A 144,179-nucleotide genomic window follows, 5' to 3' on the forward strand; every position below is an offset into this window, starting at 1 on the left:
TGTTCTGAATTTGTTCCAAACCCAACTTTCTTTTCCTCTTGAATTTAATTTTTGTAAAGCCCAAATGCCATCTAGCATGTCTAGCTAAGAGAATTATTCACATGGTATGCTTTGGGTTTAAATTAACCCAGGTGATAGGCTGAAGCCCATCGGTGGAACACAAACAAGAGAAAGAACTACTGGGATTATAAGAAGGGCAAAAGAGGAAGCCTTTTGTTGACCTCTGGGTTTGTGAGTTTGTTCATCTGTGAATACTTCAAAATCCCTATCTATTCAAAGAGTTTCCATCTATGAATGAAAAATTAGAGTATATTGGCAATTACAGTCCATCAAGTCTACCCTGAGAAACCAATTGAGAAAGTATTAAGAGAAAAAATCCTTTAAGGGGAGATTGTAAGGAGCAAAACTCAACATGAAAAAAAATTGATTGCTTTTTCAGTAGTACTGTAAAGTTAATGGATTCTGCTTATTCAATAGTGTAATATATTTAGTCCAAGTTCTGATGCCTTTACCCTGCTTTTATTCGTTATTCTTTTGGTAAAATACACATTCCCATCAGGATCACAACTGCCTATTTTTAGCGAGGGCTTATAGTCCCTTTTTTCCCCTCATCCTCTCTCAGTCTGATACATAGTGCATGCTTGTGGTTTCTGTTGTTGCTGTGTGCTACAACTCAAGCTGGCCAAAAAAAGCTTATTAAAGTTGGCCCAAATGGTCAGAAGGGAAATTTGCCTAGCACAAGAGTTGTATCTGGGCAGTGACATAGAAGGGGTCATGGGAAGGAGGGTCATAATTCATTACTTGAGAAAATTTGGTTGCTGCATCAGACTAAGGGCAGTCCTTGGCCCAAGGGTTCAGCTGTCTGGGATTCACAACCTAGTTTGGTGTGGCACAGCTCTGTGGCCTTGAATCAGTTTTAATGAGAAAATTGCTAAAATATCAGGAAGTTCACAAGGTAGAGCTATGCAAAATGAGAAAAATGACAGCACAGAGAGAAGCATTTTGTTAAAAAGGTAACAGTAACAGCTCAGGGATACAAAAGAAAAAAATCTATACATTAAGCTATAAATAATCTTTAAAAGCAGAGAATCAGAAAGTGGCAACTCAGCAACACTGAGGATCAGCCTGTTATGAGGATTAAGACGCCCAGTCCTTCCCCAGCTGATCGATGCTTGCCTATCCTGCACAGGCTTACTGGCTGTCTTACTGGGGTTGATGAGCATGTTAATAGTGGCTGTCTAGTATGTATATTAGCCATGGCATAATTGTTTCATACGAATAAGTTGTACATATCATTCTTGCAGTGTCTCATTGTACATTGTAAGAGATGTCTCAACAAAAATGAGCGCATGATTTCTATGTAAGACTGCTCTCACTTATGCAAGGAGTAGCAACTAGCCATACACAGGGCATTCCTAGGCTGTTTCCACGCTAGTCAAGTCATATATGCCAAAGCAAATGGCACCGAGTAGCTTACAAGTTAAGGGACAACCGTCCTGCAAGTGGGCTTCTCTAGAATTGGATTGGTGTCACTCATATTGCAATAATGCCAAACTTATATCCGAAATGCCTCTAAGCCTGCTTCGTGATAAGAATAACGGTAGGCACATGGACAGCCTGTTCAGGTTTCTAATATTGGTTTGGAAGGCTACTTCTGCCTCTGCCCTTGTCAGTCTACCCATGGTCAAGAGAAGACTTTAGACTTGGAATGCCAACATTCACTGGTGGGATCAAACAGGACCGCACATTTGAGATTAACACCAGTAGGTATGCAACACCAACACACCTTCTGAGAGCTCACACTGACACTGAAATACAATATGTTCCCCTTTTCCTTCACCTCTAACTAGATGGTGAGTTTGGGATTGGCAAACTCACTGTAAGCATCACCTCTCTGAAGCTACTTGCAGCCATGCACAGGCTAATCTGTCCACAATAATCTGCACTGCCAGCATAACGAAGGTGGCATGGAGTCCATGATATGTTGGGGCCACATCCAAAATTTCCATGCCTGATTGTGTCTCTGGAGAGGTTCCTATCCCGATATGAGCCACAATGACTGCTGTTACACATTCTTGAAAACTCTAGTGAAATACTGTTTAGAAGAGCACTTGCAGCTGTGTGGCTGTATGCATACTGTGCCGGCTCATGCACAGGTTACCCCATTCTTCACATTTGTACTTAACTGAGCCCAGAGTGGGCTGACCTCAGGTCAGTCACAGAATCATAGAATTATAGAATCATTTAGGTTAGAAAAGACCTTTAAAATCATCAAGTCCAACAGTCAACCCGATACCACCATGCCCACTAAAACATGTCCTGAAGTGCCACGTCGACATGTTTTTTGAACACTTCCAGTGATGGTGACTCCACCACCTCCCTGGTCAGCCTGTTCCAAGTGTGGTTGACAATAAGAAGAATGAGATGACACCTGCTGCCTTGAGATTGACCAAGTGATGCAGCTGGGGTGGGAAGCATGCATGGTGAATTACTGTGGTGGGAAGAGTCAAAAGACTACGAGGCTGTAGCAACTACTTGGTACGATATAATACCTATAAAATTATCTTCTGTTACCTGTGGTTGTTGACTCTGAGTACTTGAGCACTTGTGTGTGTGAGTCTGTGCGTGTGAGGAATGGGATTTCTTTGGTGTGGGAAATTGGGGTCAGTTTCTCTTCCTCTGCCTCTGACTTTGACCCTAAATCTGTTGATTATAATATCCAAGGAACTGGATGTGTTGGTCCCAGAGGCTGCTTATAGCAAGTCACACTGTGGCAGGACTCTACTCAGACGTCTGACGAAATTTGTCACCTAAACCGCCATTATTCTGAGTTATATGTAACCTGTATTATCATCATAAGTATTGAGATAAGCAGCCCTGAAATGTTTGAATTACAAGTGGCACTGCTTGATACCATGCCAACAACCCACATCAGCGAGCTGCCAGGCTGTTGTCAAACAGGGTGAAAGCACTCCCATTCCTGTGCCTGCTCCAGACTTACGGAGACCAAAGTGACTGTGAGGAAATCACAGCTTTTCTCTGAATAAACACATTGAGGAGCTAGTCACTCACAATTTGGGAGGATAAATCCTAGTCTGCCATTAGCACATGGGAGACAGAAGACATAGGATAATACTTCTGGTGAAGTGGTTTTGCTTTGAAAACTTTTACTGCATTGCAGCCATTAATAACAAAGAGTAGCAAGTACAAACTATTGCAACCATTAGAAATCAGTGATGTATTTTGTGCAACGAGTCACCAGTTAAACTTCCGTTTGAGTTCAAAGAAAGGGATGGCCCATATAATTGCAGAGTTTAAACTGGAGATAAGCAATTACATAGATACTCTGATGCGTTGAGTTGTGTCTATTGGCAAATGACTGAATTGGGATCTGGCGTACTGGTTTATTCCTAAACTGGATGAGAGTCAATTCCTATTCCTGGCACGAGGTAGCAGTACTGCAATTCTCCCTCTGGGTCTGGTGCAGGGCTTTGACCCCAGTCTGCTTGTAGCAGCCAGGAGAAGGGAAGGTGCCATGGTCTTCTGATGGGGTGGACTCTGCTGTCCATCCTGGGAGTGACCTTCAGCACCCAGAGCTTCGCCAGCCACTGCTATCACCTGTAACCTGAAGGTGATTAGAAATGAGATTTTTATGATGCCAAATAGACTCATTCAGACAAATCAGTGAGACTTTTGAAAGAGAGGCTGTGGAATAATCCTGCTCCAGCTTGAAGGAGATTCTTGGACATTTTAAACTGTTCTTTATTTGTCATTCCACCAAGTGTTCAGTAATATTAATATTTGAGTTCCTGCCAAATGTGTGGTGTTTTTTGAAGCTCAAGGGTAGATATCAGGTAGTGCTGAAATACCAGTCAGATATTTTTGTACACTTAGCTGTGCAGACTAGACTAGGGCTAGGACCTTAACTCAGAATGTTAGCAGAGCTGTTGTGCTTATAATAGGTTAATCTTCAATAGAGAAAAAGGATTATGTTTAACTCTGTTTCTAAATAGTTACAGGTAAGTTAACACATGTTTTCATACAGTGAATAGAGAGCTAGTTTTGCTTAGAAAGGAACTGCTGAAATAAAAATATTTGCTGAACCACAACAGAATAGATTAATGTGTTTTTTTTTAACGTTTGAACACATGCCAACAATTAGGAAAAATAAATTTTATCAAGTTGCAGCAGAGTTTCTTGTGTCACAGAACAAAGTTGTTTAGAAGTACAAGTTACATTTTCACATTCCTTTTAAAGAAATATCATTCTTGTGTAAACTAGCTCACATCATTTCCAAGCAAATCCCTTGCTTCTGGTTTATCATCAGCAAGTCTTTAAAGTTGAAAATTAAAAAGAACACCAAAAAAACCAAATGAAACCAGAGATCCGTAACTTAAGACACAGATACGTCTGTTCACTTAAACTGACTGGCTGATAACATTTCTCACATACGGTAGATTTTTCTTTCTTATGTTTCCAGAGCAAGGAGATAGCTTGTAAAAATATTTCCAAAGATCTGTAATAACAAAGAAGATTTGTATTTTGCTAATGTCAGTGCAAATCAGGAATCATTCTCTTGGAACTGACGGAGCTGCATAGACATAAGGAAAAGAACTGGATTATCATTTCTAGTGAGCACTTCACTTGAATTTCCATGAACATGCCTTTTCTAATTTTCTTCAGGTTATATTTGATGCGTTATAGTAGTCAGTGACAGACTTAACATTGTCCAGATTTTTGTCTCATAAACAAAACTTAATAAAAAAACCACAGAGCAGATTTGAAGGCTAAGATTTATGTCCTATTATGTGATGTACAGTGATTGCATGTTGCTGACCTTGGCCTTTCTATTAACTTCCACACAGAAGATTACTTACAATAGAGCAAAATAAAAATCCTGTGGTCTGCTGCAATTTTCCCTCATCTGCAGTTCTTTAGCTGTGGTGGGGACAGCGTGGGAGGCAGGTCCAATAAAAGCACTGCTGGCAAGAAGTTATACACAATTGAACATTTTGATTACAAGTCCATATATACAAACATACACACATTCCCTCTTAATGTCTCTGCCATTCATGGCGATGCATCCAAACCAGCTGTGCTTTCAAAAGTAGCTGCCCTTTGATGCTGTGACTCCCTGCAGCACTGAGCAGCCCAAGTGAAGTCACAAAGGGAATGATCTCCTTCATGCCCTACAAAACAGTCTGCCATCAACTCCTCCGGGTTCCTCTCATTTACTACAAAATGGAGACAGAAGGATGACTGGTATTTTACCTCTGCTTGTTCAGCTTTGGAGACTTAAACTGTCTTGTAAAAATTCAGATTTGAAATTATGATTTTTTTGCAGTTTATCCTTACATGCAATCTCTTCTAGGAACTTCAAAGTTCTTTGCTGATTTTTCCTCAGTCTTTAAAGTTTTGGCAACAGTACCATGCACATTTCTTTAGGTCTGCTATTCAAGAACCTAGAGATATAGATCAAGTAGATATAGATCAAGCTGTTAGACTTATCTTTTGATATCTGCTCTGGTTTTCTTTGAGTTTTTATTATTACCACCATTTCTTTTTAAAATAGGAATGAGCACTCATCAGTGGGTATTTATTATGCTATTTACAATGATTGACAAGTTCATTTTGACTATGCAAACCATAAAAGAATATCTTTGGGTAGTAGTTTATACTGAATATCACATGACTTTTTCTGAATTTTCCCACAGTAAAACAGTGCAAAATGAAGCACATAAAGCTAAGCTAGATCATTGGAAACATGACTGAAATGGGGGATGCAGGATAAGTTTACTGCAGTGATATAGCCCTGCATACCAGAAAAGAAAATGTAGATGAAATGCAATCTAAGGGTTATATAGTTGCTAATCATATGGAGAACATATTAGTTACAGGTAAATGACGTCTGAAAGAAAGACAGCTTGCTTTGACACTGTGTACTCATTGCTCATGCTGTTTTGATTCTAGAAGTTAAAAGTACAGAACTAAAATATTGGTCCATGTATATTATGAAACCTTTACTATAAACTTTCTCCCTTGCAAAAGAATGCACCAAATTTTCATAATGATGAATACATAGCTGTGGCTCTGTTTCCAGTATCTCTGTATCTTGGGCAAATAAATCAGTTTACAACATGTCTGACTAATAATTAACACATACAGAATCTTCCTAGAAAACCGCAGTGTGCAGCTTTCGGTTCAGATTTCTTTCTGAATGCTAACTGAAGGTATTACATCTACACTAAATGAACATTTACTGATAAAGTGAAGCACAGAGAGCGTCAAAAAAGGCTGCTAGAGGCAGAAGAATGTGTTTCAAAAGCCAGATATTGCTTTTATATTGCATTGTAAGTGAAGTTTGGATGGCAAAGCAGCTGGACTCTGGAAGAAATTTCCCCCGAGGACTTTACTCTGTTGAAGACGGCGGTTCTGCAAAGTGGAACAGGCTAAAAAGGAGTCTGTATCAGGGAAGGTCCTGCAGGGTGCGAGGCTGTTGCACAGGAAGAGATGATGACTGCAGCTTTAACATCGTCTCCAAAGCAGCTATATGTTACTGCGACCAGTTCTGTGCCTCAGGTTCTCCTGGCCCCGTAGACTGTTGTGCTGACTACTGGGATGTCTGTGACCACCCTGTTGTGCCAACCAGGTCAGATGAGCCTTGGCCACCTCCAACATCAGGTAAGTATAGAGAAAATGCTCAGTTGGCATTCGTGCATCATGATAAAAATATACTTGGAAGTAACGTTACTGATTAATCTTTAGAGTGTGTACATCCTAAAAATGTGACTAAAGACATAGTGCACAAAGACACTGACTATGAAACTGGAGTAAGAATTATGCTTGCTGTTATTCCTTTGTCTCCAGGGACATATTTTTAATGTTGGTTAGATCATATTTCCATTGGATAAACCCTCCTTTTTACCTGACACTTCTCAGAGATAACCTCATTGGGTCAAAATCAGTGTAATCTCAACAATTCCAATAGGGCTTCACAGATTAACATGAGATGAACGGCAAGCTCTATATTTTTGTATCTATCAATAAAAATATATCATCAAAAAACCTGAGGATTATCTTAAATGATACTGCTCTGAGGTATTCTGCAATTGTTTTGATCCAGCATAGCTTTCCTATGGGACACTATTATTCCTGTGACAGCTCAGGTGCAGGAGTAGGTGAAGGGCTGTAGTTAGAACACAGATTTCTGGCACATTTTAGTTTCTTACTAGTTAGTTTGTAGTGGAAGTTCCTCTAGGACTACTCTAAACTCAGTCTATTGTTTTTAAAACTAGAGACTGCAAAAAATTATCTAAAACCAGCTCATCCTCCCTTGGTTCCTGCATAGGCCAAATCTCTGCTGGTGAGAAAAGTTTAGAATTGTGGATTTTAAGACTAGCCTCATAGTGTTGGTAGACCAAATCTGTCTGAAAATGCGGAGACTGTACCAAACTTTCAAAAGCCTAAAATGAACAAAAATACTGCCACGACTTTTTAAAATTGACCGTGTCTTTGCTATTGCAATAACCCTGCTGCTTGCATTCTAGCACTCGGACCACAAGCTCTTCAGGAGGCTGTGCTCTTAAGCCAGGCATGCAGCCAAAACCTGATAAGTGGGAGTGACAGAAATGCTGTAAAACAAATTTGGTTTTCCAAAGTGTTTCTAATCATCTAAAAGAATGTTCTGTGATTTATGTAAATAAAGACATTTGTTTCACATTTATTTGGTGCGGTGGTGTATATTATTTCCAACAGATCGGGGGTTGTTGTCATAACCTCTCCATAAACATTTAGCAGTGTTTCTGCTCCAGAGCTGACAGCCCGCAGGTCTCGTCTGGCAAACTGGTTCGTGGACATGAATCACCATAAACCCTGGAGCAGTTTGCCATGTAGGTCTACCTCTAAAAGGTAAAAGTGTAACAGAAGATTTAGATAAGAGATTAGGTGAGGGGTAATATTTTTACTGCCTTTCTTAATTTAACTTTTTGCATGTGTTTTCACTGTTTTGTAACTCCTGGACTGTACATACCTGCCAGAGGTAGCAATTATGTTTACTCTATTCAAGCACCTTTATTTGTCCTATATGTGAGCTTATATCTTTTTTTTATACCTCATCTCAAATCAAGAACCTGTTTTTCTGATTCTTACAATCCTTCCCTTATGGAAAGTCTGCAGCTTTTTAGAATCTTTTTATTGGGTATTTGTTACGTAAGTATTTTAAATGGTAAAAGGAAACTAATAAAGCAGACAAAATACAATAGGGACAAACCCTGACAAAACTCTAAAAGAACTTTCTAGAAATGGAATGTCTGAGGAACAGGAATTGGAAGGAAAAAATGGAGAAACAAAAAGGACTGAATGCCTGAAGATGAAGCAAACTATGAAGGATTTTTAGAAATTACATCAGTATATTAGCTGACTTTCAGTAACTGAGACTATACTTTTGCCTTTGGATAAGATTTACTTAAGCACCAGAAGACCACATACGCCAAAGTACTTTTCACCTGGAAGATTTTGATCTTTTGGTTGCCTGTGGTTTTGCTCTCAGTGCTTCCTGAGTCATATTTCTTTAAATAAACCAATAAACTGAAGTGGGCTGGAATGAGCAGTAATAAAACTGCTTGGTGCTTTATTTCTGAATGCCCGTCTGTTCACTGCCTTGGTGCACGGCAGCAGTAAGCTCTGCTGTGATTTCTTCCATGGGTGTGCACCATGCTGAGGGCCAGTCTGGACTTAAGAGTATGGAACTGCTTTGACTTTACCTTTATGAACCCAGCATTCAGTATGTTTTGATGGCTTTCCTGTCTAGTTTCAGAAGAGACTGTGCACATTCCTGCCTTAGATCTTAGATAGCAAAGAGAAGTTCTGAATTTTTTTATTATTATTGTTTTAATTTTTGTTATCAGAAGAACTGTTAGAGTTTTATTTATTGACTACATTTATTATTTATTTTATCTTTTTTTTTTCAATTACTCTGATGGTACAAAAAGCTCTGTCAGAGTCAACACACTGGATCTCACCCTTCTAGAGGCATAAAAGTGACATCCAGAGAGTTCGCTAATTGCTTTTACACTACACAGTCAGGATCTGTCCTACAAGTGAATAAACCTGGAGACATTTCACTGACAGAAGTACTTACATCAATACCAGAGGCAAATGAAGTAAGTAAGGGTATAGGAACGCTGGACTGGGATGGAAGTGCTCGTTTATCAAATATTCTTCCTTCCAATCACGATTGTCACATCATATAATCCCATTCATAAAGTCATCAGGCTGCACCTTCAAATTAGTTAATTGCCCACTTACTATATTAATATTCCAACCTAATGTATTCATGTCCAGACAATCGCGCTGTGTTCTCACACAAAGAGTGTCTTTTAACCCAGATGTCTCTGCTCTCTGCCACTAATGCCTCAGGCAGCACTCCTGGCCCTCTAAGTTCTAATTTGACTAAGCTAAAGAAATTGTATGCTTTTAATTTTTGATTCCCTGAGCATACATTATTAGAAAGTTTCTTCTGTACTTATAGAATACAATCATTAAGTTTGGAAAAGACCTTTAAGATCATCAAGTCCAACCATCAACCCGACACCACCATGCCCACTAAACCATGTCCCGAAGTGCCACATCCACACATTTTTTGAACACTTCCAATGATGGTGACTCCACCACCTCCCTGGGCAGCCTGTTCCAATGCTTGACCCACTCTCGCAGTAAAGACATTTTTCCTAATATCCAATCTAAACCTCCCCTGGCGCAACTTGAGGCCATTTCCTCTCATCCTGTCACTAATTACTTGGGAGAAGAGACCAACACCCACCTCACCACAACCTCCTTTCAGGTAGCTGTAGAGAGCATACTGTACTTGTCCAGGTCTGCATTTTTTCTCAGGCATGGGTGGTGAGGCCTGCCAGCAGAGCTCCAGTAAGGCTCCGTCCTGTCGCTCAGATGCGACATCAGTACTTCCTTCCCTCGATATATTTGAAATATCTTGCTTGATATCTCCTTCTAGCTGCCGTTTGATGCTGACTTTGTGGCAGACTGTGACAAACTGTGACACTTAAGTAATTTGCTTTGGGTATTCTCTGAAAAACGTCTCAGATCTTAGCAGAAGCTGAATTAGAGCAGACACTTTGGGCCTCAGACTGCTTAGGTGGGTTACATCTCACCTACGTCTGCGCTAGCTAACATAGCCTGCTGTATGACTAACAGGGAAAGACGGGCACTCATAATTAATTCATCAGCCTTAGTCTACTTCTGCACTTTGGTATGAAATTAGCTATGGCTTAGAAGTGCCTATTTCTCTCCTGCCAATAAAGGAGGTCTAGGCAGCCAAGGCATACACGGGCAGACAAACTCCAGCCCTTGCCATGAGAGGGGGATAGCCTTCCTCACACTCGTGGTGGGAAAAAAGTGTGCTATAATGCAAATGCAAGTCAACACTGTATTAATATGAAATACGGTTTAAGCTTCTTGAAAATGGAGGAGAAAGGAGAACTTGTGGGTTCTGGCTCCAAACCCTTTCCGTAGGGGAAGGAACATGATCTCTACCTGTAGGCTCACCAGTGGAGGAATCGTGAGAAGAGGCTGGAAAACAAAGACCCATGTGATAAATGTACAATGTTTGTTATAGACTTGATCCAAAGCCTGGCACAGGCATACTGGAACTTTCTTTTACTGAAGCTTTGACAATCAAATGCAGTGAAGAAACAGTTTATGTGGAAGATCTTAAAACACACACAGTCTTTTCTCAGTGAAGTGTTATCAAAGAAAAAATTTGGAGGCATGCATTTGTTAGGAAAAATCATCACTCAATTTAGGTTTTACAGCGGGTTTTGGACACTATATGAAACACACATTTGCCTTGATACATAATTGATCTCTCTGTTTTTCAGAGGAATTAAACTGTCAAGGAAAAAGAACGTATTACAATAGGTTTGGAATAGTTATTAGTTTGTTAAATTCTATAACTGGGAAAAAATATTTCTATTTTAATTGCCAATTAGAAAATTATTTTGTTAGAAAGGTATTATTTTAAAGTTTATTACAGGAAAATAACTTCATTTGAAGAATTATTTTTATTTATATGTAAGAATAATTTTTCAGTAGGTGTTTCTGAATCTGTTGCTGATTTTATTAACTATGAATAATAATGTACCTGGTAAAAAACTGAAATACATCACAATGTCTTCATTACTTGGAAGAAACTGGAAATTGATGTTGCTGACTTTCCGCTAAATAATTTATGCATATTGCATACAACCAATTGATTCAACAGTAACAAGAGATTTGAGTTAACTCACTTAAAAATGACTATTTCTTTTCACACATCTATATGTTATGTTGGCAGGTTGTTATAAAGATGGCCGATATTACGGAGAAGGAACAATAATTAAAGACAACTGCAATTCCTGGTAATGTTTCAGAGAACGGCAAATTGAATTTTATCTAGCATATGTCATGAAACAAGAATTAAGGTAGTGAGCATCCTAAAATTCATATTAAACACATAATCAGATCAAAATGTCTGCAAGAGTAGTGCTGTATTAAGGTATTGTAGAACTAGATTACAACCAACTTAGAAGAATGGTGATAGGTCAATGGGCTTTTCTAATCGAGATATGAGACTATTAAAATCTCCTCCTCACTGGCCTAATTCCGTTCCTGCTCAGTCAACCTGCTGGCTCTGATCTGAGTTGAAATGGTTTCAGCCTAGACCTGGACATTGACCTGAACACAGACAAAATGAATATCGTTAAAGTTTAGGGGATTGTTTGGAACGTCTTCCTCTGTTTCTTTGGGATGAGTGATGAGACCTTACATTATTTCATAAGGGAAGAATATATATATGTATATTTATGTAGGAAAGGGATGAACCCTTTGAGCATCCCTTTCTCTGCCTTGGGACAGGAGCAGGCAGTGCAGGCAGGGGAGCTTTGGGTTTCCAGAGTGAAACTTCCTCAAAACATCTAATTTACAGGACATTGCCTTTTTCCCCTGGTTTGGTCTCACAAAGATGGAAGCAAAATTTTTCAAATGCAACCTTTCCCACAAACTGTAAACCTTCCCACCTTGTTCCAGTTAGGATTCATTAGGTAGCAAAGTCACGAGAAGTAGCATTGTGCTTTCATAAATACTATGTGACATTTATATATTTTACACTTCTTTTTCTTCATCTTCCTTCTGCTGTTAAAGTGCATATTTTTCATTTGACAATTCATTTTCTGCTCAGTGATATTCTTGCCCTTTCAGCAAATGCTTCCAAAGTCTCTGGAAGTGTTCAAAAGAAACATGCCTTGTTCGCCAAGACTTAATTCAGCACATCAATTCAGGAGATTATGGGTGAGAATACTTTTATTTTAAGTTTTTTGTAAACCACTGTATTGCTCATTGTATGTATGTGCAAATTACAAGTTATGCAGCCCTGCCCATCCTTTCCTTCCCCAATTACATTACAGTAATTTGACAGTAAATGTACGTCTGTGAAACTCTCCTGAATCTTTGGGAGATTATAGCATTTTAAATGGAAAGATACTGAAAGTTTCATGCTGGTAAGACTTGACATTGTGAAGTTCTAAAACATTCTCCACATTCAGTACAATATTTTTGTGCACAAAATGCTATTTAGATAATCTTCCTTTATTCTTCACTTTATTTATTACTTGGGATAGATATTTAAAGTCATTTTTTCTCCTCCCTCAAGAGCATTGTTCCACATAACAGAACTCTAGGTAACATTGGAAGAGGAGAGCATGGGCCAAATGGAGACCAAGATATCAGGATTTTGTGGAACTCAGTGTTTTTTCTGCTAGCAGTTTTCATTCCCCCCAGGTAGTGCAGAGGGATTAGGGACACCCCAGTACTGGAGCTGAGCCTTGGGAGCCTGCTGGCTGTTTACAGAGATAGAGGTGTTGCTTCCCTGGGAGCTGAGGTGCTAAATTTACCAATGAAGCCTGCACAGATTTCAAGCTGTGACTCAGTGCTGAAACATTTTGTGCTTCATGGGAGACATTCAAACCAACTGAGTTAGGATAGACAATTAAGTTAGGCACCTGGAGCCCTTCACCTCTCTCGTCAGTGGTAAGTGGTAAGGTTTGCCGCAGGGTGGTTAGGCCCACCTGAGATATGACTCAACTCCTGCAGGTGCTTGCACTCTCCACTGACTACAGGCAGACCAAGAGCAACGAGGCTTCCCGTTTGGGCAGCATGAATCCCGCCTCCTTGTTCCTCATACACAAGCAGGAAAGAAATGGGTAAAGAGCATGCTTTCCCTGTGGCTCTGCTCTTTTATACAATAAATTTTAGTGTGTTCCAAATGTGTATGGCTGCAAGGTGGTTTTTTTCTGTTGTGCATACAGTTTGCAGGGTTAATGCTACAATCTGAGTCTAGTCTACCTAAGATCATTGGGGGAATAATTAAAGAGCCTTGCTGAGCCCTTTCTCTCAACCTGGCTATTGGTGTAAAACTCAGACAGAAGGTATCAACTGGGCTTTCTGCTGGGTTCAACAGTGTCTTGCTGCTGGTGCACCAGAGCTTGAAGGCACTGTAACTCACTACATGAAGCTGTTAGTTCTCTGTAGGTATCTGGTCTGAAGCATAATTTGAGCATAACTTCAAGACAACAAGTAACCGTTATGATGCATGCTCAACTCCTGCCGGCTGACGTGATGCTGACCTCAAATCACTGCTTTTCATAAACTGTTGTGTTGCTCCATCCTACACTCATTTGCGGTGGAAGAGCCTGTACTAGATATTTTCTCATACGTATTGAATACAAGGTTTTGAAATGTAATTTGAAAGATTTATTTCTGGATGTTATTGTATGCGGTGCTCTTACAAAGGAGCAGATATTAATGTGAGTGGGATCTCTAACCTGGGTTTTGTTTATTTGTTTTCTGTGAGGAAGATGGAAAGCTGACAACTATAGTCAGTTCTGGGGAATGACAGTGGAAGAAGGTTTCAAAAAGCGCCTGGGCACCTTCTCTCCATCTCATTCCTTGCTGAATATGAGAGAAGCTCCAGTAAGTACATTTTAGAATTGTTCATTTTTTTAATACTTTATCACATGAAAAAATAAATGTGGACAATTATAGATTATGATTCAAGGATTTAGCACTAAATGTTTCCACGTTGAACGAGAAGCTCCCAGAATTGTTCTCCAAGCCATAGAGTGTGTGGTCCTATTGATGGAAATAAAACAAGAAGGAGCAGAAGCAGATGCTAACCATTGGCAAGCTGTGCACCAATATTAACTTATCATTGTATGTTACTGGTGTTTGAAATCTTTGCTTCTTTAGGATAGTTCCATACTATCCTCTCCATTTGCTAATCATTGCACACATAGCTGTAACCATAAAAAAAAAAAAAAAAATCTGGGCATAGTTCATTAAGGTTAACAATTTAGAGTCAACAGCAATCTTTGAAAGAAGTTCTGAAAGCCCATAGGATAAAACAGTGTAAAAATGCAGTAGGAGGCTGGGGTTTTGGCCAAATGGAAAGATAAATGATGGGAAGCATGGGAAAAGGAGATGAGTTTCTACTAGTAGCTTTCTAAACCTCTTGGCCATGATGATTTTCATGGCAGCTAAATTAAATTTCCTATCATATATTTATGCTGAAATTAGTTCTGCACCAAAGCAAATATACTTTGTTACGTAAGTAGGTTGAACAATTAAAGAAGAAATGCAGTTACTGAATCCAGAGTAGTTTTTTCCAGTGCTTTGGATCAGTTACTTAGCCTCTTTTCTAAGAAGACCCAAAATTATGGAAATCATAGACTGAAAAATCTGAAAAAACTACCTCACCATAGTGAAGTTAAAATAAGACAATGGTATAAAAGACTTTAGTGCAGTATTTAGTAGGTATCTGCCACAAATTACCAGTGAACTGCACTGAGGCTCAGGAGAGTTGGGGTTGATTTGCTGTTGTCGGCTTTTTTCTTGAGGAATACAGTGTGATGCTCATATAGCAGAAGCAAAAAAATGGATACCATGTACCTAGCTCAGAGACTGACATCTACATTACTAGATACCTAGCTCGGTGAGACAGATCCCACCTAGGAAAGCATGAAAGGGAAGGATACAAGAAATTTTTTATGATATTTCCTCTCTTCCATTCAGTTTGGTGTAGCTGGTCACTCAGTGGTCCTGCATTATGTCCACTCTATTGAATTATTGTTATTAAGCTTCCTGTAGCTTTGACTGCTGCACTGCTTATGGCCTTTGTTCCACTGACGGATTTTTCAGGCATATTTTCTCTATCTGCTATCTTTTTACGAAATCTGTGAGCCACAACCCAATTACCTTATGCCCTGCCAGACACCCTGGGAACTTCAATGGCTTCTCCAGAAATCCAGCCTTGCACATTCATGCATTCAACCCTCATGAAGTCCGAGAGGTCACTGGAAGCATAAGCATTGCACAGGATTCTAAGAAATCTTTCTCTCTATTTACAAAAGATAAAAATATAAAGTAAGAATCTCTGTATGACTTAGCTTCTGGAGAATTCTTTGAGCTTGAAGAAAATTGCTCCAAATTTTACATAATGCTGTCTCCTACCTATGGCTTCCTTTCAGAATTATTAGAACTTTCTTGCTCTTAACCTAGTGGTTTCCGTCTTGGATAGTCTTGATGCAAAAACGTTTTTATCTGAAGCTTCCTGTGAAGCTCCGAATCTCCCTGATTCCCTTTGATAGTTTTCTAGAAGAACATCATGTCTTTAATGTCTTTGTTCTCTCTTAGGAAAATTCCCATCTGCCACATTTTAACACTTCACACACACACACACACAAAAAAAAAAAAAAAGTTTTCTTCACCCATAGCCAGCTCCATATCTACCGTCACTGCATGATCCAGCAATTTCATGGCATGGATTGGGTTCACCAGGGGTACATAGGCAGATTCTTCCAATTGGCAAACCAAAAGTAGCCATGGAGTTAACTTCCAGGCACTTTTAAGATAAGTATCTTACCGGATTTTAAGATATTTAAGTCCCTGCTTCGCCTCCTATAAATAAATTTCTGTCACTGATATTTTGTGAAGCGTGCTAACACATTTACAAACTCCTAAGTGATGAAAAATGAGTGAATTTTCATGACAATGAAAATTCCATTAAGCTTCACCTGTAACCAGGTGACAGCTCAGAAGTGCGTAAAAAGATATGAGTAATGAAATTCAGAAATAATGACTCTTTAATATTTTTCAGAGACATTCTCCAAATCTTAATAGCTTGACCCTTCAGGAACTTTCTTGAGTACCTGCAGTCCAAGATACTAGTTACTTACTGTGGATAAGTTGGCATTAATTAAACATTCATGCATTCTCTGGGGTTATTCCTGTCTTTCCCATTTTGCAGGTGAGAAACCTGCAAGTCATTTGCCCAAAGTCATATATTTAGTTGATATAAATGCTACAATTAGTGTTCAGGATTTTTTGGCTCTATCTTATGCTGACCTGATTAAAACCTGTTAGCTTTGCTACTGTAGAAAGAAAAACATAACTACCCATTCATTAAATACATCTCTTTTTTCCACTTCAAATAAAAATTATCTGAGAAGTAATTTTGAAAATGTTTACCCACTGCAGGAGGCAGTGTAATCATTCTTGAAGTTCTATGTAGCACAGAAATAACCACCACACCTTTAAAGCACATTGTGATACATGTTTGGTGGTATTGTGTCAATACGTGTTCTGGCAAGAGGTACATTGCAATGGTGGGATCTGCATCTGCTGGCAGCAAGGTGCTCGCCTAAGTGTTATCTTACAAGAAGATGGAGTACATAGTTTAGTAATATGGCATCATTTTGGATTAAGTATCAAGGAACTTGTAAAGGTAATGAGAAAGTATACAAAGTACAGCAGCTCTTGCCTTATAGTTCAATGTCATGGTTCCTCTGATATATGGCTTTTCCTACTAAAAAAGCTCAGCAGTTGTATCTCTCCCCTTGAAAACTGAAGGGCATGCATGCCCATTTTGTCTTGTCAAAGCAAGTGATGTCCAGAACCTTCTTCCTACATTAAAAAAATATTGCTTTCCCTCAGAAAAACTATTTCCACATTTGCAAATTCAGTAATCATCAGCCTTTTTTCTGTGATGGGCCATACTTTACTGAAGAAGTCATAGCTGAAGCTTGAGTGTTCTTTTATAACCCTTTACCCTCCCGCTTTGGCCAGCCTGCTAACTTCACTGCAGAGAATATACATGAAGGTTTAAAAATAGTTTGCCAGTCATTTTTCTGATTGCATTTTGCTGTCTGATGGTGGTCCATGGAGCATACATTGAGAAACAATTGTCTAGACTTATTATTTATCACGGAACAGCAGTGCTTCTCAGTCTCAGGGTAGCAATTTCTCAGACAAAAAGCTAATGTTTCTGTCTACAGGTCAATCCTGCATTTTTAAATGACAAGACTCAGGGTTAATGAGAGATTTGTTCTGGGATTTACAATAGGAAGCTATTAAATACATTGGTAGTGGTTTAGGAATATGTAAAGTAACATATTGGCTCAAACCAAAGATCTATTTAGAATTTTGCTTTTCACAACTGTCTCATTTCATAGACTTGTAGAGAATCATAGAATACCAGGTTGGAAGGGACCTCAAGGATCATCTGGTCCAACTTTTCTTCATTAGTAGCATTGTAAGAGGTGACCGCCCACACAAGCGTGCTAAACAACATTTGCCAAACTTTGTTTATTTATTGGTTAATAGTGAACAGTTCTAGCATGTAAAAGAGATACTCTTTGTCTGGGATTTTGCCAGTATGATTAATCTTCAAAGTAAATCTTGTACTTGTGGTTGGTCATTAATAATAAACATTATGATAAATTAGCAAGATATTCTTTAATTTAACCCTCACTTTGTGTGTGTCATTTGAGGCGGCAAGTCCCAAGTATCTTACAAGCTTTTGAAAAAATAGACTTTTGAAAGTGATTAATCAAAATATTGAGATTAATATTTTAGCAAGATTTAAAAGATTACCAGCTTGTTATAGGTGGAGATAGAATTTTCAAAAGGACTTAAGTGATTTAAAAACTTGCAGTGTACTTTAAAAATGGGTAATGGTGTTTAGGACTCACAGCCTGCAACATAACTATTGAACCTAGAAGCATTTGGTTCTGGGCATATGAACAGGTTATATCCATCTCTCTGTCGGGGCTGAAACACAATTTAATATCAGATATAGACCTGAGGTACAAGCTTCTTTTTTCCTTACCCTCTTCTCAACCATGGGTTTGCTGTGGGAAGGAAATCCAGGTGTACAAGATGGATTGGGGGCCCTGCTGTTTCCCACTGTACACAACAAAGTGATCTGGATACAGCCCAAGTGGTGAAGTTCTGTTCCCCAGAGTCCAGAAATATTTTGAAAGAACTGGGCTCATATCATAAAATCATAGAATAGTTTGGGTTGGAAAGGACCTTTAAAAGTCATCTCATCCACCCTCCCTGCAATGAGCACGGACATCTCCAACTAGATCAGGTTGCTCAGAGCCCTGTCCAACCTGACCTGGAATGTTTACAGGGAAAGGGCATCTACAAAATGTTTAAATAATCTTAGGAAAAGGTATGTAGTCTTATAAGTCAAATAAGCAATTTAGAAAAATGTTGCAGCAGGGACAGCCAGAATTAGAAGACTGAATAAATTGAAATAAAATAAAGGATTTTGAACAGGATGGAAGACATTATGCTTCAGGGTATGACCGTGCCTATAAGAGAGAAGCATCAGGGAATGTTTTGCTTAGGAGGAGATTATCATATTTTGTATATTGTATTTTCCTCTGGAACAGATGTTGTCAATAATTGTTTAAGACACACTGATAGACTGCATGGACTAATATTGCAATTCTGTATGGCCATTCTTATTTCCCTGCATACCATAAGCAATCATTCCATAAAGTTCAACAGTAAAAAAAAAAAAAAAAGGTCAATTGTTTTGATATGTTGAACACAGGGAAGAACCAGCTGTACCAGATGGTTCTTGCATATGTGGATGTTTGAAAGCTTGGAAGACATAAATTAAGGCTGAGAGATGAAGATGCCAAAAATGGCTTTCTAAATGGCTTTACTGAGCAGACCATGAATTTTCATCAGCTCAACATGAGATTGCAAAGCAGAAGGAAAATCACTGGTTTTCATTTTGGAACAAGAATAAGTGCTGGAGATTGAAAAACCTCTGTGTAAAAGACAAATCAATGATAAACTGTACTGATGTCTCCCCCGCAGCAACTAAAATTTCCTACCTGCATACACGTGTCAAGAATAGGGTAACAGGTACCTAGCTTCGCTGCTGTTAGTAACAGAAGGCTTTTCTTTCCAAAAATGCCAGCTGGGTGATAATTAACATGTTTCACAGGGAAATGTTGTTTCAGATCAAAATCAGAGAGAAACTGGACAGGTTATACAAGTTGGCAGCTGTGGAACTCAGCTTTCCAGCTCAACTGGTAGAGTGCCAGAAGCCCCTGGCTCTCAAAGGGTCTGCAGCACCCAGCCATGGGATGACCACCATAGGGATGTTCAGGAAGCCACAACTGCCAATGCTTTAGGTTTTCTCAATTTAAAAATTAAGAATTTTTAAAACAAAAATAGGGTAAAATTTAAGGCAAGATTAGGAAATGAAGCATATATAGATCTCCTATGTTTTGTTTTAGGGAAACTCCCTTCCAGAAGAAAAATTTCCTGCATTTTTTGCAGCCACTTATGCATGGCCTGAGTGGATTCATGATCCTCTGGATCAACGAAACTGTGGAGCATCCTGGGCTTTTTCAACTGCAAGTAATATTAATTTTTTTTTCTCCTTTTAAAAATATCATTGTATGTTAAATGTGCGATGAAAATTTGTAGTGATTAGTAATGAAGTAATTTCAGCTTGCTGTTCACTTTTTATCAGCAAATAGGAACACTTGAAATTGCTACAGCTTTCCCTCTAAGTTGTCCTAAAGACTTAAAAAGTCAGCCCAAGCTGTAGAGCTTTGTTTGCTTTTTCATAAATTTGTGTAACATGGGGAGATTTTTTAGTGACAGAAAGTAGAGAATGAATTGCCTAATGCACTTCATCGTAACTAGTAGAGTAAATTTTAAAAAATCTGCATCCCTTGCTTGCACAACTACATGCTTGACTTGAAAGCTTAAAACAGATAGGCTTTATTTTTTAATATATATTTATATATTTGTACATTTCCCATTGTACAATCCTTGCTATTCAAATAAATCAAGTATAAACTTTTCAATAATTTTATGAGAAGAAAACCCTGAAACTGCTCAGATATTTGTGGAAGAAACTATTTTCAAATTCTCTAAGCAAAAAATTGTCAGTAATGCAATTCAACCACATGTGCTACGACCTCTGATTTTATGAAAAATGAACACAGGTGTTTGTGTCACTTTCTCCAAAGAAGCTACAGCAATCAGTTATGTTCATTCTTCTTACGCTGCAATAATCTCAGTACATATTGGGATATATAAAGATAGAGAAAAAAATTATGCTGACAATCTTTGTGACTTGATCCGGCCAGTGGGTCCTCACAGGTGCAGGTTTCTGCAACTGCTTCTTTAAATCGGAGCAGTAAGAGAAAGAAAGGAGCATTTCGGCCAAAGCCAGGCTGAACACACTCTCTTACCGGTATGTCTAGTCCAGTGTAGTTTTAAAAGACAAAACCAAGAGCGCTTCTAGCAGCTCTCATGACAGATTATGGCAGAGATGAACAGAGCTCACTGAGGGAAAGACTTTCCATATATTCAGTCTAGATATTCCCTTTCGTAAGTGAAGCTTCTGATTTTAATTCACACAATTATTTTCAGTGCTAAATATGAGATCACTTCCCATGTTGTTTAGGTGCATTAACATTTTCAATCTGAATTTTCAATCCTTCTTTCTAAGATTAATTGTTGCTCAATGAATTGGCAAGCACTGCTGTATCATTTCTTCTTATCATGAGTAATTCCTATAAGCATTCCAAAACTCTTCAGTGAAAAGATTTTACACCAATAAAAATGAATTCATTATCATCTGACACATCACAAAAGCACACAGCACAGTCATTGTCAACTGTCATCACCAGATTTACTCCTCTGAAGTCTTGTCCAAAGTTCAGTGAAGTCAGTGTTGATTTTAATGGGGCTTTAGATTTCCATGGATTTTTTTTATTTTCAGGCTGAAAAATTAAGTGTTAACAATAAAAAAAAATAATTTAAGCATGTATAATGACTGGGATTGGGGCTTAATAATTGTTTCATTGTCACCCATTAAAGAAAGGAGAAGTGATTTAATTTCACCTACAGCTTAGTTAACCTAGTCTGCTTTTAAATCTGTGCATAAATACATTAGTACGTAGAATTATGACTATGTGATTGAGTTCAGACAGCTAAGGTATCTACCTCAAAAGAAGAATTTTGTGCGATAAGGGGAGGTTCAATGAATCCCACATTTACTCATTAATCTGAACAATTCCTGTAAAACCAACACATATTTTCAGGTTTGAATTTTCTTCTTCATAGGACTGTTATTTTCTGCTTTTCTTTTTTCTCAAATAAAGGAAGGAAAGGAAGAAAAAAAGAAAAGAGATTTGGAGATTCAGCTGCAGAGCTGGGGGAGTATTTGCATCTTCTGCTGAAGTCAACCAGGGATGAATATGCATTTACAAATACAATAAAGGCTATAAGACTAAATTATGTATATGCCTCATCTGATGTTTAGCTATGTGGGATTTTATGATAACCAGTAAATATATGGATTTAAAATATTACAGCTAAGTTGCTCATGGTACTTTGCAGTTTCAGAGTCCTCTCTCTCTGTACAGATTATACCTGTATTGTTTCGTAAGTTATCTGCACAGACAGAAAATACTGATGTTGTGTTTCAGTTTCTCTTTCACAATAACCAGCATGAAGTTGTGAGTAATTATTTAGTTTTGATAACAGAAAATTTATTTCAAAACAGGTGTTGCGGCAGATAGAATAGCTATTCATTCCAAGGGTCAGATCACAGACAACCTTTCTGTTCAGAATTTGATCTCTTGTGATACCAGGAATCAACATGGATGTAATGGTGGAAGTATTGATGGTGCTTGGAGATATCTGAAAACACATGGGTAAATATTTTATCTATCTGTTTAGATTATTTTAGCTTGAACCTGTTGCTTAAGTTACAATGTTGTTTGTGTTATAATGATGACTTCTGACCTTTCAAAAAACAGGCATTTAGCTCTGTCCTAGGTCAGATTAACAGTGTTATTTCATCAAGACTGTCACTCTCTCTCAGTTACGTGATACTTTCTTATTTAAATCACTGTGATGATGCCCAGGAACTATGACGCATTCCCAAAGAAGTAAGCGAAGACCATTTTGAATGAGCGCACTCAGTGAGAAAACTCTGCAGTTTATCTCCCATTTAAGCCACATTACACCTAGATACTGTCGTTAGCTGTAATACAACTGGGGAAACGGTAGCCTCTCTAACAGCAAGACAAAGAAAATGGGATTTTTTTATGTCAAAGGCAATACCGTAAGTGGACTCAAAACATCTGTGGTTATTGGGATACGGCTCTCCATGTTAAACAACCTTGAGTAAGCAGCCAGTTGCATGAGACAATATTTTGAATATTCAAAAGGGTCATTGTCTTTGTATATAGCAAATTGTAATGATCCCATCCCAAGACTGTGCTAGAATGCAACACACTAGCAAGGACAAGAAGATCCTTCTTCCGTCATGTTGGACTAAGCAAAGTTAACAGCTCTCAAACTCCGCATGAACAGCTAGAAGCTTTTAAAATTACACATAATAACTTATACGATCACAGAATGATTTAGGTTGGAATGAACTTTTGGACGTCACCTAATCCAATGTCCTGCTCCAAGAATGACTGTCGTGGTTTAGCCCCAGCCGGCAACTAAGCACCACGCAGCCGCTCGCTCACTCTCCCTCCCACAGCGGGACGGGGGAGAGAATTAGGAAAAACCTCGTGGGTTGAGATAAACACGGTTTAATAGGACAGAAAGAAAGAAGGGAACAATAATGATAATACCAACAAAGGAATGTATAAGAACAAGTGATGCCCAATACAGCAATTGCTCACCACCCCGTGATCGACAGCCCGTCCCCGAGCAGCGATTTCCGCCCCCCCGGCCAACTCCAGTTTATGTACTGGGCATGACGTCGTATGGTAGGGAATATCTCTTTGGCCAGTCTGGGTCAGCTGTCCCGGCTGTGTCCCCTCCCAGCTCCCCGTGCACCCCCAGCCTGCTCGCTGGCAGGCCAGCACAAGAAGCTGGACTGTCCTTGACGGCTCAGCAACAACCCAAAACATCAGCACATTATCAACAGTTCCTCATCCCAAATCCAAAACACAGTCTCACACTAGCCTCTGTGAGGAAAACCAGCTCTATCCTGGCTGAAACCAGGACAGTATCCACCCCTTATTCCATACCATTTACGTCATGCCCAGGTCCTATACTTTTCAATACATTCCAATTATTCATTATTACTCTTCCTGTCCTTTAATATATACACACAGATATCACTCTCTTAGTCCATGGGCCATCACTTAAAATGTCTATGGAGTTCAGTCAGTCCATGACTCTGGGCTTCATCCATCATAGCAGTCTTTCAGGGCAGGGGAGATGGTATGTGGTGTTGGATTGTCATCTGGCACGGTCCATGTCCATGATCTGCAGGTCGAAGATGTCGATCTCGAGGGATTTGTTGGGCGCAAGCTGCTGAAGCCAGTTCTGGTTTCATCACTGCTGCACGTTGCTTGGTTTCAGTGAAGCTCATTCTTCATCAGTCTGGGTGATTCTTACTATAATACCATTGATATGGTAGATAGCAGCCATAGTAGTAATGTCATTCTGAACAATTAACATAATACAATTCAAATCATTGACTGTTTTCACCCAAAATCAAGTCTCCTTGAGGTACACATCGGACTTCCCCATCCTTCCGCATTACCCACCAAGTGCACCCAGGTCCCTGGGCAAAGGCAATCCCACGAATGGGTTTGCCTTTTCCTAATGCAGGAGTAACCCAGACTGTCTTCCCCAGCATGTTTCTCACATGCACCACAGGGACTTTATCCCCTTCTACAGTACGTAGAAGTTTTGATTGGGCAGGGCCGGCTCTATTAGTAGATCCCCTAGTGTTGACTAACCAGGTGGCTTTGGCTAAATGTTTATCCCAATTTTTGAATGTCCCATCACCCATTGCTCTCAGTGTAGTCTTTAACAGTCCGTTGTATCGTTCAATTTTTCCGGAAGCTGGTGCATGATAGGGGATATGATACACCCACTCAATGCCGTGCTCTTTGGCCCAGGTGTCTATGAGGTTGTTTCGGAAATGAGTCCCATTGTCTGACTCAATTCTTTCAGGGGTGCCATGTCGCCATAAGACTTGCTTTTCAAGGCCCAGGATAGTGTTTCGGGCGGTGGCATGGGGCACAGGGTATGTTTCCAGCCATCCAGTGGTTGTTTCCACCATGGTAAGCACATAGCGCTTACCTTGGCGAGTTTGTGGAAGTGTGATATAGTCAATCTGCCAGGCCTCCCCATATTTATATTTCAACCATCGTCCTTCATACCAGAGAGGCTTTAACCGCTTGGCTTGTTTGATCGCAGCACACGTTTCACATTCATGGATAACCTGTGCAATAGCATCCATGGTCAGGTCCACCCCTCGATCCCGAGCCCATCTATATGTTGCATCTCTTCCCTGATGGCCTGAGGTGTCATGGGCCCACCGAGCTATAAATAATTCACCCTTATGTTGCCAGTCCAGATCCACCTGAGCCACTTCAATCTTAGCAGCCTGATCCACCTGATGGTTGTTTTGATGTTCTTCGGTGGCCCGACTCTTGGGTACGTGAGCATCTACGTGACGTACTTTTATGACGAGATTCTCTAGTCGGGCAGCAATATCTTGCCACAATTCAGCAGCCCAGATGGGCTTGCCTCTGCGTTGCCAGTTGCTCTGCTTCCATTGCTGCAGCCACCCCCATAGAGCATTTGCCACCATCCATGAGTCAGTATAAAGATAGAGTACTGGCCATTTTTCTCGTTCAGCAATATCTAAAGCCAGCTGGATGGCTTTCACCTCCGCAAACTGACTTGATTCACCTTGTCCTTCAGCCACTTCTGCAACTCGTCGTATAGGGCTCCATACAGCAGCTTTCCACCTTCGATGTTTGCCTACAATACGACAGGACCCATCAGTAAACAGGGCATATTGCCTTTCGTTCTCTGGCAGTTCATTATATGGTGGAGCCTCTTCAGCACGCGCCACCTCCTCTTCCGGTGATATTCCAAAATCTTTGCCTTCTGGCCAGTCCATGATCACTTCCAAGATTCCCGGGCGATTAAGATTTCCTATTCGAGCCCGCTGTGTAATAAGCGCGACCCACTTACTCCACGTAGCATCAGTCGCATGATGCGTAGAGGGGACCCTCCCTTTGAACATCCAGCCCAGCACCGGCAGTCGGGGTGCCAGGAGGAGCTGTGCTTCAGTACCAACCACTTCTGAGGCAGCTCGAACTCCTTCATATGCCGCCAATATCTCCTTTTCAGTTGGAGTATAGCGGGACTCAGATCCCCTATATCCTCGACTCCAAAACCCTAGAGGTCGACCTCGAGTCTCTCCTGGTGCCTTCTGCCAGAGACTCCAGGTAGGGCCATTCTCCCCGGCTGCCGTGTAGAGCACATTTTTAACATCTTGTCCTGCCCGGACTGGCCCAAGGGCTACGGCATGAACTATCTCCTGTTTGATTTGTTCGAAGGCTTGTCGTTGCTCAGGGCCCCATTTAAAATCGTTCTTCTTCCGGGTCACTTGATAAAGAGGGCTTACAATCAGACTGTAATTTGGAATATGCATTCTCCAGAAACCCACAACACCCAGAAATGCTTGTGTTTCTTTTTTGCTAGTTGGTGGAGACATAGCTGTTATTTTGTTGATCACATCCGTTGGGATCTGTCGACGTCCATCTTGCCATTTTATTCCTAAAAACTGGCTCTCTTGTGCAGGTCCCTTGACTTTACTTTGCTTTATAGCAAAACCAGCTTTCAGAAGGACTTGAATTATTTTCTTCCCTTTCTCGAAAACTTCTTCTGCTGTGTTGCCCCATACGATGATGTCATCAATGTATTGCAGATGCTCTGGAGCTTCACCCTGTTCCAGTGCAGTTTGTATCAGCCCATGGCAAATGGTAGGGCTGTGTTTCCACCCCTGGGGAAGTCGATTCCAGGTGTATTGGACACCCCTCCAGGTGAAAGCAAACTGTGGCCTGCACTCTGCCGCCAAAGGGATCGAGAAAAACGCGTTAGCAATATCAATGGTGGCGTACCACTTGGCTGCCTTTGACTCCAGTTCATATTGAAGTTCTAGCATGTCCGGCACAGCAGCGCTCAGTGGTGGCGTGACTTCATTCAGGCCACGATAGTCTACTGTCAGTCTCCACTCTCCATTAGACTTTCGCACTGGCCATATGGGGCTGTTAAAGGGTGAGTGAGTCTTGCTGATCACTCCTTGGCTCTCCAGCCGACGAATCAGCTCATGGATGGGGATCAGGGAGTCTCTGTTGGTGCGATATTGCCGCCGGTGCACTGTTGTGGTAGCGATCGGCACCTGTTGTTCTTTGACCCTGAGCAACCCCACCACAGAAGGGTCCTCTGAGAGACCAGGCAAGGTGGACAGCTGTTTAATTTCTTCCGTCTCCAAGGCAGCTATACCAAAAGCCCACCGGTACCCTTTTGGGTCCTTGAAATACCCTCTCCTGAGATAGTCTATGCCCAGGATGCACGGAGCCTCTGGGCCAGTCACAATGGGGTGCTTCTGCCACTCATTCCCAGTTAGGCTCACTTCGGCCTCCAGCACAGTCAGCTGTTGGGATCCCCCTGTCACTCCAGAAATACAGATGGGTTCTGCCCCTATATGGCTTGATGGCATCAGGGTACATTGTGCACCGGTGTCCACTAAAGCCTTATATTCCTGTGGGTCTGATGTGCCAGGCCATCTAATCCACACAGTCCAATAAACTCGATTGTCCCTCTCCTCCGCCTGGCTGGAGGCAGGGCCCCTCTAATCCTGCTCATAGTACTCGTTACCCACTTCTTGTAAATAGGAATCAGAAGTCCCTTCAAGAGGATCAGAGGTGAGATCAGCTCTTCTATTCTTTCTGGGAAGCTGCCCACTGGAAAGTGGAGTGATGATTTTCCTCGAGGAACCTGAACCCCCTTTTGTAATTGTTTTTCCTTGCAGCTCGCGTACTCGTGCCTCTAGGGTCGAGGTAGGTTTTCCATCCCACCTTCTCATGTCCTCTCCGTAGTCACGCAATTGAAACCACAGGGTGGCTCGTGGTGTGTATCCTCTATATCTTCTCTCTTGAACAGAAGAGCGCTTACTCCTAATGGCTGAGACACTGGTCCGTATGGGTGGAGGGTAGGGCATATCCTCTTTGAATTGCCGGAACTCTCGGGACAGTTTCTCTACAGCAGAGACGCAGGCCCGTAGGGAGGAAGAGAGACTTTCTTCGTATTGCCGGAGTTGGCCAGCCAATTCATCCACCGTTGGTCTCTCTCCGTCCTTCCAGGCCATTACTGCTAATGAGTTGGCATATGATGATGGTGCACTCCGTACAAACTTCCGCCACATAGGTTGCGTGCAATTGACTTCATCTGGATCTTTGGATGATTGTCCATTGTCCAAGTCACCATAAATCACTTCCAGCACCGCTAGCTCCCTCAGGTACTGGATACCTTTCTCCATGGTGGTCCACTTGCCTGGGTGACATAGAACATCTTCCTTGAAGGGATACCTTTCCTTCACACCCGACAGGAGTCGTCTCCAGAGGCTGAGGACTTGTGCACCTTTTCCAATTGCTTTGTCAATGCCCCCTTCCCTAGAAAGGGATCCCAGCTGCTTGGCTTCCCTACCCTCTAATTCCAGGCTACTGGCCCCATTATCCCAGCATCGGAGCAGCCAGGTGACAATGTGCTCACCTGGACGACGGCTGAAATCCTTTCGCATATCTCGCAATTCACTCAGGGATAGAGATCGGGTAGTTACCGTCTCTTTTATAAGTTCTTCCTCTTCCTCCTCTTCAAGCGATGACTCGCTCTCTTCCCTCTTCCGTGCTTGTGATGGCCCTGCTTCAGAGCACTCTGCCTCCTCACTCTCTTCCTCTGGCTCCTTCTTAGCAGGATCTTCCTCCTCCCTTACTAAACGAACTGACTTCCGCTTCCAAGATTTCTTCTTTTGTACAGGGGCAACTGATACCGGGATGGGCTGGTTCTCTGGTTCAGCTGCAACAGTCTGAGTAGCTACAGTGCCCGCCGTGGGGGTTGGAGTAGTGGCAGTGCCCGCCGTGGGGGTTGGAGTAGTGACAGTGCCTGCTACAGACGTTGGAGTAGTCACAGTGCCTGCCACATTGCCATCAGACCCAGAGAGCCTCTCTCCCCTTTGCACAGTGTTAAATAGGGTTCGGTAGGCATGGGCCAGGCCCCAGCACATGGCAATGATTTGTGTCTCCTTGGAGCTGCCAGGCTGACAGCATACTTCTTCCAGATATTCTGCTAGTTTATCAGGATTCTGCACTTGTTCGGGAGTGAAGCTCCAAAACACCGGAGGTGCCCACCGCCCCAGGCATTTGCCCATGCTGTTCCACACACCCTGCCATTCATAACTATCCAGCCTTGGGGCAGATCTCCGGGTGATATTCTTAAATTGCTTGCTAACCTTAGACAAAACTGAAACCATGTTCCCCAGAAGTAGCAATAGAGGTATTTTAACCAGCCAAGGGTGTTCAAAATACTGAAAAATTATTGTGATGAAGGAGGAAATGTTATGATAGAGGGTATCAAAGGTACCATTCTGCATTTCCTCCATAAAAAACCTTTCAGAGGCAGAAGTATAATTGCTAATCGTCTCCACAAGACTGTAGCCAAAATACAGTAACGGCTTTAGTACAGAGCTCAGATGATACCACATTAAGCTCAAGGTCACTGCTCTAAAAACAAAATTCACAGGCAAGACATTACTAATCATTGCAGAGTACAGCAGCCCGCAGAAACCAACACCGATCCTTAACATGTACAGCAAAGACGAGAGCATGATGCAAATCAAACTGATATTGTGACCTGCAACCGTTATTATCTCAAGCCTCGGGCCCCACGTTGGGCGCCAAAAAGGACTGTCGTGGTTTAGCCCCAGCCGGCAACTAAGCACCACGCAGCCGCTCGCTCACTCTCCCTCCCACAGCGGGACGGGGGAGAGAATTAGGAAAAACCTCGTGGGTTGAGATAAACACGGTTTAATAGGACAGAAAGAAAGAAGGGAACAATAATGATAATACCAACAAAGGAATGTATAAGAACAAGTGATGCCCAATACAGCAATTGCTCACCACCCCGTGATCGACAGCCCGTCCCCGAGCAGCGATTTTCGCCCCCCCGGCCAACTCCAGTTTATGTACTGGGCATGACGTTGTATGGTAGGGAATATCTCTTTGGCCAGTCTGGGTCAGCTGTCCCGGCTGTGTCCCCTCCCAGCTCCCCGTGCACCCCCAGCCTGCTCGCTGGCAGGCCAGCACAAGAAGCTGGACTGTCCTTGACGGCTCAGCAACAACCCAAAACATCAGCACATTATCAACAGTTCCTCATCCCAAATCCAAAACACAGTCTCACACTAGCCTCTGTGAGGAAAACCAGCTCTATCCTGGCTGAAACCAGGACAATGACTAACTCTGAAATTAGATCAGGCTGCTCAGGCCATGTCCCTGGTCATGTTTTGAGTATCTCCAAGGACGGAGGTTCCACAACCTTTCTTGCATCAGGCCTCTTTGTTTTACAACTCTTGTGGTCAAATACTTTTTTCCTTACATCTAATCAGCATTTTCCTTGGTACAACTTGTGACTGGTACCTTTCAGCTTTTCACTGTCCATCTCCAAGAAGAGTCTTGTTCTATCTCCTCTGTGACCTCTTCTTACGTAGCTGAAGACAGCAATTAGATCTCCTTTAAGCTTAGATTTAACAAATCCAGCTGCCTAAATCCCTCCTTGCATATCATATGCTTCAGTCCCCTAAGTGCCTTCCACTGGACTTGCTCAGTTTGTCAGTGTCTTAACTGGGGATCCCGTAACTGAACACTGTACTCCAGATGTAACTTCATGAGTGACAATTTGAGGGGAATAATCACTTTTCACCACGTCTTGGCTATATTCTTGCTAACACAACCCAGTATTGAATGCCTACTTTTGCTGAGAGGGCCCACTGCTGACCCATGTTCAACTTTCTGCTCATCAGGACCCTAGGTCCTTCTCTGTGAAACTGCTTTCTACACAGGCATTGTCCTACCAGTATTGCTACATGGGCAATTCTAGCTCAGAGGCAGGATTTGGCTTCTGCCTTTGTTGAACTTCCTGAGGTTTCTGCCAGCTCATTCTCCAGCTCATTCTGCTCTGAATGGCAGGCCTGTATACTAACCACTCCCCACCAATTTGGCATCCTCCACAAATTTACTGAAGGTACCTTATGTCCCACTGTCCAGATTGTTAACAGAGATGCAAAACAGTGTTGCCACAGCAGCGTTGATTCCTGGGGAATGTCACTAGTAAACAGACACCAGCCACTCTGATCTGCTGACCTTTCAGTGTGCCAGTCCAGTCCAGTTACTGACCTTGTAAGCAACAAATACAGTCCAATATCTTTCCAGTTGAGCTAGAAGAACACTACACGACACCATGCTGAAAATGTTGCTGAAGTCAAGGTAAATGATATCCATGGCGTGTCTTATTCTCCATGGAGGCAGTCATTTCATCATAGTCAGATCATCTCATCATATCATCTCATCATGGTGAGGCATAGTTTGCCGCAGTAAATCTGTCTTGCCTCTTCCCAGTAAACTCCTTGAACTTCATGTGCCTGGAAATGGCTTCCAGGAGGATTTGCAATAACTAGATTTTATATACTGCATAATTAAATTCCACTGTTTCTCACATTATCAAAAATATTTTTATACCTCCTGTTCCATACCAAAATCTATTTCCTCTCTCACTTTCATACACTCTCATGCCTTACTCTGTCTTTGATATACCTGATATTGATAGACAGAGAGACCTCAGGTGTGCTGTCTGACATCTTTTAATTTTGGTTAAAAACCAACCAACCAACCAAACCATGAAAAGAACAAAAGAATGTCAGATGTGATGCATCAGATGTCGTAGTTGTCATGGCAGCCTGGGGATCCAGGTGAAGACCAAAGCACTGTCATTCACATGGACACAGTATATAAAGTGATCATTCTGCTTTCTTCAAGTGTACCAAACTGTTTCTGATCTGAAAAGGATTTTGTATTGTTATAGTGAGAGTTTACATCGAGTGCTCCTCTGTTTTTCTGTCTCAAGGTTTAAACACTAAACTAGTTTTGATCTAGGTTTTGAGCGGGAGATCCTTTAGGTGAATGATTACAGTGGGCAGTAATGGATTCCACCTCAGCACCTCCTGTGTGTAAAGGCAAAGGCTTCATTCATGAAGAAATGAAAGTTAGACCTTAACATTTTCAGCAACGCTTTTCTGTAACTGGAAGAACAGGTTCCTTTTAATCAGTAGCTCATGCTCTTAAGAGAGTAATTACAATTCTTTCTCACTGGACTGTTTGCTTACCTACCATGTTAAGGATAGGAGCACAAGAATTGACGGTGTAGATAAGATAAGAGACCCATTTTAATGAGTATTATCTCCACAACTGTTGGACCAAGTTATTTTCAGAGGAAAAGCACCAAAGAACACAGCAACAGGACAACCTCCTAGTCTTCTGTTCCCTCTGTTATCTCCATATAGGCATAACTACCATGAGCCCATAACAATAAGATTCTTCCTATACCAGAAAGCTGTATTTTTCTTTTACCTGAAGCAGTGTGGTTAGTGACTGTTCTGCAGAGACATTTTAAGTATAAAAGAGTTAGCTTATTTCTATAAGGAAAGCAAGGCAGGCTGAAGCTGTAAAAGGCACTTTGTTATCAACCCAGCTGTACCCACACAGGAGCTCATGCCGGTGTAAACGCAGTAGTGAGAAGATTGCTACCTGACTGACCACAGAATATGAGTGGGAAAGTGGTGTGCAGAGCAGGCCTTGGGACTGATGTAAACCTGGAAACATACAGACAGGGCACCTCAGCTCACCAGAGAACACCTATAAACTGTCTTTTCGCCTCCAAAGTCCCAAGTACTTGCATTATGGATGGCATGCCAACCCTCAGCATGTCAACTGCACCTCTCAGCTTGGTGTCAACTGCAAACTTGCTGAGGCTGCACTCAATCCCACTGTCTATGTCATTGATGAAGATATTAGAGAGTACTGGTCCCTGTACAGACCCCTGAGGGACACACCTTGTCACCTATCTCCATCTGGACAGTGAGCCATTGACCACTACCCTCTGGATGAGACCATCCACCCGACTCCTCATCCACTGAACACTCCACCTATCAAATCCATGTATCTCCAATTTGAGATTTTTTTATTTTCTCCATGGGCTTGTAAATTTTCACAGGAGTTGTTCAACGCTGTTTTAAAGCTTGTTTTCTGATTTCAGTTTTTTGGCATATTTTTGGGAAAATTGAGTGCTGGCCTAAACTATCCCCAGTGTGAGCTAATAAAATACTTCCATAAAGCTCAATGAGGTTAGGCCAGTACTGAAAGTTGACTTTTCAGAATCACTGAACACCCAACTAACAGTGAAATTGCTATTAGTGGGGCTGAATCACTCTCACGCTCTCTTTTTGTCTTCCTCTATTAATTCAAGAATAAACCTGTATTCTGTTTTAATTATTATTAATTTTAGGCATTTCAGTTACAAGCCATAATTTGGGAGCAGTCTGAAAACCTCTATTTTATCTGCTAAGGAAAATTAAAAGCTTATAGTCTTTAAGAATGAGGAAGAAACATTTCATTTGTTTGTCAAGTCCTGCCTTGCATGACTAATTGCACTCAGCAGCAATCCTTTATTTCTTTCGGAATTCTGTGATCAGTGGTGACTAGAATGATTGTGTGTATAGAGATAAATACATTTTATAAACATTATCTATGCATACATGTATAAAACAAAGTTTTCTTTCTACCCAGCAATAGAAACAAAGCATAATACATTTTAAAATGAGTAAAAACAGCCCATGTATATTTGGTTTAAATACTTACCATTCCCCATTGGAAATCTGGGAATCCAGAATACCTTCAGATATTCAGAAAGGATTGAAAGGGGTTGCCAGCGAGTAGATTGAAGACCTAACCAGTAACAGCCTAACAGCCTAACAACTTTGGATGATCCTTTTTCATGTAGGCAGAGTTATTGCTTTTTGCAGCTCCTGGGTGTTTTGGTCTAGTTGGGATGGAAAGAATTTGTTAAGCAAAAAGACATTCTCCTCAGGGTCAATTTTTCTACCTGCAAATGCTAATGGGAAAATACCATGTCTTATCCAAAGTAGCTGAAACATATATGTGCTCATCTTGTAAAAATCCCGACAACTAAATATACACAGGCAAACATAATTATCCTCCATATTGCATAGAAAAATGGTTTTCAGTTCTTAAGATTCAGAAAGTTCAGAATAATTTGAGACCTACTTACATATCCTTTTTACAAGACTGCCTATTTTAAAATATTCTGCTTTAGTTAACTATTTAATTATGCTCTTTAAAAGAAACCCTCTGATAGGCCTCTATGGTATTATCACAGAAATGTGTATATAGTTTTGGAAACAACTAGCAGTATAAGGTAGAAAACTAGAAGGTCCCAATATCTCATAAAAAGAACAAAATAATAAGTGGAAGATTCAGAGTGCTTTTATTTCAGGTTGTTAGTAAACGCATTTTAAATACATGCTTTGTTTCTTCCACTTTATTGAAGTAAAATAGGATGTTCAGTTAGTTGCAGTCAAAATTCAGCTTATTCTGAATAGCTGAACAATTCAGAATAAGCTGCTTGAACGAGACAAGCTTACTGTATGAAGAAGCAATTCATTTGATGTATTGCCAAGGTAAAGAATTAAAACCCCTCCTTACCTTTCCTTGAAACTACCTCTTATTTTCATTGCCCTTTTCCATTCTTGGATGCACTGAGAGTTCTTAACCTGATCTTCAAAGCTCCTTTGATTTAGCGCTTTGGAGATTTTCAAATCCAAAATTAGCATGGGTTTAAGTCTCAGGTGAGTTATCACAGCTCCTCTACAATCATTCCACTGACAACATCATGATAAATGCCTTCAAGTCTTTGAAACTGTAATTAGAATAGTGATGGACAGATGAAATTTTGTTACTCAGAGATTTGTCTTTGTTTCATTTAAAGCAACAAATACAATTAACACATTTGCTGTTGGACTTTTCCCCCATGACTCTTGTCATAAATGGATTTTTTGGGGGTTTTGAAATCTTTGTTAGAATAGAAACTCCCCAGCGATTACTGGACTTAATATTTTTAAATTATCATCTTTGTAGAATATAGAATTTCATTTGAAAGTCTTAAAAATTAATCATGTTCCCTGTAAATAAAGTCTCAAACCTTGAAATTGAAAGTTTTAATACAAATTTATAATGAGTGGGAAGAAAAATTTAGTTGCTCTGTGTGTGACCAAAAACTCTCGTAGCATTCAGAAAATGTTTTGAGGTAGATGCTTTCCTAAGAAATAGCCAGAATGTTTTCACGAGCTGTAGAGACCAGAGACCAGAGACATGCCTCAGGAAATGCCTCAGCTTCCTGTTATCTGGAAGTACACTGGCTGAGTTCAGCCTAATTCTGGATACTCAGGCTCTGAGTTTAACCCTGTCAAGTGTAATGTGATGGGAAAATGAACACAACAGATAAAGCAATTACTTATCCATACTTATGTCAACTTTGTAAGTTGATAACTATGAATGATATAGATAATAAAGATAGATAATATAGATAATAAATATCTATATCATAATAAAAACCTGAACATTGCTGCAAAACAGAAAAATTATAAAATTGCACTGTCCAACCTCTCTGATCCTTACTCAATCTCACTTTTTCTATGTCATGTATTTTGTCAGTGCCAGTCTCTTCTGCCAGTGCCACTCCAGAGAATTCATTGTGAATCAAGATGGATGAAGCCAGTCACCAGCCCCTGTCCAAATGTTTTCCCTAGTACTGCATTACAGTTGGATTGTTCATTAACAAAATCTCAGTTCTTAACATCTGCCAAAGCTGTGTTCTCACTTGCACTTCTCTCCCATGTATTTCAAGTAGTAGAGGTTCAATTCTGTTTTAAGGACACATACTCTCTCCAGAACTTTGTTGTTAGTATCAATGAAGTTATTGGTATTAATCACTGAGGGTTATACCTCTCTTGGGAAGAATGACCACATTTACTCATATGCCAACTGGAGACCAATTATTTTTACCCAAATCTTAAAAAAATTAGTATAGTTTTTTTTTATCTCAACAAATGTTCACAAAAATGTGAGCAAATATTCTCTTCATTTTGTCAGAAAATAAGTCAGACACTTTTTAGCTAAAAGAAATAAAAAGACCTGTAGCCTTTCACCAGCTTTCCTGTAGAAAATGTAGATAAAACTAGCAAATAGCTGATTTCCCTCAAAAATTTTCTGCTGCGAATATGCCCATTTCACAAGCCATTTTTGCTAAATAGAGCCTGTTGACAGCCTTGGTAATTTCTTGATCTTATTCAGTGTGAACTTTCATGCATCATTAATGAGATGAAGGCACTACATGACAAGTGCTGAAACACATTTTCCAGTAGTCCAGAAGACTACTGAAATGGAAACTTAATCATAAACATCATGCATATGAATTGAAGCAAATGCTTTCCAGTTGAAGATATGAGACATATACACTTTTCAAGAATGAGGGACTCTAAATTTATTTGAAATATGACAGTTGTAAAATAGTTAAAAGCTTGAAATAAAACTGCAAAAATGTTTAAGCAAGTTTCTTATCAACTTTCTTTATTTAAAATCTGAACAGGGTTGTATCCTATGCTTGTTATCCATCATTTTGGAACAGTCACCTGCAGCCTTCGGGTGAAAATCACTGTTATGTGTCAAGTGAATATGGAAAAAACTATACAAACGGGCCATGTCCCAATGCTTTGGAAGAATCCAATAGGTTATACCGGTGTGCCTCTCACTACAGGGTCTCCTCAAAAGTAAGTTCATTCTGTTCACCCATTGCCTCACCCATTTTTCTCCTTTGGTGCTTGAAAATTATCTGACATATGGAAATATATTCATTTTACTTGAAGATTAGAGCTGTGAATTTCCATTATTTCCAATATTTCCAAAATTATATTTTCAGAAGAACTTAAATTCTCTATAGTTTCTCAGTTTTTCACTATCTCTTTAAAGGTGCTGCTTTGTGGTCCTATATAAATTAGAGATAGAAAAGAAAGTATGCAGTCATAACTGTGCAGTAGTACTTCTTAAACATGTTTCTGAAGGTTTTTTTTCATTTCATCGCAGCTGATGGAGTGCAACTGATGCCAAGGGGCAAAAGGATTCTTGCTCATGAGCTGGCAGGCCTCATTGAGAGGGCTTTAAACTAGATTTGGAGAGGGGAGGGGCTAAAACCGGGCTCACTAGAGTTGAACCTAGGGGGAGGTTCAACGTGCCAGAGTTGAAATCGATAGCCCAGCTCAGGTGCATCTACACCAATGCACGCAGCATGGGCACCAAACAGGAGGAGCTGGAAGCCATTGTGCAGCACGACAGCTATGACGTAGTTGCCATCACAGAAACATGGTGGGATGCTTCTCATGACTGGAGTGCTGCAATGGATGGCTATAAGCTCTTCCAAACGGATAGGCAGGGAAGGAGAGGCAGTGGGGTGGCTCTGTATGTTAGGGAGTGTTTTGATTGCATAGAAATCGAAGATTGTGAAGACCAAGTAGAGTGCTTGTGGGTAAGGATGAGGGGGAAGGCCAATGAGGCAGACATCCTGCTGGGAGTCTGTTACAGGCCCCCCAACCAGGATGAAGAGACGGATGAGACATTCTATAAGCGACTGGCGGAGGTCTCGCATTCGCTGGCCCTTGTTCTTGTGGGGGACTTCAACCTACCGGACATCTGCTGGAAGTATAACACGGCAGAGAGGAAACAGTCGAGGAGGTTCCTGGAGTGTGTGGAGGATAACTTCCTGACACAGCTGGTGAGTGAGCCCACCAGGGGAGGTGCCTTGCTGGACCTGCTGTTTACAAACAGAGAAGGACTGGTGAGAGATGTGGTGGTCGGAGGCCGTCTTGGGCTTAGCGACCATGACATGATAGAATTCTCGGTTGTGAGGGAAGTAAGAAGAGGGGTCAGCAAAACTGCTATCATGCACTTCCGGAGGGCAGACTTTGGCCTGTTCAGGTCACTGGTTGAGAGAGTCCCTTGGGAGACAGTCCTGAAGGACAAAGGGGTCCAGGAAGGCTGGACAGTCTTCAAGAAGGAAATCTTAAAGGCACAGGAGCAGACGGTCCCCATGTGCTGTAAGAAGAGCTGGCGGGCAAGGCAACCGGCCTGGCTGAACAGGGAGATTTTGCTGGGACTCAGGGAAAAGAGGAGAGTTTATCACCTCTGGAAGAAGGGGCAGGCAACTCACAAAGAGTACAAGGATCTTGTTAGGTCAAGCAGGGACAAAATTAGAAAGGCAAAAGTCCAGCTAGAGCTCAGTCTGGCCACAGTCATAAAGGATAATAATAAAAAATGTTTTTACAAATATATTAACAACAAAAAGAGAGGCAAGGAGAATCTCCATCCCCTACTGGATATGGCGGGGAACATTGTCTCCAAGGACGAGGACAAGGCTGAGGTACTTAATGCCTTCTTTGCCTCAGTCTTTAATAGCCAGTCCAGGTATCTGCAGGGTATTCAGCCCCCTGAGCTGGAAGATGGGGATTGAGAGCACAATGTACTCCTCATAATCCAGGAGGAATCAGTCAAGGACATGCTAAACCACCTGGACACCCACAAGTCTATGGGGCCTGATGAGATCCACCCGAGAGTACTGAGAGAGCTGGCGGAGGAGCTTGCCAAGCCACTCTCCATCATTTATCAGCAGTCGTGGTTAACAGGGGAGGTCCCAGAAGACTGGAGGCTTGCCAATGTGACGCCCGTCTACAAGAAAGGCCGGAAGGAGGATCCTGGGAACTACAGGCCTGTCAGCCTGACCTCTGTACCAGGGAAGATTATGGAGCGGTTGGTCTTGAGAGTGCTCACAGGGCATCTGCAGGACAACCAAGGGGTCAGGACCAGCCAGCATGGGTTCATGAAAGGCAGGTCCTGCTTGACCAACCTGATCTCCTTCTATGACCAGGTGACCCGCCTAGTGGATGAGGGAAAGACTGTGGATGTTGTCTACCTGGACTTCAGTAAAGCCTTTGACAGCGTCTCCCACAGCATTCTCCTGGAGAAACTGGCGGCTCGTGGCTTAGACAGGTTTACTCTTCGCTGGGTGAGGAACTGGCTGGATGGCCGAGCCCAGAGAGTTGTGGTGAACGGCGTTAAATCCAGCTGGCGGCCGGTCACAAGCGGTGTTCCCCAGGGCTCAGTTCTGGGGCCGGTCTTGTTCAATATCTTTATAGATGATCTGGATGAGGGAATTGAGTGCTCCCTCAGTAAGTTTGCAGATGACACCAAGTTGGGTGGGAGTGTTGATCTGCTGGAGGGTAGGAGGGCTCTGCAGAGGGATCTGGACAGGCTGGATCAATGGGCCGAGGTCAACTGTATGAGGTTTAATAAGGCCAAGTGCCGGGTCCTGCACTTTGGCCACAACAACCCCATGCAACACTACAGGCTTGGGGAGGAGTGGCTAGAGAGCAGCCCGGCGGAAAGGGACCTGGGGGTGCTGGTTGACAGCAGGCTGAACATGAGCCGGCAGTGTGCCCAGGTGGCCAAGAAGGCCAACAGCGTCCTGGCCTGTATCAGGAATAGTGTGGCCAGCAGGAGTAGGGAAGTGATTGTGCCCCTGTACTCGGCACTGGTGAGGCCACACCTTGAATACTGTGTTCAGTTTTGGGCCCCTCACTACAAGAAGGATGCTGAGGTGCTGGAGCGTGTCCAGAGAAGGGCAACGAAGCTGGTGAGGGGTCTGGAGCACAAGTCTTCTGAGGAGCGGCTGAGGGAACTGGGGTTGTTTAGTCTGGAGAAGAGGAGTCTGAGGGAAGACCTTATCGCTCTCTACAAGTACCTGAAAGGGGGTTGTGGCGACGAGGGTGTTGGTCTCTTCTCCCAAGTAACTAGTGATAGGACAAGAGGAAATGTCCTCAAGTTGCGCCAGGAGAGGTTTAGATTGGATATTAGGAAAAATGTCTTCACTGAGAGTGTGGTCAGGCATTGGAACAGGCTGCCCAGGGAGGTGGTGGAGTCGCCATCTCTGGAAGTGTTCAAAAAACGTGTGGATGTGGCGCTTCGGGACATGGTTTAGGGGACATGGTGGCGCTGGATTAATGGTTGGACTTGATGATCTTAAAGGTCCTTTCCAACCTAGTGATTCTGTGATTCTGTGATTTGGTAAACCAAATATTCTCTAGCAGATATACAAGTACAATGGTACATATATACCATACATATATATATGTACAGAATGATAAATTAGTATGACTTTTAATTTTATTTAATAGAATGTATTATCTGTCTTCCTTTGCCCTTGCTGCTGCTGCTCTCACCTGCCCTCAGGAAACAAATATAATGAAAGAAATCATGGACAAAGGACCAGTGCAAGGTATGGTAAGTTTGGAAGATGATATTAATTATTATTGAAATAATTAACGTGTGCAATGTCCTTGTATCAAAATATTAAAAACCACAAATTGCATTCCACAGTGAATAAAACAGACATATGCACTGTAGTTTATCTAGGGATGTTTGGTGGGCAGGTAATGCCCCTAAAGGCAGCTATACTGCATCAGAGTCCATAATGAGTAAAATGACCTTGAGCTGGACGTGCTGAAAATTTGCACAAAATCTGTGTGCTGGAAATGTGTCTTTTTCCCATGACAGTTCTTTGCTTATTGATAAAATAGCTACTTGGGTCTGTGCAGGAGGAGTTAAGTGTTAGGAAAGCTCTGCTCTCTAGGGCTGGGATTGATTTCCCCTCTGGCCAAGGCCAACCCACGAACCCTGCGCTCCTCTGAAGGCAGAATGCTGCAGCACATGGGCCCTCCAGCAAACCATTCAGTGCTGGAATACTCCAATAATTTCCCCTTTCACAGCCCAAAGGTGTTTGTTGGTTGTGGAGGGCTATCAGTTTTGAATTTTTCTGCTGAACCTTGCAACAAAGATCCCAGATCTCTTAGAGAAATAAAGAGACTTCAGCAATGAGTGAGGGACTGCGAAGGAGTTGTTTAGCCTGAACACTCTATGGTTGCATCCACGGATGGTGCTGGCAGCCCCTGAAAGTGCAGGTTCCTTCTGACACCCCAGGCCAGTGCAACTGAAGACGTTGAGGAATGTGGTGTTTGGGGCAATGGGGAAAGGTCATTGTGTGGGATGCACGCACCTCTTGGATGGATGGCTGATGCAAAACCAAAGCATTTTACTTCAGGGGACTTCTGCATTTCTACTGCCCTCAGTTATGTAATGAATTATCATAACCTCCAATTTATTATTGAAATGGTCTTGATTATTAGATTTAATTAATTTCAGTGTGTCATGGAGGTGAAAATACTTCTTAAAGCTCTTTACATGGGCAGTTGCAATTAATAGGAAGCTCAGACTTACCGAGATCAATACCACCAGTCTTTTTTGTTCTGCCAAAGTTTGTTTGCTCAAGGAAAATATTCTTTCCCATGCTGCATTTGATCTAGAAGTGAATGAAGTATTTTCCACTGGCTTTAGGAAAATTAAAAAATTAGGATCCTCAAGATAAAATTTCACACTGCTCTCTAATATTGCATTTGTAGTCTATGTATACACAGTTTGCTGCATTAATCTGTCAGTACTAAATCTTTCCCAGAAAATAATCCATATTCAGCCATTTTCTAAATTTTAACCACTGAATCATTCATATGACTTTCTGAAATGTCAATGCTTTTTCAGAGGAAGTGTCTGTATCAGGTTAAGGTAATGTTGTATGTGGAGAATCAAGACCTGAAGAAGAGTGTGTAACTGAGAGTGTGTATCACTGAGTGAAGTCACTTTCCATTTTTTCTTTTTGCTATAATGGGATTTTTAAATGAGGCACAGTTATGACCCAATAATTTGTCACTGATTCACTCTTCTATATTCCCGTACTACAAATGCAATCAGGGCATAACTCTAATTTTAAAACCATGTCAGACTTTTTTTTTTCCAAAACATCCTGCAAATGATCTTCAGTTAATGAAAGAGATTTTTTCCATTATTCATTTACTTGTCATTCCTCAAGAACTTACAGAGTACTTATGGCAAGTCTTATCTAATATACTAAGTAATGTTTAATAGCTGGAAAGCATTCAAGATCCTTTCAAGATCATGATGCAGAAAGTTATCCGGCTTGATGATGAATGTACTTGGATTTTTGTGTATATTCAAAGTTAAGAAAAATATGGTTTTTAACAATTGTGAAACAGTAGCTGTGGGAACGTAATTGAAAACTTTGTTATACAGCTTTCGAGTTTGGATGACAATTTCTCTCTGACATACATCGTTGTTTTACATGGTACAGGCCCTTAGCAATTAGCACTATCACATGCAAATGATGAAACATTATTTTTTTAAAAAAATAATTTTCAAATAAACATAGTGAAGATTCATTAATGCTTTGAAAATATTCAAATGGGCAATCTAGTATTGCCCATTCATCTTCTTTTTTAAATGGATTTTAGGAAATACTCTGATATTTTTAGTGCTGATGCAGGAAAATGCTTTTTGTCACATTAGTTGGTCTCAACCAAAAGAAAAGCTAACAGATTGTTGGCAATACATCAAAGTTTTGACCCTACAAAACTTATAATTTCAGCTATCATGATCTTGGAAAAAGAGAATGTATAATTTGCTGACACAAGAAAAAGATCTGGAGAAAGCAGTAGGCTACATCAATGTACAGTGCTACACTTAGTTCCTTTTGTAGCAAATACTAGTTTTTTGTATCTTGTTATGTCTTAGAGACACAAATTCTTACTGAAGAATTTTATGCAGAGGAATCCATAGTGGAATGAATCTTATAATCTACTGCATTTATATGCATAGAACTGACAGCTCAGCATTACTGAGGTAATTCATGTGTGAGCTACAGTCAACCTTATGGTAACTGCTACCTCTTGTGATTCATTAATAATTAATCCATTCATTTTGGAAAATGCAAAGTCTCTTCTATGTGGGAAGGAACACAGTTGGCTGGTGGTGTGTCATCATCTCATCCTGTCCAAATCATGGTCCATACCAGGACAAAATCAGTGAATAAATAAAAATATCTGAGTGCTTGATTTTGAATTATCATCTCTCTGCCCACTCAATGCTTCATGAACTCAGCCCACTTAACTCCAATACTGTACCATAATTTAGCTCCTGATTGCAGGGTATATATACAGACATATACATATGCATAAGTATATATATTTACCTATATATACAAATACATATACATATGTACAAACACAGACTAAATGTAGATATAATATGCAATCATGGATGAACTTCCTCTCATGTGGACTAAAGTTAGTTTGGAAAAACAGTTCAAAATATTCTATTTCATTTCAACACAAATAATATAGGTATGATGTTTCTTCACAGAGCCAAGAACGTGTGTTTGATTTCGAGTTGCTGATAAAGAATAAATTGTTTTCTGAAACTGGACCTTGATTTCAAAGAACAATGTGATTTAGAAATGAAACTACCTTTTCCTGTCTCGGCCTGATGATAGATGAGATGTTGTAACCTCAAACCTCCCATGGGTGAAGTGAATTTTGCAGTCTTGCACTCGCCCATCTTTCTTTGCCTCCTTTTGGCCAAGGCATCAAAACAAGATCCAGGGAAGCCTCTACAGTAATGTTTTGAATGACTCGTCTGCTTCACTTCTCCTCTGACACCCTCACCTGGACTAAGGACAGTGGGAGTCTTCTTCCCCCTTTCTGTTCCCTTGTAGCACTTTAAAGCTGTCCCTCCTCAGGCTCCTCTGTGGCTCAGAAAACTCAACAGCTGATATTTTACATAGCGGTATAGGAACATCCATGGAGTTCAGCTCCTAGCTCCATCCACTGCTGAGCCTGGGGACAGAGGGATGAGGGAAACCTTTGCAGAGAGCTCTAACAGAGTCCTGAGCCTGCAGCTGGAAACCAAGAATAAATTTTGTGCTATTTTCCACTTGGTCTGTTGCTGTCAATATGTGTGAGCTGTGGTTCTGCAGGCAGCTCAGCAGAGCCTGTAACATTATTCATTAAAAGCATGTAACTTTTTTTCTGATTTAGCTTTTTTTCTGATTTGACTGATATAGCTCTCAGCCAGACCTGCCGCCTAGGTAGCATCATGGCTTATATTTTTCGCCAGGTTTACTGGGCAAATGGGCTCATTTGACCATATTTTGAGCTATTCTCTTTCATCCCCTGAAATTTGGGAATATTTTCTCTTTTCAGCCAAGTATGATAGAGGCCAAGAGGTTGTAAGATAGTTAATTTCCTTCAAGTTTAGGAAAAACCTTAGGTACAAAAAAGAAATTTGAAAGTGTGCCAGACAGAAAAAACTGCAGCATGAGCTCACCTTAGTGGATACCGCAGATTTATACCAGGCACATATGTTATAAATGCTCCAACCACATAAAAATGGTCAGTGAAACTTGTACTTTATGGGACTCCCAAGGTGTAAGACTTTAGGAAACTGGATTTCACTAATTCTCATGTTCCAAGATGTGTGGCGGTCTAAGACTGTTAAAATCATGAATTAAAAGTAAGTTGGAGTTAAGCTTGTATTTAATGTTTCTGATTCACTGGAATCTAAAGGTAATGTAGACCTGGAAAATACTTTCATTTCTCTGGATCTGGTAGCCCACCAGATAGCAAAGTAAAAGGTACAAATGTGGAAAAAAAACGTAAACCCAAACATTTTTCTTAAAAAACAAGTGAATGATATTTCTTGGGAAATAATGAATAGACATAAAATGCAAATTGTGACCTTCATTCTCTTGCACAAAATTTCCAGTTCATCAGCTCTTTGGCCTTCCATTTTTATGGGCACAAAATTTTTTTTCCCCCACACTTTTGGCTGAAAGTCAGGATGAACATATATATAGACAATTTAGTTTTCCATAAGGAGGTTGCTGTGTACTTAATGAACTCTATTTGAGTTTCAGAAAAAAGCATACCTATCACTCCATTATATTTCAGAGGATATACATTATCTGTTAAATACTTTTCTTGAATATGTAGATGCTTGTCAGAACTGAGGATTTTATCATGAACCTTGAGACTTTTTTTATTCAATTGGATTTCACTGGAATTGAGAAAACTTATGTAAACCTACACGAGGCAATATTTCTTCTTACTGTGTTGGAAGAAGTCCATGATAGGGAGTTTCCATGACAGGGAAACACAAATAAATTTGCAAGAGACCTTTGAGAGAACTCTGTTGGAATATTTCCCTCAGTTCACTTACAGTAGGGAACTTCTGAGCAATTAATGAATTTAGTATAATTACAAAGTACACTTATGCAGACCAACAGGAAACAAAAATATCACTGGTAAAATGCAAGGAGCAAACAAGAATAAAAGCAATATTTGCTGACTGTGCTGATTTTTTCTTATTGTTTTTTTAGCTATAATGAAAGTGTATGAAGACTTTTTCCTTTACAAAGAAGGAATCTATAAACACTCCCAGAAAACAGGATCTAAATGGAAAACTCATTCAGTCAAACTCCTTGGGTGAGTAAAGCGTATTCTTTTACCCTTTTCCCCTTCTAGTCCTGAATGTAGTAAAATGTCAGTTACCAGTTTGGAACCTGGTAGTTTCACTATCAGCAGTGGAGCACTGTTAGTTCCCAATATAAGACTGTTGTTTCTTTTTTTTTGTATTTGAGAATTTTAGAGAACATTTGAAAGAGGTGTAAACCCATCGTCTTTTAATCTACTCTAACATTTGCTCTAATACTTCAAATGTACTGGCTTATAAAATAAAATGTTTTGCTGAGTATTCACAAATATTCCCTGTTGTGAACAAAACTGACACAATTTCCTCCAAGCATGCCACCAAGCAGAATGCAAATGGGAACATAAAAATTGCCTATGGCTTCCTAATTACCAAGCACATCTTACTGGCACGGCAGCCTGGCTCTCAGGACCCCAACAGAAGTCAACTGTTGCTGGGATGCTGCTGATTTTATTTGGGATGCACAAGAAATATACACTTAGGACTGAAATTGCTGCAGAAGAGTGTGTATAATACTCATAATATAATGAGTAATATGTTAATATAATACACACTAGTGGATTTCCCTTCAAATGTAGACCAGTGCCACTATATTAAGATGACAAGTATCTAATAATACATACACTTGAATTACAGAACACACCACGGGGCTTTAATCTTTGACATGGAGGGAATATTCAAGGATGAGTTTATTACATCACCGAGTGAGTAGGAGTAGTTACACAGAGAAATGACTGGAGAGTCTCAAACCAATATTTTATAGGTGATCTAGAATATCAAATAAATAATGATTCAGGCCTGTGCTAGGATGACTACTGACAGTATCTTCAACATAAGGTTCAAGAAAATGAAGTCACAAAATAAGGTGCATTTTGTGTTTGTGCTTTTAGTGAAGATATCTTTGTAAAGGACATAGAAATGCCTATGGTTGTGGAAACTGCTGGCTATGAATTACAGGAGTGTGCCTGATAATGGCACAGCAGCAAAGAGAAGCAGCAGGCTTATTCAAGATCAGCCCCGACCACATAATGTTGCAAGAAGTGTTGGCTCAGACTCGTAGAGGAAAAGCTCCTAAAGTGTGTTTATAGTGAATGTCGTGAAGCAATGAAAGAGAGAAACTGGAATTTAGTGTGGAAGAATGAAGGACTGAATTAGGAAAAAGATGTTTATGAAGGACAGCTGGTATGTACCGGTTTATGTGTATGCATTTAAAGTATATCTGAAGGGCCATGAGAAACCAATTAAGTTGGACACAAAAATTTGCAATACAATTTGAATATCTCCATTCAGTGATGAGTTGCTGTGAGGCTGAGTGCAGCTGTTGGGAGGGCTATGAAGCATGTTTGGTGCAAGCGTAGGATGATGACAGCTTTTCCCTCAGACATGCTGCCCCAAATACATGCTGAATAACCTACTGAGACGAGTGATGAAGCCAGCATGGCACAGGGGTACAAAATGGTGGCTGAGGAGGGAGAGAGGAGGAGGGCTATTGATGTGCTGAAGTGGATGTTGATTTAAATGGGAACTTACAGGCTGTGCAAGGAAAAGGTAGCAGCCCTTAAACAAGGAGCTCCTCATGGGCAAAAACCTGAACACTTTGACTGAGAGCGGCAGCTCCCTGCAGAGGATCGTGTTGAATAGTCAGTACAAAACACTGAGTAGGAGTAAAGCCAAGTGGTCTGATATACTGAAGAAGGGCATGAAAAGTGAAGGAAAAAGAAGAAAACTGAGCGTGATGATATTTAAGAAACCTCAGCCTGACTTGGAGTTTAATATATGGAAAATGCATTTTCTTACTAATTTTCATTGAACATTGCTGAAGTATCCAGTAGATCCAACAATATAAAGAATTACCCATCCTTTCATTGTCTAATGCATGTGTTCTGACTTCTGAGATTATGCCATATAAAAATATTTGCAGAGGTGATTCAAGTTTGACAAGTTGGAGGCTGTTTGAGACCAAGGCTAGGTGTACTTGGGTTTCTAGCAGTGATAAATCCAGTCATAAAATGTGATTCTGCACCATGAAGTCTAAAACACTCTTTTGTATAAATGTTAAGTCTTCAGGATTAAGTTATCACTTTTTCATTAGTTTGAATTAATTTGAATGTAAAATATGTGTCCCTGGTCTTTGCCACTCACATATAGCTTGGGTGGGTTTTTTTGAGCAAAGGATAATGCAGACTCCTGGACCTAAATAAAAAACTCATGAGAATCTCATTAAATTTGGACTTCAAATAAAAATATTAATGACTATTTGCATCCTGCTTAGCTAAGCTGGTTCCTAGAGAGAGAAAAAGGACTGGAGACATGCTGATACACACGGTAAAAAATGCAGTTTTGTGTGGGTTGATGTTTATTGTAGTCTGGTTTTTTTTTTTATAACCCCTTCTGTAAAAGAGATTCATTATTTATAAAAGGCAGCCATAATAATGAATGACCACATTAAACTGATATTTGTAATCTCTGAAACATTTTTGAGAATGCCTTAAACTGCTCATGAATTGTACAATATATCAGGTGATGGAGTCATAAAATGGAAATAAATTTTGGTGAAACTTGCAATAGATACTTGTACAAAACCAGAAATGCACATAGAAAATCCCTAACTGATCATTGGATCATAAGGATTGTAAGTGCATTGTCTGGCTTCTCTTGTTCTGCAACTTGAAATTGCTAGTTATTTTCTATCACTTGAACAAAGGCTTCTTATTTATAAAATGAGCTCTGATAGGATTATGAGTCTATCTCCAGCGAGGTACTGTGTGACCTCAGGCTCCAGGAGAGAAATGGGAGAAGACAGAACAGCATGGAAGCAGGAGAGGAAAATGTGGAACAGCCAGGTGGAGGGTGTTGCAGGTAGTAGACCATTAGGGTTTGATCATGGTGTTTAGGGACAGTGAAATAGGGCTTTCAGCAACCTGAAGGCAGGATGGACTGACCCCACTGACATTTAGAGAGAGCAGGATCTCTCAAGCAGTTTCTGTATCGGTATTCCAGAGACAAGGATGTAAGCAGAAAAAGTGAGTAATGGAGACTGGAATTCGTAACAGCTAAGTTTTTATGTCTAAAAGTTAGATTCCTATGTCTCTGCAAGCCAGTCAAGGTTCCCTTTATCTTCTATGGATATTCATCTGCTCTATCCTAGCTATCTATCTTAAGGTGAGTTGAATTGCTTTGTTGGATCTTATATCTCTTTGCTGACTATAAAAGAACCTGTGGGGTAACATCAGACTTGCACAGTTAACATTAAAATGTCTAGGTTAGACAAGAGGAATCCCACTTATAATGGCATCATAAAGTAGTTTAAAAACAAAATGACGGTCTGACTGGTACATAATATTTATAGTGAGATAGTGTCTTCAGGACGTCTTGTGTAAGTATGTTTGTGTGTATGTACACACACACATAGATCTATGTGTGTACCCACATAGAATTACAACTCTTAATGACACTAGAATGAAAACAAGATAGAGAGGCACAATGAAACTGCAACTGGCAAGTGGGATTAAGGAAAGAACATTAGACAAAGTTTGGTAATTTTAACTTTTTCAGCTTCACTCTGTTATTTATAGAAGACTAATGACTGAAAAATGACATGTGAAACTGTCATCTTTATGTCACGATCTCTTTGTAATAAAAGCAGACTGAATTCACATCAAAGATGAACTCGGTAGCAGATTTATCTCTCAGGTTTATACATTTAAGCTAGGGTTGCTGAACAAACCTGACAGGTCTGTTCTATAACAGATTCTCTGTAAAATTGGCGCATCTTTTTTTTTTTTTTAATCATCTTTTCCTTCTACTCCTCTGGCTATCTTAGTTCCACCTAGGAAAAGATGACAGAAGAGGAATGTAGTGTCCATAGGGAAAGAAAATATGAGGCAGATTTGTTGATGGTGTAAAGATGCCAAAGTCTATTCAGCAAGAGGAAGTACATGGGCTTAAACGGTTCTAGTTCAAATATATCTCTTTTCAAAGTTAGGCATTGTAATGTAAAGTATCCATCATTAATGTTCACAGCCTGTTCAGACAAATCTTCTCTCAGATTCTTCAGTATTGGTACCAGCCTATGATATCTGATCCATACCTTCATTCAAAAAGCTGTATCTGCTGATCCCCTGACGGTGAACAATTCAGAAAGGCCCCAAAAGCCCAAGTCTTTGGTAACAATGAAATCTATGGACTGTCACCTTAAGGCTTGGAGGGGACTTGAATAATTTTATTAAAAGCCTTAGATACTGTTTCATGCGTGTCATGGTTTAACTACAGCCGGCAATTTAGCACCACCCAGCTTCTTGCTCACTCCCCCCACGGTAGGATGGAGGAGAGATCAGACGAGTAAAATGAGAAAACTTGTGGGCTGAAATAAAGACAGATTAATAAGTAAAGCAAAAGCTGCACACGCAAGCAAAGCAAAACAAGGAATTCATTCACCACTCCCCATGGGCAGGCAGGTGTTCAGCCATCTTCAGGGAAGCAGGGCTCCATCACGTGTAATGGTTTCTTGGGAAGACAAACGCCATCACTCCAAACGTCCTCCCTTCCTTCTTCTTCCCCCAGCTTTATATATGCTGAGAATGATGTAATATGGTATGGAAAATCCCTTTGGTCAGTTGGGATCAGCTGCTCCAGCTGTGTCCCCTCCCAACTTTTTGTGCACCTCCAACCTACTTGCTGGTGGGGGAGTGTAAGAAGCAGAAAAGGTCTTTACTGTGTATAAGCACTGCTCAGCAGTAACAAAAAAATCTCTGTATTATCCACACTGTTTTCAGCACAAAACCAAAACATAGCCACTATGGAAAAAAGTAACTGTATCCCAGACAAAACCAGCACAATGAACAAGATAGATTTTCAGAGGTTTGGAGGGTGCTCAGGATGATAAAGGTCTTTCATAACGGGACACTGAGAGATGTACATTAAGTCTAAACCATTTCCCCTCTATTTTTATCAATGGTTCACTAGAAGCTTTAAATTCAATAATGCAGCAGATTAAATGGCATTGAAATATCAGTGCCCTGAAAAAAAAAAGAATATTTCTTAACACAAAAAGCCATGCTAATGGAGATAAAATTGACATGTGAGGCAAAAACTTGTGTGTTAGTGTTGAGGGGATAGCCTTACACAGCAGCAGCAATCTAAGATTTAATATACAATTAAATGACTCACCTGTGCAAAGCTTAAAAAACATGACAATGACTACTGTTAATGACAGTTCAGATTTTGCTTTGAAGACACTCTTTTTCTCTTCATTTTTTTTCTTCACTTGTCCTCTCTCAAGCTTAGACTCAGAATAGCAACAAACAAGAAACATCTTAAACCACCAAAAGTCATGACCCAAGTTGTTTTCTTCCTGACTAAAGAGACCTTGCATTGAGTTCCCTTTTTCTTTCATGGGGGGAAAAAAAAATCTACTTTATTATTTTCAGACAATCAACCTCAGATATCATCATTTAAAAATTAAACAGCAACACCCAAAAATATTTTACAGCAAAGAGAATTACATTAGGGATCATGGGGAAAAGATACACAGTGTCTGATGATTCATGCAGTTAAATCCATGAGGCTGTCTCATTATGGTAGATTTGTGGGAATGACTTAACTATTGACTCACTGATAATTTGACTCATCTCTTATGCTGAAAAGTCCAGGCAAAACCTTAGTTTCAAATTCCAGCAACCATTTTCTAAGAAGCTTTGTCTTGCAGAGAACACTAGTCAGTGACCCTAACCTTATTATTAATAAAACATTAAGAACTAAACTTTTGCCTGATTGATTAGATGAAAATCCTAGTCTTTGAAAGGTATTATGATTTTGTGTTACAGCACTAAGAATAGGATATAACGTGCAATAGTTATATCTTTTTTGTGTGGTAACATTATGACAGTTATATAACCAATTCCAGGAAAGAAAGTGAGATGAAAAGTTTTAGACAGCATGTTTTTCTGTCCCCACTCTCTTTTTGTCTGGAGAAGGAGGTACTGTGAGCCTTTTATGATAGCAGAACTTTGGTATTAATATATACCAGGTAAAGATGAGAGGGACCAAGTAATATTTGTATCCTGTTGCTGAGTGTATATTGTCTATGGGAAGACATAGAGAGTTAATTGTTCGTTTTGCCAATGTGGTGACAGCAAATTCACAATGCCTACGTAGAAAACATGGTATTAGAGAGACAAATTAGTCCAGTCTGAGCACTGATTGTGGTCAACACTTAGGTGGGATGATTTATCTTCAGGAGGTATCGCTCTTTCTTGATAGTAGAGAGTGGTTCTTTTCCTAATCCAAATGTCTCTGTTCCCTAAAGTTAAATTGGATGAATTTGGACTTCAACAAGTCTTGTTTGATCACCAGCTTTCTTTTTTTTCAGCGATGGAAAGGGTCAGAAATATCTCATTAAATATATAACTGTGGAAATCCCATGCTTTATGTGCCCTGGCAGTCAAGAGGGTAAACTGCATCCTGAGGTGCATCAAACACAGTATAACCAGCCAGCCAAAAGAGGTGATTATCCCGCTGTATTCAGTGTTGGTGTGGCCTCACCTCGAGTACTGTCTGCAGTTCAGGGCCCCAAAATTTAAGAAGTATGTTAAGGTACTCAAATGCATCCAGAGAAGGGCAACAAAGCAGGTGACAGGGCTGGAAGGAATGTCCTAAGAGGAGTGGATAAGGACTTTGGGCTTGTCTAGTTTGGAGAAAAGGAGGCTGAGGGGCGACCTCATTGCCCCTACAGCTTCCTGAAGAGGAGAATTGGGGAGGGAAATGCTGATCTCTTCTCCCTGGTATCCAGAAGGACACGTGGGAATGGTTCAAAGCTACACCAGGTGAGGTTTAGACTGGACATTAGGAAGCATTTCTTTATCGAGAAGGTGGTCAAACAGTGGAACAGGCTTCCTAGGGAGGTGGTCGATGCCCCGAGCCTGTCAGTGTTTAAGAGGCATTTGGAGAATATCCTTAACAATATACTTGACTTTTGGTCAGCCCTGAATTGGTCAGGCAGTTGGAGTAGATGACCATTGTAGGTCCCTCCCAACTGAAATATTCTACTCTAACTATATGTTGTGGTTGTATTGGATGTCATATAAGGTTTTCTCGTTTTCTTATTTGACCTGAAGACCTTTGTGAATGCAGAAGTTAACAGGAACATAAATATTTGAAAAAACAACAAAAATAGGAAAAAAATGACAAAGCAAGATATGAGTAAAGACCATAACCTTAAAAACAGAATATATACTTTTCCTTTATACATCCTCTATGTATGCTGGTTTTTAACAAATTCATTGCTTCTGTCTGTGAAGATAGGATGTGACACAATCACCTTCAATGCACCCCTACTCTAGCAAGACAGGGAGGAGACATTGCAAACAAGCAAACCACAGACACATTTTAGCTTTATTCCTGTAAATCTGGGAGTTTTGCCAGTGATGTCAGTGAAACCAACATTCAACCTACAAACTATACAACTTGGAAATTGCAACTGTGAGTTGAAGTGGTTGAAAAAAAAATCGCAGGAGTGATTTAAAATTATGATTCGCTGTTTGTGTATTTTTGATTGGTAGATGGGGACTGTCAGTATGTGAGAAGAGTCTGTTCTAGATATAAATTGTTGAATTACAGCAGTTAGAAAGATGATGCAGAATGACGATTTCTAGAGCACTGGTGTTCAGTAAACAGTTTAACCCCTTCGTTAACACAAAGCACTAACTTCCACCAATATTGACAGATCTGCAGGAATTAATAGTTTGAGATCTGAGACCTGTCATTCTTATTTACTCTTAAGGCCCCCTTTCTTTTTGGTTGACATCTTCCATCTTAAGGAGTCAGTTTGTATAATATTATTTAGCACACTTTTCAGATGTCTTTCCTGTATTTGCTGTTAAGAGCATTTTACTTACAAAGCTGAGTATAAGCAAGCTAAATTTTACTTTCTGTTATCCTATAAAACACCTCAGTTTTGAAACCACTGTTGGTAACTTTTTTTGTTGTGTTAGGTTGTATTTCCAGCTTTTTAACTGTTTTATTCAATGATGTTTGATTATCAAATATTATGGTTTTTTTCTGAACTTTTTCTTTATACTTCTCTTGTGAAGTCAGCCTTCATTGTAGTGGTACAGTTCCTTGAAAAAGAAACTAAGAAAAGTTCAAACAAAACCAATTTCTATTCTGTGGAAGAATACTGAAACGACCTCCATATTCTAGTTTTTTAACTGTCAGGCAGTGTTGTGCATTCAGGGCTTACTCCTACAGAGTTAATATCAAGGGAAAGTTATTACTGAAAAGGACAGTTAAAGGGGCCTCTACTATATAAAACTGAGACAAATTTATCAAAATCTTTCTATGGAAGAACACAAGTACTCATCCCTTTGTCTGAAAGAGCACCAGAATTCTCTTTACAGAGTCAGTTGGAGCTGGTTTCTCTTGAGTAAATGGAAATACTTTGTTTACCTTTTCTCCTGAAGGGGACTGAATGCAGTTTGGTGAAATTACTTCTTTTTATTCAAGGTTATTTTTGATTTAAGATCACGATGTTTTCTTTTGGAAAAGCTAAGTGTTGTGTTTCTTACAGAATATTTTTGCCAGACAGAAGAAAACTCCTTTTTTAAAGTAATTTTTGGTAATTGATAGACAGACCTTCTCCTTAATGATTCCTTAAAATCTCTTCTTCTTCTTCTTAATAAAAATAGAAAAGTTGGAGAAGGTAAGGTTGAAAGTTTTTCCTAAAAATACCAAAGGTGGGGACATTAGTTGTCTAAAGCTTTGTAAAAATAACCCTAATAGATTCCCTATCTCTGTGAGTAATGAGGTCCAGCATATGTTTGCTTTTGAAATGTCATTCATTTGGAGTAAATATCAAGCTGGAATAATCACAAAAACAAGAGACAAAAAAGTGCTATTGGAATATTTTGGTCATCTTCCAGAAAATGTAATATTGTTCTCTAACAGATGTTGTCCAAAAATATGTCAATTCTTAAGTCTCTGTTGTTTCCACTTGGGAACTAATTCCACTGGGAGTAAATTACTTCATTGTTGGGATATTTCTTGTTGTTTTCTTTCCTGGACTTCTTCTCCCTGTTCTATCTATAGACTAATATATGACACTTAATTTTCTCTTTCTGCTTGCTGTTTGAGATCTACACACATCTAGGTTGTTAGTATCTATATATTTTGACTTGTTCTTTTCTCAATTTTTCACCCAAATACCTGTTATTGTTGCATTTTTTATTCCTAGCAGTGATTTATCAGATTTAGTGTAGCGCTCCAGTCATACATTGTCTAATTCTTTCCTCAAAACATGCATGATCTTGCCTACTTTTAATCCCAGCTTCTTCAGTTTTCTTTCTAGTATTATTAACATCCCTAAAGCAGATTCCATGTCTAATTTTCTGTTTACTATCACATCTATAAGCTACCAAGGCCTTGGCTTACCCGAGACATTGGAAATCTCTGATTACTTTCAACACAGTTGGGATGTCATTAGTTAGGAACATGTAGTTTTAGGTCTACTTCAGGAAAAATTGGTAATTACTACATTGGCTACATGAACTACAGGATCTCAGGAACAGGAACTGCCAGAGAAAGAAAAAGAACTGTAGGAGGAATCACAGAATTATTAAGGTGGGAAAAGACTTCTAAGATCATCAAGTCCAACCATCAATGCAACACCACCATGTTGCCCACTAAACCATATCCTGAAGTGCCACATCTACACATTTTTTGAACACTTCCAGAGATGGTGACTCTACCACCTCCCTGGGCAGCCTGTTCCAATGCTTGACCACTCTCTCAGTAAAGAAATTTTTCCTCATATCTAGTCTAAACCTTGTCTGGCACAACTTGAGGCCATTTCCTCTCGTTCTATGGCTAGTTACCTGGGAGAGGAGACCAACATCCACCTCACCACACCCCCTTTCAGGTAGTTGTAGAGAGCGATAAGGTCTCCCCTCAGCCTCCTCTTCTCCAGACTAAACAACCCCAGTTCCCTCAGACACTCCTCATAAGACTTGTGCTCCAGACCCCTCACCAGCTTTGTTGCCCTCCTCTGGACACGCTTCAGCACCTCAACGTCCTTCTTGTAGTGAGGGGCCCAAAACTGAACACAGGATTCAAGGTGCAGCCTCACCAGTGCCGAGTACAGGGGCACAATCACTTCCCTACTCCTGCTGGCCACACTATTCCTGATACAGGCCAGGACGGTGTTGACCTCCTTGGACACCTGGGCACACTGCTGGCTCAACCAGCCCCCCCAGGTCCTTTTCCACTGGGCAGCTCTCCAGGCACTCTTCCCCAAGCCTGTAGCATTGCATGGGGTTGTTTTGACCCAAGTGCAGGACCTTGGCACTTGGCCTTATTAAACCTCACACAGTTGACCTCAGCCCATCGATCCAGCCTGTCCAGATCCCTCTGCAGAACCTTCCTACCCTTGAGCAGATCAACACTCCCACCCAACGTGGTGTCATCTGCAAACTTACTGAGGGAGCACTCCATCCCCTCATCGAGATCATCAATAAAGACATTAAACAAGACCAGCCCCAGAACCGAGCCCTGGGGAACACCGCTTGTGACCGGCTTTTAACTCCATTCACCACAACTCTCTGGGATGGGCCATCCAGTCAGTTCTTCACCCAGTGAAGAGTGGAGATACAATATTGACTGTATTAAAGAAATTTTATCATCTAACAACTCCGAAAGTCTCATAGTTTTTTATCAAGTAGTGACAATCATTTATTAATTCCCATTGATTTTAACTTACTGTCAAAATATTGATACCTCTCAGATTCATGAATAGATTCCCATTTCTTTTCTTTAAAGATTACTTCCTGAAAGCAGATAATAGCAATAGGACTTACTCTTCTACTAAATCATTTTGACTTACAATGCCCAGCACAAGGGGGTTCTGTTCTGTGATTAAGACTCCAAGGCACACCTGTTTTACAGGAAAAATTAACTAAAGTGTCATTTTCCCTTCCAGTCTATTGGTCCCTAAACCAGCTTTTGCTCCAAGCCATGAGGGAACATAAAATGCATCCCAGATTAGTTTAACAAACTTTTTAGCTCAATACATTCCTGGTTTAATTTTGTTCAAATAACTGTAACATCTGTGATTCTTAGCTATATTGTGAAAAACTGATATATATCAGAACTGTAGTTTTCATGTTGTTTATTATGGTAATTTCATCCTCTTCTCTAAATGTTTGATTTTATACCTGATGGTTTAAGATGGGCAGAATCCAAATCCTTCAGTCTGTAATGTCTTAATTGTCCTCATCATTTATTCTGAAATCATGTGTTATAGTTGTGTAGTTCTGGAAGATGATACATTCTGTTGTCTGTTGATTCCCATGTTAATGTTTTGTTCACTGTATATTTCCTATAGTTTCCAGTCTTCTGCTTTGGTCATCTTAATCTTCATTAGGAAATTAATTATGTCAGGATTCAATTTGAGATTCAGGTAGATGTGATGTGCTAGATATCCAAATTCTTATCACAGAGGTGATGATCTATTCAACAAAGTCAGGGGAGGCTGGAGGACAACTCGGCTAAAACTGCCTGTGGATCGATTAGTTGCTCCCACACAAATATTTGGTGCTACCAGAAGTGGGAAGAGCTTCCCACCTGGCTGTGTCTCTGAAAGGATGTGGATGTCTCATAGGTCCTCTGTCACTTCTGCCAGAAACATGTGACTGTCTCAGGCACACTAAGGCATTTCAAATAACCCTAGACACCTGGATTTAGGCAAGTGAATGGATCCCAATATACCCTGTTTGCTACTGTGGGACACATACATTTAGGTATCTTAATCTTGAACTAAATCCCACAGTGTTTTACCATTAGGAAAAAGACAAATTCTAACTCCAGTTCTGACATTAACATTTACATTAAGGATAATAATGCCTATGCACTGCCTAAATCTCAGAAGAGACCAGTAAAACAGTAGTACACTGTATTAATTACGTTTTTGAAAATACTGCAAAGGAACTATTACGTATTCTATTTTTCCACAGTATACTCAAAGCAAAAATTTGCATTGATTTATAATATCCATGTACTACTGATGTCTTTCATAATCTGTGCAGATCTTTCACTTTTTGGGGACAGAAGTGAGTAGTATGGATTTCACTTTTAAACCCCAGTGGCTTATTTAACTCCTTCAGGATCATACTCCTAGTTATTAAATTTTTTAAAATTTTTGGTTCTGAAGATTTTGAGGGACCAATAGGGACTAATCAACTCTTTCTCTGATCTGCTACTCTCTAGGGAAAATGATCTGGAATGCTATCACTTTCTACAGTTGCTATCAATAATATACCAGGTTACTTTTTACTCCCATAGTGTCTTCCACAAGGGCTCCTTTTTAATTTATTAATGAATAAACTTTTGCAACTAAAATTTTAAAATATGGAATAAATAAAGAAGTAAAATCTCAAAGATTACCTAGATTCAGGAAAGGAATGTCTTATCAGATTACTAAATATTATCTGATCATTTTAACAAGTTCCTCTCAGTCAGTCTTTGTTCATATTTCAAGGAGTAGTACTTACAACGGCAAGTAAAACAGCAGTTAAAATTCAAGCTGAATTTAATATTATTCATTTGTATCATATGTGTCTTTATAACTCAGAAAATGCACCCTCAGATGCCTGCTTAACAACAGAAAGGATATTTAAAGGATATTCTCTGAGGAATCTAAATTTAAATTAAACTTAAAGTGGAAGCTGTGCTTGGATGCCATAACACATTTGATAGGTGCAACTAAGGGATACAATGTAGAATGATTTTTTCCATCAGTAAGGCTGAAATAATGAAAACTACTGAGGTATAACTTCATGTGCAGGAAAATGGAAAAAGAGAAATTGCAAAGATCAAATGCAACACTTACGCTGAGAAATCTACTTTAGAAATTTGAGAAATCTATTTTAGAAAATATGTCCTCCATTCCTAAAGATGCTACTAAAGAAACACTTTCTGCTTAGGAGTTTTTGGAAAGAATTGCTTCCTCTTTAGAAGGTATATTAGTATGAATGAGCCAAGAAATACCCAGAAATGCTCTTGATGGAGCTGGCATTCATTCCCAGAAGCAAGACATCAAATAAAACTGGCATGTGGCTACAAATACTGCATCATTGAACAATATATAGAGAGCGTGGTTCACAGAGCAGCTGTTTCCATTACAGCTGAGTGCTTTTTCAGACTGAGAAGCACGTTAGCCTGGGAGAAATGAGAACTGATGAATCTCAGACAGTCTTTTGAACAGGCCTGAACAAACCATGCCAAGTTTTAGGAAAATCTTAGTAAGCAGGCCTAGGACCTCATGCCACACTTGCTGCCAGTAAAGGTCAGCATCTATGGAGATGACACTGTTCCACCTTTCCTGGTAAGTCCTGCTCCTGATTCATGCGCTAACCCCAAGACTGGTTTTGATCAGTAAACAATAAATCAACATTAGCTGCTCTTTAGACTGCAGCCATTAAAAAGTTGGCAAAATCACTTGCCCCATCACAATCTATTAGTAGCCTTAGTCATTTAACTGCTACACAAAATCTATACATTGAATACAAAACTTAATAATTCACAGAACTGTAGCCTAACTGAGGCTGGAAGTTGTTTGGTCAAAATTTCTGTGCCCTAAATTGGCAGGGCCATCTTAGATCAAGTTGTGTAGGTCATTGAATACTTTAGATTAGAAGTGATCTCTGAAGGTCATCTAGTTTAATCCCCCAGCTTGAAGCAGAGCCACCTTCATAGTTAAGGCTCATGGGGCTTCGCAGGTTGAGTTTTGGATATCTCCGAGGACAGATATTCCACAACCTCTCACTTCAGTAGTGCCTAACCACTCTTATTGTAAAATCTCTTTTTTTCCTTAAGTCCAATTGCGATTTCCCTTGCTGAAAACTGACAGTCATCTTCTGACCATTGGCTATGCATGTATCAGGAGAGTCTGCTCTATCTTCTCTATCTTACCTGCCCTCTGTAAAGCAGAAGATAACAAATAGATCTCCCCTGAGCCACCACTCCTGAGGGCTGAACAAAGCCATCTCCCTCAGCCTCTCATCATATATCATGTTCTCCAGATCCCAAACATCTCAGCAGACTCCTGCTGGACTTGTTCCAGCCTGTTAATGTCTTTCCTGTATGCGGAAGCCCAAAACTGGGCACAGTGCTCCAGATGCAGAATGACAGGTCCTGAATAAAGGGGGTTAGTCACTTTTCTTGACCCCCTGGCTGCACTCTTGTATAATTTGATTTCATGTATTTTAATTTAGAGTATTTGGATGAATGTCCATGGGCATGGATTACTGACTAAGCAGCTCTTTCTTCTAAACTGTAAGATTAAATGCACGTCAAGTACCTCTGTTTGTTTCTGACTATGATGGAACAAAACCTAGGAAATTAAATTCATGGATATAGTCAAGGATAAAAAAGGATTCTTTTCCATTTTGGTTTCTAAGTTTTCTTCCATTTAGAAACATTTCTGAGGATAAATAAATTCCTATCAGAGTATGAAACTAGAAGTTGCCTTTTTTTTTAGAATATAACAAATATTAGAAAAATATTTAATTGCAGAAATATGAGTCTACAGGAACTGGTCATCACCCTGCTCCAAAAAATGGGAGAGATAATGTGTAGTACTGAATGCATGAATACATAAATATAAATTCAAGGCAACTTTCCTCTGTCTTTAAGACTGATGCAAAGATTGGACTCTCATACTGCAGCTGATTTAATTTCTTTTTAGTAAAATGGTTACGAGGAAAGAAGTAAATCAGAATCTGATATGAAATCAGGAAGACTATTATATCTTTTTTTGTAAATTTATGATCATGACAGACTGTATATGAAATATATTTGGCAAAGAAATGGCAAAGCTTATTAATAATCCCTGAACTTTCACATAGTAATTCAAAGAAAAAACATCATGAGGCCTTTTTAAAAAACAATAACATTCAATGGTCATTATGGTCAACACTGTTTTTATAACTCATTGCATTTAATGAGTAGTAGCTACAATTTGTGCTTGCAACTGTAATCCAGATTTCACCTCTCTGCTAGTCACCAATTTGTCTTGTTATTTTTTTTTCCCTTTGGCTGGAAGTGCAAGTATTCCACATACATTGGGGTTCACTGTTAACCAAGGAGAGCTGATGCCACCATGGTTGTTCCAATTTTTTTACAAAGATGACACAAAAATCCTAATTTCTCCATGCACAGTGTGGGATTTCTCGCCATATTTTTACTGCTTGCTTTTCAAAGTAAACGGAGCACTGCAAATACGGCTTAAACACGTGGCATCGGTGGGATATACACTGATAAACACCCTGTCAATGGCATGCTGTACATTCTAGGATAAATTTTATACTGTGGAAAAACCTGTAAAAGTTCGCACCTTTGATTTTCTGTTTATTTGTGCCCTTTTATAGGCACTCAAGCATCATGACCTGTGAACAGTAACTAGACAAGCATTCATTGTATAAATGTAATACAAGACAGTGCTCTTTAAGCACCCAGTTAGGCATACCATATATATCTAGCTACCTAAGGTGTGCAGTGCAGCTTTTGCTCATTGAACTACATCCAGATGATGGCCGTGTAACTTCTTCTGCACTGTATATATATACAAAGTGAAGCTTAACTACTCAGAGCACTGTGCAATTCAGCTACAACAACACAATTGTGAAAGTCCGATCACCTGGCAGGCAGGTACAATCTCTTGTGTGGTTTCATGGGTATTGCCACAACATTTAGCATGTCCTCAAAGATGTCAAAAAAACATCAAGTTTATGGATCATCCCACACACAGTGCAGTAAAACAGATTAGGTTGTCAGCAATTTAATTTGAGCTGAGAAAAGCTGGGAACTTTTTGAGTCCCAACTCACTAGCTATTTTTGTAAAGGTGTTGGATGAGATCTTTAACAAAATTGTTCCTAGGGACCTTCAGCTGAATTGAAGAAATGTGTTCACATCAATTTCAATACTCCTACACAGTTTGGTTAAGTTCAGCTGGCAAACTCTCCAGAGGAGAGATTCTGTCAATGAAAACTTGTTTTTGCAATGACTACTAAAAACTAAAACTACACTTGTGTTAAGTTTTTGTAGTCCCTAATGGCAATTTGGCTTGTGGCTAGCAGGATACTTATCTTCATTTCTTCATCAGCAGAGTTTGTTATTTAAACATGGGCTGTCTATCAGTCATGTTTTGTTCTTATGCTGGTATTAGGACAACAAACTAAGATGAGCTTTTCTTTTCTGGTTGCTTGTTTAAAGCTACAAAATGTGAACATATGCCTCAAAGGTCTCACTAATACCATCTCTTGTAACAGGTGGGGGGCATTAGCTGACAAAAATGGACAGAAACAGAAGTTCTGGGTAAGTAAATCCTTAGCACTGTGTTTTGAGGCAGAAAAAAAAATCTCTACAACACAGATTATCTAAAGAGAACTTGTTCCTTTCGTTCATTCTCTCTGCATCTATTTTTGTCCTTCAAATTAAAGTCTCCTGCATAATTCTCTTCCCTTTCTGGCAACTTCTATCATGCTGACCTGTTTCATCCAATCTCCCTCCTATATCTGTGGTTTTTATTGCACTACCTTTTCTGTCTCAAATCTTATTCAAATTTTCAAATGTTATTGAATTTCCCATGAAGACTCAGTTCTTTTTGATGCCTGCAAATGAGACTCAATGAAAATAATCAGTATTATTTGTTAAAACATTTAGAAAGAGCAAGCTATCTATTTAAACAGCATTGACAAATGCTATAAAGCTATCAGGAAAAAAAAATTAAACATTGGCTTTCAGCCATTTAAAGTCAGTCAGATTTTGTCACTTTGATTATGATTAACAGCTCATCTCACTACCCGTGTGCTCAGCAGAAGGTAGTTTGGAGTTCACATAGCTGATGGCAGGGCTTATGGTAGGTAGTTTCATTGACATCTAGGGCAAAACTTCTACTGATTTCATTAGAAATTAAATTGCTCAATATGTCAATGGCTACCTGAACAGAACCTAATCTATTAAAAGTCAGCTTTTTCATATCTTGGGTGTCTCTAACATTAGTTGTAATTGGAATTTTGACCCTTGCTCTTCCAATGTCCACTTTCTCCCGCCAATAGTTGAATTACGTAATGATTTCTGCTTCAATTTATCAAACTGTCTTGTAGAAATAGTATTGCATTTTTATTAACCCTGGTTTTGGAACTGAAATTTTGATAAAAACAAAAAAGAACAAGCAATTAGAAATCAGAAAAAGATGCATTCTCGGTGCACCAAATCTGAGAAACTCTGTTTCTTGAAAAGGAAACTAACACAAAAGATTAATTTTGCATTTTACACCTTGCATTTTTAAATACTACTTTAAAATTGATATTTTTTCCTCTTTGTTTTTGTTTAGATTGCTGCAAATTCCTGGGGAAAATCTTGGGGAGAAAATGGTTATTTTAGGATTCTACGTGGACAAAATGAGTGTGATATTGAGAAACTGATTTTAGCTACTTTGGGATAGCCATAGTCTTCTACTCTAATTGTATTGTACTGTGCTCTGCTTTATGTATCTATTCTTCCCCTTGTTGGATATTGAGTCTTTCTAGAGAAACAAAAATATCTTCTCTGTAAGTTACCTTTCTTTCTATTATGGCTCATTAGGGCTTCCTGGCTTGACACTGCAGCCATCACAACACTCTCAGATCTCACCTGGTACAAACACTCCTTTATACTAATAGCGAGTTGTACGCATGACTACCGAAAACCTTGTTGTCTCACAGAGCAGGAAGTTCCCTCCTCTGTTATTTACATCTCACCACTATTTTGTTATATTACTAATGGTTGATTCAACAGTACCTGACATAAATGGAGTTACCTTGTTAACATTAATCTCTTCACAATATGTTTTCTGGTCACAAATCACTTTAGAAATATTGTGTGTTCTTCCACACATAATTGGCTCACACAGCTCATGGTCATACTGAATGAAAAATTCCAAAGAAATGTAAGTAGAGTTCTGATCCTGTTGCAGAATAATTATTCCCTATCCTAGCTCAGATAAGTTATATCTATGTATCATTATCTCTTCCAGGAAATTAATTTTTTTCTAGTTTCCACAAAATCGATGCAATTAGACTACTACAAAATTACTTGCAGTGAAACAGCACATTCATGTTCCCACAACCATAATTAAAAATGTATAATTTAAATAATTTGTTTAATTGAAGGAAAATAAAGAAGAAAATGTAATTTCTCCTCAATTACGTCTAGACTAGACTAATTCCTGAACTGCTTGCCTTCCATTCACTGTTTAACCTGGGAACAGGCATGTGTCATCATTCCCAAAATTCTGTTTCCAATGGATAAAGGTGGAAAAGACATTCTGTTGCTTGTCTCAGCAGACAGTCCAGGCACAGTTCCCGGTGTTGGCCATCAGGATCATTAGTGCAGACAAGACACCCAGAGCCCTTTTCACTCCTAATGCTCCCACAGCTGCTTCTGTCTGAAGAAAAAACCTACCAGCATACATCCCTTCCTACCAGCATTGCTACAAAGCTTGACAGGCTAGAGGACTCTTTTGCTTATTTGTTAATTAAAATACAGATATTGCAACTATCAGTACAAGAAGAAATTAACTACTTTCTACCCCTTTTAGTATCAATTAATCCAAAGGCCACACAGCAACAGGCATCATCAGTCATAAAGTTATCTATGAAAGAAACAACCCTGATGTGTTAAATAGGTGGGGGCAAAAAGCTGCCATGAAATTCCAGTAAACAAAGAAATTCCAGTGACACCTTCAGTATTTTTAATGGACTATGCTTCATTCTTTCTAGAAAATTAAGAACTTGACTTTTAATATCATCAGCAAAGGAGTAATACCTTTTTCTCCAAGAATTTTTCATAGTGGTGGTATATACCAGATATCCTTGCCGCTGAAATAATGTTTCTCAAACTAAACTTAGGTCACAATTTATGTCGCATCATTACTGAAAGAGCTATTATTAAAATGCTAGTGTCATACTGCTGCACAACAAGCTCTTCTGTGGCCTCTAGTGTCATACAATAAACTGAATTTAGACACAAGAACCTTTATCACTCGAAATTTATAGCAAATTGTAACACAAGCAATTTTAGAAGAGCTAAGTGCTGAGAGAAGAAGTAACTAGGTTTAGTGAATTAAACCAGTACTTGAGAGGAAAGTGTACTGAGCCATCTACGCAACTACTTCCCAACCTCTTGGTACGTATTGATTCCATAAATGTCAATTTTTCAAGAAAGTAGAATTTATCACTAAAGTGAATGATACTGTAGAAACATATGCAGTCAATTTTGGTGGATTTTTTTGTTTCATTCAACTTCAAGTTGGTTTTCACTGCTGTAGCTCTTACTTTTGTCAGTGGTTGTTGCTACTCCTGATTTGCTTGTGAGATCTTCTTAGGATCTGGGTTGTCACATTAAATTTCTTCAGTGACGAGAAAGCTCAAAACTACTCTTTTAGACCCTTACCTGATCAAATGGTCATCTTGTCTTGAATGAAACACCATATGGAAGCTAAGCAAATCCAACCATATCAAAGCAATTTAATGGTTTGCAAAGTGATACTGCTCCACCCATCTTCTGCGGTTAACCTTTGGTGCTCTGAGTGATGTATGTGCTCAGCACCTTCTCCATAGTCCCTCAGTATCTTAAAGCTGCTATCTGTGGAAATGGCACAGTACCCAGATTTTTTAACAGGCAGACAAACGTATCTGCATGTGGAAACCAATTTGCTCTTGATGCTGAGGCAGCTATTCTGCTGCTATTCCGAGCACAAGTCAAGCGTCTTCTTACTCACAGTGATCAAAAGACAGTGGAACTGGGGAGCCAACAGTGGCTCTGCCTCACACAGACTGCCTGGAGACAGATTTTAAATGTCAGGAGGGCGTCAAGATCTTCTAATCCACTATTTGGTGGGAGTATGAGGAAACTTGCTCTTCATTAAGATGCCATTTCTCATGTATCTCTTTTTTCTTGGCCTCTCCATTACTAATGCTCAGCCATGCCTGCTAGCTTGGACTAAAAGTGTCATCTAGCCTGGAGATTTTTCCTGTATGAATAGAAAAGAACAGCATGTGGCTCAGGTAGCTCATCATAAGCTCAAAGCTCATAGCTTTAAGTCACTGGTATTACTAATGGTCTGTGGGAGCTACAGAAAGGGGTGGTACCAGGAAGGGAAGGCAATGCAGGAATGGCCTTTGTGTTTGTGACACGGTGTAAATTTCCTTTTCAATAAAAACAGGAAGGAAACATCTTTATGGCAAGCAAAAAAATAAATCGTCGCTCAGATGACACATTACAATATTTCTTGTTAACAATATGCTATATGAAATTTTGATTAGTTGTCAGTCTAACTGTGAAACTTCAAAATTGGGTATAGAAATAGCTAGAAGAATATAGTCTTGGGACCTGGTACTTGACAGTATTAATAACTAATGGAAAACTCCCTGTCTAAATTCCTATATATTTAGAAACAGTTTCATATAGAGCTCTGAACAGAAATACCTATGAACTTTAGCAGAGTTTGAATCTTCCCAATATTAACTGAAAGGAACAGCATCCTTCTGCAATTTATATTGATCATCCTTCACGGCTTTCCCACAATCAGATCCTAAACGTTATGGACAGTATCTAATAGAGGAACACGGTTAATGCCCTTTGAGATGGCTTTAAGTGGAAATTCTTTTAAAAATTAAAACATCTAACAAGCCAGAAAAGGAACCCAGCTACTTTCACACTGTTACCCTTTTTTCCATCCTATTGCTAGAGAAACATCGCCCATCTGCTACATGATAGCAAATTACACCCTGAAGATTGGCTTCCTATTCCATGGAAAGCACTGTCAAGCCTGGTAATGCCCTGTGAGTGAATCATTTTGTTTGCATAGGGGTGCCGGGGTTTGCTCATCCTTAGGAAGCCTGAAAAATCAATGACGCTTGCCATAATAAGGATCTTCATTTCATGTTACTATTTCAGAATCATGCATGATGAAACGGCTTTTACACAGTCATACAATACCATTAAAGCACAGTATGTGCATACTCCTGCTAAAATTAATAGCCAGTCCAGGTATCCACAGGGTATTCAGCCCCCTGAGCTGGAAGATGGGAATGGAGAGCACAATGTACTCCTCATAATCCAGGAGGAAGCAGTCAAGGACATGCTAAACCACCTGGACACCCACAAGTCTATGGGGCCTGATGGGATCCACTCACGAATACTGAGGGAGCTGGTCGAGGAGCTTGCCAAGCCACTCTCCATCATTTATCAGCAGTCGTGGTTAACAGGGGAGGTCCCAGAAGACTGGAGGCTTGCCAGTGTGATGCCGGAAGGAGGATCCTGGGAACTACAGGCTGTCAGCCTGACCTCTGTACCGGGGAAGATTATGGAGCGGTTGGTCTTGAGAGTGCTCACAGGGCATCTGCAGGACAACCAAGCGATCAGGCCCAGCCAGCATGGGTTCATGAAAGGCAGGTCCTGCTTGACCAACCTGATCTCTTTCTATGACTAGGTGACCCACCTAGTGGATGAGGGAAAGACTGTGGATGTTGTTTACCTGGACTTTAGTAAAGCCTTTGACAGCGTCTCCCACAGCATTCTCCTGGAGAAACTGGCGGCTCGTGGCTTAGACAGGTTTACTCTTCACTGGGTAAAGAACTGGCTGGATGGCCGAGCCCAGAGAGTTGTGGTGAACGGCGTTAAATCCGGCTGGCGGCCGGTCACAAGCGGTGTTCCCCAGGGCTCGGTTCTGGGGCCGGTCTTGTTCAATATCTTTATTGATGATCTGGATGAGGGAATTGAGTGCTCCCTCAGTAAGTTTGCAGATGACACCAAGTTGGGTGGGAGTGTTGATCTGCTGGAGGGTAGGAGGGCTCTGCAGAGGGTTCTGGACAGGCTGGATCGATGGGCAGAGGCCAACTGTATGAGGTTTAATAAGGCCAAGTGCAGGGTCCTGCACTTTGGCCACAACAACCCCATGCAACGCTACAGGCTTGGGGAGGAGTGGCTGGAGAGCAGCCCAGTGGAAAGGGACCTGGGGGTGCTGGTTGACAGCCGGCTGAACATGAGCCGGCAGTGTGCCCAGGTGGCCAAGAAGGCCAACAGCGTCCTGGCCTGTATCAGGAATAGTGTGGCCAGCAGGAGTAGGGAAGTGATTGTGCCCCTGTACTCGGCACTGGTGAGGCCGCACCTTGAATCCTGTGTTCAGTTTTGGGCCTCTCACTACAAGAAGGATGTTGAGGTGCTGGAGCGTGTCCAGAGAAGGGCAACGAAGCTGGTGAGGGGTCTGGAGCACAGTTCTTATGAGGAGTGGTTGAGGGAACTGGGGTTGTTTAGCCTGGAGAAGAGGAGGCTGAGGGGAGACCTTATCACTCTCTACAAGTACCTGAAAGGGGGTTGTGGCGACGAGGGTGTTGGCCTCTTCTCCCAAGTAACTAGTGATAGGATAAGAGGAAATGGCCTCAGGTTGCGCCAGGGGAGGTTTAGACTAGATATTAGGAAAAATTTCTTCACTGAGAGGGTGGTCAGGCATTGGAACAGGCTGCCTGGGGAGGTGGTGGAGTCGCCATCTCTGGAAGTGTTCAAAAAACGTGTGGATGTGGCACTTCAGGACATGGTTTAGGGGACATGGTGGCGCTGGATTAATGGTTGGATCTGATGATCTTGAAGGTCCTTTCCAACCTAATGATTCTGTGATTCTGTGATCTCACCTAATGAGTACAATTGCTTGAGAACAAAAAACTGAAGGAAGCCACACTGCAAAATGAAGCTGGAGCAGAGGGAAAGGTTTTGCCCCTGTGGTATTTAAACACTTCAAATTATTGCAGAAGGAGGGCATATGGACATTCTCCTGAAGGCCATCTTCAGAGAACTGAGAAGCCCCTGTACCAGCATTGTGTTGTTGCTACCCTGTCTTTAGTTGAGAGGTGTAACGTGGCTTGGATTTTGCCTGTGTTGTTTCCTGCCTGTACCTTTCCCTTAGGAGGCTGTGGTTAGGCAAAGAAGGAGGGGTTTTTTAGGGTGGTTACTTTGTCCTGGATGCCCAGAGTGAGGTCCCCCTAGGAAAGCTTCGCCTGGGCATGCTGAGCTTAGGGAGGCTTTTGGGCTTCAAGCTGGCAGCCAGCACTGGGACTCAAAGCTGCACAGCTTTATGTGTGGCTTAGTACAACAAATGATGTGTTTGGGGGAATGCAACCCAAAGCAAGTGGAAAGGGAACTCCGAGGGACATAAGGAACTGGCAAATGGAGCAGGGACTAGACAAACCCTGAGAGGAATGACAAGGGGACTATTTTCCTGTAGTTCCAGGAATCAGGGAAATTTGCTAGACTGAGAGCAAGCCTGAAGACAAGGAGCTAGACTTCTAGGAACCAGAGATAGAGGGAGATTTGCTTGTGAGTATTTTCAGCTTAATGTTTTACTAGAGACATGACAGGAGCTTGCACCTGGGTGCTTAATGCTGCACCTATCATTTGGTAACTGTTTCCTATATGAACAACTGGCTTGCCTTTTTGCAGCCATTCCTCACTGCAACAATTAAGTCTTTAGCAGGATGGAGACCGTGTCTTTGCCCGAGTTAACAGCAAATTGTGAGTAACAGTGCTTTATTCTGAAGCACTCCTATGTCCCTTCAGCCAGGATATACCCATATCCAGTTACCACGTTTATTTCCAGACAGATTCAGTGTGGGGACTCCCAGCTGCTGAAATTTTCTTGGTCCCGTGTGTAGTTCAGCAACCACTCAGAGCCAAGGAGGTTGGCAGAGGTCACTGAGTGACAGCTGTATTGTGGGAACCTCTGCTTCGTATAGCAGCAACTTGTTGTTAGGGCATACTAAAGGCAGAATGAATGCAGTGAAAGGAATCAATCAATTTTCACTCTTCTTCATAAAAGCGTAGCTCTCAAATACACATATGGTATTACTTATATCAGTGAATATTATTACTTCAGCTATAACACTTGATTGCTGTGTCTGTGTCATGGTTTAACCCCAGCTGGCAACTAAGCACCACACAGCTGCTCACTCACTCCCCCATGGTGGGATGGGGGAGAGAATTGGAAGGGTAAAAGTGAGAAAACTTGTGGGTTGAGATAAAGACAGTTTAATAAGTACATCAAAAGCCAGGCATGCAAGCAAAGCAAAACAAGGAATTCATTCACCACTCCCCATGGGCAGGCAGGTGTTCAGCCATCTCCAGGGAAGCAGGGCTCCAGCACTTTGGGAAGACAAATGCCATCACTCCTAGCGTCCCCCCATCTTTACTCTTCCCCCAGCTTTATATATGCTGAACATGACATCGTATGGTATGGAATATCCCTTTGGTCATTTGGGTTCAGCTGTCCCAACTGTGTCCCCTCCCAGCTTCTTGTGCACCCCCAGCCTACTCACTGGTGGGGTGGTGTGAGAAGCAGAAAAGGCCTTGACTCTGTGTGAGCACTGCTCAGCAGTAATGAAAACATCCCTGTATTATCAACACTGTTTTCAGCACAAATCCAAAACATAGCCCCATACTAGCTCCTGTGAAGAAAATTAACTCTATCCCAGCCAAAACCAGCACTTTCTGGAAATCTTGATCATGGAGCAGCACAAAGCTGTTTCCGGAGAAGGCAGCTGAGGGAGAAGCCCAAGGCAGGAGGTCAGACTCTGCTAACCGCTGAAATCCTTAATGCTTGGGGGCACCTGCAGCCATGAACTACCTCAGGCTGTGTGTGAAAAAATTTGGGGTTATCTGGAGGTTTCACTCAGCTGTGCCAACAGTGACAGCCACATAAACACATAGATAGGAACTCATGAATTTAAACTGCTGCCTTAATCTAAGCATTACCACATTTCCATTGCAAAACTCTTTTCTTTTTCTCTGCAGCAAAACCAGAATAAAAGCAGTGATATAGCGCATTACATCTATCAAAAAATGATACATAGCATGATGTTTTATTCGAGAAAATTTTCTAGAAAACTTATGTGTAAAAGACAAATATTTGGCCCTAGTGTGCTTTGCTGTCATAGTGTGAAGGACCCTGCTGATAGTTCAAACTCATTGGCAATATTGCTATTGAATGTGATACTATTTTCACTGAGGTGGCATAAATTAACCAACATGGCTTCTGTTCAGGTTTTTTGATAAACAGAAGGTCAAGCTGGATGAGGCTCTGAGCAATCTGATGATGTCCCTGCTCACTGCAGGGGTGTTGGACTAGATATCCTTCAGAGGTCCCTTCCAACCCAAAGATTTTATGATTTTATGATTCTATGAAACTTGAAAACAGGGAAACTGGACAATCAAGGTTTTAGAAACTGCATATGTCTTCTTTTTTAGTCTACAGAAGCAGTTTTTAAAACTGCTGTACTCTCTACTCCTAGCTGGCATGAGCGTGTGGAAAACTGTATTAAAAATGTGTGACTTCAATAGAAACCAAATTGCTGAAGTTTGTGAAAGTCTTCACATAAGGAGAAAGTCAAAAAGGGTAGAAAGAGAGGGGAGAAGTGGTTTAATAACTCTTTCTTTTTTCCACCAGGTCTGGAAGCAAAAATTAATGTACTTTTGTCTTGGAAACAAAACTCAGCAAGTTTTGCTGGGTTTCAGCAAAATTTAGGCCAAAAATTTAGGCCATACTTACATATTTTTCAGCAAGTCTGGGACAAGCTTTGAGAAAGCCCAAAGAAAAAGCTTCTGCTGGAAGCTGTATTACACATCACCTTGTAATAGTTCTAGTCCACCCAGCCTGGCTTGGAACTCACCACCATTTCACTCTGATTTCCTTGGAAAACTGTCCAAAACCAAAATGAACGGTGACAGGAGGTTAACACAGCTGCCCTGAAGGAGTGCATTGGGATATTTTTAAAAAAAAAAGCATGTTTGATGTCCAGTGACTAGACCCTGCTAAGTTTCATACAACACTGCTACAGATAGAATACTAGAGCACCGTGGGGTTGGCTGCCCTAGGGGCATTTTCAAGGTAAATAATCACATAATGATTCATCCAGTAAAAAAGGTCAGATAGAGGGAAAAAGAATTACAACCAGTCAATTGTTCTTCCAAACCTCGAAGAATTAATTGTTCCATTAAACAGGAAAACTTCCTGCTTTTGAATGAAGTTTGGATGAACAGATGGCATTTCACTAACTGGCTAGTTTTATTGTGGATTTTCATTCACTCTTCTGACGCTTCTCTGCCTCTTCATGGTGTGTTGCCTCTTAATGTGTTTGCATTTCTGTATTACCTTTGTCATTACTGACATGCTCATGTTTGGGATGGTGAAGCTGGCATTTAAGTAAGATTGCAGGCAAGCCACCTGTGTACACTTGAAGTATTGTGCTCCCATAAGTTTCCATGGTGTTTCAGAAAGGCTGCTGGAATTTACTTCAGGAGAGCAGCAGAACAAGAAATTTAATACAGCTCCTGGGTGCTGAATTTTCTCAATGGACAGACCACCCAAGCGGCAATAGCAGAGAAAGAAAAAATATAAATGGGCATAACAGCAGTTCAGTTTTGATATTACTTATGAGTCTGATTCTGTTCCACTCATCTTTCAGCATGAGTCTCTGCCAGCTTCCCTTCTATGCATGGCAACGCATGCTCAGTCCTCGCTGGGGTACTCTGCTCACTCAATACAGAGCTCCAACAGCAGAAGCTTTTTTCCAGCAGGGACTCACCCTAAAAAAAGAGGTAAAATATTAGTCATTGGAAGACAAAATCTTGAGAAACTGGGCACACTTAGGTAAAGATGTTAAGAAAAGTCTTTGGTTTAAGCCTGAAAGTCCATGTTGATGTTGGGAAAGCAAGCTACTTACAATTTCCTCTGTGTGAGATACCCTGAGCTTTCACATGTGTAAGCACAGCTCCAGGGAGAGCTAAAGGCTGGTTTGGGATCTGCGTGCTGCAGAGAACAAACCGGGATCACACTAATTGGCATGACAGTAGCTACGGAACATGTGGATGCACGGATCTGTGTGTCGGGATAAACACAGCGAGAATTTTTTATCCATAGTGCTGTCTTGGGTCTAGAGTTGTTCTGAAGGAGAGTTAAATCCCAATGACAGGTAATTCAGGTAGTCAGGGTGTTCAGAACTGGATAAATCTCAGGAAAGAGAATAAAATTTTCATTCTAAAGGCAGGTTGCTCAGTTAGTCTAAAGACCATGAAGGTATCTGTAGAGAACAGGTGAATTTGCTTTCTGCGAGCACTGACTAGTCAAGATAGGACTGTATAATCACTTCTTCCTGTAATATCTTTTTTTTTTTTAAGACTCATTATAAATGAATTAATCTGTAGCCAGAAGAGAAGAACTTTACCTTTTCTTACCACAGGGACAGCTCTGCAAAAGTATCACACCCTTCAGTATCAGTGGTGATGCTCTCTTTCACACAGGAGGAGAATAGGAGGGAAAGGGGAAAGAAATCATGCGTATACTCTTTGATCATGTATGTTCTTGAATACAAAGATCTGAACTCTTGTGGTGTCGTAATGAGATTTGCACCGGTTAATTTTATTCACCAGCTTCCTTCCCGCTCTGCAAATGCATGCAGAAACCCAGAGGAGCAGTGTTGGCATACCGAGTGTGCACGAAGATTATTCTCTGGCGAGGTTTTTAATGAGAATGATGGCCTGACTGCAGATTTAGGTAAACCGGGAAAAAGCATTGCTTTTTCTTTTTGTTTATTTTCAAAGTCACCCTCTTTCTTCAAGCCCTTGAAATACTTTTGCTCAGTGCTGCTCAGTGCTCACGTTATTCTGAAGGGATTCAGTTATATTGCCCATGGGAGCACTCAGGATGCTGTCAAGATATGGCCTTAGAGCAGTGCCAGTCTCGGCAATAGTAGTTTTCTTTCTTCAGAGGGGTCAAACTCTGTATCAGAACCAGGTGTAACAACCTCTGCAGGCCTATGTACATCTGCGCATGTGAAAGCTATCTCCAAGGGAATGCTGTAAAGATGTGTGTAAGTGTTAATAGGACCAAGGAAGTTAATGCCTTTGTTTATGCCTTTTGAGGGCGGGAAATAATTTCTTTGCCTTTGCTATATTCTACTCTATTGGAAAAAAATATATATTTCCATATGTATATAGTATTTTCCAATTATGATATAACTCTTAAGAAAACACACTATTACAAAGTGGCACAAGTAAGATCAAATTGTAATTGCTGAAAAATAAAACTGTTCCTGACTCTTCACTGAACAAGTGTCCTTTAGTGTCTGCTTAACCTTTCAGTTTTGCTGACCAGTGGTTATTTGTATGTAAGAAAGCCATGATCTTTGTGTAAGGTCATTATTGAATGTGTTTCTTACTGGCAGCAGGTAAAAAATACTGTAAAGTGTACTACTTTTGCCCATGGAAAAAGCCTGAAGACATGGATATATTGTCTGTTAAATTACTTTTAAAGAAGTCCTACCATCCCAAATAAATTCTGTCCCATTGCAGTCCATGTGGGTTTTTCCCCCTCTTTAAGTGAAGTAGGCTTCTCTGGGTATTGGTCCACCTCCCTCAGGCTGACCTGCCCACCTGGATTAGGTAACTGGACAGAATTGCCAGAGATGCAGTAAAACTTTGGACCATTCAAAGTGTGAGGTAAGCATGGAATCAGCATTTTCTTTCTGTTAATTTGATTTCCAAAGGCTGATATTCACCCAGAGCAGGACGAAGCATTGCTTTTGCTCAGGGCCCAAGCCAGGACAGCCTGGCCCTGGCTGGAGTGTCCCTTTGAGGTGTAAGTGCTGGCCCTCCATTTCATGTGTTTTGTACCCATCTAGGCTCCAGAACTGTTGTGTTGAAGCACCTTTTGGAGTTTGAGAGTTGGTGTATCTGGCAGTGTAGACAGAACTAACAGACCCAAAGGCATCCCAAACCATATACCACATTGGTCAGAAGTTTTTTCTTTATTCAAATACGCTTTCAAACCCTCTGTTTTCAACACACAGGGAAATGCTCTGTGAGTTATCAATTGTCTTTTTTTCACAACGCTGTTTCTATTGCTGCCTTATTCAGAAACAAATGGGCTGTCTGTAGTATAACTCAGTCATCATTGATACCTTCGATACCAGACATGCAGGTAAGGTTTTCTGAAGTCCTTAAGAAAGCTGCAAGCCAAGTTCTGTCGATGCACAGGGATGTTGGGTGAATTATTTCTGGGCACTTATGAAAAGCCCACTTGTGGGTATTAGAAAACTGATTTATGTTCATAAAACTCCACTCTTTGCAGACATAATGTGACTTAAAAGAGCATCTTAATGGAGTGTAGCTAGAACCTAAAATCAATATTTCATTTCTCTTAAACACATCCTTTGCTTTCTAAAAGGCACAAAATTAGTGCCCAGAATAAGGAAGTAAGAGACTCTGCCTGATAAGTTTATGCAATCCTTGATCCACTAGAATTACCATGTGATACCACTCATTTTCTTTACTTTGCACTTTACACTGTGCTCTTTTTCAATATGAACAAGTTGATACACGATTTCCAGCTCATAAATTAAGCACCTGATTTAAACTTTGAGATACACAATTTTGCGTATGAATTTACATATAGGTTCTTGTATCAATAGTGGAAACTTACATAGGGTTGCTCCAAGGTCAGATAGGTGAGTTCATGTCTCAGATCTCCTGTGATCCACCAGAAAAAGGGTCTTCTTCTGCAAAAGATGGCAGGTAAGTATGTGGTTTTTATTCACATGCAGAGGTGCATGTAAGACTGGTTAAAATGAGAGATAGTAAAAGAAATGTGACAGCCACACTGAGGAAGAGTGCGAAAGCTGCCCAGTAGAGAAGGACCTGGGGGTGCTGGTTGACAGCCGGCTGAACATGAGCCAGCAGTGTGCCCAGGTGGCCAAGAAGGCCAACAGCGTCCTGGCCTGTATCAGAACTAGGGTGGCCAGCAGGAGTAGGGAAGTGATTGTGCCCCTGTACTCGGCACTGGTGAGGCCGCACCTTGAATATTGTGTTTGGTTTTGGGCCCCTCACTACAAGAAGGTGCTGGAGCGTGTCCAGAGAAGGGCAACGAAGCTGGTGAGGGGTCTGGAGCACAAGTCTTATGAGGAGTGTCTGAGGGAACTGGGGTTGTTCAGTCTGGAGAAGAAGAGGCTGAGGGGAGACCTTATCGCTCTCGACAACTACCTAAAATTAGGTTGTGGTGAGGAGGGTGTCGGTCTCTTCTCTTAAGTAACTAGCCATAGGATGAGAGGAAATGGCCTCAAGTTGTGCCAGGGGAGGTTTAGATTGGATATTAGGAAAAATTTCTTTACTGAGAGAGTGGTCAAGCATTGGAACAGGCTGCCCAGGGAGTTGGTGGAGTCGCCATCTCTGGAAGTGTTCAAAAAACTTGTAGATGTGGCACTTTGGGACATGGTTTAGTGGGCATGGTGGTGTTGGGTTGATGGTTGGACTTGACGATCTTAAAGGTCTTTTCCAACTGTAATGATTCTATGATTCTACAAGATGTTTTGAACAGTACTCTGCACTGAAATACATGGAGGCATTTATACAACCCCCTGTGGATTATGTATCATCCCTGTTTACCAGTTGCACACAGAGCACACACTTTCTCTTTATTCCTACTTTGACTTTGCTAAGCTTAGTAAATTGGTATGTCATATTTTCCCACCTTTTTACTACACTCTTTACTTGCCAGACACATACTTCTTGAAATTATTATTGTACCTGCTTTTACAAATTCTTGTCTTCAGAAGGACTCAGACTGTTTTCAGCACACATGTAGTGTACATTCATCTCAGCTGTGTGAGGCTGGGAGAGAAGATGAACATGTGTGCAGAATCCATAGCAAATTCATAAGGTCCTGGTTGAGATCTAAGAGGTTGGAATAATTCATTACATGAGCCTGAAGTAAAAATAGATTTTTTAAGATTATAACCATTCTGAAAAAAATCTTTTAATGCGGGATTTCCTTTTCCAGGTGAAATGAAACTTCCCACAAAGTGAATTGTATGGAAAAAAAAGAGTAATGTTTTCTGAGCCTAGTGTATCACTTTGTTGCCTCTGCAGTTTCTTATGTTAAAGTCCACACATGCAATTCCCACAATGGTAACAGGACACAGGGATTTAACTTCCTTTTTCTTTTTTCAATAGATAAAACTCCTTATCACAGAAAGGTATAGGAAGTCCTTCAAAAGGGCTAATATAGTCTTAATGAATATCAACAAGCTTTGTAATGCAGTGATGTCTTTCCATAAATTACTTATAGCTACTTTTCTATTCTCTTTAGACTCCACAGAGGGACAGCAGTTAGATTTCAAGCTGGGGTTGCTATTTTCAGAAAGGCAGTAAGTTTCATTAGCAGTTTCTCCAGGCTGGCTGTAATTCTGTCTGAGCTGAATGGAACCGAAAGAATGAAGTCATCTCACTCGTTAGTTTCTTTAATGTACATCATTTAAAATGGTACTGGTTTGCTGGGCTTTATTTAACTTGACTGTAGCTTGCACTCAGTCTAGTTGTAATGGGAAGGCAATAATCAATGTCATCTTTTAAAGTAAAAGCAGTATTCATCCATTACATTCTTTAGCAGAAGTTGCTAGATCCTATGGTTAAATAGTTGTAAGTCAGACCTCAAAGAATCGAGAGATTGACGTAAATCATAAATTAAAAAGGGGTGTTTTTTTGTCAGTTTCAAGAACTTTTGGTTTACATGCAGACATCATACTTCAAACCCTTTTTCTGTAGATATGTGAGCTTTGCAATCCCTTTAAAAATGGTAAAATTAATCTGAAACTCTCCCATGTTAACTTGACATCAGGAATGTAAAATACTTACTAAGTCTCCAGGATGTGAAATTTAAATTTAAAAAATTCACTCTGTATCGAATAATGATGTGCTCATTCATTATATGTATATTTATCCCTTAGATTCAGTAAAAATAGTATTCTGAATGTTAGTGAATTTGGCGTGTTTGTTAGGAAATTTTGTAGTATGCTGTGGCAATTATAAGTTGACTGCCATCAATAGTTATTGACATTTCCACTTGTTCTAGTATTAAAAGATTAAATAAACAGGAAATTTTTTTTATGTGCTTCCCTATTTTGAGTGGTGTCACATCACCCTCTCTCCAAGACCAATTGGAGCTGACACATTCCTGTTAGGAGTTCTTATATGCTTGTACTTAGTGGAAGACTTCTTATTGGAATAGAAAAGGTCTTCTTTTAATCACCATGATCATATCTGGTTCACACTTTACTATAAAAATATAATGATCACTTACAGTTGGGCGTTTCATTCCCATCTCATTATAATAATATTATCTGTGACAGCAGGCTTTAGATGGCAAGCTGAGTTACATTTCAATTTAGACACTGAATATATAGTCCAGTTACCAACCTGAAAATCTTGGCGTTCTTCTCTGTCAGTACTGCTTGTGTCACCCTGACGTAGTTTCTGTATTCTTCTGCACTTTGGTTTCCCATGTATAGAAATAAATTGTTATTTTTCTACCTCACAGTGCACAAATACATCCCAAGTTATAATTCTTGCTCATAATAAAAGTCCTGGTTTATCTGATAGCAATAATATAGGTCTGAATGATTCTGCTGCCACCCAACTGAGCATGATTTTTTTCACTATTCTCATTTCAAACAAAATAGAAAAAAATATAGTAACTTGTATAAATCCAACATCTCTGACATCCAGTAAAGAGAGATGTTTCTTGTTTATTATATATTTTACTATTGAACTTCTGAAACTCGATTTTTATCTTACACCAAGGTCTTACAAGTCATAATTATGAAATATTCAACAGAATTGATGAAACAGAGGATTGCCAAAAGCCACCAAGTAACTCATTAAGATGTATAGCCTTTAACTTTCAAAGTTCTTAGTTAGGAACATAAACTCAAAGTCCTGAAACATAAGAACAGCTTCATACATACACAGCGGAACTGGGTCACACAGATTTTGCCTCTGACAAGGCAATCTTATGTGCCTGCAAGGGATATATAGGGATTATTGGTTTTTAGGAATATTTTTTTTTTTTAGAATTTATTGACTGATATTTTTGCATGTAGAGTAGTCTGTCTAGGTATTCAATATTTCCAAGTGGATTTTTTCATTCTGACTAATTAAATGTACCAAATTACCATCTGCCACCTATATAACCTTCAGAATATCCTGACAATATCTAAAATTATTGATGAATTAATCTTCATAAAGTATAAAAACATGAACATTACCTTAAAAATGGAAAAAAAAAAGTGAAGAAAAGTGACTCATGTCCTGTCACACAGAAATTGGGTAGAAAATAGACGATTCTGTTGTACTGATGCAAGAGAGCACACTGTCAGTAGAACACCCCTGGAACTGATCTGGCAATAAGAAGAAAAATAGTCAGACCTTATCACAGCTCTTTGAGCTTTACTATTTTTAGTGTTGTGTTTTCTTAAATAGTTCTTACTTCACTAAAATGCCATTCTGTTGCTGATTTTTACCCTGGTTTCCAAAGGAGTGAGTTCGACTCTTTCATTAGTAACTTATTGCCAGCTGTAGCCTAATTCAATGGTAGAAGACTCACAGATATTTCTGTGAAACACATAAGAACTTAATCCAGAGATGCAGGCACAGGCAGACTTTATTTGTCTTCCTCCTAGGGTTGAAGCACCCCTTATTACACAATGGATAAGCCACACCGGGGGAAAACACTGAAAATGCCTCAAGATCTGTCACTGAGCATTTGCTGGACCTCCCGCATACTTTAAGAACAAGAAATTAAGCCCCCCTCAAAAAAACCAAAGAAATTAAATGTCTTTAATTCTGTTGTTCACACCCAGTCCGCCTGCACAGATATTTTTGAGTTTCTGAAAAGCATGTGGCAAAGACACAGCTCACTGAGGTGCTACCTGGCATGCTAGCATTTGCATTTAAATAATAAATCAGGGTGTAGTAATTCTGCGGACAGAAGCCTGTTGCTGGGTTAAGCTCAATCAGTTGCCTTGTTCCCTCTCGTTATACAGTTTCAATCAGTTCTCGTCCTACCAGTCAGGCATTTGCAGAAAAATCCCAGAGCCATTTTAGCAACCTGAGCAAAGTTATGTTTAGTAGACTTCAAATGTCATTTGCTTTTTCAAGCCATGCATATCTTCAGCCACAGTGTCCCTTTTGAAAGCTTTGTTAATCCATCTACTGTTTTTGCTGGGTTTTGCCCCAGTCTTCCTTAGTTCAGAATTCACCATGTAGCTGCTGCTCACTCTGTGCTAAGAAAGTCCATTGTGCAGTAAAAAAGTGCACCACTGAATTGAACAGTGCACTGATTGCACAGTGAGCAATAGTATTTATTAAAGTTCATTCCTGTGTTAAAATCATTAATCTAGTGAGACGGTTTCTAGATGAGTAACATCATGTCCTACTCAGGCAATGAGCTATTTACTCACCTTTCTTCTAAGAGGAAGTGTTGATAAAGACCGTTCAGGTGTGTAGGTGTGAGGTTTCCAAATTGTGTAAGGCAGCTGTGTGTTTCTACGAGGTCACTGGTCAATATGGCTGGTGTGCATCAACAGTGCTGCTGCTTCTTCTTCCTAAAGAGTTGCCTCAGGTCTGTGAAAATTTGTATTTTGTATTTTTTCTGGCATCTGAACAGTAGTTAGGGCTGTACCAGAGGAGTGCGAAAGTACAGACATCTCTCTTCCAGTCTGTATCTGGAAGAAGCTTTGAAGGTGTTTCAGAAGTGTTTGTTTTTTCACACAGACATGACCAAGTGATGTTTAGTCACTGCATTTCCCCCTTTCTTCTGCAGGGAAGTCTAACTTCTGCTATTGCATCTGTTGGAAATTCCTTAGGGATCCCAAACATTCAAGTGTCCGTCCCTCTCTTACTGTGTGCCAAGGAACCGAACAAGTGACAGTGAGCAGAAGACTCTTCTTTTACACAGTACTTGTATTAGAACCACGATGAAAAGAAACTTCTGCTCGCTCTGTTCTTACACTGGGGAATATGGCTTTGATGCAGATGAGATTCCTCCCCTTTCAGTAATGAGATATATAAAAATAAATGTTTTCATGGGGGCATCTTCCCCCTCCCCACTGTATAGTAACAATTATATTATTGCTTTGGAAAGGATGTATCTGACAATCAATTTTTAAAAGACGTTTTTCTAAATATAACTATAACTTATATAAAATTAATAAGAGAAGAAAGTACACCAAGGAGGGATCATTCTGTATATAGTCTCTTTCTTATGCTTCTTCCTAATGCACCTTTACAAATTCCTGACAAAGGCAAGATGCTGCACTAGGCAATCTGATAGTTCCATTAAGAACATTAAAAAAAATAGCATATGGGATAGTTAAGTGACCTTCCATTATGCATTTCCTGTGGCTGAGAAACACATGCATTCACCCTAAGCACTGTTTTCTTTTAATATTTATTAAAGATGCATTATCTTTTTGAAAAAAAGGTGAGTGGGAAAACGTCATTGGCTTGGCTTATGCCATTTTCTGCAGAATGAAACACAAGTCAAATTATGTCAGTGAATAATAATCTAAAGGTTTTGAACAAATGTGGAACATTATTCTTCAGAATTTAAAAAAACGCATGAAGGTCTTTTTTCTGTAATGAAATTTCCATCAGGACAAACGCACTAGAGGTACAGAAACAGAATTCACATTCAAAAAGCAGTAACTGCCTGCATGCTATTAAGATAAGGAAACAGTATGTTTCCAGCTGAGTGACCATACTTCCTTGTGATCCATTAGGCAAGCAGAACTTACAGCTCATTCCAGCCTACATGTAATTCCAGTAAAAAAAACCAAAATGTGATGTCAAAACTGGGTAGTCACAGACGGCCTTCGCTCAGCACAGGAACAAACTCAAATGGGACTGACAGTAATAGACAATATTACTTTAGACATCAAGAATGTTTAATTTAAGTAAAAGTCTTTTTGAGAACATTTGGGGTGGCACTGTGATTCATTAGTTGCACTGTACAGGCACTATGCTGTACTGCATGAGAAATGCTGTCAAACCTTCAGAACCACAAACTGCTCAGACCTAAAAAACCAGAACTGAGCAGCTGGGAATATATGCTGGAGACCCAGGAATAAATGCTGGATTTGAATCCATACATAAGATACCTGTAAAGTGAACAAATCTTAGTGGAAAAGCAATGCGGGTGTTTCTGGTAATGACACTAGTTATCCAATGTAGCCTACTGGTATTAACCTGTGCACTCTTTACTCTTTTTCTGATAGAATTTTGCTCAGAATCACAGAAAATAAGCTGGGAACCAGAAAGTCCATCTCATTTTCCTCCCCCATTTGAAGCAAGACTGGCTGCATCTAAAGTATACCTGACAGATCCCTGGTCAGTTCTTAAAACCTGAAGAGGAAGATGTTGCACATTATCCTGAAGAAATCTACTCCGGTACTTACCTGTCTTTCCCATTAGAGGCTTTTCCACCTGCCTGATGTACACCTCCATTGCTGCAATTCTAGTCCATACTACTTGTCTCATTCACAGTAGACATGAAAAAATGTTTATTCCCTTCCTTTTTTTCCCCCCAGCAGATTTTAAGCTTGTCTTTATGTTTCCCCACAGTTTTCTCTTGGCAAACCAAATCACATTTAATGATTATACATTTACTGTCTCTCTGATAATTCCTATGGGCTTGTCTTTTTGATGTGTAACATTCATAACTGGAAACAGTGGTCCTGGGGAGGCCAGAACAATGCTGAGTGGAGCAGAACGATTACTTCCTGGGATTCACTTTAAACAATTCAGTTTTTATTTTTCAGTATTTCAGTATTTCAGTAATACTATTTAATTATGATTGGTTTGTAAACAATCATTGCACAAATTCTTATCTGCACTGATATTATATGCCATTGATTGTTATGTGTAACTGATATACGATTGTCACTATTTCCTGTCCCTGTCTAGGATTGGTATTTTCTCTTCTTTTTTTTTGTTGTGTTTTTTTTTTTTTTCTGACAGTTTCTTCTATTTGTCAAGATGTTTCATTCTCATCTTCCTGTTACAGCAAGCTTACAGCCCCTCACCATTTCTTACACATTTAATGCTTGGCTTTTTGTTCAGGTCTCTAATGAAAATACGTAAGATTATGAAACACACAAAATCCTTCTATACTACTTAATTAATCTTTTAACTTTTGACCACTTTAATAGTTTTTCTCCAGTTGTCTATCCATTTTGTGGTAAGCTAATCACAAGTGTACTTTTGGAGGAAGTCAAGTGTATAGCCTGTTGGACAGGGTCAAAAGTCCTATTAAGTTCAAAATATATGCTTTCACCTAACTGACAGGTTTGTTTTCATGTCATAGAAACTGAAGTGGTTCAACTGGATTTCTTTTTCACAAACCCATTCTGACTATTGCTTATCATTTTGGTATCTTCTACATGATAAATAGACTTTTTCAGGTTTTTGCTTTAATATTTCTTTAAGAATTGAAGTTACATTGATTTCAGTAGCTTTTAGGCGTATCCTATTGTTTGGTCTCTTTTTTTTTTCTCTAGGAATGAAGCACTGCATGATGTTATGATTACTGTCTCCCATACTGACAGTTTTCGAAAGTTGTTCAGACTGAAGAAGTCGCTATTATTTGGGTGCTGTCTTAAATTCCTGGATCTAAAGATGTTTAGTCATGTCCTCCTTGCCTTTTGAATAGTTTGTTCTCTTTCTTCAGTAGATTGGGAATTAGAAACCTGCCATTAACATCAAAGCCTATCTATCAGATGATTGTGCTAACACTTTTGTCTTTTTGTTCTTTTCTAAAGGCTTCTTCCACTTGATCTTGCTATTTTAGAGGCCAGCAATAGATCATACCTGACAGCAATACTATCGGGTTTTTTCCTTCTGTTACTGTGCAGAGGTCTAATGAGTCTAATTATCATTATAGTTTGGACTCAGGGAAAGCGCGTATGTCCTTGATATACAAAATTCTCTCTCTTCTTTCTATTCCTTAATAGGTGACATTTTTTTTCATCAGCATTCATGTTATAGAAATGATTAACTGAGTGATAGCTTTGGTGCAGCAATAATGTTGATTACATTTTTGTTTCTTCTTGTTTGTTTGCCATAGTTCTATTTTCAGTGTAGGTATATCTAAAATGTTCAGTAGATTGATTGACCTGTTTCCTCCCCTTACCATACTTCATCAGTTTTTTAGGGTTTTATCTGGGCTACCTACCTCCAAATTTGACATGAGCTGCCATCAGTTCCCATTTTATCTCTCTCCATCTGGTGAGAAAATCCAGGTCTGAGATCTTTTTTTCTTCCTTCTATGTGAGAAAGACTTAGTTCCTATTGAACAGTTTTCTTCTTGGGCCACTGGTATACGATGAAGGAAAACATAAAACCAAACTTCCCAAGAAGCCACTATGTCTGCAGCTGTGTTTTTATGGCTCGGTGACTATGTGGTTGTTGTGCTGGGCTAGAGGGATGGAAGATCATTGTCACACACAGATCCTTGATTCTCTTTTCCTCAGGCTCAGAGCCTGCTGTCACCTCTGCTCAGGTGTCATCCATGCCACAACGTGGCAGTCAAAGTGAGTCTGTCTGAACCTTGGTAATTCTTCATACCATCACTAGTATGAGCTCCTGGCAGGGAGCACCTTGATTCATCCATCCATTTAAAGGGTGACTAGCCAACCATTGCCATTATTTTATTTCCACTTTGCACAGTATTCATAAATCTCTTCATGGGCAAACCAGTTTTCCTCCTTGTCCATCACTGTAAGTAATCATTCTTTGGTGGTGTGGTGTGGATGCTGGATGGGTAGCAAATGACCTGTTGAATAGCAGGTTCATTCTCCTGACACTGCTGCATCTTTTCCTACCTAACCAGTTCCCCCTCCACTAGAGATGTGTATGTGCATTATGTTGATAAGCTCATGGTCTTCCTTGAAAGTCATTAAGCTAATTCAATCACCTCAGCTATCTTACTTGATTAGTCTGACAGAAGACACCTCTCAAACCACATGATCTTCCTGACATTTTTTCTTGGCAGGAAAGTGGAAGACACATTGTGTGGAAACCTGGACCAGGATACAGTCTGAGGATTTTCACTCTGTCAGACATAAGGCATTTTGACAATACAGCAGTACCTAGCCAATTTGCTTCTTCCTCCTGGAGTCTTTGCAAACTTGAATGATTGCTTCAAATGTTATTGTTGCGGCATCAGTACATGGGAATTTAAATGCATGTTCTCTCAACTACTGAAAAGGAATTGAGGACAGCCTGGGTTAACATTCAGATGGAAATGTGTAACATGAGCCACATTTTAACACATTCTTGTCAAAGACTCTGTAGCACATGGGGCTGGGGAGGGGGGAGAATTTTTTTGTCTAAGGAAACTATGAATCCAGCTCCATTGACATGGTTAAATTATTTTTTTAGACCAAATAATGTGGGGAACACTGATCTAGAAGACAGTTCAAATCCCAAAGCATAAAAATTAATTTCTGGAAATATGTAATATTCAAATGATGAGAATAACCAACAAACATTTAATAACTGCAAGAGATAGCCATTAGCCATGTTTGACTATCAACTAGAAAACTGATTTGCCTTATCAGTTATAACTTCATGGCATAAAAGAGAAAGTCTCTTTACAAAGAATATCATTACTCTGTCTTGTTTTCAGACTGTAAAAAACCTTACTGAGTTAATTTGTATTAAAACTCCCCCAAAAAGAATACCTATAAACAAATACAATTTTTTAAAAATTTTGTTTTCTGAATGGTGTTTTAGTCTCTAAACTTATGGGAAATACCTTTAGGACTTCTCTGTAATTTTAAATAATATAAACAATATTGGAGGGCTGATAAATGCTTCTTTATTACAACAGTACAGATTACTGCATTAAAGTAAGCAAAGTAAATTTTATTTTTGAGAACAAAGCAATGAAAACAAAATGTAACAGAACCCGTGGTCTGGGCATATTCAACTCCTCATTGTAAAACAAGAGCATAATATACACAGCAGGTCTGATTATAATTTTTTATGTAGTAACTGATTTAACACAGAATATAGCCAAGGGAAATGCATAGTAGAATTAATGAAAGCTAGTTGTAACTGATGACGAATACAATGTAAAAAATTCACTGATGGTATAGCATGCAGAAAATATGCTTCATTATTGGAAATAGAGGTCACCGCAGTAATAATTTCAAACAAGCTAACATGCCTGAAAACCTCTGGGATCTGTCATGCTTTCATTGATGCCAAGGTCAAAGATAAGGGCTCAGCAGGCGTACATCAAAAGTACAAATTACTGCAGCCACTTATTGTAGTGGTTTCTGAATAACTACTACCAGCACTGGGATATAGGTCAGAACAATTATCATTTTGAGCCCCTCAGATAGCTGTTATGTCTTAGATATCTAAGACCCAAACTCAAAAGCATACTTAGGACTAGGAGAAAAACAAGCAAGGAATATAAATCAGTGAATTAGTGGTTAGAGCTCTTAGATGGTAAGGTTGAGTCTTGCACACGGGTCAAGCTCACATAGTTATTACTATTTCTTGTTTCTCATCCACTGCTAATGTGAAAAGTATCCCAGGGAGAGGATCAGGGTTCCTTTCTTCCTGCTCCCTCTCTCTGGTATGTTTGCCACCCATTTTTAACCGAAAACTGTCCAGGACAGGATCTGCAGTTGGAAGCAGAGACGCCTGATTGCTGTAAGCCACTGAGCACTCTCACTCTTCATCCAGGGACCCCAACAAGAGGGATGAAATATGCACATCTTCTTCCTATAAAAAGCCTACCCTCTTCCACTCTAGGAGAGCAAGGTAGCTAGAAGTTAGGTATTGCAAAGTTTTTGTGCCTGAATCCTGAGTTTAATAGGGAGGGAAATATATCAGTACAACAGTTGTACAAACACTGCAGGTAGCTGAAAAACATTGGCTTGTTATAAGCTCTAAAGGCAACATCTCAATTTTACAAGTAATGTTAATGAAGAAACTGTTAGGGGAAAGGGCTTAATTGTTCTTAAAAATCACTGAAGGATAAGCAATTAGTTTGGTTTACTGAAATCAATAAAAAGACCTCTAACTAACTGTAGGGCTTTGACACAAGCCATTACAATGGTCACAAGCTGTGACAAATACTTTGTGTCTTCCCAAAATGCAGCAGCACAGTGTCTACTTTTCTCAGATATCACGGAGAACGAAGAATAAAGGAAGCAAGCAGTAACATACACAGGGGACCAAGACCAATACGGGATTTCAGCTGAATTTGGAGTTAGCTTCCAAAACCGGTCCTTAAAATGCCTTTTCCAGCTGCTACTTGACACCGAAGGTGCCTAGATAAGGTAGGCACTTTGACTTCAATGGTCAAACCAAACTGCCGAACTCTTTAACCAGCCGCTGCAAGGTCTGTTTCAGGTCACTTGTGGTATCACCCTCGCTGACATGACTGAGACGTCAGGTGCCCAGATCCCATGCCTCATCCTGCTCTGGAGCTGTGGAGAAGGAGCTCTTCACCATGGCATACCTGGTCACCACTCTCTGAGCTGCTGCCAGGGCCTACTTTATTGCACACTTGTGTAGGACTGGCATTCTCACGCAATTGAGCGGTATCCACCTGGGGAGGGAAGGTTGGCCTGGCTTTAAGAGAAAGGTATGGCTTTTGGTCCTAACAGTTTGGACAATCATTCAAGAAACAAGCAGCCACAAAACCCAGCCCCCATTCCCGCAACTGTATGTATCTTATCTAGTGACTTTTTCAGTCACAAGCCAGTGGAATAGTTTCAAGAGGAGCAGAGGAGTATAACATCCACCTTCTGATGACAAAAGAGATGTAAAATAGTGGCTAGTTTCCTTTTTAGTACATAGATTCTAAGTTTTCTGCATCCTTCACAAGTTCTAAGTACATATAGTCTGGTCCCTCCTTTTTTTCTTCTTTTTTATTTTTTTGAGAGAGGCATTTAGCACAAGAATTTTGCACTTGAGTGCAGGAAAACATCTTCCTTATTGGATTTAAATAATTTTTCAGTATTTCTTTTGGGCTTTTGTTTTCTCTTTTTCATTCAGCTTGTAATCTCTCTGAAGGTATCTTTCTTATCCCATTCACCAAATAGACAGCTTATGTCCCAGTTCAGCATTCTATATCAAACACCTAAAGAGTAATTCAAAAACATTTGTCATTTTTAGAACTTGGCAGAAAACACTTCTAAATTGCTAAGAGGAGTTGATTATGTGGTTGATATTTTTGTTATCTAAAAAAACACCAAACTCTCATCCTTTTCTGATAAACAGTTTTTTATTTTTTATTGCATCCTTAATGGCATTTTATTGTCTAAGAAATATGAGAAGATTATATTGCACTGAAAATTAATTGTTTGATTTTCTGTCCTAAGATGTGTCTCTCATGTTGGCATCTAAGCAGTAAATAATCTAATCAGCACAAATCAAACATTATCTGATGACCTATTGCCAGAAGCAGAGGAGTCTAGAAACCTGAATGTTATTCACTAGGTTGCTGTGCAGCCTTCAGAAGATGTTGGAAATCTTGGATGTACAACTTTTCCTCTGTAAAGCGGGAATAATGCTGTTTTGACATGATTGCAGAAAGCTGGAGGACAGACATTTTGAAGGGTTGTTCTTTCCATGTTGTCCTCTGTTGGAGGCAGAGCAAAGAGTCCTTGCTGAACCTTTGCTGGCACCAGGTCTGGGAGAGGAAGAGCAACCTTGCTGCCTCTTCAGGGTTTCCTGGGTTCTGCAAGGCACAATGAGAGGATGGTTTGTGAAGCATGTTGTTGTCCTGGCTCTCAAGGGAGGCTAGCAAAATCTGTTTGATAGCTATTCCTTTCTAAAATATAAGGAAAACCTTCATATTTCAGAGGCATAGTATGTAGCTAAGTTTAATAAAGCTGGTGCGGTGTTTATATACATATGTCTGTGGTTCAAGAGACTATAACTGTCAAAAGTAACGTGAGTGGAATGGAATAAAATGGGGTGAGACCATGTGTCGTGGTTTAGCCCCAGCCAGCAACTAAGCACCACGCAGCCGCTCGCTCACTCCCCCACGGTGGGACGGGGGAGAGAATCAGAAGAGTAAAAATGAGGAAACTCATGGGTTGAGATAAAGACAGTTTAATAAGTAAAGCAAAAGCTGCGCACGCAAGCAAAGCAAAACAAGGAATTTGTTCACTACTCCCCATGGGCAGGCAGGTGTTCAGCCATCTCCAGGGAAGCAGGGCTCCGTCACTCGTAATGGTTTCTTGGGAAGACAGATGCCATAACTCCGAACGTCCCTCCACCCCTTCCTTCTTCTTTGTCCCAGCTTTATATACTGAGCATGACATTATATGGTGTGGAATATCTCTTTGTCCAGTCTGGGTCAGCTGTCCTGGCTGTGTCCCCTCCCAGCTCCCCGTGCACCCCCAGCCTGCTCGCTAGCAGCCCAGCCCGAGGAGCTGGACTGTCCTTGACTACTTAGCAACAACTCAAAACATCAGCACCTTATCAACATTTTCTCATCCCAAATCCAAAACACAGCCTCACACCAGCTTCTATGAAGAAAATCAACTCTACCCTGGCTGAAACCAAGACACCATGGCATGAGTGACAAAGCCACAGAGAAGTGTAATTTAACAAAAGAGATGGAGGAATACAGACCAACCTGCCTCAGCTCAGGGACCTGCTGGCAGCTTGCCTATCTCATGCTGAATGCTGCTCATTACTTAATCAGTCAAGATATAACTCCCCAGACTGGGGAACTGAGGGAAGAAATATGGAAAAAATATTTCTCTGGATTCATTCCAAGGCTTAATTTTGACACCTTTTTACTACTGTCATATGCGACTTTCATGTGTCAGCTCAACAACAGAGCACTGTTATTCAGGCTCAGTATATTCCGTGGCAGGCTTGCAAACTGACAAGGGAAACTGCAAAAGAGCGTGGAAATAGGGAATCAGTCACAGGACTGGCCAAGCAGCAATTTTCCATCAGCAAACAGGCAATGCAGAAGTAATGGTCCCCTTGTTAGCATGTTCCAGCAGGGTGTTTTAAAGTGTGATACCAGTGACGACATCAATTTTAGGAACACAGTTGTGCTGGCCAAGTATCATGTGTTGAGCACGCAGCTGACACTGCTGGCTCCCCTTAGGCTTGCAATTCCTACATTTGAAGTATAAAGCTGTATGGTTTTTTCCATCTCTGAAACCATTTCACTGCCTCTGCAAGTGGAGTCCAGTGCACAAAGGGTACTGAAAGGGATATTAGCTCTCTTACAGCAACCCAACATGAAAGCGGTTCCCCTTCCTTGTGTTTGCACTCACTGTGAGGGAAAAAAGTGATCCATCAGTCATAGGATATAAAGGAAATTACATTCATTTCAAGCTAAAATGAAACCTCTGGATAACTTTATTTCACCTCTGATTCATTTAAAACTTTGATTAACCAGGGCTGACTTTTCTTTAATAGAGACCAGAATTACTTTTGCTTTGTGACTTATTTATTTTTATTGCTGACAAGTCAAATGCATCGATGTGGTCTCTTAAGTCCAGGTCTTTATATGTACTGACAAAATAAATTCTTAGGTAGATTTTAGCCAACATACTCCCACACTGGCAAATTCTTATTACTTTACCTTGATATCCTTTCTGATCCTATTGACTGTTATATCTCAGAAATGGAAGAGATACATCTAATGAAAACATAAATACCATCACCCTGTGTCTCGGTGCTCTTCCTCCATCTCCAAAAAAAAGAATAAAGGCTCTTTCAAAGGCTACAAAGTTTTTAGGTGCACTCCCAGTCCTATTGAAGGCAATGTCAAAAATCCGCCAAAGTTCAATCAGGTCAGGATTTCACTGCCTGGTTTTATAAAGTTATGAATAAGAGGACGTGGGATATGGATAAATAAAGTGGTCACAAATCACAGGATGTGAATCACGCACTGTATGAGCTAGGCTTTTATAATGCAAGAAATAAGGTCATCCTGGGAAACTGAGAATTGCAAATCTAAAGCTGATAAAAGGGAACTGTATTCATCTCATGCATAGGTACTTCTGGTAGACTGTGCCACAATCTTCACATCTCTGAATGAAGGGCATAGACAGAGTCAGCATTAGCTGCTGAATAAAATAAGACTTGGATTACTGGGGGTGAGCATGGATATATGTAGTAGGAAATAAGCATTATAAATGTCTATATATCAATAAAAGAAGGTTAAAACAAAAACAGATAAGCTTTGGCAAAATGCTTAGTTGTAATCACACACTTCTGAAAGCCAGGGGGGTGACAATTATTGCAATACTTCTCATAAAGTATTCCTATTTGCCATCTTATCTGGCGCTTCAAGACATGGTTTAGGGAACATGGTGGTGCTGGATTGATGGTTGGACTTGATGATCTTGAAAGTCCTTTCCAACCTTAGTGATTATGCGTGATCTGGAAGGGAGTTACATTATATAGAATGGGTTCCATAGGTTCTGTTGAAAATAATGTGAACAAGGGGACAATTTTGTGAAACTAGTGTGTACATTATGTGCCCCAGCAATAGACACAAGGGTATAATGCTGAGTAACCTGACGTTTCCCCATGCAGACAGAAACTGCACTCTGTGCCCTGCCACTTACTGTCCCATCTCTGCAGTGTGGCAGGACCTTAAAGAGAAAACAAATTTACTTGAGGCATGAAGAAGTCAAGCCCTTAATTACAAACTTATAAAGAAAGTTAGAAAGAACAAGACAGGAGCAGGGAGTTGGAGTAGGTAACCAGAGGCCTCTTCTGACTTGAATTATCTTACAATCCTATGAAAACACAAGAAGTTGCAAGCTCGGAACACCACATCTTAGCCTGCTGTTCTCATTGTGATGAGGGATTTCTCTTATGCTTTTCCTGGCTGTGAGGGCCCAGCTCAATCATACTGCTCCTTACATCACATCCTTATTAACCTGCTGACTAGGGGATATCTGTACCATTGCCTTTGTTTAGGTATCTGGCACTTGTGAAAATTTTAATGCATTGCTCTTCAGTTTATCTGAAAATTAGCAAGATTTTCATCTCCTTAATGATGATTCTTCTACCTATATAAACCTTTTTCTCCGAGGAAATCAACTGAGTTGAAGTCACAAACCCACATTTGCAGTATTTTTCAAATTATGTGTCTGAGAGGTATGGTTTTTTCTTCATAGTGGTCTTTATGTTTGATGGCTTTTACAGAGACAGTTAATGGCACATGAATTCATATCTTTTATTTTAAAGGGCATCTTGTCACCATATGTTATTGGTCTCTAGATCAGTAACATGTTAATAAATTCACCCTGTTAAAAGCCAGAGCAAGTGGGACAAAAAAAAAGAGAAAAAACATAGGGGAAAAAAACCCCTTTTCATGAAAAATTTCACATTTTTTAAAAAACTTGAATATGTCATCATTTTTCAAGCACTCATTCAGGAAAGATTGCTAAGGCCACACAATAATGTCTCAGTCACCTTAATCAACGATCGCAGCTACTGAATTGCAACTCACAAATAATTTCCTCTTTCCGTTCTTGCTGATTTTGCTTCTTTCTGTCAGAGAAATTAAAAAAGATGATGACTTTACCTTTGTTTTACTTGCATTTAACAACTGAGATGTTTGTCTAGATTGGATGGTCTAATGTTTGCTCCTGCCATGTATCCTTCTGCAAAGAAAGCACCAGCACTGAGATTTTATCTAAAGACCATGGACCAGACTCTGGAGCCCACTGAGTCTCTAATAGCAGGTTTGTTATGTAATTGATTCAGCTTTGATTTAGTTCAGAGTCTCTGGCTTTTAATTCTAAAGAAATCCATAAGCCAGGAGGGGAGGGAAAAGAATCATTGTCACTCATCTGAAGACTTAGTTAGCAGAGTCTTTTTTGGGGTCTTTTCCACATGAAATGAACCTTGCAAATGTGAATTGATATTATCCACTTGCTAAAGGAAAACGAGTAACACCTGAGATATACTTGTGCTGTAATTGATTTTGCAGAGGGAGAACTAAACTTCTCTTTTTATACTTCCCTCCAACATCTTGCATCACATCTGCAGAACTACTAGCTTTCGATAAAATGACAAATACTGAGCATGATTTTAGCAAAATCCGTGACAACTGAATGCTTGCACAATTTTTTTCTTTTCCTTAATGAAACTTAGTACATAATTCTAAATAAAGGCCTTATTCTTTTTGCATTTTGGATATAGATGGTCCTGGGAAGAGTTTAGAGCGAAGATGCCACTGTTGTGATGGCAAGTTGAAAAGTGTTCTTTATTGCACTGGATAAACACTTTCCTTGAAACTGCAAAGGTCTTTTGTCTCAGTGACATAGATACAGAAAAAATAATGAAAAAATGGTTTGGACAAGTAGTGAAAGTCAAATATTAATAGGTGTATGTCTGACAATTCAGGGCTATGGTCCCCCTCTTTTAACCTGGGAGCATCTTATCAAATTATGGAGAACACCTCCACTGCAGATAAATTCAGTAATCAAAGCTACCAACCATGGCTACTTTACTGCTTAAGAAAGAAAATGCTAATGAAGAACCAAACCAAAAAAAAAAAAAACAAAAATGGCTCCTTTGGCTACAGACTCTTTTTAAGAACTTTGATGGAGACTATTCCTTTAGGATGGCTCCCTCATGAAATAGGATTAAAATTACTTATTTCATAAATTAATTGTGAGTGTTATCTTGCTGTATTACAGATAGGCAAATCTGGGCTGTATAATTTAAGGATTGGTAAATTCTGCTTAGAATATTTATGGATGACTTAAGGGAATTTGTAAAGGGAAGAAGTATACTGATCTTACCTGAACCTATGAAATCAAAGTAAGTATTAAAAAGCCATTATTTACAAAAACTCTGTTATTGAGACTGTTCAGGGATAGGCAAATCAATCATGTCAAGAAATTAAAATCTGACTAAATTCCTCTCTTTCAGAGTACCAGAAATTATTTCATGCACCCTTGTTCTAAAATAAATGTCTGAAAGGAAACTTGATTTAGCACCTTAAACTCTAATTGGTAAGGCTGTTTTTATTCCAGAATATACTGGAGCTATATAACAATGTCAGGTGAGCCATGTTTTTTATAAATTTTTCTTGTTATCGCTTAAGACATGACCAAAATATATCATTTTGGCATCTCCTGCCTTCACAAATCAAACAAACAAACAAACAAACAAACAAAAACAGTCACCCAAAAGACCTGAATAAATCATTAATATTTCCACAAGAAAAAAAATGTAAATGTCATAATTTGGCAGAACTTCACAACTTTACCTCATCACCATCCCTTGTGATAGATATCTCATGTATGTTCAGTGTGACATTTCTTGATGTCTTGGAAGATTTCTTTGCCGTTTGGTTGACAGCTGACAAAATAGTCCCTAACTGTACAAGTAACCATTTGCAATGCACTGCAATTTGCAGTGACTTATATTACACATTCATTTCAATAACTGGCTAAACATTCTGAAACACTAGAGGAAAAATAAGGCAAAATAAGAACTACAAAACCTGCTTTCCTGAGTATATATGAATGCACAAGGGAGTATTTATGGCCAAGAATGTTAATTCCTTTGAAACTCGAACTTTGAGTAAAAGGTATTGGCCAACTCCAGTTTTATATACTGCACATGACATTATATGGTGGGGAATATCCTTTTGGGCAGTCTGGGTCAGCTGTCCTGGCTGTGCCCCCTCCCAGCTTCTCGTGCACCTCTCCGATGGCAGAGCATGGGAACCTGAAAAGTCCCTGAGCATTGCAACTACTTAGCAACAACTAAAACATCTGTGTGTTATCAACATTATTCTCATACTAAATACAAAACACAGCACTATATCAACAATTAGGAAGAAAATTAACTCTATCCCAGCTGAAACCAGGACAAATAGGCACTTAAATGCCAACAGTTTCTTTAAAGCTCCATTACAAGCCAAACTATTCTAGGATTCTAGGATTGCTGTCTAAGGTACAGAAGGCATGTTCCTTTTTGGAGAGAAAAGACATCTTGAAATTATTTCCTTAATCTGATGTCTTCTAGATCATTTATCATGGTGTTATTTAAAGATATTTTTATCATTACCAAGAAGACAGTCAGCAGTTTTTAACAGAGATACTAAAATGTCTTTGACAGTCATGCAGCAGTGGGTGTGCAAAACCAAGACACTGATCCGTCTAAAGCCGTATAACAAGTCTGTCAGGAACATGTGCAGCACCGGCCCTTGCTCCAAGCTTCCTGGGCTTTCCCCCCTGTTGTAGCCTGGCGTTATTTCACACTGAAAGAAGCTAAATGTGTATGATGCCCTGTTAATTTCTCTCTGTTTGAATGCTTTGTCACATCTGATACAAAACCAGAAAGCAGACACACATCCTCCAACCAGTGTCCCTTTTACCCTTTCTTTCCTTCCACTGTAACCACTTTTTTTCCATCCACGCTTTCCTAATAGGAAATGGAAGGGCCCCCGACACAGCAATAAATAAGAATCTAAGTGGGATGGTGGCTGTACTCTGTTTTATTCAGTATCCAGCTTTTAAAGTTTAATGCATTTTCATCTACATACACTAGAACTATCTTAAAGATTTTACTCAGAGAGCTATCTTTTTAAATTGTCTTTCTCTACTGGTGCTTTCAAACTTTTGAAAACAATTATTGCATCACTTCCCAAGGCAGAGTCAAGCCGTGTGTGTTCCTTTCAAATTTAATATACCCTACTTCCTTTCTTATGGTTGTAATTATTATTCCACTGAAACCTGGTCACTTCTGCCTTGCTTTGATGACTTCTTATAGCACTTCATTTTTTTCCTTTTAATTTTGCAGCACTAAACGAGGCGAGATACTGTTATCAGCTATAACTATGGCCATTGAACAGATTTCTGGTACAACTGCATTAATTCAGGATATACTTTTTTAAAAAGTTATGATGCTATTTATTGAGTAAGTAAGTATAAAAATAAACTTTCCATAGGATTAGATTGTATCAGCACAGGGCCTAAAATGAATGAAAAATTGTGTAGACTTCATGGGGCTCTGAATGAAACCATTAATCGTAATTTATCTAATCTTAATTTATCTAATCACTTAAACCTCTCTGTTTTCTTTTTTTTTTTTAATGACCTATTCTTTTATCCTCTTCTGCAAAAAAAGAAACTTTGTTCTCTGAGTTCTCTCTCTCTTTGTTCTCTTTCATTGTTCTTTCTACAATGAAACTGTACCCTTTGAACTGATCCAAATCCTTTTTGATATTATTCTGGGGGTTTTGTTTGTTTGCTTACTATTTTACCCATTTTCACAGGAAAAAGTGACCCACAATTCGGTCAAATATTTGGGGCTCATTTAGTTTTTACATAAATGTAATATCCGAATGTAGAGACAATTGTCTCTCACTGAATGAGCTCAAATATCCTTGAAGCTTGGGCAGAACATTTGTTACCTCTTGTTTTTTCTAGGTAAAAATGTCAGCACAGTACTTTTTTTAAAGTTTATGACATGCTGGTAATCATACTGTAATTGACGCCAATAAATATATAACACTGCCATCTTCATTTTTTTCTCTGGTATAATCATTGAATGATTTTTTCATGGAAGTCACTGGTTTTACATTTGGGGTGAGAATTTATTAATATCAAAGCCTTTGTAGGCTGGCTGAATGTGTCTAAAATTATAAATACTATCTTCAGCTTTTATCCATGCTGACCAGTAGAACTGAATCAAATATTGCTTCAGGTTCTGGACATAGCTGGAAGCTTCATTTTCAGACTATTTTCCTGTATTGTTCTGACAGCTAGGTCCAGAGGTAGAATATATTGCCCCTTATGGGTTTGATCTTTTAACCTTTAAGAACCATTTCATGCAAGAATTGAAGCTTGCTCTCTAAATAGCCTACATCAGTTATTTGTAAACTATGAAATTTGTAAACATGTGAAATCTGAGCATGATCTTCTGCAGATTTCACAAGGTCATACACAGTGTCCAAGGTTCGAATAAGTGTCCAAAAGGTAAATGTTTGCCTCATCAGAAATCTGAATTTTTGGGGTTAACTAGTACTAATCCAACTTCTCTGTTTTCTTTTTCTCTTTTGTATTCCTTCTTTTCAAGACTGTCGTGGTTTAGCCCCAGCCGGCAACTAAGCACCACGCAGCCGCTCGCTCACTGCCCCTCCCACAGTAGGGTGGGGGAGAGAATTAGGAAAAAAAAACCTTGTGGGTTGAGATAAACACAGTTTAATAGGACAGAAAGAAAGAAGGAAACAACAATGATAATACCGACAAAGGAATGTACAAGAACAAGTGATGCCCAATACAGCAATTGCTCACCACCCGGCGATCGACAGCCTGTCCCCGAGCAGCGATTTCCGCCCCCCGGCCAACTCCAGTTTATGTACTGGGCATGACGTCGTATGGTAGGGAATATCTCTTTGGCCAGTCTGGGTCAGCTGTCCCGGCTGTGTCCCCTCCCAGCTCCCCGTGCACCCCCAGCCTGCTCGCTGGCAGGCCAGCACAAGAAGCTGGACTGTCCTTGACTGCTCAGCAGCAACCCAAAACATCAGCACATTATCAACAGTTTCTCATCCCAAATCCAAAACAGTCTCACACTGGCTTCTGTGAAGAAAACCAGCTCTATCCTGGCTGAAACCAGGAGAGTATCCACCCCTTATTCCATACCATTTACGTCATGCCCAGGTCCTGTACTTTCAATACATTCCAATTATTCATTATTACTCTTCCTGTCTTTTAATATATACACACAGATATCACTTTCTTAGTCCATGGGCCATCACTTTAAAATGTCTATGGAGTTCATTCAGTCCATGACTCTGGGCTTCATCCATCATAGCAGTCTCTCAGGGCAGGGGAGATGGTATGTGGTGTTGGATCGTTATCTGGCACGGTCCATGTCCATGATCTGCAGGTCGAAGATGTCGGTCTCGAGGGATTTGTTGGGCGCAAGCTGCTGAAGCCAGTTCTGGTTCCATCACTGCTGCATGTTGCTTAGTTTCGGTGAAGCTCATTCTTCATCAGTCTGGGTGATTCTTACTGTAATACCATCGATATGGTAGATAGCAACCATAGTAGTAATGACATACTGTATTGTGTAACAATTAACATAATACAATTCAAATCATTGACTATTTTCACCCAAAATCAAGTCTCCTTGAGGTACACATCGGACTTCCCCATCCTTCCGCATTACCCACCAAGTGCACCCAGGTCCCTGGGCAAAGGCAATCCCACGAACGGGTTTACCTTTGCCTGAGGCAGGAGTAACCCAGACTGTCTTCCCCAGCATATTTCTCACATGCACCACAGGGACTTTATCCCCTTCTACAGTACGTAAAAGTTTTGATTGGGCAGGGCCGGCTCTATTAGTAGATCCCCTAGTGTTGACTAACCAGGTGGCTTTTGCTAAATGTTTATCCCAATGTTTGAATGTCCCATCACCCATTGCTCTCAGTGTAGTCTTTAACAGTCCGTTGTATCGTTCAATTTTTCCGGAAGCTGGTGCATGATAGGGGATATGATACACCCACTCAATGCCGTGCTCTTTGGCCCAGGTGTCTATGAGGTTGTTTCGGAAATGAGTCCCGTTGTCCGACTCAATTCTTTCGGGGGTGCCATGTCGCCATAAGACTTGCTTTTCAAGGCCCAGGATAGTGTTCCGGGCGGTGGCATGGGGCACAGGGTATGTTTCCAGCCATCCGGTGGTTGCTTCCACCATGGTAAGCACATAGCTCTTGCCTTGGCGAGTTTGTGGAAGTGTGATATAGTCAATCTGCCAGGCCTCCCCATATTTATATTTCAACCATCGTCCTTCATACCAGAGGGGCTTTAACCGCTTGGCTTGTTTGATCGCAGCACACAGGATAACCTGTGCAATAGCGTCCATGGTCAGGTCCACCCCTCGATCCCGAGCCCATCTATATGTTGCATCTCTTCCCTGATGGCCTGAGGTGTCATGGGCCCACCGAGCTATAAATAATTCACCCTTATGTTGCCAGTCCAGATCCACCTGAGCCACTTCAATCTTAGCAGCCTGATCCACCTGATGGTTGTTTTGATGTTCTTCGGTGGCCCGACTCTTGGGTACGTGAGCATCTACATGGCGTACTTTTATGACCAGATTCTCTAGTCGGGCAGCAATATCTTGCCACAATTCAGCAGCCCAGATGGGCTTGCCTCTGCGTTGCCAGTTGCTCTGCTTCCATTGCTGTAGCCACCCCCATAGAGCATTTGCCACCATCCATGAGTCAGTATAAAGATAGAGTACTGGCCATTTTTCTCGTTCAGCAATATCTAAAGCCAGCTGGATGGCTTTCACCTCTGCAAACTGACTTGATTCACCTTGTCCTTCAGCGGCTTCTGCGACTCGTCGTGTAGGGCTCCATACAGCAGCTTTCCACCTTCGATGTTTGCCTACAATACGACAGGACCCATCAGTAAACAGGGCATATTGCCTTTCGTTCTCTGGCAGTTCATTATATGGTGGAGCCTCTTCAGCACGCGCCACCTCCTCTTCTGGTGATATTCCAAAATCTTTGCCTTCTGGCCAGTCCATGATCACTTCCAAGATTCCCGGGCGATTAAGGTTTCCTATTCGAGCCCGCTGTGTAATAAGCGCGACCCACTTACTCCACGTAGCATCAGTCGCATGATGCGTAGAGGGGACCCTCCCTTTGAACATCCAGCCCAGCACCGGCAGTCGGGGTGCCAGGAGGAGCTGTGCTTCAGTGCCAACCACTTCTGAGGCAGCTCGAACTCCTTCATATGCTGCCAGTATCTCCTTTTCAGTTGGAGTATAGCGGGACTCAGATCCCCTATATCCTCGACTCCAAAACCCGAGAGGTCGACCTCGAGTCTCTCCTGGTGCCTTCTGCCAGAGACTCCAGGTAGGGCCATTCTCCCCGGCTGCCGTGTAGAGCACATTTTTAACATCTTGTCCTGCTCGGACTGGCCCGAGGGCTACAGCATGAACTATCTCCTGCTTAATTTGCTCGAAGGCTTGTCGTTGCTCAGGGCCCCATTTAAAATCATTCTTCTTCCGGGTCACTTGATAAAGAGGGCTTACAATCAGACTGTAATTTGGAATATGCATTCTCCAGAAACCCACAACGCCCAGAAATGCTTGTGTTTCTTTTTTGCTAGTTGGTGGAGACATAGCTGTTATTTTGTTGATCACATCCGTTGGGATCTGTCGACGTCCATCTTGCCATTTTATTCCTAAAAACTGGATCTCTTGTGCAGGTCCTTTGACCTTACTTTGTTTTATAGCAAAACCAGCTTTCAGAAGGATTTGAATTATTTTCTTCCCTTTCTCGAAAACTTCTTCTGCTGTGTTGCCCCATACGATGATGTCGTCAATGTATTGCAGATGCTCTGGAGCTTCACCCTGTTCCAGTGCAGTTTGTATCAGCCCATGGCAAATGGTAGGGCTGTGTTTCCACCCCTGGGGAAGTCGATTCCAGGTGTATTGGACACCCCTCCAGGTGAAAGCAAACTGTGGCCTGCACTCTGCCGCCAAAGGGATCGAGAAAAACGCGTTAGCAATATCAATGGTGGCGTACCACTTGGCTGCCTTTGACTCCAGTTCATATTGAAGTTCTAGCATGTCTGGCACGGCAGCGCTCAGTGGTGGCGTGACTTCATTCAGGCCACGATAGTCTACTGTCAGTCTCCACTCTCCATTAGACTTTCGCACTGGCCATATGGGGCTGTTAAAGGGTGAGCGAGTCTTGCTGATCACTCCTTGGCTCTCCAGCCGACGAATCAGCTCATGGATGGGGATCAGGGAGTCTCTGTTGGTGCGATATTGCCGCCGGTGCACTGTTGTGGTAGCGATCGGCACCTGTTGTTCTTCGACCCTGAGCAACCCCACCACAGAAGGGTCCTCTGAGAGACCAGGCAAGGTGGACAGGTGTTTAATTTCTTCCGTCTCCAAGGCAGCTATAGCAAAAGCCCACCGGTACCCTTTTGGGTCCTTGAAATACCCTCTCCTGAGATAGTCTATGCCCAGGATGCACGGAGCCTCTGGGCCAGTCACAATGGGGTGCTTCTGCCACTCATTCCCAGTTAGGCTCACTTCGGCCTCCAGCACAGTCAGCTGTTGGGATCCCCCTGTCACTCCAGAAATACAGATGGGTTCTGCCCCTATATGGCTTGATGGCATTAAGGTACATTGTGCACCAGTATCCACTAAAGCCTTATATTCCTGTGGGTCTGATGTGCCAGGCCATCTAATCCACACAGTCCAATAAACTCGGTTATCCCTCTCCTCCGCCTGGCTGGAGGCAGGGCCCCTCTAATCCTGCTCATAGTACTCGTTACCCACTTCTTGTAAATAGGAATCAGAAGTCCCCTCAAGAGGATCAGAGGTGAGATCAGCTCTTCTATTCTTTCTGGGGAACTGCCCACTGGAAAGTGGAGCGACGATTTTTCTGGAGGAACATGAACGCCCTTTTGTAATTGTTTTCCCTTGCAGCTCACGTACTCGTGCCTCTAGGGTCGAGGTAGGTTTTCCATCCCACCTCCTCATGTCCTCTCCGTAGTCACGCAATTGAAACCACAGGGTGGCTCGCGGTGTGTATCCTCTATATCCTCTCTCTTGAACAGAAGAGCGCTTACTCCTAATGGCTGAGACACTGGTCCGTACGGGTGGAGGGTAGGGCATATCCTCTTTGAATTGCCGGAACTCCTGGGACAGTTTCTCTACAGCAGAGACGCAGGCCCGTAGGGAGGAAGAGAGACTTTCTTCGTATTGCCGGAGTTGGCCAGCCAATTCATCCACCGTTGGTCTCTCTCCGTCTTTCCAGGCCATTATTGCTAATGAGTTGGCATATGATGATGGTGCATTCCGTACAAACTTCCGCCACATAGGTCGCGTGCAATTGACTTCATCTGGATCTTTGGATGATTGTCCATTGTCCAAGTCACCATAAATCACTTCCAGCACCGCTAGCTCCCTCAGGTACTGGATACCTTTCTCCATGGTGGTCCACTTGCCTGGGTGACATAGAACATCTTCCTTGAAGGGGTACCTTTCCTTCACACCCGACAGGAGTCGTCTCCAGAGGCTGAGGACTCGTGCACCTTTTCCAATTGCTTTGTCAATGCCCCCTTCCCTAGAAAGGGATCCCAGCTGCTTGGCTTCCCTACCCTCTAATTCCTAATACTGGCCCCATTATCCCAGCATCGGAGCAGCCAGGTGACAATGTGCTCACCTGGACGACGGCTGAAATCCTTTCGCATATCTCGCAGTTCACTCAGTGATAGAGATCGGGTAGTTACCGTCTCTTTTATGAGTTCTTCCTCTTCCTCCTCTTCAAGTGATGACTCGCTCTCTTCCCTCTTCAGTCCTTGTGATGGCCCTGCTTCAGAGCACTCTGCCTCCTCACTCTCTTCCTCTGGCTCCTTCTTAGCAGAATCTTCCTCCTCCCTTACTAAACGAGCTGACTTCCGCTTCCAAGATTTCTTCTTTTGTACAGGGGCAACTGATACTGGGATGGGCTGGTTCTCTGGTTCAGCTGCAACAGTCTGAGTAGCTACAGTGCCTGTTGCAGGGGTTGGAGTAGTCACAGTGCCTGCCACATTGCCATCAGACCCAGAGAGCCCCTCTCCCCTTTGCATAGTGTTAAATAGGGTTCGGTAGGCATGGGCCAGGCCCCAGCACATGGCAATGATTTGTGTCTCCTTGGAGCTGCCAGGCCGACAGCATACTTCTTCCAGATATTCTGCTAGTTTATCAGGATTCTGCACTTGTTCGGGAGAGAAGTTCCAAAACACCGGAGGTGCCCACCGCCCCAGGCATTTGCCCATGCTGTTCCACACACCCTGCCATTCATAACTATCCAGCCTTGGGGCAGATCTCCGGGTGATATTCTTAAATCGCTTGCCAACCTTAGACAAAACCGAAACAATGTTCCCCAGAAGTAGCAATAGAGGTATTATAACTACCCAAGGGTGTTCAAAATACGGAAAAATTACTGTGATGAAGGAGGAAACGTTATGATAGAGGGTAGCAAAGGTATCATTCTGCATTTCCTCCATAGAAAGCCTTTCAGAGGCAGAAGTATAATTGCTAATCGTCTCCACAAGACTGTAGCCAAAATACAGTAACGGCTTTAGTACAGAGTTCAGATGATACCACATTAAGCTCAAGGTCAGTGCTCTAAAAACAAAACTCGCAGGCGAGTACAGCAGCCCGCAGAGACCAACACCGATCCTTAACATGTACAACAAAGACGAGAGCATCATGCAAATCAAATAAACTGATATTGTGACCTGCAACTGTTATTATCTCAAGCCTCGGGCCCCACGTTGGGCGCCAAAAAGGACTGTCGTGGTTTAGCCCCAGCCGGCAACTAAGCACCACGCAGCCGCTCGCTCACTGCCCCTCCCACAGTAGGGTGGGGGAGAGAATTAGGAAAAAAACCTTGTGGGTTGAGATAAACACAGTTTAATAGGACAGAAAGAAAGAAGGAAACAACAATGATAATACCGACAAAGGAATGTACAAGAACAAGTGATGCCCAATACAGCAATTGCTCACCACCCGGCGATCGACAGCCTGTCCCCGAGCAGCGATTTCCGCCCCCCGGCCAACTCCAGTTTATGTACTGGGCATGACGTCGTATGGTAGGGAATATCTCTTTGGCCAGTCTGGGTCAGCTGTCCCGGCTGTGTCCCCTCCCAGCTCCCCGTGCACCCCCAGCCTGCTCGCTGGCAGGCCAGCACAAGAAGCTGGACTGTCCTTGACTGCTCAGCAGCAACCCAAAACATCAGCACATTATCAACAGTTTCTCATCCCAAATCCAAAACAGTCTCACACTGGCTTCTGTGAAGAAAACCAGCTCTATCCTGGCTGAAACCAGGACAAAGACCCTTATTGCATGTCTTATTGCATGTCTTCTATTCAGTTATATGTGGAAAGCAAGTCCAGTTCTATAAAATCCCTTTCTTAACTGGACTTCCAAGGCTCCCCATCAGTGTGTACTCCTTATCAGTGAGTACACTCCAGTGTAATCTGATAGAGATTTAAGCAATGCAATGAGCAGACGTAAATTACTGATTTTTAAGGACCTACCAGCCATTGTTGCCTTAACAAAATTAATCTGTGCTCTCTTTCCATTACAGTTGCCCTTTTCCTTATGTACATTGCATTTTAGAAGTCTATATATTTAAAGGCCAAATTGTGCCTTGATTCACAGCTTGTACAGCCCAGGGCCACAGTAACATACAGTATGACACATATACAACTGTTTGCCTGGCTCACTAAAGAATGTTGACAAAAAGAGTCACTAATTTAAGGCGAAATCTTGCATTTTAAAAAAAATCATTACAATGCGTAGACAATTTGCCCCTGCTACTTGGCTCACCCATCAGGGAGCATTTAGCTGAAAAGCAGCAGTGCTGACTGACACCATATCTCTGCCAAAGAGCACAGAACTGCAGGAAGCAGAGACAACCTATTCTGAAAGAACATTATACTGCAGCGTAAAAATCGACCATTCCAGCTGCAGAAGCAGAAGGGAGGTCAAAGTAATCTATGGTTTTAACTTCTGTTTGTTTTCAGTGATGTGAAGGCTGCAAGATGAGATAGTTTCTGAAATTCGCATGGCAGACTAGTAAACATAATATAAAATCAAAAGACCGAACAGGGGATTGAACAGAAAAAAAGGGCTGTCAGTGCTGGCTTTCCATTTGGAACAAAGCTGAGCATGGTCGGACAGCTGGTGGGAATTATTCATGCCTGCCAGACCCATCCAATAGGTGTGCACAGCACATGAAGGAGACATGGAGAGCACACGTGGGAGCATGAAAATCCTCCTGAATAGCACACTGGGCAGCGATTGCAGGCTACATTGCCTAAAAACAATTTAGAGACAAATGCCCACACTTTGCAAACAGGACACATTTTCAACTGGATGAGAATTTTAAGGATTGAAGTATCTTTGTGTTCTTATGACTAACAGCAAGGGCTGTCAAAATAATATGATTGGGAAATCTTTATGGTTTCCTCTGAAATAACTTACTCATTTTTAAAAGCTTTTCTTACAATTTCTAGGCAAAATGAAGCAGCTACCATGTGCTGAAAGTCATTCTTACCTGTGTTTTGCTGTTTAGCCAGGAGTGGTGGCTCATTAAGAGTTAGTATTTTAATATTTTAGCATTCTAATATTTTAGTATTAATGTGCAAGCAAGGATGCAATGGCCCTTTTTTAAACTTTCTTCACTGTTCTCAGCAATATCCCCTTTCTATATTATTACTTAGAGTATTTGTTGCAAATTTGACTAAAATTGATTAAAATGAAACCTAACTGATCTACATTTCTGTACTCTATGCCTACAGGACACATTTTAAGCACTGTATTATACTACAAACTTCTAGTCCCTCTGACTTTCACCAAGCATGTATCTACCATCAGGTATCTTGATATTAGAACCAATAGCTTTGTATCCTCTTTTCTAACTGTAGGGAAAAGGTATGTCTTAAACCTGTGGACATCAGTGGTCAAGGGAAGAGCTACTGGATGTTGTCTATCTGGATTTCTGTAAGGCCTTTGACATGGTCCCACAAAACACCCTTCTCTCTAAATTGGAGAGATAGGTGTTTGATAGGTGGACTGATGGGTGGATGAGGAATTGGTTGGATGGTCACATCCAGAGGGTAGTGGTCAACAGCTCAATGTCCAGATGGACATTGGTGATGAGTGGTGTCCCTCAGGGGTTCGTACTGAGACCATTACTATTTAATATCTTCATCAATGACATAGACAGTGGGATTGAGTGCACCCTCAGCAAGTTTGCACATGACTCCAAGCTGAGTGGTGCGGTTGCCACAACTAAGGGACTGGATCCATCCAGAGGGACCTGAGAAAGCTCAAGGACAGGGCACGTTTGAACGTTGTGAGATTCAACAAGGCCAAGTGCAGGGTCCCGCACCTGGGTTGGGGCAGCCCCCGGTATCGACCCAGGCTGCGGGATGAAGGGATTGAGAGCAGCCCTGTGAGAAGACCTTGAGGTACTGGGGACAAAAAGGTGGACATGAGACGGCAATGTGTGTTTGCAGCCCAGAAGGCCAACTGTTTCGTGGGCTGCACTCAAAGCAGCATGGCCACCAGGGTGAGGGACGTGATTCTGCCCCTCTACTGTGCTCTGGTGAGACCCCACCTGGAGGCCTGCATCCAGCTCTGGAGTCCTCAGCACAGGAAAGACATGGACCTGTTGGAGCGGGTCCAGAGGAGGGCCACAAAAATGACCCAATGGATGGAACACCTCTGCTGTGAGGACAGGCTGAGAGAGTCGGGGTTGTTCAGCCTGGGGAGAAGAAGGCTCCAGGGAGATCTCATTGCAGCCTGCCGGTACTAAAAGGGGGCTTATAAAAAAGATGGGGGGAGACTTCTTAGTAGGGCCTTTTGCGGTAGGACAAGGGGTAATGGTTTTAAACTAAAAGAGGGTAGATTTAGACTACATAGAAGGAAGAAATGTTTCCCAATGAGGCTGGTGAAACACTGGCACAGGGTGCCCAGAGAGGTGGCAGATGCCCCATCCCTGGAAACATTCCAGGTCAGGTTGGACGGGGCTCTGTGCAACTTGATCTAGTTGAAGATGTCCCTGCTCACTGCAGGGGGATTTGGACTAGATGACCTTTAAAGGTCCATTCCAACCCCAAAATTCTATGATTCTATGATTCTATGATCATGTTTGTGGCATGACAAAAGCTCTATGAGCATTATGGGAAGGGTGGGATGACAGCTGAGGATCTGCCATCAAAATTGATTTTACAAGGCAAGTTTCATGAACATCATCGGTATGAACCATTGCATGACAGCAAATGAGTACAACCCGAATGCGTACAAACAGCTAATTGCTTTCATTTGAATGCAAGACCATGACAGGCTCCCGTCTAACTGAAAACTGTTGGCAGTTGATGATGAGATGATAGCTACGACTGTTAGAATTGATACAGACATTGATCCCATGATGATGTTTACTAAAATCCCATTTCATTTAGCGCCTGAGATGCTCCACGTAGAACATAAGCTACACATGAGGTGTTTCAGAGGTAAAGAAGATAGTGAGGCAGATGTGACAGGACCACTTCTGTTGTGCCTCACTGAATGCATATTCTGTTCCACGTGCCCACCCACCTCACTCCAAGGATTATCTATCAGTGGCAGGTAAAAGCAGGAGGAAAAAAAAACAACCAAAAGCAAATCCTCCAGAAATTTGTGGAGTCATTCTGTACCTGACAAAATCTGGCTGCACTCGTGCTGAATCGTAACCTCCAGGAAATCTTTATTCCAGTAATTTCCTATGGTAATGCCACGAGAATTTGTGAGTCAGTAAAAGCTCCTAGTGCTTAGTGCATTTCTCAGAAAGCTCATGCGTCTTGTAGCACAAATAGCACCGCTTTTCAGGTCACAACTATAGATGAGCATGAACACAAGCAGGACCTTTTGGTAGAGGTATAAATTTTAAAACTGATTGCTGACTTTGAAAGTACAGATGGCTGTCAACTTAAGAGGATGGAACAATAACAAAATCTAACTATGGAATATTTAACATGGAATAGAATACTTTCATCTTTTATGAAGGGCTTTTATATTTTTAATTCCCTAAATACCTTGTAAAAAGGTTAATTAATCAACCACGACTGTTTGGCTTTCAGCTGAAAGGACTTCACAAATCTACCCCTGCAGCCCCTTTCCCTGCCTTTTTCTTCTTGGACCGGATTGCTCTTCGCCGGCATTGCTACGAGGTGAAGAGACAGGGTGCCAGTGGTTCTGTCCACTTTCTGTGTTGCAGGTCATGAGGGATTGGAAGGAGAAGAAACGTACAAGGCAAAGCATGCTCTGCGTGGAGAAAAACATGGCTTTCTACGTGTCACATCTTTGTCCTGCATTGCTTCCAGCTGCTCTCAATTTCAGAAGTGTTTTCCGCAGGCTGCAATTGTCAAGGTCAGCTTCTACCTTGTTTTAGGGGGAGAAACAAGAGAACACTACTCTTTGTCTTCAAAGAATTCTTCCAGATTGTGTCAGGTGAATTTCAGCTTTTGACTTAATGTTCTTGTAAGGTCGTCTTTAAGGCAATTTTGTGCAAGGCAGTATGTTCCCTGAGCAATGCTGAGAGGAATGAGAGCAGTGAAAAACCTACCGGAAATGTTCTTTTCACCTTGCAAAACCAAGAAAATCCATGACACTTCATGTTAATTGACACAGCTTAAGCTCCTTACTTTGTGTCTAAATAATTAAATGTTCAGTGTGGGCTTTCAGTGACGTATTACCACAATGAATGCTGGTACAAAATGGGGTTTTGCTTGATTTTGCTCTTTGCTTCCTTGTTTGTTTAATCTGACCCATTGCAGTTGCAGTTTAACAGTGGGGACTTGGCAGTCAACCAGCTGCCTCTCTCATTTTTTTCAGCTTCTGGTTACATTCTGAGAAATGATTTGTTTTTTTAAAAGCACTGCACTGGCATTTTAATGGAAAAAGCTTCACCCTTGTTCAGACATACCCAGGCATGAGATCACTTGGTGGTGGTATGGGAGAGCATGTCCAAGCCCCTTCCTTGATCATACTGATGCTACTGTAGCTAGCCCTAGGAAATGCTCGTCTGTGGTGTACCCGAGCCGTTACCCAGTTGTGGACCTCGGTCAAGGTCAAGGAAGTGATCTCTGCATAAAACCCACATGAATTTGAGCTCTAGAATCCCTAAGCCAGTCAAAACTATAAATATCAGCAAGAATTATTTGAAAGAACTGGTCAGAGTGGCTCCATTTTCCAATTAGTCTGTGTCATTAGCCAGAGGGAGGGGAAGCACAGGTCCTCAGCCTGTCCTGCTCTGGTCAGATCCCACCCTCCCTTTCCTCAGCACATTCTCCACAAGTGCAAGAGGCAGTCACTCCCTGGCTGGGCATCTCGCCCTTCTCTTGCCAAAGGGGCACCATTATGCCCTGTAGAGAGCAAGACTGGTTGTACTGGGAGGAAAGAGCAGAGATTCTGTGGATGTGCTGGGTGAATTTGGTCCCTTGGGAATTTAGGCACAGAGTCATTAAGTTTATGAAGTCTAGCGAGACCATAGGACAAGTGGTAATGGTTTTAAACTAAAAGAGGGTAGCTTTCACCTAGATATAAGGAATAAATGTTTCACAATGAGCGTGGTGAAACACTGGCACAGGTTGCCCAGAGGTGGTAGGTGACCCATCCCTGGAAACATTCCAGGTCAGGTTGGACGGGGCTCTGAGCAACTCGATCTAGTTGAAGATGTCCCTGCCCATTGCAGGGGGGTTGGACTAGATGATCTTAAATGGTCCCTTCCAACCCAAAGATTCTATAATTCTATGATTCAAAAGATATTTCATATTTTTAGGGAAACAGATGCGACCTTGTAAGTTTGATTTCAGAATTGTACACTTTTCTTAAAAATAATAATATTCTGCGACTTTTTAAGATGTGCCTAGTAGGTGTTTGTGCAGGATCAATGTACATGATTTATGGTCTAAATATGCAAATGCTTGGGATTTCTCTTTTCCTTTATATATCAGCAAAGGACGGGAAGGGAAGAGGGCAAAAGTAGGAACAGAGAATAAAAGAAAAAGCAAGAACAAAAAAATATGCTGGAGTTTCTTGAGCAATCCAAAGACTGTAAGTGTTATAAGGAAACTGAGAGTTTTATTATTTTAATGATCTCTTTCACATATCATACTTCTTGAAAATTTAGAAACAACCTGGAGGTGAAAAAAAATTAGATAAAGATGTAATAAAACCCGTGAAGGATTATTTAATGGTCTCATACAATAAGGGAATTCTGTTGGAGATAAATAACAATAAATTAATGAGATATTACAAGCAGAGAAAATGGTTATATCAGATTCTTAAATAACCCAGGACGTACCAAATACTCCTTGATGATTGATGACCTGGAAATCCTAGAGACTACTTTATGTGCATTGATTCAGTCACACAGTACTGGAAAGCCAACATCTGTGCCCTAATGCAGCTTTTATATATTGCCCCCCTTCATGCTCCTGGATTTTACAGCAATATATAAAAGCAAACCCAGATCCTTAAGTGTGTCTGGCTACTCTGTAGAAAGACATATGTCAAACCAAAGCAGGCGTGTGGGTTGATTTAATTTTCCAGTTTTTTACATATAAAACCTGATAAGCATGGAAAGATAAAGAGTAGTTCCTTTAGAGGGTGAAATGATATGCAAAAACAAATTTGCACAGAATTAACAGTCTGACAATCAAGAAATGAAATTAAAAATTAATTGAACGCAAGCATAAAAAACATATTTTAATGTCATGATACTAGAAAAAAACTGTATGCTATTCCAAAGACTGGGATCTCACATTCTCAAATATAACTGGATTATTTATTTGAGATATCAACCTGACTGATGATCTATACAAAATCTTGTAGTAAAATTTTCATTAAACCTTCTATCATCAATTCAATAATTCTTCAGAAAGTTATATTAATATTTTTTTTTGTAAATTAAATTGTACTTAGTGGAATGTTTTGAGATAAAAATATTTATTTTTTTATTTTAAAGTGCCATTTTTAAGTAGGATTGTCCTTTCAAATTACTTTTTTTTAAATGTTATTTTATTTGCCTGTTTCCTCGTGGCAGTAATGAACAGTGCATCAGTCAGCAGTAATTCACAATAATATAAAAATACTGCTAGCTTTTATTATGTCTTGAACTTTAAAGGGCAGCTGTTACCACTTACAGAAACTACTGATTTTCTAGGAGTTAATGGCTCCTATGTTTACTGTAATAAAACACTTTGGCTCTTCAAACACAAAAGAAGATAAACTCAAAATATACTAATTATTTGAACAGCAACTTTCAGTATCTTTTGTTGGGAGATATTTTTTTTTTTTAGTGAAAACAGTTCAGCATCTATCTTGTTTCTTTCAAGGTAACAGGAGTACTCTTGCCATGTAGCATTAAAAGACCTAGTTATGAGTCTGCCTTTCTGTCAATATAGTTTATGGACAGAGATGCATAACGTCAGACAGTCAATAAGAGCAGAAGCTTGAAATTATCTAAAATGCTCTTAGCTCACTACACACTGCAAAGAGATCTTCGGATGACCAGGTTGCCAGTTTAGAGAGGTAAATTAAAATGCTTAATGTAGGCAGCGTAAATACTCACTATCTTCAGTATTTATAAATAGGTACCCAAATCCACTAAGAAAATTAGGAAAAGTATATGGATAATTATATTATGCCATAGCATAGTCTAGCAGTTATAAGGATATATTGCTGCTGGCGCAGCATGCCACAAGGTAACGAAACTTAATGTGATAGGAGATGTCACATTATGCAGCAGTAATGCTGACATGCCATGAAATATTGCAATAATAGTTAATATAAAGATGAGAAATAAACTCAAAAATTGTATATTCTTCTGATGCAGCATTTCCTTGAAGTGAAGTATCTTTGGAAACTCTTCTTAGTGAAAAGCTTTTGTGGTGGGTTATCCTTGGCTAATAGCCAAAGACCCACCGAGCTGCTCTTGTCACTCCCCCTCCTCAGCCGAACGGGGGACGAAAGGGGATGAGAAAGCTTGTGGGTCAAGATAAAGACAGGGAGATTGCTCACCAGGTACTGTCACAGGCAAAACAGACTCCGCTTGGTGAAAATTAACCTAATTTATTGCCAGTTTAAATAGATTCGGGTAGTGAGAAATGAGAAGACAAACATTAAAACACTTCTCCCCTCAGCCGTGCCCTGCGGTGGGTGGGCTGGAGCCGGCCGGAACTGGCTGTGTCCGGCACAGGGCAGCCCCGGCCGCTCCTCACAGAGGCCGCCCTGCGTCCCCCACTAGCAGTGCCTGGGCACCTGCACCCTGTGCACCTTTATAGGAATAAAACCAGATTTTATACACTTAATAGCATCAGAAAAGTAAAAAATTTTTGCAAGATTGCAGAAGTATCCACATATAACAACGATATTAAAAAGGACGTGATGTCCAGTCATGCGTGGTGGTGCATCTCCCCTCCACCCGCTCCTTGCTCGATAGGCCTTGGCCTTGGAGCAGAGAGTTTGGCGGTTAAGGGCCCCTTAACTGTACCAAGCTCCCTTGCGTAGATCACCATCCCCAGACAGCCTGGAGCATATCTTATCTAGCCGTGATTCACATGGATTCACTGGGATTTCAAGAATTCTAACAATTGCCAACAAAAGATTTGTGGCAAGGATAGAAAATTACTCATGCCTAAAGTCAATGATCTCCCAGTCCTATAAATAGTGGTCCCAAGAGAGACCCTCTGAGCTCTCCTGGACTGCAGTGGGCTGCGACCAGCATCTGTCTCTGAGTGGGACGCCTCTCAGAGCCCATGAACCCTTAAGTTCGTGATCAACTCGGCGGCTCGGCTGATCACCCGTTGAGTGATGTAAAGCATTCAATGTGAATATTCAACTGAATTCAAGGGGGGCATTTAAAGGTACCTTTGTACATATTTGTTTTTCTTTATATCTCTTCACATGTCTGATCTTAGTATGTTGCTATGATTTAATATTGTGTTTTATCTCAATAATGTTAGTGAATTTGACTGCTGTTATTTTAAAGTTACACCAAGCACTACACCAGAATCCCTGATACCCTATTCCTTTAGTCATAAACCGTTGACCAAGACTGGGACTAGGAGTGAATTCAGCCACACTCAGACTCCTCTCTGAGAAGGAGTTTAGTCATAAACCTTAGTCATAAATCGTTGAGCAGGTCTGGGACTACGGGTGGATTTTGGTCCACCCTGAACCTCGTGACTCAATGGCAGGGTCTCCCCTACTTTCTCTCCTCAATATGCATATAAGCCATATTAACCTGATTCGATCCACGAGCAAATCATTCCAATCTGATTGTAACTTGGTTCCTCTTTGTACACCTTTTCATGTTAAGTGAGTAACAGACTGAACCTTGCCATTGAATTCTGTTAAGTTGTACCTGTTCACAAATCTATATTAAAATCATTCACTTTCTGATATATTTGGCAGTGACTAAGCACCCAACCACTCGTTTGTGACATCATGCCAACTATAGACAACCCAAGCAGGAATCAGGCTAAAATTTTCCTCTTTGGCATAACATACCTGCCTAGTGGATGAGGGAAAGGCAGTGGATGTTGTTTACCTGGACTTTAGTAAAGCCTTTGACAGCATCTCCCACAGCATTCTCCTGGAGAAACTGGCGGCTTGTGGCTTAGACAGGTTTACTCTTCGCTGAGTAAAGAACTGGCTGGATGGACAAGCCCAGAGAGTTGTGGTGAATGGCGTTAAATCCGGCTGGTGGCCGGTCACAAACGGTGTTCCCCAGGGCTCGGTTCTGGGGCCGGTCTTGTGCAATATCTTTATTGGTGGTCTGGATGAGGGGATTGAGTGTAAGTTTGCAGATGACACCAAGGTGGGCAGGATTGTTGATCTGCCCGAGGGCAAGAAGGCTCTGCATAGGGATCTGCACAGGCTGGAATAATGGGCTGAGGTCAACTGTATGAGGTTTAATAAGGCCAAGTGCCAGGTCCTGCACTTCGGTCACAACAACTCCATGCAACACTACAGGCTTGGGGAAGAGTGCCTGGAGAGCTGCCCAGTAGAAAAGGACCTGGGAGTGCTGGTTGACAGCTGGCTGAACATGAGCTGGCAGTGTGCCCAGGTATCCAAGAAGGCCAACAGTGTCTTGGCCTGTATGAGAAACAGTGTGGCCAGCAGGAGTAGGGAAGTGATTGTGCCCCTGTACTCGGCACTGGTGAGGCTGCACCTCGAATATTGTGTTCAGTTTTGGGCCCCTCACTACAAGAAGGACATTGAGTTGCTGGAGCGTGTCCAGAGGAGGACAATGAAGCTGGTGAGGGGTCTGGAGAACAGGTCTTATGAGAAGCGGCTGAGGGAACTGGGGTTGTTCAGTCTGGAGAAGAGAAGGCTGAGGGGAGACCTCATCGCTCTCTACAACTACCTGAAAGGGGGTTGTGGTGTGGTGGGTGTTGGTCTCTTCTCCCAAGTAACTAGCCATAGGATGTGGGGAAATGGTCTCAGGTTGCACCAGGGGAGGTTTAGACTAGATATGAGGAAAAATTTCTTTACTGAGAGAGTGGTCAAGCATTGGAACAGGCTTCCCAGGGAGGTGGTGGAGTCACCACCACTTGAAGTGTTCAAAAAATGTGTAGACATGGCACTTCGGGACATGGTTTAGTGGGCATGGTGGTGTTGCATTGATGTTGGACTTGATGATCTTAGAGGTCTTTTCCAACCTTAATGATTCTGTGATTCCGTGAACATCAGTTAAAAGCTAAGATATGTTTTATAAGGACAGTGCAGTGGAGTTCTGGAGTAGACTAATTTTTTGTTGCTATTTAAGAGCAGCACAGTTAAACACCTTGTACTGCTGGTCAGAAAATATAGTCTCCAGATTCAAATTGGCTGGTGCAGTTATTTAAAATCCCTTCAGCACTACAAATCTCTGATTTTAATCTGTTTTAAGGGTTTCGATGCTTCATGGACACAATATACATTCAGATGTACTGCCAGACATAGTAGATCATTCACAATGCTTTAAGCAAAGGCCATCCATCCTCTTAAAGAGTAGAAACAGTCATTAATTTTCAATAAGTATTAATTTCACGTTTAAATTTTTTATATACTTTTGAGTGTGTGATTCTGTTCCTCCAGATCTTGTTTCAGGCTTCTGATTAGATGCACCAAGATACGTGTTGGTATGAGGAGTCAGAGAGAAGATGTCAAACCAGCTCGTGCCTTGGTTGTTATGATCTGGTGCCATGAACACAATCTTTACACTGTACTTTCATTTTTACCTGTATCCAGTGCATTTCTCTGTTACTCAGTAGATGTGCTCTTGAATCATGGTAGCTTATGTGAAAAGATGGGAGCATTTAAAAAAAGAGGCGGAAACATTTATTTGTTCTCTATGTAGCACAATGTTGGGAGGCTTTTTGACAGACGTCTGTATTGTTTTGTCAGGAACTAATAAAACCTTTCAATTTTTTTAACATACCAATCAATGACTTAACAAGTGTGTGCTTTTCCCATTTTCTGAATAACCAAAATTAATTTACTGTCTTTGTTACAAACTGTTCATTTTACCGCAAGACTGATTTGTATTGACTTGTAATTTCAGAAAAGAAAATTAATTTCCAGTCAAACACCTCACATACATGCTTTATAATGTGTAATATGAAAGGGTGATTATTTTTAACATGTTTGAAAAATAGAAACCTTCCATTAGGGTATTATTAGATTAAATGGTTGCTATTGTGTAGGAAAGCAATGTTGGCCAATACCTAGCAGGATCTGAGATGTTTTCAAACATGTGTCATGCTATAACAGCCTGAGACAGAAGCTGAACTTGGCCATGTCTTCCAATTCTTCCGTGTCTCAGCTTGTCCATTTGTAAAGTGTTGTTTTTTGTAAGCCTTTATAATTCTGAAAATGATCCCCAGATAAATTCTCAGTGCTTCTAAAGGTACACTGGCAAGTCCATTGGCATAAATGTTTCTCAGAAGTCATATTTGCTAATATTTTATTCCACATCTAATTTCTTATTACATACAATGGGTCCAATGATTGATGGTTAATGTACATTTTCTGCAATGATTGATGGTTATGTGTGTTTTCAATCATGTTTGTACCTTTTATGAGCAGCTGTCCTGGTTTCATTTGGGATAGAGTTAATTTTCTTCCTGATAGCTGGTACAGTGCTGTGTTTTGGATTTGGGATGAAAATAATGTTGATAACATAACTGATTATTTTAGTTGTTGCTAAGCAGTCAAGGGCTGTTCATCTTCTCATGCTGGCCTGCCAATGAGAAGGCTGGGGGTGCATGTAGAGCTGGGAGAGGACACAGCCAGGACAGCTGACCCAGGCTGGCCAAAGGGATATTCCATACCATCCGATGTCATACTCTGTATATAAACTGGGGCAGCTGGCCAGGGAGGGCCACTGCTCAGGAACTGGCTGGGCATCTGTTGGCAGGTGATGAACAATTGCATTTTGCATCACTTATTTTGTATATCCTTTTATTATTATTACTATTACTATTACTATTACTTCCTTTTCTGTCGTATTAAACCCATGAATTTTTTTTTTTTTTTCCTGTGATTCTTTCCCCCACCCCAGTGGGGTAGCAGGTGGAGTGAGCAAATGGCTGTGTGGTGTTTAGCTGCCTGCAGGTTAAACTATCACAACAGCAAAAATGATGGCTAACGTCAGGCTGTGAATAATATCTCTCAATCCCAATTTGAGCAGGTGGTAATGTTTTATAGGAGAGATATGAGATCAATTCAGAAAACACAAAGCAATTAATTATTATAAGCAGCCAAGACAGTGGAAAAAAAGCTGTAGACATAGCTGTCAGATTGCAGAAGAAAGGAAATTGAGGATAAGGTGGTTTATCCCAGTTCAGAAATGAACACAATACTGGGACCGATACTTGTTTAATGTCTTCATTAATGGCCTAGATGAATGGAAGGGATGCCTTGTTGGCAAGTTTGTGGACATTAACATGCTTCATCTGGGTAGGAATAACCCCACACACCACAGCAGGCTGGGAACCAGCTCTGTGGGGAAGGACGGGGGATCCTGGTGGGCAGCAAGGTGAGCCTGAGCCAGCAGAAACAGCCAGCAGCGTCGGGGGCTGCACCAGCAAGTGCAGCCAGCAGGTCCGGAGGACGATCTTTTCCCTCTGCTCAGCACTCTGCTCAGGACTAACACCCTACCATGATTCTCAACGATTTCTCGGTAATCTTTAGAGCTCAAGATTTGTGGCACAAACAACAAAGACACTTTCTTTAGTAGACTTTTCTCCATTTATTTAAATGGTAAAACTTTTGCTTTCTTCATAAATACTTGCCCAGAATTCTGATGCATTAGCTGAGTTTTTATTTAACTTTTTTTTTCCTTGTGTCATTACAAAAACAGCCTTGTCACTCTCTGTTTAGTTCTGAATTGGATTATCCCACCTTATACTCAATTTCCTCTTTTCTACAGTCTGACAGCTATGTCAGGAGCTTTTTTCCCAGTGATTTGACTGCTTGTAGTAATTACTTGCTTTGTGTTTCCTGAATTTACCTCATACTACTAGAACCACTAAGTGTGGGCTCATTCTGTTGGTGGCTCAGGCAACAGGTTCAGGATCGTCTGAAGTGTAAATAAGGAATTCAGATGAGGTTTAAATATCCTCAGTTCTCTTTCACCTATTAACTATGTGTGAGAAGGCTTACATTTAGCTCTCTTGCACTATAGTTCGCTCCTTTAAAGTGCAAAGAAAATAATGTCCCATCCTTGGTGGGAAAAGGGAAGAAGCAGCTGGCAACAGTCCAGGAGTTTCCAGTCATTGGTGACTTTTTAGAAATCTAGCTGTTCCAACAGTAGTTCATTTTAATACCATCCAGGTTAGTTTTCTATAATTTTGACTGGAAAATACTCCCATCAAAACTTCACAGGGCTAAAGGATGCAGTATAAATGTGCTGGTATCTAACTGTATAGCATTGCTTTACCTAAAGGCACAATCTAGTCCCAAATACTTTCATAAGATTTGATTGTTTTCTTGTTCTGAAAGGCATGTGCACTGTAGAAATTAAATTTAACAACATAGTGGAATAAGTGATTGTACAGCAACAGTGACTACAACTATGGAAACTTTTTTTTTAAAAGAATCTTGAGATTTCCATCTTCCATGATACACAACACTTCTTCAGAAAGTCAGCCAGAGTAGTAACATTTCTCATGTTCAAACCTGGCTTGCAACTGGTTGTCTAGTTCAGTGGAAGCTGCACTTCACCTCCATTTTTGTGGTTTATCTTACAGGTCAGTGATTTGCTCTGTTGTAGCTGATCATGTGGAAAGCTTACTTAGTTAAAGCCTCTTTTTTAATATTCAATAAATGATATGCATTTCAAAAGTACAAGAGATAGTTTTCAAATATAGGAATCAATTATGTACTTAGAGCACAGTAATATTCATTGTACCTTTGAAAAGCTGACTCAAGACAGAGCTTTTTGGATACACCAGACTCTTTCTGGGCAGTCCCAAGGTAGGAGATGAGTGAATTCTCCAAAGTGTGTGAATGAGAAGAATATGGATACTGACAGCAGAGATGCAAAAAAATGTGAATAAATCACAACAGAAAAGTCCATCAGTGGAAGATGCTACTTAGCACACGCTGGCTCAAAACATACCTTCATACTAATCCATACAGATAAAAAGTAGCATTACTCATTGAGGTTATTTTTCTGATGTTACTCAGCTGTTCATCAACTTCAGAAGTTTGAAAGAAACGTTGAAAGAAACATCTGCAGTTACTCCTGTGGTAGATGGAGCACTTCAGAGACTGCAGGGCCAGGAGGGACCACTGTGATCTGCTAGGCTGAGCCCTGAGGCTCTCAACACCTGGCAGGTACCAGCCCATGAGGCAGCCTCGGAACTCAGTGTACTTGCAAGGCAGTTCGAAAAAACAACAGACCTCTCCCGCTTCATTAACAACAAGAGCATTGGGTTTGGGGCTACATAAGGCCCTGCTGCCAAGTTTAATTTGAGGTTATTTTCCTGGAGTAAGAAAGAAAATTAATTTGCCAATCCAGAAACTATATTAGAACTGTACCTTCAAGCTATAAGCTATGTAGAGAAACACTTCAAAACTAAACCCAGAACAACCACATGTTATTTTGAATACCAGAGGCTACTGCAAAAAGCCACTCTTCAAAAGAAAATGAGTGGTGTGGATGCAAGCTTAAGAATTCGGTATCTATCATCACATTTTCCAAGACAGTTTTTATTACTGTTTGCACCACATCTTCTTCGCCACAGTTCTGTCCCAATACTTTTCCTTGTCTCAGCTGCCTGCCAGATCACCTGTTAGTTATTTTGCATGTTCCTTGGGGGATGGAAAGGAATTATTTCTTACTGCCAGACCACACGACACGTAGCTCAACAGAACTTAAGTGTGATGGGAGTCTCTAAGCACTAATGAAATGTTAGTAATTAAGTATGCTGTCCATTCATTAGTGCCTCTGGTTCAAAAATCATTGATTCCACTTTTCTCTTCCAGGTACCTCTTAATCTTCCTGTGTCCAGGATAATACTTTTCCATAAAGTTTAGTAAAACTTAAACAGTTGTTTTATTATCTATCAAGCATCCTTCTTTTCTTTATGTCTGCAAACGTTCCATTTGTAAAAGCTGCACAAAGCAGAGGCACATAGCGACTCATCTCAGTTTGTCTTGTATTGTTTCCCCTTCACTGCTGGCCATTTTTGCCTACCTGTGCATTTCTCAACATATTTTAGATGACCACTCAACACCAGAGAGGATGCAGCTGTGCTCGCCAGGACTCCACACAAACCCTCTTGCAAGACTGAAGCTTGCAAAACTTGCAAAAATGCAAAACCCTCAGGAAAACAGCTCCCCTCAGACTGTGAGACACACAGGGTGCAGCAAAGACTTTGAAAATTATAAGAGGCACCAGTGGTAATATACGTTTTTGGCGGGACTGACAAGTATCTGCATTAAAGAGAGATTTTGAGGAATTCGTAGAGGAAGCTAAGACGACAACAATTAGGCTTTTCTTTCTACACAGAAGTGTGTGACTAGCAACTATGATATGCAGCAGAGTGAAATATAATGTAATTATAATAGCTCCATTTTTCTTCCATGCTCAGTATTGCTAGCAGTGTGGAAAAAATTTTACCGAATACTAGTATTGCTTTTGCAGTATAGCATACTGCAAAGAAGAAATCCATAGAATATTATATTACCATATAAACCGTGTTTAAAATTTCAGATCTTAAAGATAAAACTTAAGGCAATTGTAGAAATATTGCTTTTCAAAAAATGCCTAATTTAAACAGAGGTTTTACAATTTTAGCTTTAACCAGAGTCTGTTCTACAAAACTCAAACTATAGTCCTATATGTCTATGGATAAACTGTAATGCACAGATATTTTGTGTTTAATTTTATTAGCACAATTTAAAGCTTCATTCATTTATAATATTTAATATAAAATTTAATAAAAATATTAAATTTATAATATTTAAATTAAAATTTAATATTTAAGCAGAGTTAATGAATGAAACAATCACAACTAAGCTCACATTACACAATTTCAATAGCGGAGTCAAGCAATCTCTTCTTGAGACAAAGGAATCAGCAAGTGATCAGAGCAATGTACATCCCGTTGTGATCCTTCTAAATCATTGCCTTCTGCAAAGTCCATGCTTTCAGAGATCATAAAGGTTCTAAACATGAGAAAACCAGGAAAATGCTTTGTTTTTTTTAAGCCCTGTGGGTCTTAACTGTTTTTTGGCATTGCAACATCTTCTGGAGGAATGATTATATTTACACAGACTGCATTTTACCTTCAGAACCTTAGACGTTGAAGAATTCTGAGTGCATCAAGAGTTGTGCTATACAAGTGTATAAATGCCAATGATATCCGAAAACAGGGATTAAATAACTAAGAACACAGGTACTCAGATCGCCACTTCTGCTCTAGATGCTGCATGAACTCCAACGACCAGTATTGGTGTTGGCTACCAGTATATGTTATTAAACTGTTTCCTGCTTCTGTTCTGTGAGACCTTATTTCCATTTGTCTTCTATGTGCACTTTTCTACTCACCTCCCTGCCATATTAAAATAACATGAAGGGAAAGAGAAAACTACAGAAGCAGCAGGAACAGTTTCCAGAATGCAGATAAATGTGGACTTTGTTCAATAAGTATGACAGAGTGTTTCTGAGTGTGAAGTTAGGTTTTCCCATTTGCAAGTATTAAATAATCACATTGTTATAACAGAGAATTGTCAGGAGGAGCAAGGAAGGAGGCAGAGCTCTGCTGGAAAGCTGCAGAAGTTGGGATGTACTGAGCATAATTAAGAGCAATAGTACAGAGTCAATAGAGAGAAGTAAAAGATGGGGGCTTTTGCACGTACTGGCCTTCCTTTTTGAAGTGTCTGTGGTCAGCAGTGCCTGGAGCCTGCAGTAAGGGGGACTGGAGAAGCTGAGGCAGAGACATAAAACAGTCCTCAGCCAGGCTGACACCGAGTCTGCTCAGCACTCTCTGCAGACCTGATCGTCCAGCCAAGGAGAGGTTTATAAGGGAATGGGTTATGTTTTACACCTTGCTGAAAAGGACAGCACATCATATTCACACATTGCCTGCTGCGTCATCTAGCTGGAAAATGACAGCTAGTTACACTGTAAATTACCCATTTGAAAAGAGACCAGACTGGTATCAATCACAGTAGGCAATTGCCTTCATTCTTCAAGTAGACAGCAAACATACAAACACTATAGAGACAGTTCAAATCTAACTGAAGGCTTATCCAATTTAGTTTCATATGCTACCCATGCAATCACTTTTTTAACATCCTTCCAAAACTACAAATTTCTCCTCAGGATAAAAGACCAGTTGAATATTGCTTTGTATTTCTGCAAGATGGTGTTTGCCGTTTGATTTTTAACACAAACACAAAGCAAAAGCTAGTTTGCCTTTGCCCTGTACTTCATTTTTGTACAATTACTTGACAGCTGTGTATCAAGGTGTATGCATAATCTCGTCTCATTTCCAACATCCCAGTCACCTAGAAAACTGAAAAGCTAGACTTAAAAATAAATAATAGATTTTGTTTTGAGGCAGCATAAATCAATTAAATGACAGCATGCTAGTTAATTGAATTCCTGAGGTATGACAATCCCTTCTGTAGTTCTAATGGTTCTTTACATTCACTTAAATGCCTCAACAAAAAAGGCCTATGTTTATAATTTCTTTTTTAACCATAAACTTAATATATAAAAAGACAGCAATTAAAAAATCTTATATAAAATGTTATAAAAGTCCAAATTTCATCTGTCTTTTGGGAATATAACTGAGATCATTTTGATCTGAAGATATAAGACATATGCAGCACTGTTTTCAAACTCTCAAAATTAATCAGAATATTTTCTGCCTCATCTTCAAAACAATCAATTAACAACGAGACTTAAACATGGCAGCCAGAATACAGATCAGAATCTTTTAGCAAAATTTATTTGTGGTGTTGCATCGAAAACAGACTCTTTCTTGTGATAAAATGTTTCAGTCAATACTTGAATATACAGTAAGCATAGGAGTCTTGAATACTGATGATGAGAGTATTGATTAAAATTTTTTTTCAACATTTATTTATGACTGAGACAATGTTACCTGATCATGTTAGCTGATCAATGTTAGCTGATCACCTCATCATGTTTATATGTCTAGCCCTGCCACATTCCTTTAATATAGAGAAAGCACATCCCCGTTTATCAAAAAAGATGAGCACTTTAAAGAAATAAAGGGCCAAATCCAAAAAAAGACTTTCAGTGATTAAAGTAGAAATTAAGGAGGTTACAGGAATCAAAATTCTTATAAAATTGTTTTACAGAATAATAACTCATGAACTGCTTAACTTAGAACATAAGTTTTTTACATCAAAGAGAATGAAATTCTCAAGTATTCATACTTATATCCATGCCCAAACCAAGTCTGGCTTAAGAAATTGGCCTCACTAGACTTCATAAACTTAATGACTCTGTGCCTAAATTCCCAAGGGACCAAATTCACCCAGCACATCCACAGAATCTCTGCTCTTTCCTCCCAGTACAACCAGTCTTGCTCTCTACAGGGCATGATGGTGCCTCTTTGGCAAGAGAGGGACGAGGTGCCCAGCCAGGGAGTGACTGCCTCTTGCACTTGTGGAGAATGTGCTGAGGAAAGGGAGGGTGGGATCTGACCAGAGCAGGACAGGCTGAGGACCTGTGCTTCCCCTCCCTCTGGCTAATGACACAGACTAATTGGAAAATGGAGCCACTCTGACCAGTTCTTTCAAATAATTCTTGCTGATATTTATAGTTTTGACTGGCTTAGGGATTCTAGAGCTCAAATTCATGTGGGTTTTATGCAGAGATCACTTCCTTGACCTTGACCGAGGTCCACAACTGGGTAACGGCTCGGGTACACCACAGACGAGCATTTCCTAGGGCTAGCTACAGTAGCATCAGTATGATCAAGGAAGGGGCTTGGACATGCTCTCCCATACCACCACCAAGTGATCTCATGCCTGGGTATGTCTGAACAAGGGTGAAGCTTTTTCCATTAAAATGCCAGTGCAGTGCTTTTAAAAAAACAAATCATTTCTCAGAATGTAACCAGAAGCTGAAAAAAATGAGAGAGGCAGCTGGTTGACTGCCAAGTCCCCACTGTTAAACTGCAACTGCAATGGGTCAGATTAAACAAACAAGGAAGCAAAGAGCAAAATCAAGCAAAACCCCATTTTGTACCAGCATTCATTGTGGTAATACGTCACTGAAAGCCCACACTGAACATTTAATTATTTAGACACAAAGTAAGGAGCTTAAGCTGTGTCAATTAACATGAAGTGTCATGGATTTTCTTGGTTTTGCAAGGTGAAAAGAACATTTCCGGCAGGTTTTTCACTGCTCTCATTCCTCTCAGCATTGCTCAGGGAACATACTGCCTTGCACAAAATTGCCTTAAAGACGACCTTACAAGAACATTAAGTCAAAAGCTGAAATTCACCTGACACAATCTGGAAGAATTCTTTGAAGACAAAGAGTAGTGTTCTCTTGTTTCTCCCCCTAAAACAAGGTAGAAGCTGACCTTGACAATTGCAGCCTGCGGAAAACACTTCTGAAATTGAGAGCAGCTGGAAGCAATGCAGGACAAAGATGTGACACGTAGAAAGCCATGTTTTTCTCCACGCAGAGCATGCTTTGCCTTGTACGTTTCTTCTCCTTCCAATCCCTCATGACCTGCAACACAGAAAGTGGACAGAACCACTGGCACCCTGTCTCTTCACCTCGTAGCAATGCCGGCGAAGAGCAATCCGGTCCAAGAAGAAAAAGGCAGGGAAAGGGGCTGCAGGGGTAGATTTGTGAAGTCCTTTCAGCTGAAAGCCAAACAGTCGTAGCTGATTAATTAACCTTTTTACAAGGTATTTAGGGAATTAAAAATATAAAAGCCCTTCATAAAAGATGAAAGTATTCTATTCCATGTTAAATATTCCATAGTTAGATTTTGTTATTGTTCCATCCTCTTAAGTTGACAGCCATCTGTACTTTCAAAATCAGCAATCAGTTTTAAAATTTATACCTCTACCAAAAGGTCCTGCTTGTGTTCATGCTCATCTATAGTTGTGACCTGAAAAGCGGTGCTATTTGTGCTACAAGACGCATGAGCTTTCTGAGAAATGCACTAAGCACTAGGAGCTTTTACTGACTCACAAATTCTCGTGGCATTACCATAGGAAATTACTGGAATAAAGATTTCCTGGAGGTTACGATTCAGCACGAGTGCAGCCAGATTTTGTCAGGTACAGAATGACTCCACAAATTTCTGGAGGATTTGCTTTTGGTTGTTTTTTTTCCTCCTGCTTTTACCTGCCACTGATAGATAATCCTTGGAGTGAGGTGGGTGGGCACGTGGAACAGAATATGCATTCAGTGAGGCACAACAGAAGTGGTCCTGTCACATCTGCCTCACTATCTTCTTTACCTCTGAAACACCTCATGTGTAGCTTATGTTCTACGTGGAGCATCTCAGGTGCTAAATGAAATGGGATTTTAGTAAACATCATCACGGGATCAATGTCTGTATCAATTCTAACAGTCGTAGCTATCATCTCATCATCAACTGCCAACAGTTTTCAGTTAGATGGGAGCCTGTCATGGTCTTGCATTCAAATGAAAGCGATTAGCTGTTTGTACGCATTCGGGTTGTACTCATTTGCTGTCATGCAATGGTTCATACCGATGATGTTCATGAAACTTGCCTTGTAAAATCAATTTTGATGGCAGATCCTCAGCTGTTGTCCCACCCTTCCCATAATGCTCATAGAGTTTTTATCATGGCACAAACATGATCATAGAATCATAGAATCATAGAATTTTGGGGTTGGAAGGGACCTTTAAAGGTCATCTAGTCCAATCCCCCCTGCAGTGAGCAGGGACATCTTCAACTAGATCAAGTTGCACAGAGCCCCGTCCAACCTGACCTGGAATGTTTCCAGGGATGAGGCATCTGCCACCTCTCTGGGCAACCTGTGCCAGTGTTTCACCAGCCTCATTGGGAAACATTTCTTCCTTCTATGTAGTCTAAATCTATCCTATTGTAGGGTGCTTGGATACATTGAAGGATATCTAGGAGAGAAGTACCAAAGCAGCTGGCAAGGGTTCCTATGGGCTGAAAAGATATATTTCTTAATTTTAATATTTTCCTTGTCTTTCCTTGCTGTTGAAAGAGTTACCTCAAGTAAACAATCCTCTGTTTTCCTATTAAGGTTGTTAAATGCCATGAGAGATGAGAAATAAGTGTAAAAAAAAATTAGTGTGAAAGCTGGTACTGTCAGATCCCAGTTTTCTTATGGGTACAAACTAATAATCATCTGCAGAAGCTAAGGGGAGCAGTGGGGATTATAATAGAGAGCAATTAAGATATTAGTAATTTTTTCAATATTGAATCTTATTCATGGGGACTTTTTATTTATCTATTTTTGTTCCATCATTTTCCTTCAGTTTAAATTATTCTCATTACTGTTACTCACTCTGCATTGTTCCTGATGCCTTCCTAGCCTTCTACCTTCTAAATAAATGGGCTCTGTTATCCTATGATTGTAAACTATTATAAAAAGAGAAGACTACTTAAAAATAATGACCTAATGTTTTAAACTTAAGTAGCCATTAAACTTGTTCTTCTGATCAAACAGCAAATAAGTGTCAATAAAAGGACAAAAAAATGATAATAAAAGAAAAATGATTGAGTCCTCCAAAATCTATGAATGAACATTGATCCATACTATAAAGTTAAAGACTTGTGAAGAATCCAAGCAAATTATCCTAATGATGAACAAGAAAACACCAGGGCATAATTACTTATAACCAAATTACCTTGGAAATCTCATGTAATTTTTGAGAAAAACACTAGTATTACCACTCAGTTACTTATTTTCCATTATGTGGACGTATAAAGAGGGAGAGAAAAAAAAGTGTGCAATCATTCAAGAACAGTAAGTTAGAAGCTAACTTAAATATGGTAAACTAAATAAATCTCATTAGAAAAAATGTATCTTAAAAAATTTTAATTACTATGCATCACATGTAATATCAGCTACTAGCAGCAACCTAAATATGAAAATATTATACAAACTCGTCAAGTAGGCATGTAACAAGGGAAACTGTCTCTGTGAATAATTCTACATTATCAAATACTACCAACTGATTGTAATCCTGAGAACACATTTGTGGGTGAGTATTACTGTTCACAAAACAGGGTCTAAGAGAGGGCATTTTAAAAGCTTGTGCAGCTGCAAATAATTGTTCAAGCATTCATGTCAGGGTTCAAAGAGAAGTTGGTAAATGAGAGATTTCTGAGCTTCAGGAGTGCCTGGTGTGGACTGTATTTTATACCATGAAAGAAGACTGTGATGGAAATAAACAGCATCAACACAAAGAATTCACATTATCAGGCCAGGGTTTATGCTCAGGTTCACACCTCCAGTGCAGCAGTGAAAACTCACCTTTTGAGCTCCCCAGAACGCCTGCCCAGCCTGTAGTTTTATATGGGTATTTACTACTTCTTGGATATTATCTCCTGGCTATATTATATAAAAATATATATTTAAAATAATTTTACTATAATATTAGTTCTGCCTTTGCTCGGAACAGGTAGAATGCAGGTAATGCCTAGGAAAACAGTAATAGACTTTGCTTGTATTTGTCTGAAATCTGTTATTAATACTGTGGATCAGGTAAGTGAATCAGTTTGCAGGAAAATATGTGAACTGAGCTCAGGTAACTATCTGTACTCCATGAAATGTGGCCACAGGATATCTTGAGCAACTTTGTTTTAAGCTTTTGGAGACAGAGTATTGAAACCATGTTAGGCATTGATATTGGCTTACACCACTGCAAAGTAAGTACCTTGACAAAATTTTGTCCTAGATTCTGTTGGGAAAGAAAAAAAAAATCACAGGCTCTGAGGATTTGAACTAAATTATGTATTAATAAAGCTTCTTTGAGTTTATTTTCAGTTCATTAGACAAGGTGTAGTTGGGGGTTTTCCCACAGGCATCACCATTTTCCATTCCCCTAACATGGTGGATCGCATTCCTTTCGACATATAGAGTGAATAGAAGAATCGATATTGGCAAGAGCTGAAGCTTTCATAGCAGTATGAAGATTAGTACTACATTTCTCTCATTAATACAGTGAAAACTCCTTAATGCAGTTTGTGGAACCTAACTCACCTGGTGGACTTTCATGGTTCATCTGCTGCATTATCTCTTGACAGCTCTAATCTCTCACAGGGAGAAAATGCAGGTAAGAAAAACAGGTGACTTACAAGATGGGTTCTCCTTCTTTTTCTTCTTTTCCTTTGCAAACCTTGACTTCTTGTGGCTTCAGGAAGAAGACAGATGTGTAGCCTTGCTGTGGCCAGTTCTCTACCAACAGCAACTGGAAACTAGTCTGTTTATTCGTACAGGAATCAATAAGGAGATCCTTCTGCAATACTGCAACAGTGAGCCTGAAATTCCTTTTCTCTTGTAGGTATATAGAATTGATAAAACTTATATATGATATTCAGCTAGAAAGAATTTAGAGTTTGCATATTTTGCATCTATCTGTTTATTCTGCTGTCATCATATTTGTTGAATAAATAATATGCTGTGGATTTGGTCTCAAGACTAATGTTAAAATGTGCTATAGACACAGAAAAAGCAAATAAGTCGGAAAGTATAGGTTTTATGAATAAATACAGTTATGGGTAATGATAGTAAATCATCAACTGATAGGTTAACTGCCGGATTTGAAAATTAATATAATTGTCATTGCTACCTTTTATTATTTTCTCCAGCAAGTGCATAGAGAAACTTAGAGGTCCTCACTTTTCCCAAGATGTTATTCTGTTTGAAGGGAATGGTGTGGGTGAAGGTGTGGCGGGATGGACTTCCATGAGATGTACAGAATTCTGGAAGTTCCAAAACAATGTTGGGTTTTAAAAATGAGAGAAACATTTAACATTTTAGCAGTCTAACTCCCTCATATGTAGTTAGAAAGGTTGTCATTTGCATATTACTAGCTTTGCTGACTAGCACTATGATAAAATTTCTGTTTTATTTAGCTAAACTACTCTCCATTTTACTTACCTATGTGTTGATTTTAATGCAGCAAGACAGCTTAATCAGGGTTGCATTGTGTTTTAATGTTTGTCAATAAGGTAGTGGGGTAGTATCTAAATTTGCTTCCCTCCATTGCTTTGAAGCAGTCAAGGAGAGACTCACTGGAAGATGATGTCTGTATTCCCATTTCTGTTGTCCCATAAAGTTAAGAAAACCGAATTGAAGATAGACTCCTTTGTATAAATTCCCAAATCAATGTGAGAAGATTTCAAGGATCATCTGATTTTATATTTGTGGTGGGTTGACCAGGGTCAACCAAAGCTGCTCTATTACTCCACTCCTAATCTGGACAGGGGAGAGAAAATACAACGAAAGGCTCATGGGTCAAGGTAAAGGGAGAGATCACTCACTGATTATTGTCACGGGAAAAACAGACTCCACTTGCGGAGATTAGTTTAGTTTATTACCAATCAAATCAGAGTAGGCTAATGAGAAATAAAACCAAATCTTAAAACACCTTACCCTCACCCCTCCCTTATTCCTGGGCTCAGCTTCACTCCCGATTTCTCTCCCTCCTCCCCCCAAGCAGTGCAGCGGGCCAGGGAATGGGGGTTGTGGTCAGTTCATCACACGTTGTCTCTGCCTCTCCTTCCTCCTCAGGGGAGACTCCTCACACTCTGCCCCTGCTCCAGCGTGGGGTCCCTCCCATCGGAGACAGTCCTCCATAAACTTCTCCAACATGAGTCCTTCCCACGGGCTGCAGTTCTTCAACAACTGCTCCAGCCTGGGTCACCCCACGGGTGCCGTCCTTTAGGAACAGATGGCTCCAGCCTGGGTCCCCCACGCGGTCACAAGTGCTGCCAGCAACCCTGCTCCAGCCGGGGCTCCTCTCTCTCCCTACGGGGCCACAGGCCCTGCCAGGAGCCTGCTCCAGCGCGGGCTTCCCACGAGGTCATGGCCTCCTTTGGGCATCCCCCTGCTCCGGCGTGGGGTCCTCCATGGGTGCAGGTGGAGATCTGCTCCCCCGTGGAGCTCCATGGGCTGCAGGTGGAGATCTGCTCCCCTGTGGAGCTCCATGGCCGCAGGGGCATAGCCGGCCTCCCCATGGGCTTCCCAGGGACTGCCGGGGAACCTCTGCTCTGGTGCCTGGAGCCCCTCCTACCCCTTCTTCTGCTCTGACCTGGGGTCTGCAGGGCTGTTCCTCTCACGTGTTCTCACTCCTCTTTCTGGCTGCAATTATGCAGTGGGTTTTTTTTCCCTCTTCTTAAATCTGTTACCCCAGAGGCAGAGCCACCATCACTGATGGGCTCAGCCTTGGCCAGCGGCAGGTCCATCTTGGAGCCAGCTGGCATGGTCTCTGTCAGACATGGGGGAAGCTTCTAGGAGCTTCTCACAGAAGCCACCCCTGTAGCCTCTCACTACCAAAACCTTGCCAGGCAAACCCAATACTCTATTGTATTATGGAATAGAAATACAATGGGGCAAGCTGAGCCTACATAATTACACAACACAAAAATTGCTTGCAGAATTTTCTCCTCTCAGTAATCTTTTGTAGCAAATTGCCAGAAACCCAGATCTTTCAAAGGCAGTGACTGCTATGGAATCTCCTTGTCCACTCCTTGTCCATCTTAGTGATGCTTCCTTTCAGGATACTACCATCATACCCTGAAGCATGCTTTGGATCTTACTGTAAGATAAACAACTAGCTAAATATTAGTTTATCCAGGCCTGCATTCTAGTTTATCACAGTTGTTGCCTTAGAGCATTAAATAAATGGGTAGCATATGACCATGTGTTATATATATGCAGATACATTAATATATTATCCATTAAGAAATTTTCTATTTATTTGTAAATTGCCTTTCAGGAAACTGATGTTTGTCTTTTTTATCCTCATTTACAGAAGCTTGGCAACAATGAAGTGCCGTGTTCTTTACAGCAAGCCTGTAAAGGAAGAACTTTAATTTAAGTGAAAATACAATTTTCCTTTAAGTTTTATTTTATACAGGACTACTTTTTTTTTTTTTTTCTGGAGACAAATGCTAGGCCCAGTATACTAAATTAATTCATCCTGGGTGAACACTACAGAGCTGTTTGTTCAAACACTACTAAACAAGGTAAAACACAATTTTGTGTCCTCTGTACACACACAGTTCAGACTCCTTTGTTTCTTAAATCTGTTAGACTTATAATATAATAAATAAAAATAGATTAACACATATGTTGTTTGTTTTTCTGAAAATGTTGGGGTCTATTTTGGCAGAAAGTACAATACCTCTAAGTACGTCAGCAATATCCTTTTTCAAGGCAGTTGAGAAACTAAGATTCAAAGAACCTCATTCCTAACACTTGATAACGGTTAATAGCGAGAAACCAGTTAGGTTCTGTTTTGAAGAAAATGACACTAAGATTTACATATGTTTTAACAAATCTTATTAAGGAAGATAATGCTACAAAACCTGAATTTATCATAACTGAAAAACAAACCCATAAAACCCTTAATCAAATACACTGTGATTTTAATAGATTGAGTTAATATATAGAATCATGACTCATTCTGAAATGAACTGACGCCTTTTAATTACTAACCTCTGATGGGCAAGGATGTCTCTGGTGTTGCCAGGCAGTGAGAACCTAGGTGACATAGTTCATCTTCTATTAAAAAAAAAATAAAGTTATGAGTCTGGAAAGGAGCATGAAGAAATTAAATGGGAAAACAGAATAAGAAGAGAAAGACAGAAACAGAGAGAAAGAGGGGAAAAAACATGATCTGCAGAACAGATGAAGACAGAGCACTCGCTCATGTCTGGCTTGCTCTTTGCTTTTCTATACCAAATACACAGTACATTCCTGTTGCAAGTATGCCCTTCTGGAGTCACTCCAGAAAAAAATCACTAGCTGGGCTAAAAGGTGAGTATTGACAGAACTTCAGTTTAATGAATAAAAAGTATTCATGCTGGCTTATGGCAATAACAAAAAGAACGATCTTAATCAAAAATATGGAATTGCTGTTTGTGTTGCAGCTTTTGTGTATTTTAAATGGCAGAAAAATATATATGAGTAATATCCTTGTGATTCTTCAGTTCTTAAGTATTTCTCTGCGTCCATTGAACACTGGTTCTGATATCATAATTGTTCCTTCTCAGCCTTTTTTTTGAGGGGGGGAGATAAATTCAGTCATGCATAGCTGTATAGGAAAGGAAAATAGTACATTTTTGTTCAGATAGAATATTTTCTATTCAATAAACGTGTCTAATTTTAATACCTCACAGTACCTGCTTTCTGATCAAAATGTTTTGTCACAATTTCTTTGTGCTTTTGAATCTGCAAACATTTAAGTTAGGTTGTTCATTTTATTTCAATATTACCTGAAAAGGAATTACAGTAAGTAGATATAAACAAGCAGAAAAAGAAGTACAAAATTATCTCCACTATGTTTCAGACTTGAAAGGGACCCTTCCATAGTCAGAAGGATGATGGCTATAAAAATGAACAGCACAAAACTTAATTTGAAATTCTCATAGAACAGAAGCCTGCAAAGAATTTAGGGGTCACCTATATGCAAGACACTATGTATTAATGCTTCTATGAGTCACTTAACACTTCCCATTTGTAGAAGTCCGGGAAATCTTACAAACGAGTAACTATCATCACTTCTGACTATATAGATTTGCTCACATTCACTGTGACTATATGACACAGCAAGGATCAGGCTATAAGATTTGGTTGTACTGTGCTGCTAGAAGGTTTCCAGCAGAGTGTTAAAAAAGGTACTGAGGTACCAGGATGGCAACAATAAATATCTTATGTGAAATTCTGCTGCTGTCAGTGTTGATGATGAGATTCCCACTGACTTGAATAAGGCTAAATTTCACTTCTCCTACACTTCATATTCAATTAGTCTGTACGGAGAGCTTTTAACATGACTAGCAGTTAAGACCTTAAGGGGACTACAGAGATATTCAAAGCAGCTTTTTCTCTTGGCCTCTTTAAAGTTTTATAGGGTTATGCTTCTTCATTGTTATAAACTGAATCTTCTGAATCTTTCCTGGGGAGAGGGTAAGAAAGGCAGCGGGCCTGGGAGAGAGAGAGAAAGGCACTAGGCTTGGGTTTGTTTATTTGTTTTTTTCTTTAAACTTTTCTTAAACTACTTAGGTGGTGGTGAGTCACAGTTCTGTATATAGCTTTTTTGAAAGAGTTGTTTTTTAAAAGACAAGCTTCCTACAGATTTTGGGTCTTGTGCAAGAAAATTTTATTTCCTCCTTTGGAGCATATACATCAGTAATCATATAGCCCTTCTGAACCATTTGAGACAGTCTTTTTGTATTATCTAAAAATAGTGGCATCTTCAACTGACCACTTTTTCTTCAATTACTGTCTAGATGTTTAGTGTTATTCCCTGTTTCCCTCTCAACAGCAGGACAATCTGTGGTCTAGCACCAATCAACATGGCCTCAGGAAGCAGCAGCAGAAGAGGAGATTGCAGTTTTGCACTTGTTTGCTTGGTCTTCCATGCACCTGCAAATTTGTCCTCCTCCCTTCCCTTTTAACGCAATTTTTCTTGTCTCTCTGGGGCTCTCAGAAGGAACGAACCTCTGGACAAGCTTTCCCTGGGCACAGAGAGAAGCTGATTAATGGTTGTCTTCTCCAAGAGCAAAGTCTTTTGTTAAGGTAAGCTCAGAGCAGAACTCTCACAAACGAGCAAGAAAAAGCTCATTTGTAGGTGAACTGAAATCTGCACAGGAAAGAGAGGTTAGATTTCTTGCCTCAGTAGATGGATAACTTACAATAAGTTCAGCAGGCTTTAGGTTACTTTTTAGTCTGTATTTAATAGAACCAGAAAGGTCTCATAAACCCAATCACAACTAAATTGTAGAATGATCTCTGCAGTAACTGTAAACACTCACTTCAAATAGTGTGCAACCAGCAAATCTGTCATTGTTCATTTAGTTTTATGAAATCTTTCTAACATATGCCCTGCATCAAGTAGATAAAATGCTGACCTCCCAAACCAGGACATTCTTCAACATTTCCTGTCTTGCATTTTTTATTAAATACTTCCCACTTGTAAAAATATCATGCTATAAGATGAAAAGCTTTTTCTTCATCTAAATATCTAATCTATACAATTAGTTTATGATGAGCAGGAGTTTTGTGTTTGTTGGGTTTTTTTTATCCTGGAGGAATAATCTGTAGGCTGTTTTGTTGCTGTTCTCAGACTGGTTTTGCTGATAAGCATTAGATTATTCCTCCTCTCCTGCATTTTACAAACCTGTCAGAGAGATTAAACAGATATACAGGAGATGGCAGAAGCAGCACACAAAATCCGGATGGTGTGCTTGGCACCCTTTAAAACACCTGGTGGAGCAGATAACAGTTTAAAGAGAGCACCCTAATTAGTACTAGTCAGGGACAGATGGGGAAGAACTTTGACAACTGGAAAGAGAGGAAATCATTAGGAAACTTGGGCTAAAGAAATGGAATTCTAGCTCTCAGCTGGGCAAAATTCCCCACAGAAGCCAGAGTCTGCACCGTAGTATGCACAAACTCTTAATGTCAACATGTAAAAAACCCTTTATGTCATGTCTCTCCAAATTTAATTGCAACAACCTTTTTAGAACAATGAGGCTTTGAACACAACAGCAATGGCAACAAAAGTATCTTGCTTCTTTTGAAGAAATCAAGCTGGCATTGCAACTGTGCCTTTGAGACCACCTTAGTTTGATATTTTGTTCCCATGTTGCATATTCCTGAAATTGAGACTCTTGCTTTCACTTCAAAACAGCACAGAATACCTCAGTGGTCAACTGGCAATTTGCCAATATTAAGCCTTATAGGCATTGTTTCAAACAGTGGTAGGGGTGTTATTTTGAAACACTGACAGAATGCCTTTTAGCAGAGGAGACAGTTTAAGACAAAGAAGCCCCTGGGATTTTAATAGATAATGAACCAAAATCTATATATAAACGAAGAAAGCATCTAAGAGTATGTAGGAGATGGTAAGAAGCTCATAGAAAGAGGGAACGGGGAAGTTCAGGCAAAGTCCATGGTGATGTTCTAAGTAGATATGGGATGGCAGTTAAAGAAACTTTACCAGATAACAATGACACGTTCAATCCTAATGTGTTATGCAAAGTGGGTCCAGTGGAAGAAATTGATAGCAGGTTCATGTTCATAGCCAAAAAGTGGACTATTAAGTGAAGTTTTAAAGTAATTTAAGTATCTGCAGTTTTATTGCAAGTTAAAACATGAGCGTTTGTGTAAAAAGTCTACATATTACCTGCACTTTTACCTGGATAACTTAGATCTCCTCCAATGCTTTTGAGCAATGGAGTTCAACAGTGTGTGAGGAAAACACTTATCTCTTGAATACAAGAGCCAACACAATTTTATTCAGAAACAACATTTCCTTCATTTCTTTTATTGTAATAGAAAGTAGGAAACTTCCTTGACTTTTCTATTACTTCTCTGTTACTTATGTTCCTGTTTCATAAGAAAAACACATTCTCTGTTGATGGGTTTGGTGTTTCCTTCACTTCTTTGTCATCAGTCAGTGAGTCAGTAACCAGTAAATACATTTTGACCTAAAAGTTTTAGTTTCTTTCAAGAAGAATTCCATTAATAGCTCCCAGAAAACTATCCAGGTGACTATATTATTATTTCACAGGATCATGGGTCATGACTGAAATCAGCCTGTGGAGCTCCTATTGAATTCTGTTGACTCAAATTGGTTTCAGAGGCCATACTATTGTGCAAAACTTATTCTCCTCCTTCAAGTTCATTTTTTCCTTCCAGAGAAGTACCCTCGCTTCTGATGTGAAACCTATGCTACCCTATGACTTTCTCAATTATCTTCTCTTCTCCTTTGTGCTGTTACTTGCTTTGGAACTAAAAAAAAAAAAGAAACTGATCCCTTGACAGATGTAACTGGGAAGTTTAGTAGATAGTTAATGGAAAGAAATTACTTGGATTTGACACAAGGTATCTATCTTCTGTTAACAGGCTTATCATAAAATCTTTGGGTTGGAAGAGATCTTTAAAGGTTGTCTAGTCCAACCCCTTTGCAATGAGCAGAGACATCTTCAACTAGATCAGGTTGCTCAGTCTAGCTTGACCTTGAATGTCTCCAGGGATGGGGCATCTGCCCATCTCTCTGGGCAACCTGTTCCAAAGTTTCGCCAACCTCATTGTGGCTTAATTTGTTGTGTTTGGTTTCTTGAATTCAAAGCTGTTTAAAAGGTAGTTTTGACATTCTTACAAAATACTTTTGAGACTGCGATGCCTTGATGTCAAGTATTTTGACAGGATAAGTTAATTTTCTTCATAGTAGTTATTATGGGGCTATGTTTTGGATTTGTGCTGAAAACAATGTTAACAAGACAGGGATGTTTTCATTATTGCTGAGTAGGACTTACACAGAGTCAAGGCCTTTTCTGCTTCTCACACCACCCCACCAGCGAGTAGGCTGGGGGTGCAAAAGAATTTGGGAGGGGACACTCCAACTGACCAAAGGGATATTCCATACTATATGACATTGTGCTCAGCAGATAAAGCTGGGGGAAGAAGAACAAAGGGGGGCATGTTTGGACTTACGGTATTTGTTTTCCCAAGTAACCATTATGCATGATGGAGCTCTGCTTCCCTGGAGATGGCTGAACACCTGCCTGCCCATGGGGAGTGGTGAATGGATTCCTTGTTTTGCTTTGCTTGTGTGCGCGGCTTTTGCTTTACTTATTAAACTGTCTTCATCTCAACCCACAAGATGTCTCACTTTTACCCTTCTGATTCTCCTCCCCATCCCACCAGGAGGGAGGGAGTGAGTGGCTGCGTGGTGCTTTTTTGCTGGCTGGAGTTAAACCATGACATATGCCTAGGTAATTTTTATAAGGAACACAGAACCCCTGCTGTTGTTTTAAACATACACCAGATTTAAAGGCAATGAATGAAGTTTAGCCAGAAAAATAAAGTGCCTCAAATTTATTTGGTATAAACACATAAAATAAGAGTATGCCTAACGGGGCAATTTCATGTTTATTCATGCAGTATGTTTCCCTCTCTATCCATCTTCTTCGGTATGGTAGAACAATTGGCTAGCATAAAGATTGTTGTGTTTCAGAATGCTTTTTTTGGCATTAAAAACATTAATAACACATTGATTGTTGCTGAAGTTGGTGACTTTCTATGTCTCATTGTGCTTGTGTCAAAGCAGAAATAACATGGATATTAGATAACATCCTCTTATCTAATCTGACAGTCAATAGCTCTCTTTGCTCTAACAGCCAGCACACTCCTTGGCATTGCTTGTAAATCTTTTGTTCTTGAACACATATCTATTTTTGAGGCATTGTTTTTCAGCAGGTATCTGCAAAGGCTCAGCTGTCCCTGACACTTCATCTCTTCTCTGTTCTTCCTTCAAATATCCATTCTTCTTCAGCTCTATCCTTATTTTTCAGCGCATGTGGAAATTGAAGACGTGCAGGTGATAATGCTTTTGTATGACTAATTTACATCTACTCAGGGATTATATCTTTAAATTTTTGGGTTGCTTCCACTTCTTCCTCAGTTTCCATCATAACCTTTACTTCCTTGTGTTACTTGTCACAACGCCCTTTCCTGTTTATTGCTCTGTTCTCTGGCTCCTCCAGTTGCTCTGCTCATCAGACTAATTTCAGGTAATGCTACTTATGAAATATCATTCTTTATTTGATTAAACACTGTGTAATCAACACCACAGGCTTTGGACAAAATTAATAGTATGATGAGTGACTTAAGTTTTTTAGTAAAAAGGATTTAATAGGAAATAAATAATTTTCATAAAGTGAATCACATAAAACAGGAAACTAGTTCACGCTAAATAGCTAGTGAGAAAGCAGTATCTGCAAGACAGCTAACAAAGAAATAAAGAATTTGTTACATATCACAAGGGGAAACTCAACAATGACTCAGGTCTAAAGGAGAGGAGGGCATGGGTGGGTTTAAAACTGTTGCTAGGGTAATGTGGTTATACAGCATTATATACCTCACTGTTAGAAATGTCTCGTACCAGATCAAGAACATCAGAAAGAAAAATGATCTGTTGATTAACTCTTATGTCTCTTCTGATAATGCATTTCTGTCATCTAAAACTTTCTTTGAAATGTTGTATGATGATCCATATTCTCTCCTGAAATCTACTCTGTGAACTTTTGTTACAAATCCCTTTGTTATCATGGGAGCTGAAGGCTATAGAAACCCATTCTACTTCATCACACCCTTTTTGCCTTCCATTTCTCGCATCATTTCAGATGTCTTGACCACTTAAAATTACCAGTAGATTAACACCAGGTAGGTTTTACTAGGTTTTACTAGTTAGTAAAATATAAGGTACAGGAAACTAGAGACATTGCTAGTTCAGATCTACCAACTTCCATTTGGATAGTAAACTACAATGAATCCTAAAGAATGTAAATAATCAATGTATTAGTATATACATAATTCCTCAAAAAAATCTCTTGCTTCTGCCATCCTAAACTCTTGTGTGTGAAATGTGGCACCACACAGAAGCCTAGGAGGGAGAGCATAGGCATATTCTGTTGACTATGGACTGTTAATAACCAGTATTCTTTCTGCCTGCTGGGGCAAATAGGAGCTCTCTCAAGTACTTTCTTTCAGGATAAAATCTAGGCTGTTCGGGGCTGAAGTTACTCTGGTTTCCAAAACTGCCCCCACAAAGTGCTACAAAAGTTTTATCTCCCATATTACTTGAGCCGACTCAGTAGATTTTTGGAAGTTTAGGTGTGATTTATCCAGATTCAGCGGAACAGACATGGACCCCTCATAACCACCAAACTCTCATGACATATTAGCATGGTATGACATCTGGAGAAACAATAAATACCTCAAGCCATATGTCAGCTAGATTGAAGGAGATACTGGTAACAAAAAAATAGCAAGGTGTGAACCTTTTGCTCTCATATTCCCCAGACAGTGGCACCTGACTCTGCATTTTGTTAGTCTGCAGCCCTGATGTCCTTGAGCTCTCCTCGGTAATACATTACATCCATGCAACACCAAAAACCACATCTGACAGCATAAATCTAGCCAGAGAGATTCCTGTATGTGTGAAGTCAAACTGGAATACAGAAATGCTTCTGATATTGTGACAGATATAGTCTCTGCTCCAGTTGTTTGAAAAAACATCATCTCACTGACCTTGACAAAGCACTGGGTAAGATGTGGCTGTTAGCACTAGTTTTATTTCTCCCGAATTGCAGTCTAGTGTCAAACTTGCCACAGAAATTGTGTGTCCTGGCTGCCAGTGAATTTCCACTGCTGGTCGTCACCGTGGTCATGTTCAACACCCAGCCCTCACTCAGCAAGGCATAGCTTGAACAGCAGTTTTACAAGGCAGTGGAGCAAAGCCCTCACTGGTGCTAAATAGGAGCTGTGAAATAAGGATAACCAAAAACTCAGCATGAGTTTTCCTATGCACTTTGGATTTGGGGCATGAAAACCAAACATACCTAACCAACCCGTGATTTTTTCTTTCATGAGGACAGGAGGGCAGATCTATTTTTAAATGCTTTAATATGATGTATAAACAGGCCATATAAGTACCAAAATAGCATGCAAGTTTAAAATCCTCATCTGCGTGCACACAGTTTGCTTGTACTCACTAGGGTTTGAAGATTCTGTTTTCTCTTTGATTTAAATCACTTCAGGGAATACTTTAAGGACATAAATAGCAGTTAGGTAACAAATTTATTAAAATCAGTGGGAACTGTGCTTCTTTCTATGTACATATTTTGAATCTTCCCTTCTTTGTGTGTCTATAATAGTATGTTAAATCTTTATTCTGAAGAACAACATAAGGACAGAAGAAATGGTAGCAAAAACAGAATTGAAGTACTTCTGCAAATCTGAACTAAGCTCAAACTTCAGGTACATGACATATGCCATATACATTTAATAAATTGAATGTACTAATAAACTTCTTCCAGTGTATAATTATTAAGAATTACAGAATAAATTACTGACAAAATGAAGCTCTGATAACTAATCTTTAATTATTTTATGTGACCTTTGTCTAATAGAAAATGTTCTGAGCTAATTTGTATGTGTGCTAAGATATTCAAGGGAAATCAACAGCTAACTCTGCATTTAAATTTTAGTATGTAGCTTAAATGCCTTCAAGAAAAATTCTTTGCCTATGGGGAAAATAACTGACTTGTATTTTTTGATTAACTAACAAACACAATGGAACTTAGCTGCAGAAAGGATAATACAAGATACTTGAGCTTGAAAGAATAAAATCATCATCAACAGAAAGCTGCATCCTTCCCACTCACTGTACTCTCTCATGTGGTTTGACCTGCTGCTTTCCTCTGCTCTTTCTCAAAATTGTGCTTTAAAATAGTCTACTCCTATCCAGCTGTAATATTTGAAACCAGCACCAATATGTCATACACTACAGATTTAAGATTCTATATGTGAAGGTGCTTCTCTTAGTATTAAGCTTATGACAACATATTAGTTGTCCAAGTATATTAATGACCACTGGTAACAAACCAACCAACATTTCCCATACAGAACCTAATTTATACACAAAACATAATAAATTACAAGAAACCAAAGTGTAAGATCAAATAACCCTAACAGCAAATTCTTCCTTTTTTACTTAACCACAGCCTAAGTGAGGCACCTGAGCTCGTTCTGTGATTAACAGAGAGAAAAGAGCATCTGAGTGGTGTTCATCGTGTATCAAATGAATCATCTTCTGGAAGTGTCATTGGGGTGATGTAGCTAGACTGGCAGTTTAAACTTTCACATGGCTGCAATGAGTTGAGATGAATCCCATGCTCACTCAACAGGCTGTGTACAGGAAATACCAAGGGGTTTCAGTGACAAGACTTTGTCTTAGTCTTAGCCTACTCAAATATAGACTTAGTCTACTCTAATATAGACTAAACCTCACATGGCTGTTACATCATAATTAACATCAAAGGTGTTCGAAGGCCAGACTGACATCTCAAAGACACTTGGGCACAGGGCTGCCTCACCTGAATGAGAAATAGGCTTGGATAGACTAAGCCTTTACCTGGAGCTAAGTGCAGCCAACATGGAAGCACGCCTGAAACTAGTCCCTGGCAGTGCCAAGGGACCCGAGCACATCATTCAAGGGAGACATAGGTGCCTGCTACAATGGTGGCAATGAAGTGGCATTTCTCCAAACCAGTGAGGGAAGGCTGACACCTAAATTCTGACGAAGCAGAACACACACCTAACCTGGGCCTTAGATCCCTGGGGCAACAGCTAGCCACTGAGACCAGCACTTTCCACCTGAACCAGAGCTGGGCTTGCTGCTGCACACTAATGAAATTTTTTTACTACTGAGTGGAATTGCATTGGTTTCTTTTGATGTATCCTGTCTGCTTCAAGCTTGCTTTTGTCTTTAGGTCTATAGATATTTTAATAGTTTTAATTCTGATAAGACTGAATTGTCTTTTTTACTGCTTTATGTTCTCCCTTGTGTTTGCAGATAAAACAGACTTTAATATGAACCATAGTAAAACATCTTTTAAAGTAAAAAAGAAAAATATTGTCCATCTTGACCTTAGTCTAAATAATGTGAACGTGCAAGAATCAGGAAATAATGCATCATTTGAATTTGTATGTTATACTTACTAGTTCTTGGCAGCTCGGTTACCATGAGGTCTGTAATTAACACCTCCTCTCCTTCAATAAAATGGGACTCTGCTGACTTCTTTCATCAGCAGGTTTGTATGCTTGTTATTTGGCACTTGTTATTTTGTGTCACCACAGAATGAAAAGTACTCAGAAGATGGCTTCTCCCGCACCTATTGATAGAAATTAACATTAAACATATTGAAAAGTAGCTTCCAAAGCAGTCAAAATGATGCACTTTGAACTAGTTCAGGCAGTTATTTCTCAGGATGGTAGGTCCTTTTTCATAGAGAAAGCCTACTGAAATTAGTAGGCCTATGAGAAAAAGCTCCTCCAGCTTTGGGGTGCACAATCTGACTCTCTGCATGTCTCTAACATCCCTAATAAATTAAATAAAAGTTCATCAATATTCATCCACCTCAAGTACAAGTAATTGAAAATGAAACTTTCTTTCCGCCTTTGTATGGATCTTGAACATAAGAAAGCTGAATGAGCAAGTCAAAGGAGCTCTTCATAAGTTTAGATTACTCTCTCTAACAATATTGCAAGGTTGTGACCAGGTTAGACATTTAAATTGTTACTGTCCATTTCTACCATCATACCCACAAGGAGGGCAATAGATATCTTAGTTAAAAAATCCTCGGTTACATATGGAAATGGCATCTTTTCTTATTGTGTTGATCTCTGCTGGAAATGGCCGGTTGATGCCTGTTGGCCATGTAGCTCTGATGCTGCTGCTTGATTTTCCACAACCTCAGCTTTACTTCTGCTTTATTCAGCTGTAGCCATTCTGAAGAAAACAAAACTCTGTTCTTAATTGACCACAGGGGTGCAGAGACAATCCTGGCATGCATGCTGTGCAACAGCTCTGGGTGCTCCACATCAGCCCATTCCTGTTGATGAGTACTGTTGACTATTTAAAAGTTGGCAGCAGTTAAACATTTCTGTACTTTGAACTAGGAAGGAGAAATCATGTCAAGGACTGAAAAAATTGACTTAGTGACTTTATCCTGATGTCAAAAATGGAATATGTTTGGGTGATGCTATTATTTTTCCTCTTCAAAAAGAAATTCAATGAAAAGCAGAGCCCATAGGCCCAGTAGGCCCCCTTTGCAGTGGTCTGTCAAGTGTATAGTTTTGGGCCAAGCTGTAAAGGTAAAGGTGGCAAGTACAAGCCTGGTTGATTGTCAGGCTGCATGGAAATATTTTGTTCTTTATGCCAAGATCTGTGTCAAAGTTGCTACACCACTCTTATACGTTCATTATAAACAGGATTTCCTTCTGTTGATCTGTATAGAGTCATCAATTTGTGGGTGGAGGCTCAAGGAGAGGTTTGTATTTCCCTTGCTTGTTGCTGGAATTTTAAATAGGAACACAATATTGACGCAGAAATGACTGTTTAAATTAATCTTTTTCATACATGTAGGAACGTATATATTCTGTAAAAGATCCATCACCTTGGCTGCACCTTGAATTTAAGAAACACTTATAGATGTTATGGCTGGAGGTGAGGCAACTGCCTGATATTCAGCCAGTGCAAAGGCAATGATGAGATAAATGAGGTAAATAGGCACATGCTCTGTACCGTCTATAGTAAGAATTAGGTCTTTGCATGGTCTTAAAGAAGAGGGAAGGAAGTGTGGAAGCAGCCCAGGTCTTTTACTTCCTCTCCTAGGGGGATGTTTAGGACACCTGCAAGACCCAGTGCAGTCTAAGATAAAAAACAAACAAACAAACAAACAAACCCCACAACCTTGTTTTTTGAAAAGACAGAATAACCCACTTGCCAGTTACCATCAGCCATGAAAACATTTTTTTTTTCTATTCGCGTGCATCCTCCTTGCTCCTGCCCCAACAACAGTGGTGTAGGTTTTATTTCTTCTGAGCGTCAGACAATATTGACAAACCCCTCTATCCTCTAGTTCTGTTTTCTGTAGTGACAAGAAGATACTTACAGCTATAAGGAAGCACGTTATAGCGCAACCTCTTTTTTCAGTCCCATTTTAAAATTATACTGAGATCCTGGCTATATTCTTCTCAACATTTCATCTTACATCCTTAATGATTTTATACTCTTGGGAATTCCTTGTCCAGCCACTTCCAACTTGGTGAAGAGCAAGCAGCCCATCCACTCTGTGAAAAATCTTAACAGGAATCCTTGTGATCACATATATCTCCCTACCAGAAAATAGGGCCTGTTATGTGGCCCTGAAGGCAAGTGGTGTAGTACAGCTTGCCATAGCTAAACTCCCTTCCCTGATCCAAAGAGCCCATCTCTGTCCAGATTCCATATTGGAAATAACCTTTGGCTCACGCTGTTCCTCAGACTTTTCCTGGGCATTATCTGGTAGTGGCTACAGCCCTAAAATTAGTCCTGCCATGCCTGGAAGCCTGCTAGGAATGAAACAGTATGGATGATGGGAACAGTGCTGGGCTGGTGTCTTGGCCCTGTTATTTTAGCAATTTCCAGATGCTTTTGGGCCTCCTGCATGTCCTTTGCTCTGTTTTGGCTCCAGGCTGGCCCATAATATTAGCTGCTTCAATGCCTTTGTGAAAGGATATATGCAGAGCAGGTGCATCTCCAATTTTACTATTTTAAACCTCTAACTTTCTCTTCTTATTATTTGTTGTCTCATAAGTCATTTAGTTTAGTCCTGTTGTTCTTCACAAACCAAGATATTTTTTATTTCCTAGTGTTCTTTGATCCATTGGTCAGAGGTGCATGGTTAGAGAAAGAATGTTAAGTACTATGCATAGATAAAAGGATCTTTTTTTCTAGAAAATGGTTCCAGCTTCTAGTTATTCGAGGGTATTTTATGTTGGAAATAGCAATGGTTTTAATGCTCAGCAATGGACTTATCTTCCATTTATTTCCTTACTTGAATTTCATTATAATCTGTCCTCTGAAATATGTCTCATCAATGAGTCCTATGTTTTATTATACATTGTGGTATTTGGTCTGGCAGAGGTCAAGTTAGTTTTCCCCAGAGCAGCCCTCCCAGTGCTGGGCTCTGCACCGGTAGCCAGAAAGGTGCTGGTAACACACCAGTGTTTGGCTACAGCTGGGCCCTGCTCACACAGCATCCAGGCTGTGTCTCCAGCATTCCCCCCTCACCAAGTACACTGGGATGGGCAAGATCTTGCGAGGGGACACAGCCAGGACAGCTGACCCAAACTGACCAAAGGGATATTCCATGCCATATACCATATAACGTCAGCTCAACAATAAAAGCTAAGAGAGAGAAGGAGGAAGCAGGGGCATTCGTTATGTACGTTTGTCTTCCGGAGCAACCACTACAGGTACTGAAGCCCTGCTTCCTGGGAAGTGGCTGGACATCACCTGCTGATGGGAAGAAGAGCATGAATCTTTTGTTTTCCTTTGTTTCTATGTATGGCCTTCGCTTTTGATTTTATTAAACTGCCTTTATCTTGACCCATGTGGTTTTTTTCCACCTTATTTTCTCTCCCCCTGTCCTGCTGAAGAGGGGAGTGATAGAGCGGCTTGGTGAGCACCTGGCATCCAGCCAAGGTCAACCCACCACAAATGTGCAGGAAAAAAGTAATTCTTTCCTGCTATAAATCTGCTAGCTCATCATCTCATTAGGTCTTCCCAAGATTTTGTGACAAATAGTGAACTATCCATCCTTAATCACCTCCTCCAAATCTCTGATGTTTGGGGTTTTTTTGGTTACTTTTATTGTAGTACTTTGAGGAATAGTCACAGCATGTCCTGAAGGACTCTACTCAGTTAACAAGAAAATTCATATTGCACTCCCTAGATTTCAAAATTCTGGGAAATAACATTTGGCACTGTTTGAGATGGTTTAATTATTTGTCTTCTTTATTATCTTTTAGACTCCTCAAGCAGACCATTCAAATGATTTTGATACTGAGCTCCATCTATTGTATGTCAGTCTGTCACATATTATAGACCAAAACCTAGCATGTGTTAAATTTCCTTTTTTAAAAAATAACTCTCATCTTTTTCTTTCTTATTTTAATATATACAATTGTAACTATTGTAACTATTTTCTTTGGCTTGGTATGCAAATGTCAGACTTCCTGCCAAGAGCTGAAAAAATTTCACAATGGATGCAGAAGAAAGAAATGGCTGAAGCAAGTCTTTTGGGTGGTTTTCTTTTCCTCTCACATGGTTACAGAAGAACTATATAATATCCAATTAAGAGAAATTACCCCTTGCATTATATTTAGTAGGATATATTTTAGTAACAATTATTCTTAAACCAAACTGCATGTTGTCTTCATTTTAATAAACTGTGTTGAGGTATATATGGTAAGTGGCACAGCTGATAATTGCGAATTTGTGATCAATTTTAACGGTTGCAGTTTAGTTCCTTAACTTTCAGCACTCCCATGAGCAGCATGTTGTACTCATAATCTCCTGCAGGTACAGCATGCCAGTATAGCTTGATTTACTTACTGTAACAGTTCAGATGAGAGCAGGCTTGAAAGAAATAACTTGTGAAGATAGGTATTGCAGGTGCTTATGCTCAATCAAACCTGACCTGATTATATTAAAACTTTGTTTTTAAATTCCAGGACTTACATCCTATATGGCTAAAAAGAAAGGGAGTTTCTTTTGGGGAAA

At 40.3% G+C, this 144,179-nt stretch overlaps 1 protein-coding gene across 1 annotated transcript; it reads left to right on the forward strand.

Moving 5' to 3' along the window:
- Positions 1–6,311: 6,311 nt before the first annotated feature.
- TINAG (tubulointerstitial nephritis antigen) lies at positions 6,312–62,317 on the forward strand (the record flags this gene model as incomplete). Its single annotated transcript, XM_081998123.1, has 11 exons — positions 6,312–6,681; positions 11,351–11,414; positions 12,253–12,342; positions 13,908–14,022; positions 19,647–19,770; positions 21,935–22,085; positions 35,974–36,154; positions 39,663–39,708; positions 44,713–44,818; positions 61,140–61,185; positions 62,207–62,317. 11 exons carry the CDS (start codon positions 6,312–6,314, stop codon positions 62,315–62,317), a joined length of 1,404 nt encoding a protein of 467 aa, XP_081854249.1.
- Between the last annotated feature and the right edge of the window lie 81,862 nt (positions 62,318–144,179).

This window comes from Phaethon aethereus (assembly GCF_964289735.1).
Source record: "Phaethon aethereus genome assembly, chromosome: 3".
NCBI lineage: Eukaryota > Metazoa > Chordata > Aves > Phaethontiformes > Phaethontidae > Phaethon > Phaethon aethereus.